The sequence below is a fragment of the Hyla sarda genome, chromosome 9 (assembly GCF_029499605.1).
Source record: "Hyla sarda isolate aHylSar1 chromosome 9, aHylSar1.hap1, whole genome shotgun sequence".
Taxonomy (NCBI): domain Eukaryota; kingdom Metazoa; phylum Chordata; class Amphibia; order Anura; family Hylidae; genus Hyla; species Hyla sarda.
The window spans coordinates 144,664,114-144,797,911 of NC_079197.1; the positions used below are offsets into that span (position 1 = coordinate 144,664,114).

Consider the following 133,798-nt stretch of genomic DNA (forward strand, 5'->3'; position numbering starts at 1 on the left):
TCAGGACAGGTGTGAAGACAGGAAATTTGGAAGCTTGAATCGCTGTTGTGGATGAAGCTCTTTTCTGGTCAGCAGCCTGAGGTTCTCCAATGTTTTGCGGTTTTGAGCGTTGTGTCTCCATTTGCACAACTGCTCTAGGTGAGTGCGCTCTTTGCTCACCGTCTGTCATTTACATGTCCTGAGATTCCTCACAGGGAGCGCTCCTATATGTGTATTTGCATTCTAGTGAATGGTGATGATTAAAACTTTTGACATGTCTCTATGACATGTCAAACATCTTTGTAAGTGACATGGATACTTTTAATGTTTCTTAATGACATACTGTACACATATAAACTATCTTTATAAGGTGAAAAGAGTAAGTTCATTGTAAATCAATCCCCTTACAAGCCGTTTGCTAGAATGGTGGGAGTGGATGAGGCAACCACTTTAAGCCCCTAATCCTCTGCTGACTCTGTCCCTGTCTGTACAGCGAAGCTGATTAGTGAAAGAAACTGTGTGACCCTATTGTGTCTGTTGCTTGTAGGAAATTAAAAATATTTTAAGATTGTGGATTGATAGTAACTAGGGATGAGCGAATCGAATCTGACAAATCTGAATCCGTTACGAATTTCAGGAAAAATTCCATTTGCAAAGAATGCGAATATCGCCATGATTCAATTGCGTGAATCGCTTCATTAAACTCTATTTAGTGGGGTCCAGGCTCCAGGGTATCTAAAATGGCGAATCCATATGTGAGGACATGATGCAAGGAATCCTGGGAAGGCGGGAACAACGATCAGGGGGATGACCCTGAATCACATGCAGCATGCAGCCTATCAGAAGCCAGCCACCCCTGTGATGTCACAGCCCTATATAATCAGCAGCCATTTTGCGGCCACTCACATCAGCGTTCTATTACAGGTGGACAGACAGCAGTGTGTGTTTCACAGAAAAGCATTTTTACAGCAGCAATTCACCTCAAGCCCAAATCCAGCCTAGAAGCACTAATAGGGAAGGGAGTGAGATTGAGAGAGAAAGTGCAATTTTGGGTGTAGTACACAGCTAATAGTAGCCAGCCAGTTTGGGTGAGCAGAGCACTAAAAGTGTATTGTCCTCTATTAAGTGTAACTTGTGCGTGCATCTAAGCGGTGTACCATGTTGTTCCTGCTAAAGTCTTAAGGGCATAGATACTGTGAAAGGCCAGGCAAAAGTATACACCTGCTGGTGTTGTAGACAAATAGTGTTTTAAGCGTACTGGAGCGCATTGTCCTCCCCTCATAAGTGCATACCACATACGTACATCTAAGTGGTGTACCACTTTGTTACTGTTAAAGTCTTTAAGGTCCTAGATACTGTGAAAGGCCAACCAAAAGTACACACCTGCTGGTGTTGTAGACAAATACTGTTTTAAGCGTACTGGAGCGCATTATCCTCCCCTCATAAGTGCATACCACATACGTACATCTAAGTGATATACCATTTTGATCCTGTTAAAGTCTTAAAGGGGTACTCCACCCCTAGAAATCTAATCCCCTATCCAAGGATAGGGGATAAGATGTCTGATCGCGGCGGTCTCGATGCTGGGGACCCTCGCATTCTCTCCTGCAGCCCTTAGTCATCTGCAGCACAGAGCCGAAGTTTGCTCCATGCCTGATGACTCACGATACAGGGGCCGACAGTTCGTGACATCAGGGACCCGCCCCCTCATGATGTCACACCCCACCCCCTTAACCTCTTAAGGACCTAGGATGTACCGGTACGTTCTGGGTCCGCTCCCATTCTATAACGCGGGGGCCACGCATCATAGCGGGTTGGGCCCGGCCTCTATCAATGGCCAGGACCCGTTGCTAATAGTGCGCGGCACTGATCGTGGTGCACTATTAACCCCCTAGGACACGGCATTCCGAACAGCTCTAGGACAGCAGGATGGTCCCTTACCTTGCCTCCTGGTGTCCGATCGCCGAATGACTGCTCAGTGCCTGAGATCCAGGCATGAGCAGTGAAGCGGCAGAATCATCGATCAATGGTTTCCTATGAGAAACCATTGATCGATGTAAAAGATCAGTGTGTCCAGTGTTATAGCCCCCTATGGGAGCTATAACACTGCAAAAAAAAGTTAAAAAAAAGTGAATATAGATCATTTAACCCCTCCCCTAATAAAAGTTTGAATCACCCCCCTTTTCCCATTAAAAAAAATAAAAAAACAGTGTAAATTAAAATAAACATATGTGCTGTCGCCGCTTGTGGAAATGTCCGAATTATAAAAATGTATCATTAATTAAACTGCACGATCAATGGCGTACGCCCAAAAAAATTCCAAAGTCCAAAATATTGTATTTTTGGTCACTTTTTATATCATGAAAAAATGAATAAAAAGCCATCAATAAGTCCGATCAATACAAAAATGGTACTGCTAAAAACTTCAGATGACTGCGCAAAAAATGAGCCCTCATACCACCCCGTACGTGGAAAAATAAAAAGTTATAGGGGTCAGAAGATGACAATTTTAAACGTATACATTTTCCTGCATGTATTTATGATTTTTTCCAGAAGTACGACAAAATGAAACCTATATAAGTAGGGTATCATTTTAATTATTTGGACCTACAGAATAATGGTAAGGTGTCATTCTTACTGAAAAATGTACTGTGTACTCCAAAAGTTACAAAATGGCGTTTTTTTTCGTTTTTGTCTCACAATGATTTTTTTCCCGTTTCGCTGTAGATTTTTGGATAAAATGACTGACCTCATTACAAAGTAGGATTGGTGGCGCAACAAAATAAGCCATCATATGGATATTTAGTTGCAAAATGGAAAGAGTTATGATTTTTTAAAGGTAAGGAGGAAAAAACGAAAATGCAAAAACAGAAAACCCCCAGGTCCTTAAGGGGTTAATGCAAGTCTATGGGAGGGGGTGTGATGGTGGCTATGCCCCCTCCCATAGAGTTGCATTCAGGGGGCGGGGTGGGGCATCACTAACCGCCGGCCCCTGTATCGTGAGTCATCAGGCACAGAGCAAACTTCGGCTCCGTGCTACAGATGACTAAAGGCTGTAGGAGAGATCGTGGGGGTCCCCAGCGGTGGGACCCCCGCAATCAGACATCTTATCCCCTATCCTGGATAGGAGATAAGATGTCTAGGGGCGGAGTACCCCTTTAAGGGCCTAGATACTGCGAAAGGCCAGCCAAAAGTACACACCTGCTGGTGTTGTAGACAAAGACTGTTTTAAGTGTAGTGGAGCGTACTGTACTCCCCTCATATATGCACTAAGTATGTCAGGCAGAGAAGTGCCAGGACGTGCACAGAGGAGTGACAGAGGCCTAAATTCATCAGGCAGAGGTTGCAGCAGACTAGAGACGAGTGGCAGCAGAAGTCGCAGCGAGAGGCCTGAGCTCCCGGTATCAGCTAGCTGTCGTGTCTCGACCAGCAACCCATCTGCCATCATTGATTGGTTGAAGGAAAATATGAAAAAGACGAGGTGCGCTCCGAATGGAGTATTATTTAGATGGGGTAGGGTGTGTGCAATTAGTTGCACCTTATCGTGATGTGTTGTGCTGAGGGCACCACACCTCTGTCCGCATGTAGACTCGCTGTTGTATGTGATGCAGAAGCCCAGGGAGGCAGCCTCAATGTCCTTCACCGTGACCTCCAGGTCCGGTGCAGTTGAAAGTGTTAGTGGAAAAATAAAAGGGGTGGACGAGTATGATGGCGCCAGATCCCAGAAAACCAATGTGCCAAAGGTTTGGTGAAAACAATTTGACTTTATTGGTAAATGGTATAGGGGTGCACCCCTATACCATGTACCAATAAAGCCAAATAGTTTTTTTTTTACCAAACCTTTGACACATTGGTTTTCTGGGATCTGGCACCATCATACTTGTCCACCCCTTTTATTTTTCCACTAACACCATCATTAATTGGTTAACATGGTCATCCCCTTCATCACAACTGACATCTGACACCCCCAGTCAACAATCGGTGGGTTCCTCAGACACAACCCTCAGTTGGCATGGCCCGGGAGCAGTCCCTGTTTTCCCATTGCCTCTGTCCTATGCTGTTGCCTCCCCCACAGAAGTATTGTATACTGTGGGTTCAGCTCCACTATTTAGTGAGGATGATCTACTAGAGGACAGGCAGCATCTACTGCTGAGCCAAGAAGTGGAGGAGACATCCGCCGCTTTCTCCGCTAGGCGGGTAAGTAGTGATGAGGAGCATGGCGTGGGAGGTGGTGTTGCGAGCGTTCAGGCTCCTGAAGCAGACACTGTTGAAGAACCTGAGGAGGACATTAGTGATGTGCAGACACAACTCGATGATGATGAAGCCGATCACACTTGGGAGCTGGGTGCAGAAGGGGCTTCATCATCATCAGGAGAAGAGGGTTGCAGGTTACCCGGGAGGCAGCTGCTGGTAGCATGGTTGGGAGTCAGCATCGTGGAAGAAGTAAAAAGTCAGGAGCCAAATGTCGGCAGAAGTTAAAGCATGGCCTGGGTCCCAATGTTGGCACCACGGCCCTGCGTCAACATATGCAACGTCACAATAAAGTGGCCTGGAGAACCCTGGCTCCAATATGGGTGTCCAGCCTGCTGCATCACCCAGTGGCACGCCGCTCCTTGTTTCAGCCAGCCAAGGCTCTACCACCTCAGCTGAAGGGAGCTGTGTGTCATACCCAACTTCTGTCGCTCCAGATGCTCCTGCTCCTCCTACTGCCTACTGAGTCAGTCATTCCACCAGCAATCCATAGGCATAGCCATGTTTAAGAGACAACAGTATGAGCCCACACATCAAATGGCGCAGAAGCTGAATGTGCTCCTGTCCAAGTTGCTGGGTGGACTCTGCACCATTCAGAGAACTGATGGCTTGTGCCTAGCCGAGGTGGAGAGTCCCAAGCCGTCATTTCTTTGCTGAGAAGGCAGTACCAGCCCTGCACAATTTTGTGGAAAAGAAGGTGGGCCAGTCCTTGAGCCTGTCGGTGTACAGTGCATGGCAGCGCCGACATGGGGAGCTGTAACTACAGTCAGAGACAATGCATGTCCTTTACGGCCCACTGGGGGAATGTGGTTCCTGCACAGCTACAACAGCAACTTGAACAGGTCACGTCGCTTCCGACTCCATGCTCTCAGGCCGTTGGTCCTGTGACAGTGTGCGCCTCCGCCTCCTCATCCTCCACCGTGTCCTCAGCCTCCACTGCACGGACATTCTCAGTGCCCCTACAGCATACCATGTGTGTAGGGCACGGCGGTGTCACGCTGTTCTACACATGGTTTGCTTTGGGAATGGAGTCACACAGGGGAGGAACTGCTAAAAGTCATTCATCAAGAAATTGAATCATGGCTTACTCCATAAAAACTGGCAATGGGAACAATGGGGACTGACAACGGGAAGAACATCTTGTCTGTGCTGTGACAAGGAAGCCTGAGGCATGTGCCCTGCATGGCACACGTGTTCAATCTGGTTGTCAAGTGGTTCCTGAAGTGTTTCCCCAATCTGCAAGACATCCTAACAATTGGGAAGGAATGCACTTCAGCCACTCGTACACCGCAAAGCACACCCTCCTTGAGCTGCAGTGTCAGAACGGTATCCAACATAGTCTAATTTGCGACGTCTCAACACATTGGAATTTCACCCTCCATATGTTGGACCGTCTAAATGAACAGAGAAAAACCATCACCAATTTCTGATGATCCAAGCAGATAGGGGTACTCTTCTGTGTATGTCAACCAGTGGCAGCTCATACGTGACATCTGCCGTTTGCTCAGGCCCTTTGAGGAAGCCACATTATTAGTCAGTCGCCAGAATTACGGGATGAACGACATCATTCCACTGCTTCATTTACTACAACGTGTTGGAAATGATGGCTGGTCAGGGCAATGGAGACGTGGCTCCTACATCTCATGGCCACATGAGCCTTGTGGGGGCTGAACTGGAGGAGGAGGGGGAGGGGCACAGTGGAGCACAGTTTAGGTTTTTCTAGTCATCTGTTTTTCCTCCACGCTGTGTCATTCAGCCACCATATGGTCTCCTCATAATGATGCCACCTCCAGGCTCTGTTATTGTGCTGCTCTGCGACAGTGATTCTTATAGCGACGCCTCTAATCTGTATGTTACACTGAATAACAGTATTATTTCACTAACCCAGCACACCCTATACGTGTTACAGCAAGGCAAAGTGTTCTACACCCCTATTGAGGCTCTCTGTAGGCCAGAAATAGCCATTTTTAATACAGATTCACCACAAATAAATTTGGACCGAACCAAATTTCTTAAACTGATAGTGGATCCTGCATATCACCCAGCCCGAGGCTGTGGGGTCATTCATTATTGTAGTTGGAAGTGAAGCATTTTTCTACATCTTCTTTTGTGTGCTGGTAATGTGTAGGAGCACCAAATTTATTAAATGGTCGCAGATCATTTGATAAATTTTGTGCAGGTCACATTTTCTGAAATTTCACTCTTCACATACACCAAACAGCTAAGCTAAGTCTGGGCTGGTGTAGTTTAGAGACTTTTTGGTGGTTTTGTACCTTTTTTTTGCCCCATTTCACAAAAATGTGCAATTCATAAGACCCACCCATATCATGTGTATTGCCAAAATCAATGGATTACAACTCAGAATCAGCAGAAATGTGTAAACCAAAATGTGCAAAAAAAAGGACACAAAATAGCACCAAATATAGATGGAAAAAAAGGGTAGACACAATGATAAATGCCGGCCTGTGTGCTCACCAGAAATGAGTAGAGTGGGCGTGTTAGGCTCCCATCCGAAGTGAGGCCACCTCCACATGATGTATGGGGTACATGTTTGGATCAAAAAGTGTACTAAGAGCCTCAATTTTTGTCCAAAAGTGCTGCTCAAACCTTCTACATTGTCCATATGCTTTGGGGGAAATGTTTTACACCTTGTGCAGAGGATCATTAACCTGTCACAACCATTTGGATTACTTTTTTTTTTTTTAAGGCATTGAAGAAATACAAATTTTAATCTGATCGGTTTCTATTGGCAATATCTTTACTGTTCCTAGGCACAAAGTTTAATCATTTCCCCCCATGATGTCTAAGATTTACAGATTTAGGCAACACTCTCTAAATTATAAACTTTATTTATAATCTTTTCGTCATCGGGGTTCCACATAAAGCTGATAAGTTCTGGCTACAGCTCCATTTTTTCCAGGTTCAGGTGTAATTTCAAGATCTTCTGGAGCTTTATTGGATTTTAGTTTATACTTCTGCAGTATAGTGGTCAACATGAGGAAGATCTCCATGCGCGCTAATCCCTCTCCGAGACAACTCCTCTTTCCTGTGGATAATAAAACAGAAAAAGTTTCTTCACTGAACCGATCACAAATTATTCACCTGCTGACAGTTTGGTGTTTTTATTATTTTAGGTCCTATGCTATGCCTATATCTAACTATATCTAACAATATGTTATATTGTGGTTTTTATATGCAGTATACTGTGGAGATGCTGCACAGTCACTTTAATGTCATTGAAAACAAGGAAGCATTGGTTGAAATTGTATAAATTCCACAGAAATAAACAAGCATTCCCATATAAAACATTAATGGTCTAACTTTCTTGCTTGTCATTATACATAACTGCCATAGCGTTCAATGGAGAGGGCTGCATGCAAGTATGGTTACCTTCCCACTCCAGTGTATGGAAAAAGTGGTGGTCTGGGATTCGCAATTGGGGTCAGTTAACTGTGGTCACGGTGACAAGGTGTAAAGTTACTGTGCCTTTAGGAATCTGTAATGTATATGAGTTGGGCAAAAGAAGGGCAAAGGTGGCCCTATTCCACAACTTTCATTTATGTTCCTGTGACATGATTGTTACATGTCACGATCATACTGTTCACTTGGTAAAGGTTGGTTGTTTTGACAGTTGAGTGAACAGAATCTGGCAAACCTATATTTCCTCTGAACCTTAGGAAAATCTAGGAGGATCATATGACCGTAGGATTGCCCAAAAATACCTTGTAAGCAGGAGAAGGATTGCATAACCTTAGGTAAGTTAAAGTTTTGCAAACAACTTACAGCTAAACAGGAGTATGGGTAGATGAGAGGGACTATAACCATTTTAGAGAGTGCAGCTGTAAGAAGCAGATCTCTGTGAGGGACAGTGTGGGAGAAAAAAAAAGGAATAACTCTGAGAAAGAGATATTAAGGAAGGCAGTCTAAGATTGTAACTGATTTTTAACAGTGGTTAAGGATGTTTAAAAATCTGGTACACTGTCTACTCTAAGTCAGCACCACCTATTAGTAGACTTAGTTAATGCAAATACATTTTTGGTGCATATAATCGCTTTTCTACCAAGGCCTTTTAAAAAAGAGTGCGGTTCATGGTGTAAATAGGGTGAAAATTAGGGACATGTCATTTGACAATGTGACATAATTGAAATTTGTTGCAATTTACACCCAAATAATAGTGAAAACAGCTATGAATATTCCTCCTCCCCTTCAGTGTGTGCATTGGATACTTAACACCTGAGATAGAAATAGGATCACTCCACTACTACAATATTCCAAAGCAGTGTGCAGAGAAAGCAGCTGCAGTACGCTGCAAGTAGGGGCGAAATCTGTATCATTAATTGTGCCAGTTTTTTTTGTTTGCAATACAGGATTTTGTATAAGCTGTGCAAACACATTATTTAATCTCTTATTCAAGCATGCCAGTTTTTACAAGATGCATAAAAATAGGTGGGGAAAAATGTTGAAAAAAGAGTGTTGAGTTGAGTGTTTGCAAACATTTTTAATTGCATATTCAAGCGTGCCAGTTTTTTGTAGTGGCATATAAATCGATCAGGAAAATTGTTGTAAAAAAATTGTTTTCCGGAAGTTTTCCAAACATATTGTTTAATCACTTTATGTTTTTCAGTAACACAGGTACAAGTGGGTAAAAGCAGAGTATGTGTCACTTTGTTGTCAGTAGAGATGAGCGTACTTTTAAAAGTGATACTCTGCAAGTCATTAGGGATTGTCAAAAGTGACAGTAAAGGACACAATGCTCATGTAAATAGACACAAACATGCAACAAATGCAGTGCTGTACTGTTTTTCCCCCTAAAATTAATTACATTATTTTGTATTTTACAATGAAATTATTACCAGTTGAAAATTGCCTGATGATGCCCCAGAGAAAGCTGAGTTATTCTTTTGTCTGACCACAGTGCTCTCTGCTGACACCTCTGTCCATGTCAGGAACTGTTCGGAGCAGGAGAGGTTTGCTATGGGGATTTGCCCTTCCTTTCTACACAGTACCTGACATGGACAGAGATTTCAGCAGAGAGCACTGTGGTCAGACTGGAAAGAACAACTCAACTTCCTCTGTAGTATACAGCAGCTGATAAGTACTGGAAGCAATTTACAAATCTGTATAACTTTCAGAAACCAGTTGATTAAAAAAAAATAATGTTTTTCACCGGAGTACCCCTTTAAGGTTAGGGGCTGTTAAAATCTGTTCGGATATCCAGTTGCTTCTCCCAGAAAGCTATATCCAAAACTACAATTGTTAGTAGTTTTGCCAGGGTGTGAAACAGTGTAGTGTGCCAGGGAGTGAAGCACTTAGCCGAGCGCTTCTTTTGGCTGCATTGAGACTGATCAAAACTTTAAACATGTTTGTGGGACATGTCAAAAGTTTTTTAGAGTGACAATGCACATTTAAGGATACAATGCTCCTTTAAAGGGACACAAACACACAACAAATGCAGCACTGTGTATTTTCTTTCTAATATTTAGGAAATTATTTTTGTAGGTTACAATGCTATTATTACCAGCAGAAAATGGCAGGAAGGCCTCATTGCTCTTAAAAGATCCGTTTTTATCCAAAAAGTGGTATGGATCAAATTGTTCAGGGTTCTTGAAATACTTAGGATCCTTCAATACAGATGTCAGTAACGGGGCAACAATTATACCCTGAAAATAGAAGTAATAACATTAAAATCATTGACATAAATAAAAAGATGCAGCAAGTTGGCAATGTGAATTTTAGATTTTTTGGTGCACTTTTTACGTATTTACTGGTTATATCTGCCAATGGAAATATTTTGGCTAAAGAGAGTTATTAAAATGTGTTGGTTAGATGCTGTCCATATGACTAAAAGGCATGTATGTATGGCATTCCAGCTGTGAATTCCAGTGGATTTTCATCAGCTTGAAAGACACTTCTAGGAGATTATTCTTTTTTTTTGGGGTATATTTCCCCATTATTTGGGGAAATATACAATACTGTAAAAGTGCAGCTACAATTGTAGATCTCCACAAGGCTAGGCTTCCAAATATTTTTGGGTGTTCTTTTTATACTTTTAAGATACAGTTTTTGTGGCAGTTTTTTTTTTTCTAAAATAGGGGTTTTTATTTGGCCTTTTTTTTTTTTTGGGGGGGGGGCTTTTTTTTCCCCCATGACAAGTCATGTGATTCTTTCATGATGTGACTTAACGATTTTTATTGTAGAATGGGGAGAGGCTGAAGTAAAAATACAATAGGCCTAACCCTTAAAAGGAGGGGCGTTTTTGACAACTCAGCCTAAATGAGTTATCCAGGAATAGAAAAACAGAGCTTATTTCTTCCAAAAATGGCACCACACATGTCTTCAGGTTGTGGGGGGTATTGCAGCTCATGTACATAGAAGAAAATGGAGCCAAGCTGTAATACCACACACAACCTAAGGACAGATGTGGTGCTTTTTTTTTGTGGACATTAGTTCTGTTTTTCTATACACAGAACTGGATATAAAAGAAAATATATTTGTTAGTTCTTCGTTTGTACATTCCCTGTGTATCCACTCCAGTCTTTGGCTAAAAAGAATCCTGTAATATCAAAATCTTCTGACCTTTGGAAGGTTGTATCCTCTGAATACTGTGTCCTTGCTAGTGGCATGTGGGACAGCCAGAGGTGTGATATCCGCAAATCTCTGGATCTCATGAATGACAGCATCTGTATATGGCATCTTGGCCCGATCCTCCACTTTAGGACAACGACTTTGTCCAACCACGTTATCAATCTCCTCCTGTATCTTCCCTGTTTAGGTACATACATTGCATTTCAATATAGTTCATTTCAGATGAGGGTTTTGGGCACAAAAATCTAATTCCTCAGCCACTTATTGGCAGGGGATTCAGACACACTGGTCTAGTCCACACCAAAATGCAGCTTTGCCTGTGTAGACAAAAAATTCCTTGCACCGTCTGCGTATGTTTCTACAATGTATTTGTATTTAAAGCATTACTGTCATTTGGCAAAACTTTTGACATGTTGTCAAAGTTTAGATTGCACTGGGTCTCACTTCTGAGACCGGCCGCAGTCACGAGTTATTACCCTGTGAAGTACACGGCAGTGCTTTTCAGTCCTAGGCCATCTGCTCCATCTAATTTATTGCAATGGAGTCTAATGGAATAACTTAAGTAGAGTGATAGCCAGCACTTTACCCAAGGGTAACTCGCAATCGCAGAGGGTCTCAGCAGTGAGACCTGGTGTGATCTGAACTTTTGACATGTCTGAACAACATGTCAAAAGTTTTGCCAAATGACAGTAACTGTTAAGTATCTTGTAACTACTGAGCAAAAGATTAAAGGGTCACTCTCATTAAAACTAATTTTTGCTATTGCACTCCTTATGGTAAATGAAAAATATTTCTAATACACTTTGTTTAAAAAAAAATGAAGTTTTCTATGTTTTATTTGTGCTTAAAAAAGCTCAAGAGCACATTTCCCCCCCATCTCATACACAAACTTAGGATCGAAGCCAAAATACAGGAAGTGCAGCCTGGAGTGCTGAGGGGGTGTGTCCAGCCTCATCCAATCATAGCTCCTCTCACCCTAACTGCCATATGCTGTTGGTTGGACCCCCCCCCTCAGCACTCCAGGCGGCACTTCCTGTGTTTGGACTTCGGTCCTAAGTCTGTGTATGAGATGGGGGAAAATGTGCTCTTGAGCTTTTTTAAGCACAAATAAAACATAGAAAACTTCATTTTTTTTAAACAAAGTATATTAGAAATATTTTTCATTTACCATAAGGAGTGCAATAGCAAAAATTTGTTTTAATGAGAGTGCCCATTTAAATGTTTTCACATTTAGATTTACAATAGAGTACTATAGAGAAAGTAAAACACATTCCCCATTCTATAAAATAGGTCCCACCGAGATCGGGGCAGGGTCCCATGCGATCATACATCTTATCCCCTATCCTTTGAATAAGGGATAAGAAGTATAAGGCCAGAATACCCCATTAATGCCTCCTCAGGACACCAGACACTCTCTTTAGGCCTCCTCAGGACACCAGACACTCTCTTTATGCCTCCTCAGGACACCAGACACTCTCTTTAGGCCTCCTCAGGACACCAGACACTCTCTTTAGGCCTCCTCAGGACACCAGACACTCTCTTTATGCCTCCTCAGGACACCAGACACTCTCTTTAGGCCTCCTCAGGACACCAGACACTCTCTTTATGCCTCCTCAGGACACCAGACACTCTCTTTAGGCCTCCTCAGGACACCAGACACTCTCTTTAGGCCTCCTCAGGACACCTGACACTCTCTTTAGGCCTCCTCAGGACACTAGACACTCTCTCCAGGTCTTGACTGTTCCTTAGCATGTACTCAAGAGACTAGAGATGAGAAGACTAAGAGACTGAACTAGCTCCACCCAGGGTTTATATGGGGGAGACTCTGGAAGGGTCCCATAGGTCACTCTGTGGGTCACATGTCACTTGTACTTTCCTTGGTTACAACACATAGCAACATTAAAGGTATATAACAATATAAGTACATTACATTGAATAACAAGGCAGCAAGGGTACAGGGGTGCAACTCCTGTACTAGGCCACCACTCAAACAAACAAAAAAAACAGAGACCCATTTTTAAAATCCTAGATAACCCCTTTACGGAATGTTTCCCCTCGAACATTTTCCATATAGATAATAATTGCTTACTTGCTACATCTATGTGCTTTAGCAGGATAAGGAAGGTATATTTTAGGGTTGTGCTGGTAGTTTCTACTCCAGCAAAAAAGAGATCAATTACTGTGCCAAATAAGTTGTCGAAGTGGAATTCACTCTTTGGATTGTTCCTCTCCTGTGGGATGAAATGAGAGATATGATCACATTGAATCTACTGTACATGAATATCTATTATGTGGAGAGTTCAATGGATGTGAACAACACTACCTCCTCCATCTTTATCAGGAAGCTGTCAATGAAGTCCCGGGAACTATTCAAATCAATCGTCTTCTTGTGGCTTTCTACAGACTCCAGAATAAATGCTTTCAATTTTACAAGATTTGTAAAGACTTTTTGATGAGGACCAGGGATGTACGATAGGGTTTTGGGGAAGACATTAAGAAGCTGTGGGAAAATATGCAATTAAAGGGGTATTCCAGGATTTTTTTTTATTTGACTATGTTACAGGGGCTGTAAAGTTAGTGTAGTTCATAATATAGTGTCTGTACCTGTGTGTGACGGTTTTCTCACAATTATTCTGTGATTATCACCCCAATATTTATTTTAAACAGCGTACAAAATTACTCATGTCTCGGGATTTCCCAGGTTGCACTGCATCCTGGGAAATCCCAAGACATGATTAATTTTGTATGCTGTTAAAAATAAATATTGGGGCAAGAATTGTGAGATCACCGTCACACACAGGAAATACCCAGTTTCCAATAGAAAAGCCAACAGAAAATACCTAGTTCTGGCAGGTAAGTACTAAAATCACCTTATGGTGGATAACCCCTTTAAGTGTTTAGAGGAGATTGTGCAAGGGCAAATCCAGAAAGTCTATACAACAGGGAGAACCCCTACCAATTTTGTGATAGGTAAAAGATTCTTATTTCCCGTCTTGCACACATAAATGAAGGAAAAAGACTTCTACTTACAATACCCCATGGAGAAGCAAGAGTTAGGAAGAGCTCCTTTAGTAAAGAAAGCAAAGTCATGAACTTCTCATCCCCATAGTCAAAACGTTCCCCAAATACAATGGAGCAGATGACATTGGAGACAGCCAGACGTAGCAGATCAGTTGGATCGAAAGGGGTATCTAGGAAGAAATTAGGATAAAGCTTAAATGGGCACTGTAAGATACAAAAACTTTTCATATGTTGTAAAGCATTTCATTAGAAACTTTTCATTATTTCATACAGAAAAAGCCAGTCAAACAACTGACCCCCTCCCCCCTCCCCCTCCGCCTGCTTGGACACATACTAGTCCTGCTGTGTCCATGCCTCATCCCCTATGTCATGGACACACTTCCTTGATTGACAGCTGTGAGCGCAGGGCTCATAGCTGGAGGAAAAATCCTCCCACTGTCAGCTTGTGTCCCGCTACTGTCAGTGAGGACAAGCTGGGAGTTGCAGTTTTGCTAATGCTAGGGGAGATGTGAGCAGACAGCGTACTGAGAGAAGGGGGTGGAGACCTGCACAGTGAGGTCACGCCCCCTCCCTTTGAGAGGAATTCAGACTAGTGAGCTAAATAAAAAGTGTAATAAAAAAATAAATTAAGATGCTAGACACATAAAAATTAGATGTACATGGTCAGGATTAGGTACTAAGTGATATATTAAAAAAAAAAATGTTGTTGGATCTGATGGGTACGTTTTATGAGTTCAAAAAGTACAGGAAAAAAGTTATTTACCTCTACTAGAACAAAATGGAAGATCGCTCCGTAGCTTAAAACTGCCTATAGGTAATCCACAAATGTAACTAGGAACTCTTACCATAGGAGGTTGTATGGACTCACACACAACAATGGTCAGCGTGAATGAGCAATAAACCCGGTCTGCAGCCTCCCCGACCAAATGAACAATAACAGGTGAAGACTTCCAAGGAAGGAGTAGGGTTCAATGGCACTGATCAGGAGCAAGCACGTCAGGTAGCATAAGGTTTATTGGATAAAAGAATGCAACGCGTTTCACCACGCTTGTGCTTTTTCATCAGGCATTGGTGAAATGCGTTGCATTCTTTTATCCAATAAACCTTCTTATCCTACCTGACGTGCTTGCTCCTGGTCAGCATCGTTGAAACCCACTCCTTCCTTGGAAGTCTTCACCTGTTATTTACCTCTAATGACAGCCATGGATGTCGCTAAAGAGGGTGCAGAGGCAGCTAAAAGCTATGACATATAAAATCAATGTCAAGTATGGGCCATCCGCTCCAATTGACCCCACTGCTGACTGTACATTTAGATGTCATTTTTAGTATTATTATGAAGTAAGATATTTTGAGGATTCACTCACCTCCATTTTTCCTAAATTCTTCTCCTAGGCATTGGGCCTCTTCTTGGATTCTTTCCTCAAGACCTTTTTTCCCCATCCCAAAATTCCTCAATGTGGTGAGTGAAAATCGACGCAACAATTTCCAGCGCTCCCCGTTGCTCAGGATTACACCTTTTGGTCAATAGCAAATGAAGTGTTAGACCGGCAGTAAGATAAGAACCTTTGTAAAGTAACAAGATTACAATTGTTGGAAAGGAGATGTGAGATCATGTTGGTGTAGGTGGTACATATACATTGGAAGAATGTTCTGGCCTGTTGTTTTAAAGTAGCAGAATCTGTGCATCAATTATTTATTTATTACATTTTGTTAAATTTATTTATCTTTTTCTAAGAGCCAAGAAACATGCTCTCTATCGCCCAAGTGCAAGAAAAAAGTGCAACCATGTTACACGAAAAAAAAAACTGCACGAGGATGCAGTCCATCTCAAAGCCCTTCTCCGAAAGAAGAGAGCTCCCTCCCCCCCTTACCTAACCACCCTTCCCCTCCAGGCCAGAAGGCATCTACAAGGGTCCAGGTTCAATGTCTCTTTTTGCCGAAGCCTGCTGCTGAGACCCCGCTCCGTGCAACACCCGCATTCTATGCTGGGCTGTTGCTCCAGTCTCAGAAACCTCTGTGTTTCCGTGACTGTAGACGTGACAGCATGCCACGCCCCCTCATGATGTCACGCCACCTCCTCCATTCATGTCTATGGGAGACATGAAGAGAGGGGGCATGGCGTCACAAGGGGATGTGGCATGCCGTCACGTCTCCAGTCCCAGAAACACAGAGGTTTCTGAGACTGGAGCAACAGCCCAGCATAGAATGCTGGTGCTTCAAAGAGATCAAGGGGGGTCCCCAGCAGTAGGCCCCCCGCGATCAGACATATTATCCCCTATCCTTTGGATTGGGGATAAGATGTCTATGGCTGGAATATTGATTTCCGGGCGCTACTCTGTGATGCACTACTTTATTGACATGGCTTCTCATTGGACTTTCTGTATGTACTGAGCAGCTATGAATACAGCACCCGGCCAGAAAGCTTAGTCAGTGAGCGGGGATGCATACAGTACTGGATGTACAAGTTGTGCTCATAAGTTTACATACCCTTGCAGAATTTATGATTTCTTAACTATTGTTCAGAAAATATGGAGGGCCAAGCTGTGCATAACTAGCTTGCCCCCTGACTGGTGAGCAGTAAGAGGTTAAGAAATATACAGGCAAGGTTTTTAGCCCCCTCCCCCGCCTGTAAAACTTGCAAATGGCTACAGTGGTATGTCCCATGGGTGGGGGGGGAAGGAGTGCACCAATCAGGGGTTTAATAGTTTCCCGGGCTTTCAGAGGCCCTCCCCTGGGTATTTATAGCTGTGGTGCCTCCCTTCCCCCCTCAATCTGCCCAGGACCCGGAGTTTTGCCCTCCCTCCCTCCCTTTTTGTATCTTTGTTTATTGTAAGTCACAGCTTGGCGGTAAGAAGACGGTGAAAGCGGGGTCAACCCGGGGTAGACCTCCACACAGGACGGTGTGGCAGCACCTCTCGGGTTGGTAAGAAGCCAATCAGTGTCTTTGTTACAGTTAAATTGTTATTTATATAAGTAATTTTATAAATAAAGCTGTGGCCGATCCCCACCCACGGAAAAGTTAAATTGTTGTTGTGTCAGTTATTATTTAAGTATTTATTGTAGTAAGGGGGAGGGGTAGTTATAGCCTGCTAGGAGCTAATTGTGTCTCAGCAGTCTGAATAACACAAAAACTTTTCTTTCACTCATGGTTAGTGGTTGGCTGAAGCCATTTATTGTCAAACAACCGTGTTTACTCTTTTTAAATCATAATCACAACACAAATAACCCAAATAACCCTGATCAAAAGTTTACATACCCCAGTTCTTAAAGGGGTACTCCAGTGGAAAACTTTTTTTTTTTTTAAATTAACTGGTGCCAGAAAGTTAAACCGATTTGTAAATTACTTCTATTAAAAAAATCTTAATCCTTCCAGTGCTTATTAGCTGCTGAATACTATAGCAGAAATTCTTTTCTTTTTGAAACACAGAGCTCTCTGCTGACATCATGAGCACAGTGCTTTCTGCTGACATTTCTGTCCATTGCAGCATATGTTTGCTAAGGGGATTTTCTCCTATTCTCCTACAGTTCCTAAAATGGACAGAGATGTCAGCAGAGAGCACTGTACTCATGATGTCAGCAGACACCTCTGTGTTTCAAATGGAAAATAATTTCCACTGTAGTATTCAGCAGCTAATAAGTACTGGAAAGATTAAGATTTTGTAATAGAAGTAATTTATAAATCTGTTTAACTTTTTGGCACCAGTTGATTTAAAAAAAAAAGTTTTTCACTGGAGTACCCCTTTAATACTGTGTATTTCCCCTTTTAACATCAATGACAGCTTGAAATCTTTTGTGGTAGTTGTGGATGAGGCTCTTTATCTTCTCAGATGGTAAAGCTGCCCATTCTTCCTGGCAAAAAGCCTCCTGTTCCTCACAATTCTTGGGCTGCCTTGCATGAGCTGTGCGTTTGAGGTCCCAGCTCATACTACCTTAGTGTGCAACCGCTGTTATATGGTGGATGTTTCCTAGAGGGTAAGCTATGTCCTTGATCTTCCAGTTTAGTCTGGCGTCAATATATACAAGTGACCCAGCATATGATTATTAAGGTGCATGGTGGTCTGTTAAATGGGTCCAACATAGACTCATAACTAGAGATGAGCGAACTTACAGTAAATTCGATTCGTCACGAACTTCTCGGCTCGGTAATTGATGACTTAACCTGTATAAATTAGTTCAGCTTTCCGGTGCTCCGGTGGGCTGGAAAAGGTGGATACAGTCCTAGGAGACTCTTTCCTAGGACTGTATCCATCTTTTCCAGCCCACCGGAGCACCTGAAAGCTGAACTAATTTATGCAGGAAAAGTCATCAACTGCCGAGCAGAGAAGTTTGTGACGAATCGAATTTACTGTAAGTTCGCTCATCTCTACTCATAACCATTCAATGAAAAACCTAAGTACATAGTTATTGGTTTGTCACCACTTGGGGATTGATTTAGCTCAAAGGGATTGTCATTTCATGGGGTAAGTTAGTTTTTTTATTTCTATTCTATTTTATTCTATATAAAACACAAACAGTATACATTTCACATAACAGATCAACCTAAAATCCTGGCTGTCTGGCCTCTAACTGATACATAGCTTCCCTAGGTGTCAGCTCTTGAGCCTAGTGCTTAACTTTGCAAATACCTTGTTTGTTTCATACCAGTCTCTGGTTCTCCTCTGGCTCCCACAGACTGGACACACTTGTCACCTTCCCAGGCTGGGAGCATTCCCAAGAGGCGCAGAAGTATCATACAGAGCTCTCTGAGGTGACCAAAGTTAATTCCAATGCTTCTTTACACAACGTTAGTGCAAAATAGCACTTCCATCTCCTTAATCATGTCTCTATATGTATATAGAGTATGGCAGCACAAACAGGTTTACAATTGACTTCTTTAAAGGGGTTATCCAGGAAAAAACTTTTTTTTTATATATCAACTGGCTCCAGAAAGTTAAACAGATTTGTAAATGACTTCTATTAAAACAATCTTAAGCCTTTCAGTACTTATGAGCTTCTGAAGTTAAGGTTGTTCTTTTCTGTCTAAGTAATCTCTGATGACCCCTGTCTCGGGAACCGCCCAGTTTAGAAGCAAATCCCCATAGCAAACCTCTTCTAAACTGGGCGGTTCCCGAGACAGGTGTCATCAGAGAGCACTTAGACAGAAAAGAACAACCTTAACTTCAGAAGCTCATAAGTACTGAAAGGATTAAGATTTTTTAATAGAAATCATTTACAAATCTGTTTAACTTTCTGGAGCCAGTTGATAAGCCAGTTTCTGGAGCCAGTTGATTAAGGACTCAGCCCATTTTGGCCTTAAGGACTCAGACAATTAAATTTTTACGTTTTCATTTTTTCCTCCTCGCCTTCTAAAAATCATAACTCTTTTATATTTTCATCCACAGACTAGTATGAGGGCTTGTTTTTTGCGCGACCAGTTGTCCTTTGTAATCACATCACTCATTATATCATAAAATGTATGGCGCAACCAAAAACACTATTTTTGTGGGGAAATTAAAACAAAAAACGCAATTTTGCTCATTTTGGAAGGTTTCGTTTTCACGCCGTACAATTTATGGTAAAAATGACATGTGTTCTTTATTCTGAGGGTCAATACTATTAAAATGATACCCATTATTATATACTTTTATATTATTGTTGCGCTTAAAAAAAATCACAAACTTTTTAACCAAATTAGTAAGTTTATAATCCCTTTATTTTGATGACCTCTAACTTTTTTTATTTTTCCGTATAATCGGCGGTATGGGGGCTCATTTTTTGCGCCATGATCTGTACTTTTTTTTGATACCACATTTGCATATAAAAAACTTTTAATACATTTTTTATAATTTTTTTTAATAAAATGTATTAAAAAAGTAGGAATTTTGGACTTTTTTTTTTTCGTTCACGCCGTTCACCGTACGGGATCATTAACATTTTATTTTAATAGTTCGGACATTTACGCACGCGGCGATACCAAATATGTCTATAAAAAATGTTTTTTACGCTTTTTGGGGGTAAAATAGGAAAAAACGGACGTTTTACTTTTTTATTGGGGGAGGGGATTTTTCACTTTTTTTTTACTTTTACTTTTACATTTTTTTACATTTTTTTTTACACTTGAATAGTCCCCGTAGGGGACTATTCATAGCAATACCATGATTGCTAATACTGATCTGTTCTATGTATAGGACATAGAACAGATCAGTATTATCGGTCATCTCCTGCTCTGGTCTGCTCGATCACAGACGAGAGCAGGAGACGCCGGGAGCCGGACGGAGGAAGGAGAGGGGACCTCCGTCCGGCGTTCTGAATGATCGGATCCCCGCAGCAGCGCTGCGGGCGATCCGATCGTTCATTTAAATCGCGAACTCCCGCAGATGCCGGGATCTGTATTGATCCCGGCACCTGAGGGGTTAATGGCGGACACCCGCGAGATCGCGGGCGTCGGCCATTGCCGGCGGGTCCCTGGCTGTGATCAGCAGCCGGGATCAGCCGCGCATGACACGGGCATCGCTCCGATGCCCGCGGTTATGCACAGGACGTAAATGTACGTCCTGGTGCGTTAAGTACCACCTCACCAGGACGTACATTTACGTCCTGCGTCCTTAAGGGGTTAAGCAAACCTGCCTGGTTCTGTAGATATCACTCCTTATCTCCCCTCTATTTGACCTCTGGTAGTCATGGCTTCTGTTCATTAGTTTTGCTTTACCATCAGTGGAGATGTCGCACTTTGTGGACAAAGCTCCTGGGCTGGGCACACATCAGGCTCCTTGCTCTCCTTGCTCAAGCTTATCTCAGCACGTCCATCATGTCTGACAGCTGCAGCAATAGTTCATTAGCTTTGGAACTGTCAGACACAGATGCAAATGATCTGTCTCTGCCCCCCCCCCCCTGTCCATCCACTAGTAATCTTGGTAATTTTGAGCAGACAGCAGCAGCAGAGTGAGGTAATCATTGGAGATGAGACAACCCCTTAAACATATTTTTCTTATTTGGCATATAAATACCTCTTCAGCAGGCACATTGTCAAACCATGTTTGTGTTGTTTTCATTATTATTAACTTCATTACTAAACTTAACAAAACTTACCAAAATCTATGAAAACAAATTGACCTAAACTTGTGACAGCTCTTGCACTGAAAGCATCACTGCGATCCACTAAGGCCTCTTTTACACATTCATAACCTGCTAAGATCACCATTGGGTCATTGGCCATATAAATGGTGAACACCGGCCCATACTTCTCGCTCATCTAAAAAGACATAAGACATAAAACTTCTGTGAGAAGATCCCAATGACTCTAGTGTAGAAAACAGAACACATTGCAAATATAGTATATGATAGTCTGATACAATTGTCAACTATCCCATGGGGCTGTAATGGGTAGTTGGGATACACCACTGAATGTTTTCTACCATACTTGCGAATAGGACACAAATGTTATTTTTTTCATATCCCTGAAGGATCATGTGACTAATAAGTTATTATTCTTGCAACTTTAGTGTCCATCTATGGTAACAAAAGTGTATAAAGAGTCCTTGCCAGTTAAAGGCCCTTTTAATCCTTCTTCTGATTTTGATATATAGTTTAATGTAGAAGCAAAAAAAGTCTATCAAGACCGGTGCTTTAAACAACCAGACACCAAGAACTGGTCAGAATATCATTGGACACCAGGGTTTTATATACAAATCAATAGACCTTTATCCTTAGGCCTAGCTGATTAGTGCCCTTAGCATCCTTAAAGGGGTACTCTGCCCCTAGACATCTTATTCCCTATCCTAAGAATAGGGGATAAGATGTCTGATCATGGGGGTTTGGCCGCTGGGGCACCAGTTTCAGGCGGCTGTGGTGGTGATGTCACACCATGCCCCCCCTCCACAGCCGTCACACCCCCTCCGATAGACATAAATGGAGGGGGCGTGGCTTGACATCACGACCACGGCAGCACGAAGCCGAGTGTTGAACATAAATGTTCACAATGCCGAGTTAGCGGGCCGGAGATCCTTAGTATAGGGGATTAGATATCTAGGGGTGGAGTACCCCCTTAAGTCTAGAGTACAGGTTTCCTGCTGCTTTCCTCTCCTCTGCAGACAGGAAGAAATTTCTGTTTTCATACCAATATATGGACCAGTCTTGTATCTCCGTACCAATCATTTTTGTATCCAATCAATTTCAAGGTCCTATTGAAACATACATTTTAATTTACACAAAATAAAATTCCACATCATTTAGCCAAACCATAATGTCGAACTTCTATGAACTTTTTAAAAACTGTAGAGACGACAGAAGATAAATGGGAAAATTAGAATTAGCCACCTAGATTCATTTCCTATGGACTTAGTCTCTGGTGTGTGTTTTTGAAAGCTTTCTTCCAGTCCCCCATCCAGTCCTATGGGGAGATCTCCATTGTCCCTCTCCCAATAACTAAGGAAACATATTTCTCAATAGGCAAGTTAATGGCTTTGTTTTCAAACAATGCTAGATGAAACTTAACTTTCTGTATTATTTTACACAAGGACTAAAGAAAGAATTTTAAAAATCTATCTCCCTGTGTTCATTGATGACTCCGCACACCACATTATCTATGCAAACAACTGGATGTGACTAGAGAAATGGGCAAAAAGATGAAAAATCCTTGTTTATTATTCACCAACAGGATAATTGTACGTTATAGTCACTCTTTCGGAAACCAATGCCACACTTAACCCCTTAAGGACCAGGCCAATTTTCTCCTCCACTTCAAATAATCACAATGCTTTCAATGTACAGACCCAAATAAGGGCTTCTTTTTTGCACCACCAATTGTACTTTGTAATGACATCAATCATTTCATAACAAAATCTATGGTAAAAAAACTAAACATTTGTGGGGCAAAATTTAAAAAAACAAAAAAACAACGCCATGTTTATTTCACTGTTTATAACTACCTGGAGCATTGGAGCACTGAGGAGGCAGGTAAGGGGACCCGGCATCCACCTATGCATTCCAAGATATCAGTCAAGGAGCCGTATACAGATTGCATCCTGCCCATGCAGAGTTGCCCGGGTTTTGCAGTGAGGTGAGGAACCCGATGGTCACACTCACCTCCCCAGAGAGCGCCTAGACCACCAGGAGACCCATCCAGAAGGGCTACTGCACTCTGACAAGACTAGTGACGAACAACTTACAGAAAACTTACAAAAAAAATAACTGGATGTGAGCAGTGTGCAATACTGCCCAGACATCTGGTAGGATCTACAACAATTTCTCAAATCTAGCCAGAAGGCCATTATAGAACAATGCCAAAAGTGAAGAGATATGGTGCAGTGCTGCCATTCAGTAAGGCGCCATCCCCAATGAGCTTAGGCATCTCAAGGTCACCACTCACCGAGGTATAAAAGTACCTCATCTCCATAACTCCCTGGGCCAATGACCTGACTTGGAGGACACAGGTCTTACCGGCAGCCGTTTAAGTGGTGTTGTGGCACCAGCCCTGGAATACCCTGGTACACCTGCCTCCTCCTTGCAGCACCATCCCTGCTGTCCCTACCAGTGAACTGTTAAATGATAAGAAGGCGTTGAAAGAGCTTAATTGATCATTCAGTCATCATTACAAGTCAAACAATAAATTACAATCATGCAAAGCATGACAGTACAATATACAGCACTGGTTCCCTAAGCTATACACTATACCACATGCTACACTAACACTCCGCTCCATCACTCATTATAAAAGAAACAATGTCGAACAACAATACATTACAGTCTGTGATCGGGGTGGGGTGTGGGATCTATGGGGGTAGGTAGGGGCGGATCACAGGGCCAAACTATTCAGCAAACACGCAAGGAGGTGGGGAAGTAGAAGGGCGTTAGTCCTCTTCTTCATCGATGTCCGGACTGTCCAAGATGGAATAGTCTCTAAGCAGGCTATGGATTAGCCTGCGGCAGTCCAGGACGGCCATGTCCTCCTGTCACGAACCGGCAGGACAGGTAGTGGATCCTCTGGACCAGAGAGGCGATGACACGGGTTGTACTCGAGGACCGGTTCTAAGCAGTTACTGGTCTTCACCAGAGCCCGCCGCATAGCAGGATGGATTTGCTGTGGCAGTAACTACCAGGTCGTATCCCCCAGTAACAACTCGACCTCTCTGGTAGCTGATATTGCGTGGTACACAGGGAGTAGGCAAGAGCGTAGTCAGACGTAGCAGAGGTCAGGGCAGGCGGCAAGGGTTCACAGGCGAGTATAAAGTAGCAACGGGTTCGGCAACTGGCAAGGCAATAACACTGTAGGGAACGCTTTCTCAGAGGCACAAGGCACAAAGATCCGGCAAGGCAGGAAGGGGGAGGTAGTTTATATAAGGAGGACACAGTAGGAAGTGAGGAACCAGCGCACCAATTACCGGTGCGCTGGGCCTTTAAATTTACTGAAGCCGGCACGCGCGCGCCCTAGAGAGCGGGGCCGTGCGTGCCGGGATGTAGGAGCGCAGGGAGCATCGCGCCAAGAACCAGGTGAGCCGGGCAGGGACGCGGCGCGTGAGCGGGGACCAGCCGCCACGCCAGCCGCGTCTCTGAAGCCGAGGAACCCGTGCTCCCGGTCAGCGCGACTGACCGAGAGACGCCGAGACCCCAGGGCTGAGGACTGAGGCAGCGGGCGCTCCGGTCCAGAGGGGATGACCGGAGCGCTCGCTGTGACACCTCCCTGTTATAGGTGAGGTGATTCCTGGCCAACCATATAGCATCCTTAAAACAGTTCATAAGGCGGCAGGTTTCCTGGATGGCCTTAACGTCGTGAACCCCAGGAATTAGTCCATAAAGCACCATATGGCAAGATAGGTTGTTCCTTGGTACCGAGTCTCTAGGTTCAGGTTCCAGGGCATTCAATAGACGCTGTGCAAAGGGGCACTAACAAAAGATGTGCATAGTCGTTTCCTCCACATAATGACACCTGGGGCAGTGCCTGGTTTTGAACAGGCCAGAGGCATGCATGAATGACCTCAGAGACAGTCCCCCCCTGAATGGCCATCCATGACAAGTCCTTGTGTCCATTGGTTAGACTTCCAGAAGCCACATTGTCCCAAACAGTATCTGCAGTGGCCTTAAGGAGCCCTGAAACGAGCTCCAGCAAGTCATTATCTCTGATGAGCTTGTCGGGCTTGACTCCCTACATTGGATGTTCCCTTATGAATCGAACAACATCCCCATAGAACCAGGGAGTGTGCAAGTTGTAAGGGATGGAACTGTCCCACTTGTCCCAGCCGAGCCCCTTCCAGAGGGGTAGGAGAAACAGGTGAGACATGGCTCTGCCCACAGAGCCTAACTTTTCCATGTCACGTCCCCATCTCGGAGGCAGCCCCCGGCACAGAATGTCGGGGGCTGCAGCGAGATCGTGGGGTCCCCAGCGGCAGGACCCTTCGATCATACATCTTATCCCCTATCCAAAGGATAGGGGATAAGATGTATGATCGCAGGGGTCCCGCCACTGGGACCGGAATATCCCTTTAAGGTGTTGGCAAAGCTTTTGGGGTTACTCTTTTGAGGTGCTTTATGAGGTCTTTTCTATTTAGGACTTGATAAGCACTGGAATTTTACTCTGGATATGAATGTTTTATAGGTTCCTATGGATTGAGACCATTAGGAATTAATCCAATTTGTGAGTGCTGGTCTACTTATCTACCTTACACAAAATCTATCGCTATAATTTTGTACATGACAGGAACTGGCATTACCAGTGACACACACATTACCTGTTTGACAACTCAGTCATAGCCAAATTTGACATGGCCAGCAGGTATTTTTCAGAAGTAACAGAAGTTAGAGGTAACTTAACACTGGAATTTAGAAACCTCATGACACCAGACTGAGCACTTACCTTTACCAAGGACTTTGGCATTTCACTGGAACTCAAATGTAACATGGTTCCCAGTCCGGGCAGGGGGGTTGGTCCAGGGGGCAAGTTTTTTCTCCTAAGTTTTCTTCTCCATTTTAAGGTATAGAACACCAGACTAACACAGAAAACTAGTAAAAGAGTCCCTGACACTCCCAGCTCCATGATCTGACAGCTTGTGCCCAGAGAGTATTCTACTCTATATGATTGCTATAGAGATATGTATATACTAAGAGAAAACTAGTTCTTATATCTCCTAAGCTGTAAATTCTTATCACGTGGAGCCAATGTACAGTAAGGTGCAGAGGACAGGATTATGTCACCATGGGCTAGGCTGTCCCATACCATAAATAAAATGACGGGTTCAGCAAAACCACAAGCTGTTAAGGATATGAAGAGTTCTCCACTATTGCAATCTAGATTGTTTTCTGCTTTGGTTGTTTTCTTTTGCTGTTCTTTTGTGATTTTTTTTTTTTTAACTTTAACCCTTTAGGACTATTCTTGGGCTTCTGAACCACACAACACTTTACATCTTGGCATCTAGAAATAACATGACGGAAATAAACTGACATCAATAGTGGGGAAATAATGAAGATCATATGAAAGGATAGGATTGTGGAACATCTAAACACACATGGATTGCAAGATAAAAAAACAACAGAGGGTTCTCTATTTAGGACTCGATAAGCACTGGGTACTCCGCTGCTCAGCGTTTGAAACAAACTGTTCTGAACGCTGGAGCCGGTGCCGGGAGCTCTTGACATCATAGCCCCGCCCCCTCATGACATCACGCCCCACCCCCTCAATGCAAGTATATGGCAGGGGGCGTGATGGCTGTCGCATTCGGAAAAGTTTGTTCCAAACGCTGACCAGCAGAGCACCCCTTTAATGGAGTATTGAGAGCAAGGTCTAGTTATCAGTGAAGTCATCAGGAATCTGTACTGGGACCCATTTTGTTTGACATCTTTATTAGGGATCAACACACTAAAGGAGGAGAGTAGATTTAAAACAAGAGAAACTACAACAAGAGGACATTGTTTTATATTAGAGGGGCAAAGGTTTCTGCAGTAATATATATAAGGCTATCCTTCACATAAGATAGAGCTAGGCATAAGGCTATCCTTCATATAAGATAGAGATAGGTATAAGGCTATCCTTCATATAAGATAGAGATAGGTGTAAGGCTATCCTTCATATAAGATAGAGCTAGGCATAAGGCTATCCTTCATATAAGATAGAGATAGGTATAAGGCTATTCTTCATATAAGATATAGATAGGTATAAGGCTATCCTTCATATGAGATAGAGATAGGTATAAGGCTATCGTTCATATAAGATAGTGATAGATATAAGGCTATCCCTCATATAAGTTAGTGATAGGTATAAGGCTATCCCTCATATAAGATAGTGAGAGGTATAAGGCTATCCTTCATATAAGATAGAGATAGGTATAAGGCTATACTTCATATAAGATAGAGATAGGCATAAGGCTATCCTTCATATAAGATAGAGATAGGTATAAGCCTATCCTTCATATAAGATAGAGATAGGTATAAGGCTATGCTTCATATAAGATAGAGATAGACATAAGGTTATCCTTCATATAAGATAGTGATAGGTATAAGACTATCCTTCATATAATATAGAGAAATGTATAAGGCTATTCTTCATATAAGATAGGGATAGGTATAAGGCTATCCTTTATAAAACATAGGAATAGGCATAAGCCTATCCTTCATATAAGATAGAGATAGGTATAAGGCTATCCTTCATATAAGATAGAGATAGGTATAAGGCTATCCTTCATATAAGATAGAGATAGACATAAGGCTATCCTTCATATAAGATAGGGATAGGTATAAAGCTATCCTTCATATAAGATAGAGATATGTATAAGGCTATCCTTCATATAAGATAAAGATAGGTATAAGGCTATCCTTCATATAAGATAGGGGATAGGTATAAGGCTATCCTTCATAAAACATAGGAATAGGCATAAGGCTATATTTCATGTAAGGTAGGGACAAGGACTATTCATAGTATTCAGAATATTGGGCAGACTAGATAGGCCACATGGTTCTGCCGACACATTCTATGTTTCTATGTTACAGGAGCACTACACTGGAAAAAAACATTTTTTTAATCAACTGGTGCCAGAAAGTTAAACAAATTTGTAAATTACTTCTATTTAAAAATCTTAATCCTTCCAGTACTTATGAGCTGCTGTATCCACAGGAAGTTGTTTTCCTTTTGAATTCCCTTTTGTCTGACCACAATGCTCTCTGCTGACACCTCTGTCCATTTTAGGAACTGTCCAGAATAGAAGCAAATCCCCATAGGAATCTTCTCCTGCTCATGACAGTTCCTGACACGGACAGAGGTGTCAGCAGAGAGCACTTCCTGTGTTCAGCTCACTCGGGTGTGTCTCTTTGTGTGTGCTCCAGAGATTTCCAGCAGACCAGAGCAGGTGTTTCATCAGCCTCCCCAGGAGTGTGGCAGCCTCCTCGGGAGAGTCTCCTTGCATGGCGTCCCTGGCCTCCACCTCCCGTTCTTCAAGGCTGGCGGGGGGTGGAGAGCAAACAGCAACAGCCTTTCCAGTCGAGGGGAGAAGATCTGGCAGAGTCTGCAGTAATGCAGGCTCTGCTCCCCCAGCAACGGGTGCCAGCCAGAGATCCAGCGGTGGAAAGAAGGCAAGGAGGAAAAGCTTGGAGTTGTGGGCTGAAAGAGGACCCAAGGAAACAAGTGCGACACTCTGCTCCTCCATGACCGCGCGGTTTGCGGAGTATGAGCAGTGTGGTAAAGAGCTCAGGCTGGCCAGAGAGGACCTGTGTGGGGCACAGAATCTCGCAAACACGTGTTCCAAAAAGAACCGGCCTGAGCTGAAGAGAAGAGTCACGGCACTGAAAAGTAAAATCGTGAAGTTGGAGTAAAGGAGGGCAGAGATCCTGGAGGGGAGCGGTCTCTTCTGAGAGAAATTGGAGAATAGAGACCGGTTTGCCGCCATGAAATCCCCAGGTAAGGTGGAGGTGGAGGATGGGGGGAGTAGTGGCGGTGAAGAAAGGGAGGATGGTGGTGATGGTCTAAAGGTGCAGGAGGAGGAGAAGTTGGAGGAAAGTGTAAAGGTTGTGGAAGATAAAGACGCATTGCCTGTCCCTGCTCCCTGTGACACCCGGACTCAGGACAGTTACATTGAGCCGGCACAGGTGGCGCTGCCACTTAGTGAAAGCGAAGAAGAAGATGTGGAGAGTGAGGCTGGGGGATTGCTGAGGGCTATAGTGATGCAGGAGTCCCCAGCCCACCTCCAGAATTTTACTTTTGGTGATGACCTGTGCGAGGATGTGGCAGTATAGCGCAGGTCAAAGAGGCAGAAGATCCTGGAATCCATACAATATGTGTTTGTTCCTTTCCAGCAGTCTGGGCCAGCTGCAAAGCTGGTTCAGACCGCTGGGCCCCCCAGACTGCCAGACCCCGTTTCTGTGGTGGAACGAAGCCAGCATGGGGGGTACAGCATGGCGTCAGTAAAGGCTGTGGACGCAATAGATGTGAAGCCTACCCATCCTGCCGGTAGGGAGGGGCAGGATGGGATCATGGTGGGCAGTGGCGAAGTAAGCTATGCTGCCATGTGCTCGGGGGGCGGTTCCCCGAGTGCTGTGGGCATTACCGGCACTGCGGGGCACTCCCCTGTGAGGAGAGTGGTAGGTCTGTGTGCTCGGGGGGCAGTCCTCCGAGTACTGTGTATTCTGTGGGCACTGCGGGGCACTCCTCTGTGAGGGGGGGAGTGTCCGGGCGCCGGCATCATCCCCAGAACCCGTGCGGTCGGGCAAAGCGGGTGCTGGCACTGTGGGAGGTGCTGGGGTGCGCCCGGAGGGGCAGCCCCAGACTCCGGAAGTGACTTCAGCTATGGAGAAGGAACCACCAGCATCAACCCCGGCAGCAAAGCCAGTAAAGAAGAGTATAATAAAACCTGTAACACTACAAGTCCCAGCCAGCCCAGAATCTGTTAGTCAGGATAAGAGTGCAGGATGTGAGAATGCTGAGTGTGGAAGTGTTGCGGATGAGAGGAATGTATGCGGGAGTGTCAGTGCAGTGAATGATGGTGGGAGTAGTAGTGATATGAATGGAAAATCTGGTATGGATAGGAAGAAAGATCATGAGAGTAGTGTTGTGAATGGTGTTATTAGTGGTTCTCGGTCAGGTTCTGGGTCTGGTCTGGCTGCCCCCCCGGTAGTGACTGCTCCTAGGAGCTATGCTAATGTCACTGCCGGGGGTTCAGGGGGGTCCCCATCTCCGTCCGGTCCTGGGGGCCATTTGCAACAGCGCCTCCTGGAGGCTCTACGCAGGGGTGACAGGTCGATCCAGGTAGAGGGAAGGGGTGAGGTCGACCTGTCTTTCTGGATAGAGAGGCATGGTTTGGGGGCTTTCCGAGAGCGGAATGGGGAGGTGGTCTGGTCCCTCCCGACACCCGGGCAGGACAATAACCGTAGGAATGTGGTCCGTCTGATTTGGAGGGGCGAGGATGCGTGTCCACCTCGCACAAAAGTGGTTGAGCTCCTCCTCCAGATGGAATTCAGGGCGAGTGACATCTTTGCCCTGATTCACCCCTACGGATCGTCTGAGTTTGACGTCAGTTTTGTTCGGCCAGAGGGTCTTGAACTCTTCTGGTCAAACTACGAAGTGGCGAAGAACGAGCCCGGCTGGCGGGATTTCGCTGTAAAGGCAATTTCCCGTCAGAACTCTGTCAAGAAAGTGACCGTTTGACCCGTAACGAGACACTTTCTTGTTATGACATCATGACCTGGCTTGGACGTTATGGGGATGTGACGGACATGCTCAAGAAAAACTTTGATGAGCACGGGATCTGGTCCGGGGCCTGGACGTTTTCCGTCAAACTCAAGCGTTCAGGGAGTACGGTTGCCCACATTCCGTCAGCCACCTTCCTTGGACGTGATAGGATCCAGGTCTTCTACCAGGGGCAGCCTAAGGTCTGTCACAGGTGTGGCAGCCCCACCCACTTTAGCGCAGCCTGTACTGTGCAGGTCTGCGCTTTGTGTGGTGGGGTGGGTCATCTGGCCGCATCCTGTAGACAGATCAGGTGCCACCTGTGTGGTGTCCTTGGACACCCTTTCAGCCGTTGTCCTAGCGCCTCCGCTCGTGCAGCGGCCGCTCCGGCTGAGGAGAGCTGTGAAGTTGCCTCGGCTGGAGAGGGTACGAGCAGGGATGGGGGTGCAACAGGGCTAGTGAGGAGGAAAAAGGGCCCTGCCAAACTAAGGCGGGAGGAAAATTGGAGGAGGAGTAGGGAGCTGGAGAGTGCCCAGGTGATGGGGGTAGCTCCGGACCCTGCTCCTGAAGCTGGCCCTGTAACCACTGAAGCCCTGAGGGAGAACATGCTGGATGAGGAGATCAGGAGACTTCACAGAGAGGATGGCAATATGGCCGATCCTTCCGATTCCTCCCACTATGAAAGTGTGGATGAGCAGAGTGGGGTGAGGCTCAAAAAGAAAGTTAAGGGCAAAAGGAAAGGGAGAAAGAAGAGGTCAGAGCCCTCTGTTCCTTGTACTGCGGGCCAGGTCCAAAACGGAAGCCTGACTGCCCCCCCTCTGATTGACCTGTCAAACCGGTACCTCATCCTCGATACCATCTCCTCTCCCTCCTTGGCTAAGGAGGGTGAGGGCGGGGTGCCTAGGGAGAAAGAGCCTCTGGGAGGAACTGGGCCCTGTCCTGTTGAGGCACCTTCCTCGGAGGGCAGGGCTCGACCAGGGCCGGATGGAGACGGGGACCTGCCCTTTCATCTTCTTCCGGGGATGAGGGGACCAAAAAGAAAAGGAAGCAAAGGTAAAGGGTGTGGCCGTCTAATTCAATCACCCTGTATGGCGGCACTCACCCCATTGACGCTGGCATCTATTAATTGTGCCAGCATAAAGTCTGATACGGCTAGATTCGCAGCCTTTCATTTTCTCGGCCGTGTTGAAGCCGAAATTTTCTTTTTACAGGAGACCAGGTTGTCAGATCTAGCCTCTCTGGTAAAAGCCAGAAGAGAGTGGAGGCGCGGTCCCTCCCACTGGTCTCTTGCGGCTGAGCCGTATAGTGGGGTGGCGGTCCTTTTTACCGCTCCTGTTGAATGCCGACGGGTTATTGAATTAGAAATGGGGAGGTGCCTGATCTTAGATGTCTTCATGAAGGGACAGGAGCTCCGGCTCATTAACATCTACGCCCCGCAAACTAAACGGGGTCGTAAAGATCTCTTTATGAAGATTAAGCCCTTTCTTTTTACGAGTCGGCAGGTGATCTTTGGAGGGGACTTCAATAATGTCACGAGGTCCCAAGATAGGAGAGGCTCCAATGGTCCGCTGACTTGCGATAGTGTGGCACTGATTAGCATAGCTAGAGAAGCTCGCCTAGAGGACGCCCACATCCGGAGCCCCTCAGGCCACGCGGGTTTCACCTATCATCAAGGTAGTCGCAGGTCTAGGATAGATAGGTTTTATTTAAAGGAGGAAGCCGTCTCTTCCGCAATGTCCGTGGTTGAGGTGGAGTTCTCCGATCACTGTATGATTTTGTTTTCTCTGAATGTTTCAGAGACCCCCCGGATGGAAAAAGGTTATTGGAAGCTTAATTCGTCCCTCCTGGAGGAAGCGGAGATAAGACAGTCCTTTGAGGATTTTCTTCAGAGTCAGGTATCTTTACTGGGCCTATGTAGTAGTAAGTCAGAGTGGTGGGATATGTTCAAGAAGCGGGTTGCGGGGTTCTTCCGCCAGCTCTCGAGCCTCAGGTCCCTGAACAGGTCTCGCTTGTATCAGGGTCTGAGGAGGAAACTCGAGCTTCTCGTTTCGACTGGAGGTAGCCGAGAGGATATCTCCAGAGTGAAATCCTTGCTGATTAGGTGTCAGTACGATAGGCACGCATCTTTGGTTTTTGAGAGGGATTTCGGGAAGTACCGCTCGCCCGACCCTTACAGAAACTGTAAGATGTCAGCGAGTAGTAAAATAATTTCAGGACTGATTGATAGTACAGGATCTTTGAATCGGTCCAGATCAGGGATCTTGGAGGTCGTCAGATCCTTCTACTCGCACCTCTTGGGGAGGAAGGATCTAGATCGAGACAAAATGTCGGTTTTACTGACTGAAACCATTCCTGAGCCAGGGGTAGACCCCTCTCTTGATGTTTTGGCAGAGGAAGAGGAAGTGAGACTGGCGATCGAGGGGCTTGCCCCTAAGAAGTCGCCAGGTCCGGATGGCTTAACATCCGAGTGGTACAGGACCTTTAAGGAGTCTTTAGCTCCCCTCTTGACTGAGGTATTCAATGAGTGTCTCTCCTCGGGCACTCTGCCGAAGTCAATGAGGAGGTCAGCCCTGATTCTTCTCTCAAAGGGTAAAGATCCCAGCCGTATTGAGAATTGGAGGCCCATAGCTCTTCTCAATACGGACAGGAAGCTTCTGGCCAAGATACTGTTTAATCGGTTGGTGAAGTTTGCACCCCGGCTCCTTTCGGAGGCCCAGCACTGCTCTGTTCCAGGCCGAAGCACCTTAAGTGCTGTCCTTAGTGTCAGGGAGGCAGTGGAGCGGAGTAGTGCAGGTCTCTGGAAGGGGTACTTGCTGTCCTTGGATCAGGCCAAAGCATTTGATCGGGTGAACCACGAGTACCTCTGGTCCGTCCTCCTGAGATATGGCTTACTTTTGTTAATTGGCTTAAGATCTTGTATGCAGGGGCAGAGAGTTTCCCGCTGGTGAATGGGTGGTCTGGCCGCTCTTTTGAGGTGGGGTCCGGAGTCCGTCAGGGTTGTCCTTTGAGCCCGCTCTTATATGTGTTCGCGATCGATCCCTTCCTTAGGAGGGTGAGTCGTGGACCATTGACGGGAGTCGGGATGAGTCTGGCGGAGCTGGATGTCACCCAGAGAGTGTTGGCGTACGCTGACGATGTCACTATTTTCGTCTCCAGTGGAAGGGTTGGTCTATGACCCTCAGGGAAAGGGTACACCTGATCAAATTGTACCTGCTCCCCTTGTTTATCTATCTGGGCAGCGTATGTATCTTGCCAGAGGCTTACTACACTAGGATCTACAGCCTGTTTTTCCAACTGTTATGGGGGAACAGGATGAACCTAGTCAAGAGGGAGGTTACGTACCGCACAAGGAGACTAGGGGGTTTATCTATGGTAAACCCTGTGGTGTTCTTTACGAACACCTTCCTCAAAGCTAATATCTCAAACCTCTGGTCAGAGAGGGCTCCTCCGTGGGTACTCTCCTGCAGGGAATGGTTTCGGCCTTTCTTCCAGGAATGGGAGACAGGAGGGCAAGTGAAGGACCTCCGTACGCCCCATGGATATCTTCCGGCTTACGCTACCCCGACTCTGAAGGCGATACATCGGTGGGGTCTGGGAGTGTGGGAGATCAGGACCCAGTCAAGGCAGTTCCTTGACAAACGGGTTCTGTTGACCCACTTCCAGAAGCCTCTGGCGCTCAGGGACTACCCAGGTCGGGATCTGAGGGTGGGGTTGTATCTTTTAAACATGAAAAGGATCCCCCAGAAGTTTTGGGACTTGGCCTGGCGCTGCTTTCAGGGGAAGCTATATGTGAAGGACAACCTGAAGTGTAGGAACTCTGATGACCGGGGATGTCCCCGAGAAGAGTGCGGGGACACGCTGGAAAGCATGGACCACTTCCTGCTTCATTGTCCCTTTAATATAGGGGTTTACAACAGGGTGGGTGCTTCCATTGGTTGGAGTCAACTTGCCGGCCTTAGCTATCCGGAGTGGGCTTATGGGGCATTCAGGACCCTGGGTGGCCGAGATCGGGGCACTTTATTCTTAGTTAGCTTAGTGGTTAGGTACTACACGTGGAGTGCACAGTGTTTAGTATCGACCCAACAGAAAGTCCTCTCCGAGGTGGAGGTGTGTATGAATATCACCGGTGAACTCGGGGAGATCAGGTCTTTGGAGTATGACAGTCTTGGTACCAGTAGGGCTTCTCTCCTATGGAGAGGTTTTTCTTTTGATGTGCCCTAGGTACTAGGCCCTTAAGGTGAAGTACCTTAATTTTGGCCAGGGAAAGTGTATATATCTTAGGGTGAGTATAGGGTCAGTTTCATGAAGGGATAGCGATAGGGTTAGAGGTTGATAGGGAGAGGAATTTAAATATAATTTTATCAGGATTGCCATCCTTCTTCCTGGTCGGGGGCTATGCATGTCACCTTAGCCTTTTGTTTTGTTTTCTATGGATGGATTGTAAAGGGATTGCAGGCAACCAAACTTGGGCCTTGTGGTTTTGGTGTATTGTATTGTTAATATTGCTTTGTTGTAGAGCATGTATATATTGTTTTGTATATATTTATCTGTTTACATTAGGTGGGTAGGGGTGTATTTTAGGTTGGGTGGGGGGTTTTGGGGGGTGGTGGTGGTGTGTACCCAGGACTGGACTGTTGCAGTGGGTTCTTTTTGGGGTCTGGTATGGGTCAGTTGTGGACAAAAACTGTGACCTATGGACTCTGACCCATGTCCAGAGGGGGTGGTGGGTGATGGGATAGTTTAGTATAGGTTGTATTTCTGTGTTATTGAGTTGTTTGTTATGTATATTCTGTATGAGAAAGGCAGTCGGACCAGTTTTCAGTTATTATAGTATTGTGTTATGAGTATTCATTCCCTTAGTTACGTGAGCGTGATGTTGTGATTTTCTTTGGTATTTTTATGTTTTTGTCCTAGTGTGGATTAGTTTTTGTTTGTGGGTATGTGTGTGTGTGTGTGTGTGTGTGTGGGGGAGGGGGGGGGGCGGAGAAGGAGAGGTTAAAAAGGAAAAAAAAAATAATAATAATTTTTTTCCAAGTTGGATTATTTTAGTTACGGCAGCTAGCCATATTTTTGTTTTGTTACGGGGAGGGAAAAAAAAATATGTTGTGAGGTTATGTTTCCTAGTTTGGATATTTTTTTTATTTTTTTATTTATGTCCATTAGGTGTGTGTGTGTGTGTGAGTTGGACTGTAGTAGATAATGATTTTTTATTATCTGGGCTGGCCGGTTAGGAAGGTTTAAGTTGTTCTTTTGAGACGGATAGTTTGTTTTTATGTTCTGTTTTTGTTACAGTGAAATGAACTTGTTTTGCGTTTTGTAAAGTTTTGTACTTTTATAATAAAAAGAGTGTCAGCAGAGAGCACTGTGGTCAGACAAAATGGAAATTCAAAAAGAAAAGAACCGTATGAGGTATCGGCGTATAACAAGCACTTTTAAAACTTACATTTAAGGCAAAAAGTCTTCCTGCGTTTTATACGCCGATAAATCTTCTGGTCACTGATTTAAAGCGGCCGCAGCGTCTGGTTGTTAAGTATTAACAGCACGGCCGCGGCAACTTTAAATCAGTGACCAGCGGCGTCTCCTCCCCGCACTGTCACTTGTTTTCTCCCACACTATCCACAGGTACTGGTGTGGTGGATAGTGCGGGAGACGTTGAGCCCTACCTTGTCCGGATCTGCGCTACCTTTTAATCAGCGTCTCCCGCACTATCCACCGGTTCCTGTGGATAGTGCGGGAGAAAACAAGTGAGTTTCACTTTTCATTCCCCCTTTTCCTTACATCCCCCCTCCCTCATCATTCCCCCTTTTCCTTACCTCCCCCCTCCCTCATCATTCCCCCTTTTCCCTATCTCTCCCTCCCTCATCATTCCCCCTCCCTCATCATTCCCCCTTTTCCCTACCTCCCCCCTCCCTCATCATTCCCCCTTTTCCCTACCTTCCCCCTCCCTCATCATTCCCCCTCCCTCATCATTCCCCCTTTTCCCTACCTCCCCTCCCTCATCATTCCCCCTTTTCCCTACCTCCCCCCTCCCTCATCATTCCCCCTCCCTCATCATTCCCCCTTTTCCCTACCTCCCCCTCCCTCATCATTCCCCCTCCCTCATCATTCCCCCTTTTCCCTACCTCCCCCTCCCTCATCATTCCCCCTCCCTCATCATTCCCCCTTTTCCCTACCTCCCCCCTCCCTCATCATTCCCCCTCCCTCATCATTCCCCCTTTTCCCTACCTCCCCCTCCCTCATCATTCCCCCTCCCTCATCATTCACCCTTTTCCCTACCTCCCCCCCCTCATCATTCCCCCTCCCTCATCATTCACCCTTTTCCCTACCTCTCCCCTCCCTCATCATTCCCCCTCCCTCATCATTCCCCCTACCTCATCATTCACCCTTTTCCCTACCTCTCCCCTTCCTCATCATTCCCCCTTCCTCATCATTCCCCCTTTTCCCTACCTCCCCCCTCCCTCATCATTCCCCCTCCCTCATCATTCCCCCTTTTCCCTACCTCCCCCCCTCATCATTCCCCCTCCCTCATCATTCACCCTTTTCCCTACCTCTCCCCTCCCTCATCATTCCCCCTCCCTCATCATTCCCCCTTTTCCCTACCTCCCCCTCCCTCATCATTCCCCCTTTTCCCTACCTACCTCCCCCCCTCCCTCATCATTCCCCCTCCCTCATCATTCCCCCTTTTCCCTACCTCCCCCTCCCTCATCATTCCCCCTCCCTCATCATTCCCCCTTTTCCCTACCTCCCCCCTCCCTCATCATTCCCCCTCCCTCATCATTCCCCCTTTTCCCTACCTCCCCCTCCCTCATCATTCCCCCTCCCTCATCATTCACCCTTTTCCCTACCTCTCCCCTCCCTCATCATTCCCCCTCCCTCATCATTCCCCCTTTTCCCTACCTCCCCCCTCCCTCATCATTCCCCCTTTTCCCTACCTCCCCCCTCCCTCATCATTCCCCCTCCCTCATCATTCCCCCTTTTCACTACCTCCCCCCTCCCTCATCATTCCCCCTCCCTCATCATTCCCCCTTTTCCCTCCCTCACCCCTCCCTCATCATTCCCCCTCCCTCGTCATTCCCCCTTTTCCCTACCTCCCCCTCCCTCATCATTCACCCTCCCTCATCATTCCCCCTTGTCCCTCCCTCCCCCCTCCCTCATCATTCCCCCTCCCTCATCATTCCCCCTTTTCCCTCCCTCCCCCTCCCTCATCATTCCCCCTCCCTCATCATTCCCCCTTTTCTCTACCTCCCCCCTCCCTCATCATTCCCCCTCCCTCATCATTCCCCCTTTTCCCTACCTCCCCTTCCCTCATCATTCCCCCTCCCTCATCATTCCCCCTTTTCCCTACCTCCCCCTCCCTCATCATTCCCCCTCCCTCATCATTCTCCCTTTTCCCTACCTCCCCCGTCCCTCATCATTCCCCCTCCCTCATCATTCCCCCTTTTCCCTACCTCCCCCCTCCCTCATCATTCCCCCTCCCTCATCATTCCCCCTTTTCCCTACCTCCCCCTCCCTCATCATTCCCCCTTTTCCCTACCTCTTCCTCCCTCATCATTCCCCCTCCCTCATCATTCCCCCTTTTCCCTACCTCCCCCCTCCCTCATCATTCCCCCTCCCTCATCATTCCCCCTTTTCCCTACCTCCCCCCTCCCTCATCATTCCCCCTCCCTCATCATTCCCCCTTTTCTCTACCTCCCCCTCCCTCATCATTCCCCCTCCCTCATCATTCCCCCTTTTCCCTACCTCCCCCTCCCTCATCATTCCCCCTCCCTCATCATTCCCCCTTTTCCCTCCCTCCCCCTCCCTCATCATTCCCCCTCCCTCATCATTCTCCCTTTTCCCTACCTCCCCCGTCCCTCATCATTCCCCCTCCCTCATCATTCCCCCTTTTCCCTACCTCCCCCCTCCCTCATCATTCCCCCTCCCTCATCATTCCCCCTTTTCCCTACCTCCCCCTCCCTCATCATTCCCCCTTTTCCCTACCTCTCCCTCCCTCATCATTCCCCCTTTTCCCTCCCTCCCCCTCCCTCATCATTCCCCCTCCCTCATCATTCTCCCTTTTCCCTACCTCCCCCGTCCCTCATCATTCCCCCTCCCTCATCATTCCCCCTTTTCCCTACCTCCCCCCTCCCTCATCATTCCCCCTCCCTCATCATTCCCCCTTTTCCCTACCTCCCCCCTCCCTCATCATTCCCCCTCCCTCATCATTCCCCCTTTTCCCTACCTCCCCACTCCCTCATCATTCCCCCTTTTCCCTACCTCCCCCCCTCCCTCATCATTCCCACTCCCTCATCATTCACCCTTTTGCCTGCTTTTTATAGATTTGTTTCTTTTCCTTATCTGTCTGCGCTTCTTGCAGGCTTGCAGGCTGCAGGGTCAGTGAAGCTAATGAGTGACATCCTCTGCCGGCTTCTCTGCGCGCCATCACGGATCTCACTTTTCATTTCCTGTAGTCGCCGCCGAAAAGTGAGATCCGTAATGGCGCGCAGAGAAGCCGGCAAGTCACTCATCAGCTTCACTGACCGCAGCCCACAAGACCTGACCTGCCGAAGTGCAGACAGGTAAGGAAAGGGGAAGAGTGGTCTTCAACCTGCGGACCTCCAGATGTTGCAAAACTACGACTCCCAGCATGCCTGGACAGCAGTTGGCTGTCCGGGCATGCTGGGAGTTGTAGTTTTGCAACATCTGGAGGTCCACAGGTTGAAGACCACTGGGGGGATGATGCGACGGTAAATGATGAGGGGGGGGGGTGAGGGGGGGAAATGAGGGGGGGGGTGATGAGACAGGGTGGGGGATGATGAGGGGGAAAGGATGAGAGGGGGAATGATGGGGGGGCATGATGAAACAGGGGGAAATGATGAGGGGGGATAATGATGGGGGGCATGATGAGACAGGGTGGGGGATGATGAGGGGGGAATGATGGGGGGACATGATGAGACAGGGTGGGGGATGATGAGACAGGGGGAATGATAAGGGGGGGAATGATGGGGGACATGATGAGACAGGGTGGGGAGATGATGAGACAGGGGGAAATAAGGAGGGGGGAATGATGGGGGACATGATGAGACAGGGGGAAATGATAAGGGGGGGAATGATGGGGGACATGATGAGACAGGGTGGGGGATGATGAGACAGGGGGAAATGATGAGGGGGGAATGATGGGGGTCATTAATTTTACACTTTATTTTTTTTACTTACATTTCCCTGTTAAAATGGGGGTGCGTGTTATACGCCAGTGCATGTTATACGCCGATAAAAACGGTACTTCCTCTGTAGCATACATTAGTTAATAAGTACTGAATGGGTTAAGATTTTTTAATAGAAGTAATTTACAAATCTGTTTAACTTTCTGGCACCAGTTGATTAAAAAAAAAAAATGTTTTCCAGTGGAGTACCCTTTTAAGGCTAAAAAGGGCTGTGTCATTAAGGGGTTAAAGGATCAAACAGTTCGTTTGCAAAATTAAAAAGACAGAGACCCCTAGTGGCCATTTTTGAAACCCTTTTTTCACATCTTTAGCAATCACATTTTTTAATGAAGTATAAAATGGGAAAAAGTTGTTTCTAATGACAGTAATGCTTTAAGAATCAAAATTCCAGACAGTTTTTGTAGAGGTAAAAGTATGACGATTACAATTATTTCTTTAAATGCTTTATTTTTAAAGATAGTTGCACTTTAGTTGCTATAAACGTTCTTAAAGGGGTTATCCACCATAAGGTGAATTTAGTACTTATCTGGCAGACAGTAATGAACAGGCTTAGCAAGGTCCGTGCTTGTCTTGGGGCTAAATGGCTGTGTTGTGAGATTACCATGATGCTGAGTCTATCTTTTTGTGGACTGACTATTTCCTGTTGGAGTTTGTTCCCTCAATCTACAAGTCCCATGTTTGTAAGTGTGAGGTCACTTTTTTTCCCCTCCCAAACATCAGCCACTCAACCCATTAAAACACACATGTGATCCTTTCCATGCACTAGACCAGTGTTTTCTGATCAGGATGCCTCCATCTGTTGAAAAAATACAATTCCTTGTGGTTGCTCTACCCATTGAAGTAAATACAGGCTCTTTCTGAATACCTGATTAGTGATGTAATGTCTTGTGCCACACTGCAACCTGGGAAAACCTGAGACAACACTAATTTTGTATGCTGTTAAAAATAAACATTGGGGCAAAAATCACAGAAGAATTGTGAGACCACAATGAAACACAGGTACAGACACTATATTATGAACTACACTGACTTTACAGCCCCTGTAGCATAGTCAAATAAAAATAAAGTCACAAGGGCAGTTCTCATCCAGGGTGGCTTGGTGGGTGGTCACCATCTCCCTAATAAATTACTTCAGGTTGTTCATAATTGTGATGATGACTTGGTGAGGACCAGGGGCGCAGGACATCATGCTTGGGAATATGTTTAAAAGCTAAATGAAAAACATAATAACAATAAAACAAACAAACAAACATATCCTTGATATTCTTCTGCAGGTTGAGAGTCATATTTCTATATTTATTATACACATTATAAACTAGACATTTCTGTTAATTTAATTGATATTTCTGCCTTTACAAAAACTCATTTGGAGATCTACCTGTGCACCCTATATAGATTTACCTGCATAGTAGCTGTAGACTCACAAACGTAGGATATTTTTTATTCAAGACTCAGTTGCCTCATCTAATGGCTTACACACTAGTTCTTCTTTTTCATTTCTGGGGCAAGGCTGCCTACATCTCTGATAGCCAAGGTGACAATATTATCTATATAGGCAGGTGGGTACCTAAGCCTGAAAAAAAGGAATGGACTCTGCTGCTTCGCTGCTTCCCTTGCACATCACACCCCTTAAAAACCCACAGGCACTAATATGTAGCATCTCACTGGATTTTAGGAGTGGTCTTTTAATACACCCCCCCTAAAGTCATATTTTTTCAAAAAATGATGGGGTTCATTTACTAATGGGGTCCCGACTGTTTTTTCTCAGGTTTTGTGCCCAAATTGTGTCGCACACTTCATGCTCCAGAACATGCGACAAAAAAATCCAACAGACTCGACCAACTCTCCATTTTACTCAGAAAACCTGCAACTGCTAGGACCTGACTCTCTCAGCTGACTGGAGCAGTGAGATGGGCAGGGGCACTTCTGCTCAGTTAATGCTCTATGTATCCCCCAAAGATAGCTGAGCACTGTACTATGGCACTTCCATAGTCAATTAACTGAGCACTGGTGATGCCACTACATTCTGCAACTTTCTGCAACTGTTTGTATTTTTGCAATAGCTGGGGCACCCAGGTTAGAAAACGCTGGTCTTTTTAATGGAATTCAGCTCATTTGTGTTTCAATGGGTGGGGTTGCTGATGTGTGGGAGGGAGGAAAGTGACCTCACCCTTACAAACAAGGAACTATGGGATTTGTAGTTTGAGAGAACAAACTCTAACAGGAAATATCCAGAAGCTAGCCACAGCGTTATGGTAATCTCACAACATAGCCATTTTGCCCCAAGACAAGCGTGGATCCTTCCTAAGCATGTTCATTACTGTTTGGCAGATACATACTGAAATCACCTTATGGTGGATAACCTCGTTTAAGCATGGCATCTAACTAAACTAGGTCCCAAAAAATAGGATTATTTTAAAGGCTAAAGCACAATGCAGTCAGGTAATTGTCCTTGTATTCATATTTAAGTAATTATTTTCTACTATCCACCATTATAGCAGTAAGATCTAGAACAGTGGTCTGAAACTGTGGATTTCCAACGGCTGTCTGGGCATGCTGGGAGTTGATGTTTTGCAACCTCTGGAGGGCCACAGTTTCAGACCACTTATTTAAAAGCTATTGAATGCATTCAGAAAGTTCCCTTCACGTTTTTCACATTTTGTTATGTTGCATCATTCTGCACTTAATAACCCATAATGAGAATGTGAAAACAAAATATTGTAAAACTTTTTAAATTTATTGAAAAGGATCAAATAAAATACAGTAGAATCTCCCAATATAGGACAATTATGGGTAATAAGAAAGTGTCCACTATTGAGAGATGTCTCGTAATGGGAAAAAAATGCTCAAAAATCTTTCTGAATAACTGAATACTGCACTGTACTCACTATGGAGTATAATTACCTATAAAACAGGATAAAAAGCAATACTACAGTAGAATTTCCCTTTGCTGTTTAATCACCTCTTATCCCTCCCCCGTATCATTTCTTTCCCCTTTATAATGTGGTGTCCCTCCATTCATATAGGGCTCTCCTGCAGGGCTTGCCCTTGGTCACCTCATGTAAAGTGTGTTTATATTTATTTAATGTATAGGGAATATATGTACAGGACCTTAGTGGTAACATGATGTAAGGTTGTGATGTATAAAATGTTCAAGGACCTTAGAGGTCATGTGATGTACCCAGAGTTCACTGGGTTCAGGACTTACAGGTTTGCTGACCAATGAGCTTAGTCCAGCCCCTTATTATATAAAGGGCTGTAGTCTGTAAATTCGCTCTCTTAGTTCCTGCTCTTAGTTCCGGATTATCAAGCAAGCACAATGTCTCAGCATCTATTCAATTCATCTAGGCCAAAGCCTAAGAACCTGCAGCCACTAAACGTGAGTTACTCAAAGCTCCATCTATCAAATCCTGTGTGACTACTACCAGCTCAAATCTTCTAAAATAGTAGCACAGTGGCCTGCCTAAAAGCTCATTGCTTCCAAGTCCCAGCAAACCTGTGAGGAACCTGTATCCAGGTTCACTATAGAAAAGACTGTTATGTTAAAGACTGTTTCATAAATTCCACAAGTAAAGTTTCTTCAGTATATTACTGATATCTGCTGTGGACATTCCATAATTTTTCCCTGCCGTTTCTGGCATGGTTGGCGGTAGGAACATTACTATTGAGGAAACCTCACCCTGGCGTCACGATATTCAAGGGTTAATACCACCGGACCCTACACTACCACTGCAACACCCTAGACACTGTTACTCTCCTGGTACACCACAATAACCTGTGCCACCTTATTCCCCCCTGTGCCACCTTATTCCCCCATGCCTTGTGTCACATTATTCCCCCTTACCCCATGTGCCACATCATTTCCCTTGAACCCCCTGTGCCATTTCATTCCTCCTTTATTACCCTCACTGTAAATTCATCACCCCCTCTTTATGAAGTGGCACAGGGGGATAAAGGGAAACAAAATGGCACGGAGGGGGCGGGGGATGGCACAGGGGGTGGTAAAGAGGGGGAGATTAATTTGCACAGAGGGTAATAAAGGGGGAATGAAATCGCACAGGAGGGGGATCAAGAGGAAATGATTTGGCACAGGGGGATCAGAGAAGGAGGGGGTGAATGATGTGGGGGCAGCCAGGTATGTGGGTCGGGTATGTGGTGGCAACCAGGCATGTGAGCCAGGTTATGGGCCAGATATGTGGGGGTCCCCTCCCCTCCCTGCCAAGTTGAAATAAAAAAGTAAAAAACAAAAAGAACAAAAATGAGATACTCACCTGTCCCACGCAGCGATCTCCTCAGCTTTACCGCCTGACACGTTCTTCAGCCTCCACAGTGCAGTGCAGGCACCGATGAGTGACGTCATCTATTTTTTACCCATAAACTGACATACTTGGAAACTTTTGGGTGGGGAACCCACTCACCTGATCTCGGATGCTTGAAATGACCCAGATCAAAGTAAGGGATTCCCGCACTATGATGGGATCTGAATTCTCCTAAAACTTTATAATAGACCTGATCCTCTGTATGTTTATGGGTAGCTTTCCCTGGCTTCAACCCTTCCGCCATATGTGAGGTTGAATCCCCAGCAGACCAGAACAGGTCTGAGGGTGGGGATGGACCCATCTGAGGAGAATTATGAGGGTTAGATCGATTAATCGATAATGCCACAGATTTTACAATGACATCATGAATGGAGGACATGGCTGAGCGGACCGCAGTCTAAGCAGACTTATTAACTGATTGGTCCACCATGGACTGCAATAATCCTTCCACCATGGACTGCAATAATCCTTCCACCATGGACTGCAATAATCCTTCCACCATGGACTGCAATAATCCTTCCACCATGGACTGCAATAATCCTTCCACCATGGACTGCAATAATCCTTCCACCATGGACTGCAATAATCCTTCCACCATGGACTGCAATAATCCTTCCACCATGGACTGCAATGATCCTTCCACCATGGACTGCAATAATCCTTCCACCATGGACTGCAATAATCCTTCCACCATGGACTGCAATAATCCTTCCACCATGGACAGCAATAATCCTTCCACCATGGACTGCAATAATCCTTCCACCATGGACTGCAATAATCCTTCCTCCACAAATTCATAGGGGTTCTGGGGTTCTACCATTTAAGTGGTTTCTCTATTCACCTTTAGATAAGTTATATAAGGCAATATACTGTAGGAAATATATATAAAACCTGTGAATTAATATTCCTGTATATATTATATTATCAATTTATTTACCGTATATACTCGAGTATAAGCTGAGTTTTTCAGCACGATTTTTCGTGCTGAAAACGCCCCCCTTGGCTTATACTCGAGTGAACTCTCCGCCTGTCAATCCCTTCTCAGTGGTCTTCAACCTGCAGACCTCCAGATGTTGCAAAACTACAACAACGGGAGGCCCTCTTCTCCGCTCACTCCGGGACGGCCCCGGACTAGGGACGTTGCCATGACGACGGCGCACAGGGATTTTCATGCGCATGTGCGTCGTCGTCAAGGCAACGTCACTAGTCCGGGGCCGGCCCGGAGCCAGCGGAGAAGAGGGCCTCCCGGGGAATATGTACAGCCCGGAACGACTAACCCTCCCCACCGGCCGGTCCCTGCAGCATAGATGGCCCGGACCAGCTCACCCTTTCTTCCCACCAAGGGGAGGTAAGTAGAAAACTAAAGGGGGGGGGGGGGGGGTCTGGATGATGACGAAGGCCCGCGCAGTGGTCTTCAACCTGCGGACCTCCAGATGTTTCAAAACCACAACTCCCAGCATGCCCGGACAGCCAATGGCTGTCCGGGCATGCTGGGAGTTATAGTTTTGCAACATCTGGAGGTCCGCAGGTTGAAGACCACTGAGGAGATTGACAGGCGGTGATGATGAAGGGGGGGGGATGATGACAGGGTGATGATGAAGTGGGGAAGATGACGACGGGGGTGAAAATGACAGGGTGATGATGACGGGGGTGTTAGTGAAGGGGGTCTGGATGATGATGGGGGTCTAGATGATGACATGGGGGGATGATGTATTTCCCACCTTAGGCTTGTAGTCGAGTCAATAACTTTTCCTGGGTTTTTGGGGTGAAATTAGGGGCCTCGGCTTATATTCGGGTCGGCTTATACTCGAGTATATACGGTATATGTATATGAAATAAATGAATCTAATTATGTATTAATTAATAGTTTATTTATTATTCATTTATTTATTTTTAAATTATCCCCTTCCCTCTCTGGCCATTTTTTCATTTTTTGTTTTTCCCTTCTCACCTTCTAAAAGTCGTAACGCTTTAAATTTTCCACCTACAGACCCATATTGTTACGCCTAGCGCTCCGGGCCCCCGCTCCTCCCCGGAGCGCTCACGGCGTCTTTCTCCCTGCAGCTCCCCGGTCAGTCCCGCTGACCGGGAGCGCTGCTCTGTCATGGCCGTTGGGGATGCGATTCGCACAGCGGGACGCGCCCGCTCGCGAATCGCATCCCAGGTCACTTACCCGTTCCCGTCCCCTGCTGTCATGTGCTGGCGCGCGCGGCTCCGCTCTCTAGGGCGCGCGCGCGCCAGCTCCCTGAGACTTAAAGGGCCAGTGCACCAATGATTGGTGCCTGGCCCAATTAGCTTAATTGGCTTCCACCTGGTCCCTGACTATATCTAACCTCCTCCCATGCACTTCCTTGCCGGATCTTGTTGCCCTTGTGCCTAGTGAAAGCGTTTTGTGTGTTTAAAGCCTGTGTACCAGAACTTCTGCTATCTCCCCTGACTACGAACCTTGCCGCCTGCCCCCGACCTTCTGCTACGTCCGACTTTGCTTCTGCCTACTCCCTTGTACCTCGCCTATCTTCAGCAGTCAGAGAGGTGAGCCGTTGCTAGTGGATACGACCTGGTCACTACCGCCGCAGCAAGACCATCCCGCTTTGCGGCGGGCTCTGGTGAAAACCTGTAGTGGCTTAGAACCGGTCCACTAGCGCGGTCCTCGCCATCCCTCTCTGGCACAGAGGATCCACTACCTGCCAGCCGGCATCGTGACAGTAGATCCGGCCATGGATCCCGCTGAAGTTCCTCTGCCAGTTGTCGCTGACCTCCCTACGCTGGTTGCCCAGCAAGCTCGTCAGATCGCCCAACAAGATCACCAGCTGTCGTACTTGACCACCATGACACAGCAACTCCAGTCACAACTACAGCAAGTACAGTCACAGCTACAGCAGCAACAACCATCTCCTCCGCCAGCTCCTGCACCCCTTCCGCAGCGAGTGGCCACTCCTAGCCTCCGCCTGTCCTTGCCGGACAAATTTAATGGGGACTCTAAGTTTTGCCGTGGCTTTCTTTCGCAATGTTCCCTGCACTTGGAGATGATGTCGGACCAGTTTCCTACTGAAAGGTCTAAGGTGGCTTTCGTAGTCAGCCTTCTGTCTGGAAAAGCCCTGTCATGGGCCACACCGCTCTGGGACCGCAATGACCCCGTCACTGCCTCTGTACATTCCTTCTTCTCGGAAATTCGAAGTGTCTTTGAGGAACCTGCCCGAGCCTCTTCTGCTGAGACTGCCCTGCTGAACCTGGTCCAGGGTAATTCTTCCGTTGGCGAGTACGCCATACAATTCCGTACTCTTGCTTCTGAACTATCCTGGAATAATGAGGCTCTCTGCGCGACCTTTAAAAAAGGCCTATCCAGCAACATTAAAGATGTTCTGGCCGCACGAGAGACTCCTGCTAACCTGCATGAACTCATTCATCTAGCCACTCGCATTGACATGCGTTTTTCTGAGAGGCATCAAGAGCTCCGCCAGGAAAAAGACTTAGATCTCTGGACACCTCTCCCACAGTCTCCACTGCAATCTGCGCCTAGGCCTCCCGCCGAGGAGGCCATGCAAGTGGATCGGTCTCGCCTGACCCTGGAAGAGAGGAATCGCCGTAAGGAAGAGAATCTTTGTCTGTACTGTGCCAGTACTGAACATTTTTTGGTGGATTGCCCAATCCGTCCTCCACGTCTGGGAAACGCACGCTCGCACCCAGCTCTCGTGGGTGTGGCGTCTCTTGATGCTAAGTCGGCTTCTCCACGTCTCACGGTGCCTGTTCGGATTTCTACTTCAGCCAGCTCTCCCCTCTCAGCCGTGGCCTGCCTGGACTCTGGAGCTTCTGGGAATTTTATTCGGGAGTCCTTAGTGAATAAATTCCGCATTCCGGTGACCCGTCTTGTCAAGCCACTCCACATTTCCGCGGTCAACGGAGCCAGGTTGGATTGCACCGTGCGTTACCGCACGGAGCCCCTCCTAATGTGCATCGGACCTCATCACGAGGAAATTGTATTTTTTGTCCTTCCTAATTGCACTTCTGAAGTTCTCCTTGGACTACCCTGGCTTCAACACCATTCCCCAACCCTGGATTGGTCCACTGGGGAGATCAAGAGTTGGGGTCCCTCTTGTTCCAAGGACTGCCTTCAACCGGTTCCCAGTACTCCCTGCCGTGACCCTGTGGTTCCTCCTGTATCCGGTCCCCCTAAGGTCATTAAGGACTCTGCCTGCCACAGGAAATGCCTCTCCCCCCCTCCCAGTCCCATCAGGCAAGCCTCTGTGTCCCCTCATGGCCCTCGTCCTGGTGTCACACTGCCCCGTGCCAGGTCTCGCCCTCTGCCCTCTCTCCCCATTCCTACTCCTGCTGTTCTGCCTGCCGTTGAGGAATCCCTCCATCCTTTCCCGGTGTCCTCATCCCAGGGGAGGCAGTTACCGGACAAAGAGAAGGGGAGACCTAAGGGGGGGGGTACTGTTACGACTAGCGCTCCGGGCCCCCGCTCCTCCCCGGAGCGCTCACGGCGTCTTTCTCCCTGCAGCTCCCCGGTCAGTCCCGCTGACCGGGAGCGCTGCTCTGTCATGGCCGTTGGGGATGCGATTCGCACAGCGGGACGCGCCCGCTCGCGAATCGCATCCCAGGTCACTTACCCGTTCCCGTCCCCTGCTGTCATGTGCTGGCGCGCGCGGCTCCGCTCTCTAGGGCGCGCGCGCGCCAGCTCCCTGAGACTTAAAGGGCCAGTGCACCAATGATTGGTGCCTGGCCCAATTAGCTTAATTGGCTTCCACCTGGTCCCTGACTATATCTAACCTCCTCCCATGCACTTCCTTGCCGGATCTTGTTGCCCTTGTGCCTAGTGAAAGCGTTTTGTGTGTTTAAAGCCTGTGTACCAGAACTTCTGCTATCTCCCCTGACTACGAACCTTGCCGCCTGCCCCCGACCTTCTGCTACGTCCGACTTTGCTTCTGCCTACTCCCTTGTACCTCGCCTATCTTCAGCAGTCAGAGAGGTGAGCCGTTGCTAGTGGATACGACCTGGTCACTACCGCCGCAGCAAGACCATCCCGCTTTGCGGCGGGCTCTGGTGAAAACCTGTAGTGGCTTAGAACCGGTCCACTAGCGCGGTCCTCGCCATCCCTCTCTGGCACAGAGGATCCACTACCTGCCAGCCGGCATCGTGACACATATGAGGGCTTTTTTTTTTTGCACCACCAATTTTACTTTGCAATAACATTAATTATTTTACCACAGGGGTTATAATTACCATAAATATTGTATATATATATATATATATATATATATATATATATATATATTGAATTAATGTACTGAAAGAAATGATTGAAAAAGTATTAAGAAAAGATACTGGTAGAATGGATGGTATAACTGAAATTCAACTGTAGGTGGCACCAAAAGACAACCCAGGTAAGTATTGTATGTACAGATGATGCTGTTTATTGCATTATCATCATTATTATCACATTACCATTGCCTAGTGGTTTTATATTTATGCTGCTTTTTAATTATGCCTATATATTGCCTTTACAATTATACCTATATGTATGAATGTCTATTCTGACGGATGTGATTACAATCTTGACCACGCACCCCAATGTTTTCGGCACCAATACACATGTATTTAAATCTGTTGTTTGACCGCTCATACAGCTATTCCACTACCTGCAATTGACAAAGGGAGAGTTTACTCCCAAAACGTATTTGGCTTCTTTTTATTTATTTTAATATGTATTGTTTTATGGAATACTATTAAAAACGCATATATCTTACTCCTTAGAATCTGGTTCCTCCAGGATAGTGACTCTGTGGTGTTTTTCTCCGGTTCTTTGCCATATCTACACTGCCTAGACAGACTGTGGAGTGCAGCCAGAGGAGCACGCCACAGATTTTCTCCCACCCGCCTGCAGCGCATATCCAGGGCTGGTGCAATCATTTTTGCCACCCTAGGCAAAAGATAATTTTTCCACCTTCTTAAAGGAGTAGTCCAGTGGTGACTCAGTGGTGAACAACTTATCCCCTATCTTAAGGATAGGGGATAAGTTGCAGATCGCGGGGGGTCCGACCGCTGGGGCCCCCTGCGATCTCCTGTACGGGGCCCCGACAGCCCGCGGGAAGGGGGCGTGTCGACCTCCGCACGAAGCGGCGGCCGACACGCCCCCTCAATACAACTCTATGGCAGAGCCGGAGCGCTGCCTTCAACAATCTCCGGCTCTGCCATAGAGATGTATTGAGGGGGCGTGTCGGCCGCCGCTTCATGCGGGGGTCGACACCCGCTATCTGGGCCGAGAGCTGGGGCTCTGTACAGAGAGATCGCAGGGGGCCCCAGCGGTCGGACCCTGCGCGATCTCAAACTTATCCCCTATCCTTAGGATAGGGGATAAGTTTTTCACCACTGGACTACCCCTTTAAGTCCACCCATTGGCAAAAATTGACATGCCCCATGCTGACTGAGTGAGTGGTTCAGATGCTGGTTGTCTAACTTTATTGCAGCAGGCAGAGCGGTGTCCCCCATCAAGAGGATGCTCTAGGCAGCTGCCTATTTTGCCTATAGGCAGAGCCGGCCCTGCGCATATCTTCCATTGCCTGCTACCTGTTGCAAGACTACAACTACAAAAGCATGCCCATACAGTGAGGACATGTGGGTGGTTGGGGGATTTGTGTGGCGCAGGAGGGTGGCGAAAAGCTGGGAGATGTTTGGAGAAACTTTGTCCCCGTCTCCCTGAGAGAGGGTAGTGGGGATGGAGTGAAAGGGAGCGGCCTGTGTGGAGGGTCACATTCCCATTTTGGCCTTAAATGGTAACTCTCATTAAAACAAATTTTTGCTATTGCACTCCTTATGGTAAATAAAACATATTTCTAATATACTTTGTTTAAAAAAAAAAAAGACGTTTTCTATGTTTTATTTGTGCTTAAAAAAGCTCAAGAGCACATTTTCCCCCCATCTCATACACAAACTTAGGACCGAAGCCAAAATACAGGAAGTGCAGCCTGGAGTGCTGAGGGGGGGGGGGGGGGGTGGTCCAACCAACAGCATATGGCAGTTAAGTGTGAGAGGAGCTGTGATTGGTTGAGGCTGGACACCCCCCCTCAGCACTCCAGGCTGCACTTCCTGTGTTTGGGCTTCAGTCCAAAGTTTGTGTATGAGGTGCAGTATCATTCCCCCACATTAGGTGCAGTACAGTTCCTCACATTGGGTGCAGTATAGTTCCCCCACATGAGGTGCAGTATAGTTCCCCCACATTAGGTGCAGTATAGTTCCCCCAAATTAGGTGTAGTATAGATCCCCACATTAGGTGCAGTATAGTTCCCCCATATTAAGTTGGCAGTATAGTTCCCCACATTAGGTTGGCAGTACAGTTCCCCCACATTCGGTGCAGTATAGTTCCCCCACATTAGGTGCAGTATAGATCCCCCACATTAGGAGCAGTGTATTTCCCCCACATTAGGTTGGCAGTACAGTTCTCCCACATTAGGTTGGCAGTACAGTTTCCCCACATTAGGTGCAGTATAGTTCCCCCACATTAGGTGCAGTATAGTTCCCCCACATTAGGTGCAGTATAGTCCCCCACATTAGGTGCAGTATAGTCCCCTACATTAGGTGCAGTATAGCTCCCCCACATTAGGTGCAGTATAGTTCCCCCACATTAGGTGCAGTACAGTTCCCCACACTAGGTGCAGTACAGTTCCCCCACATTAGGTGCAGTATAGTTCCCCCACATTAGGTGCAGTACAGTTCCCCCACATTAGTTGCAGTATAGTTCTCCACATTAGGTGCAGTACAATTCCCCCCACATTAGTTGCAGTATAGTTCTCCACATTAGGTGCAGTATAGTTCCCCCACATTAGGTGCAGTATAGTCCCCCACATTAGGTGCAGTATAGTCCCCCACATTAGGTGCAGTATAGCTCCCCCACATTAGGTGCAGTACAGTTCCCCCACATTAGGTGCAGTATAGTTCACCCACATTAGGTGCAGTATAGTTCCCCCACATTAGGTGTAGTATAGTCCCCCACATTAGGTGCAGTATAGCTCCCCCACATTAGGTGCAGTATAGTTCTCCCACATTAGGTGCAGTACAGTTCCCCCACATTAGGTGCAGTATAGTTCACCCACATTAGGTGCAGTATAGTTCCCCCACATTAGGTGTAGTATAGTCCCCCACATTAGGTGCAGTATAGCTCCCCCACATTAGGTGCAGTATAGTTCTCCCACATTAGGTGCAGTACAGTTCCCCCACATTAGGTGCAGTATAGTTCCCCCACATTAGGTGCAGTACAGTTCCCCCACATTAGGTATAGTATAGTTCCCCCACATTAGGTACAGTATAGTTCCCCCACATTAGGTGCAGTATAGTTCCCCACATTAGGTGCAGTATCATTCCCCCACATCAGGTGCAGTACAGTTCCCACACATTAGGTGCAGTATAGTTCCCCCACATTAGGTGCAGTATAGTTCCCCCAAATTAGGTTTAGTATAGATCCCCACATTAGGTGCAGTATAGTTCCCCCATATTAAGTTGGCAGTATAGTTCCCCACATTAGGTTGGCAGTACAGTTCCCCCACATTCGGTGCAGTATAGTTCCCCCACATTAGGTGCAGTATAGATCCCCCACATTAGGAGCAGTGTATTTCCCCCACATTATGTTGGCAGTACAGTTCTCCCACATTAGGTTGGCAGTACAGTTTCCCCACATTAGGTGCAGTATAGTTCCCCCACATTAGGTGCAGTATAGTTCCCCCACATTAGGTGCAGTATAGTCCCCCACATTAGGTGCAATATAGTCCCCTACATTAGGTGCAGTATAGCTCCCCCACATTAGGTGCAGTATAGTTCCCCCACATTAGGTGCAGTACAGTTCCCCACACTAGGTGCAGTACAGTTCCCCCACATTAGGTGCAGTATTGTTCCCCCACATTAGGTGCAGTATAGTTCCCCCACATTAGTTGCAGTATAGTTCTCCACATTAGGTGCAGTACAGTTCCCCCCACATTAGTTGCAGTATAGTTCTCCACATTAGGTGCAGTATAGTTCCCCCACATTAGGTGCAGTATAGTCCCCCACATTAGGTGCAGTATAGTCCCCCACATTATGTGCAGTACAGTTCCCCCACATTAGGTGCAGTATAGTTCCCCCACATTAGGTGCAGTACAGTTCCCCCACATTAGGTATAGTATAGTTCCCCCACATTAGGTACAGTATAGTTCCCCCACATTAGGTGCAGTATTGTTCCCCACATTAGGTGCAGTATAGTTCCCCCACATCAGGTGCAGTACAGTTCCCACACATTAGGTGCAGTATAGTTCCCCCACATTAGGTGCAGTATAGTTCCCCCACATTAGGTGCAGTATAGTTCTCCCACATTAGATCCAGTATAGATCCCCAAATTAGGTGCAGTATAGTTCCCCCATATTAAGTTGGCAGTATAGTTCCCCACATTAGGTTGGCAGTACAGTTCCCCCACATTTGGTACAGTACAGTTCCCCCACATTAGGTGCAGTATAGTTCCCCCACATTAGGTGCAGTATAGATCCCCCACATAAGGAGCAGTGTAATTCCCCCACCTTAGGTTGGCAGTACAGTTCTCCCACATTAGGTTGGCAGTACAGTTTCCCCACATTAGGTGCAGTATAGTTCCCCCACATTAGGTGCAGTATAGTCCCCCACGTTAGGTGCAGTATAGTTCCCCCACATTAGGTGCAGCATAGTTCCCCCATATTAGGTGCAGTATAGTTCCCCCACATTAGGTGCAGTATAGATCCCCCACTTTAGGTGCAGTATAGATCCCCCACATTAGGTGCAGCATAGTTCCCCCACATTAAGTTGGCAGTATAGTTCCCCACATTAGGTTGGCAGTACAGTTCCCCCACATTTGGTGCAGTACAGTTCCCCCACATTTGGTGCAGTATAGTTCCCCCACATTAGGTGCATTAAAGTTCCCCCACATTAGGTGCAGTATAGATCCCCCACATTAGGAGCAGTGTAGTTCCCCCACATTAGGTTGGCAGTACAGTTCTCCCACATTAGGTTGGCAGTACAGTTTCCTCACATTGGGTGCAGTATAGTTCCCCCACATTAGGTGCAGTATAGTTCCCCCAATTAGATGCTGCATAGTCCCCCACATTAGGTGCAGTATAGTTCCCCCACATTAGGTGCAGTATAGTTCCCCCACATTAGGTGCAGTACAGTTCCCCCACATTAGGTGCAGTATAGATCCCCCACATTAGGTGCAGTATAGTTCCCCCACATTAAGTTGGCAGTATAGTTCCCCACATTAGGTTGATAGTACAGTTCCCCCTCATTAGGTGCAGTACAGTTCCCCCACATTCGGTGCAGTATAGTTCCCCCACATTAGGTGCAGTATAGTTCCCCCATATTAGGTGCAGTACAGTTCCCCCACATTAGGTGCAGTATAGATCCCCCACATTAGGTGCAGTATAGTTCCCCCACATTAGGTTGGCAGTACAGTTCCCCCACATTAGGTGCAGTATAGATCCCCCACATTAGGTTGGCAGTACATTTCTCCCATATTAGGTTGGCAGTACAGTTTCCCCACATTAGGTGCTTTATAGTTCCCCCACATTAGGTGCAGTATAGCTCCCCCACATTAGGTGCAGTATAGTTCCCCCACATTAGGTACAGCATAGTTCCCCCACATTAAGTTGGCAGTATAGTTCCCCACATTAGGTTGGCAGTACAGTTCCCCCACATTTGGTGCAGTACAGTTCCCCCTCATTAGGTGCAGTATAGTTCCCCCACATTAAGTGCAGTATAGTTCCCCCACATTAGGTGCAGTATAGTTCCCCCACACTAGGTCCGGTATAGATCCCCCACATTAGGTGCAGTATAGTTCCCCCATATTAAGTTGGCAGCACAGTTTCCCCACACTAGGTGCAGTATAGTTCCCCCACATTAGGTGCAGTATAGTTCCCCCACATTAGGTGCAGTGTAGTTCCCCCACATTAGGTTGGCAGTACAGTTTCCCCACACTAGGTGCAGCATAGTTTCCCCACATTTGGTGCAGTATAGTTCCCCCACATTAGGTTCAGTATAGTCCCCCACATTAGGTGCAGTATAGTTCCCCCACATTAGGTGCAGTATAGTTCCCCCACATTAGGTGCAGTATAGTTCCCCCACATTAGGTGCAGTATAGATCCCCCACATTAGGTGCAGTATAGTTGCCCCACATTAGGTGCAGTATAGATCCCCCACATTAGGTGCAGTATAGTTCCCCCACATTAAGTTGGCAGTATAGTTTCCCACATTAGGTTGGCAGTACAGTTCCCCCACATTAGGTGCAGTACAGTTCCCCCACATTAGGTACAGTACAGTTCCCCCCACATTAGGTACAGTATAGTTCCCCACATTAGGTGCAGTACAGTACCCCCACAGACATACACATACAGCCTCCAGCCATATACAGTGTATGGCTGGAGGCTGTATACTGCCCCATTTCAGTGTTCCGACCACCGCCCCTCTGGTCCGGGGATCCCGGGGACTGGGGTCATGATCTACTGCTATGGCCTATGGGCCATAGCAGTAGGTCCCGGGAGCGGAGGTCGGAACTCTGAAGATGACGTGCAGCTGGTCACTTACCATGTGCGCGCGTCCATCTCCTCGCTGTTCCGCTCTGCATTTCTTCTACGGGCGCACGCAGGGACGTCAGTGACATCCCTGCGTGCGCAAACACCCCTGGTTTTTTAAATTTAATGCGGGGGCTGCCGCAGAGAGGTAACCGCCGAGACATCCTTGTGTCCTGAAAAGTGTCCTGAAAACGGGCATGGGGGCCGGAGCAGGCGCTCCATGATGCGCCAATAATGATCCGGCCCTGGCCGCGGCCGACGTCCAGACCCTTCGCAATCAAACATCTTATCCCCCTATCCTTTGGATAGGGGGATAAGATGTCTAAGTTACTAAGTTTCTCAACATTTCAGTATATTTCCCTTTGTAAAACTATTGTGCAAGAATTTAAATGAGAGTCTCCTATTGAAGTCATGGAAAAAATATTATATGATAAAATAGTATTTTTCACTTGTGTTTTTGTGGAGTCGGACTGTAGACAGGAAGGGGGTTGTTCATATTTTAGGAGGCAGAGCAGATCATGTGACTGACAGAGAATTTGGGGAGATTTATCAAAACCTGTGCAGAGGAAAAGAGGAGCCCATAGCAACCAATCAGATCGCTTCTTTTATTTTTCAGTGGCCATTTTTTTTTTATTTATTAAAGAAGCGATCTTTTCCTCTGCACATGTTTTTATAAATCTCCCACCATTGTAACTTTACGCAGTCATGAATGCCATACCGGTCAGAAATGATCATTTCACTCCAGAATAGCGAAGAGTTTAGAACACAAAATGTACTTAAAGAAACTAAACAAACAGAACCAAATTGTTCTATTGGGGCCAAGTCGTGGCAAAATGCTTCACCATAGAGCATCTCTCCTACGATACTTATTTTTAGCACCGTGTGGAGTTTATCATTTCTTAACATGGTGTCATAACTATAACTGTAACTGTAATATAACATTTTACCAACAGGTGGCAGTGAAACTGAAGAAATGGAGAGTTTCATTGTAGTTCTGCATAAAGTACACTATTGTTTTTTTAGGGGTTATTTAGGAAGAGACAAACAGCTGATTTCTTAAATTAAGTGAATGGAGCAAAGTTGTAATACCCCATATAACCTGAGGACATTTTTGGAATAAATCATCTCTGGTTTTTAAACAGTGTATGGTGATTCCTGTATTGTATTAAAAAATAAAGAAAATAAATTTTAAAGTCATGTCTTCTACTTCTATGAGTGCTTCTGACAGGTTCCAATACAATCCTGCAGTGACCGCACAAAACCAATGAAAAAAAATGATTTTAAAATGAATTAAAAGCCCCTTCCCTAACCAAAATTAAAATCACTCCTTTTTCATTTTTGTTTTGTTTATTTTTTTTTTTTTACAAAAGCTAAAACAAGGGCATATTTGGTATCGCTGGGTACAGAATTGTCAGAACTATTAAAATATTATGTTTATGAGCCCACAAAATGTATAAAAAATGTATCCAAAAGTCCCATTAAAACAAGAAATGAGCCCTCAAGCAGCCACATGTACAGAAAAATAAAAAAATTATAGGAGTCAGAGGAGGACAATTTTGACTTTTTTTTAAAATGTAGTACCTGTCACGATTCGGCTTACGGGTTGTGGATCCGCTGTGTCAGCGAGGGATTGGCGTGGACCGTGCTAGTGGACCGGTTCTAAGCGGCTACTGGTTTTCACCAGAGCCCGCCGCAAAGCGGGATGGTCTTGCTGCGGCAGTAGCAACCAGGTCGTATCCACTAGCAACGGCTCAACCTCGCTGACTGCTGAGAAGGCGTGGGACAGAAGGACTAGGCAGAGGCAAGGTCAGACGTAGCAGAAGGTCGGGGGCAGGCGGCAAGGTTCGTAGTCAGGATGGATAGCAGAAGTTCAGGTACACAGGCTTTGGACACACTAAACGCTTTCACTGGCACAAGGCAACAAGATCCGGCAAGGGAGTGCATGGGAGGAGATCAGATATAGCCAGGGAGCAGGTGGAAGCCAATTAAGCTAATTGGGCCAGGCACCAATCATTGGTGCACTGGCCCTTTAAGTCCCAGAGAGCTGGCGCGCGCGCGCCCTAGAGAGCGGAGCCGCGCGCGCCAGCACATGACAGCAGGGGACCGGGACGGGTAAGTGACCTGGGATGCGATTCGCGAGCGGGCGCGTCCCGCTGTGCGAATCGCATCCCCGACGGCCATGACAGTGCAGCGCTCCCGGTCAGCGGGACTGACCGGGGAGCTGCAGGGAGAAAGACGCCGTGAGCGCTCCGGGGAGGAGCGGGGACCCGGAGCGCTAGGCGTAACAGTACCCCCCCCCCTTAGGTCTCCCCTTTTTTTTGTCCGGTGACTGCCTCCCCTGGGATGAGGACACCGGGAAAGAATGGATGGTTTCCTCAACGGCAGGCAGTACAGCAGGAGTTGGAATGGGGAGGGAGGGCAGAGGGTGAAGCTTGGCACGGGGCAGGGAGACACAAGGACGGGAGCCATGAGGAGGCACAGGGGCTTGCCTGACGGGACTGGGAGGGGGGGAGAGGCACTTCCTGTGGCAGGCAGAGTCCCAGTACTTGATCTCCCCGGTGGTCCAATCAAGGGTGGGCGAATGAAGCCGGAGCCATGGCAGACCGAGGAGGACCTCAGAGGTACAGCCGGGGAGAACGAAGAGCTCAATCCTCTCGAGGTGGGGTCCAATAGACATGAGGAGGGGTTCTGTGCGGTAACGCACGGTGCAGTCCAATCTGGCTCCGTTGACCGCGGAAATGTAGAGCGGCTTGACGAGACGGGTCACCGGGATGCTGAATTTATTCACAAAGGACTCCAATATAAAATTTCCAGAGGCACCAGAGTCCAAGCAGGCCACGGCTGAGAGGGAGGAGTTGGCTGAAGGAGAAATCCGCACGGGCACCGTGAGACGTGGAGAAGCAGACTTAGAACCAAGAGACGCCACACCCACGTGAGCTGGGTGCGTGCGTGCGTTTCCCAGGCGTGGAGGACGGATAGGGCAATCCACCAAGAAATGCTCGGTACTGGCACAGTACAGACAGAGATTTTCTTCTCTACGGCGATTCCTCTCTTCCTGGGTCAGGCGAGACCGATCCACTTGCATGGCCTCCTCGGCGGGAGGCCCAGGCGTAGACTGCAAAGGATGCTGTGGGAGAGGTGCCCAGAGATCTAAGTCTTTTTCCTGGCGGAGCTCTTGGTGTCGCTCAGAAAAACGCATGTCAATGCGGGTAGCCAAATGGATGAGTTCTTGGAGGTTGGCAGGAATCTCTCGTGCGGCCAGCACATCCTTGATGCGACTGGATAGGCCTTTTTTAAAGGTCGCGCAGAGAGCCTCGTTATTCCAGGATAGTTCAGAAGCAAGAGTACGGAATTGTATGGCGTACTCGCCAACGGAAGAATTACCCTGGACCAGGTTCAGCAAGGCAGTCTCAGCAGAAGAGGCTCGGGCAGGTTCCTCAAAGACACTTCGAACTTCAGCGAAGAAGGACTGGACTGTGGCTGTGGCAGGATCATTGCGGTCCCAGAGCGGTGTGGCCCAAGACAAGGCCTTTCCTGAAAGAAGGCTTACTACGAACGCCACCTTAGACGGTTCTGTAGGAAACAAGTCCGACAACATCTCCATATGCAGGGAACACTGAGACAAAAATCCACGGCAGAGTCTGGAGTCCCCATCAAATTTGTCCGGCAGGGACAAGCGGAGGCTAGGAGCGGCCACTCGCTGCGGAGGAGGTGCAGGAGCTGGCGAAGGAGATGGTTGTTGCTGTAGCAGAGGCAGAAGTTGCTGTAACGTGGCTGTCAACTGCGACAGCTGCTGTCCTTGTTGGGCAATTTGCTGCGATTGCTGAGCGACCACCGTGGTAAGGTCAGCGAGACTTGGCAGCGGCACCTCAGTGGGATCCATGGCCGGATCTACTGTCACAATTCGGCTTACGGGTTGTGGATCCGCTGTGTCAGCGAGGGATTGGCGTGGACCGTGCTAGTGGACCGGTTCTAAGCGGCTACTGGTTTTCACCAGAGCCCGCCGCAAAGCGGGATGGTCTTGCTGCGGCAGTAGCAACCAGGTCGTATCCACTAGCAACGGCTCAACCTCGCTGACTGCTGAGAAGGCGTGGGACAGAAGGACTAGGCAGAGGCAAGGTCAGACGTAGCAGAAGGTCGGGGGCAGGCGGCAAGGTTCGTAGTCAGGATGGATAGCAGAAGTTCAGGTACACAGGCTTTGGACACACTAAACGCTTTCACTGGCACAAGGCAACAAGATCCGGCAAGGGAGTGCATGGGAGGAGATCAGATATAGCCAGGGAGCAGGTGGAAGCCAATTAAGCTAATTGGGCCAGGCACCAATCATTGGTGCACTGGCCCTTTAAGTCTCAGAGAGCTGGCGCGCGCGCGCCCTAGAGAGCGGAGCCGCGCGCGCCAGCACATGACAGCAGGGGACCGGGACGGGTAAGTGACCTGGGATGCGATTCGCGAGCGGGCGCTTCCCGCTGTGCGAATCGCATCCCCGACGGCCATGACAGTGCAGCGCTCCCGGTCAGCGGGACTGACCGGGGAGCTGCAGGGAGAAAGACGCCGTGAGCGCTCCGGGGAGGAGCGGGGACCCGGAGCGCTAGGCGTAACAGTACCGTAAACTTGGGTATTGGTTTTATCATATTATTGACCCACAGAATAAAGATTCTGTTTCAGTTTTCAATTCCTCCCACAAATAATATTTTTTTGGTTGCACCATAAGTTGAAAGGTGCACAGTTTTTGTGTTATTGTACAACTTAAAAACAACCGTCAAACTTTTTTTTTTTTTTACAGACTAAGCATGCTTAAAATTGGCCTATTCTTACTCCTATAACTTTTCTACTATTTTCTGCCTATGGAGCTGTTTGATGGCTGATTGTTTGTGCCATGATCTGTTGTTTTTACAGGTAGCATTTTAGTATCAATTGGATTTTTGATCTATTTTAATGAATTATTTGTGATATATGATATCACCCAAAAAAATGTACGGGATCAGTAATGTTATATTTTAATAGTTCACACTAGGGGAAGAGGCGATTAAGTTGAGTTTTTCGGGGAGGAGCCTTTAATATTTAGAATAAAATATGTTTTAATTTTTTTTATTGCTTGTTTGTCCTTCTAAGGGTCTCTTAAACGTAAAGCTTGGATTGCTTATATGGATCAATGCTAGGCTACTGCATAGCATTGATCACTAAGGTCTGTGCTCTGCTGCTGTCTGATGCATATCCCTGCATATATGTTGGGAAGGTGCCGATCGGGCACCAGAGCGGCTATTGTGCATATTGTACACATTTCTTTGAGTAAGAAAGCCACAATACTTATTATGGTTGTAGTTTATTCTCTTATAGGGATCCCCATTTTGCTGGGAATTGTTATACTGATGGAAATAAGACGATCTCACCACTGAAATAAGCTTTAGACAAATGGCATTGTGATTGCTATTGCTAATAAAAAAATAAAAAAATACAGTTTAGCAAAATATTGATACTTTACTTGTTTTAGAATCTTTTTTTTAGTGTTCATTGGTTTTCACCATTTCACTGCTCATTGGAGAAAACATTGGATATTTTTTTTTTTTTTTTACCGATTGTGTCCACAAAGAGGCCAAAATGGATCCACCAGTACTGCTATCACTGCAAATGGTACTAGTGATAGTAATTGCTATTATATTTCTGATGTGATACAAAGAGGTGAGCTTTCATGGTTTGCTCTGTTTTCTTTCCTCCTTTTTCTATAACAATATATGAAACATATGAAATCATTTATAAATAATATTTTTTTCTACAGTGTTTTGGTTCCCCCACTGGAAGGAGAATGGACAGAGAAGGACAAGTTTCCCTTTCGGCAGAGAATATCCAGAAACACCAGGACAAATCATGTTTCCAGTGACCTACATGAGAGGGTGAAGAATTTAGGTCATAACTGACAATATGGTAGTCGAAACAATTACAGCCGGGTCATACGAAGACCAGTTATAAAAATAGACCATCATCTATTATTGCTATTTCTAAAAGTGAAATATATATATATATATATATATCTACTGAATAACGTGTGTGTGTATATTATAGAACGCTGGGCAGACCAGGAGAATGCAGGAAGTTAATATTAGGTTTATTCCCAGCACAACCACAGTTCCAGCAATACCAAGTATCTGGGGGGTGGAGGGCAGCGGCTGATTTGTGATGGGCAGATGGAAATGTCGTGTTCTTAGCGGAACATCAAAAGTTGAGCAAAACCGATGGTACTTTCGTTTTTGTTTTGCTTTTTACCATGAACAGTTTTATACCTTGAAGCACTGTTTCCCTTTCTTCTGAGCTGCTTTTAGATATTCCATATTATATCTGACTGGTTCTATTACTTTATCTAGTACTAGCTGAGTACCCAGCTCTGCCCGATTTTTCCTACCTAATCCTTGTGGGGGAGGAAAAGCAACAAAGGAGGAAGCTTTTATCCTTATATGCTGTCCTCAAATCCTGACCCCATATCCCCTCCTCACATCCCGACCCCAAATCCCCTCTTCATATTCCGACCTCATATCCTATCCTAATATCTCAACCTCATGTCCTGTCCTCATATCCTGTCCTCATATTCCGACCTCATATCCCGTTCTCATATCCCGTCCTTATATTCCGTCCTCATATCCCGTCCTCATATTTTGTCCTCATATCCCTTCCCCACATCGTAACCTCATATCCCGTCCCCATATCCTGTCCTCATATCTGATCTCATATCCCGACCTCATATCCTGTCCCCATATCTGACCTTATAACCTGTCCTCATATCCTGTCCCCAGATCACAACCTCCTATCCCATCCCCATATCCTGACCTCATATCCCATCCCAAAATCCTGTTCTTATATGTTATACCCATTTCAAATCCTCATATCCTGTCCTCAGGTGGGGCTGAGTTGTAATGAATAAATTGTAAACTGAAAATAAAAGGGTTGTGGCTTAAAGAGTGGGCGTGTCTTTGCAAGATGGGGCATGGAATGCGGGGAGGGTGTGGCTTGCCAGCCAGACTGACACATTTACCAGGAGATGCAGAGCGGAGCTTGTGGAGTAAGGTAACAGAAGTCCTATATACTTGCATGGGACTTGAAACTAAAAACCCATCCTTCACATAAGGGGGTAGGTTAGGGGTTAATTTAACTATTATATATTTTTATTTGACATATAAGTAACATGTTACCAAGTATTATCGAAATATCTCCAGCCGTACGGAAGTTATGCTGGAACATTCTTTTCCCAAAAATTTGTATTGGACATTAAACAAAAACTCCGACCCTCGCAAATGGAGGGTAGATTAGGGTTAAAATTTTGCTCCAGAAATATTTTTTGCCCTGGTTTCGCCTTAGATTTTGTGGTGAAATGATTGATTATTACAAAGTCATTACAAAGTAAAATTGGTGGTGCAAAAAACAAGCCCTCATATGGGTCTGTAGGTGGAAAATTGAAAAAAAAAAAGCACACGTGCAGGGGTGGGCCTCCAGCTGCTCCAAAAAGTCCAATTAGAAAATTAAAACTTCACCTTTAATGTAGCATGTTAAAAACAAAGGATATCCATAGTGGAAAATAAAAAGAAGGAAGGGAAACCGACGCGTTTCGAGCCTGTACTGGCTCTTAGTCGTGGCACATAGTATATCGGGCAAGTGCCCCCTTATATAGTGTAACTCCAAATGATCCCAAACGGAAATCCCGGAGGCCCGGGTTCCGGAAGGGTGATGACGTAGGTCAGTGATAAGAACAAGTATAAGACCTGGGCTGGATGGATGATCATATGCTGGGTAAGTGCATAATATTTAACACTATGTGTGCGGAGGCCATATCAAATTCATGAGTACCAACTCCGGCAGCATAGCGTAGCCCGTATATGGGCATAATTACTCAAACCTAGTTTAGGTTGCCAACCGGTTGTACATATGTGGAAAGGTCTTACACGGGACATCAGGATAAACCGCATCCATAAGGCGCGTAGTGTGAATACTCTGTAATATGTGTACACATCATTTGGTCCAGAATTAAAGTCTACGGGTCATACTGTGCCTTTGAGTCTTAAAAAAAGAACATGAGAAACATATATTGTAAAGAAACCGCAACGATAAACGGTTCCCGAAAAAAGGGATAATTATTTCTACTTGGACAGAATATGAAAAACCTGTCATGAGGCTACAAAGGCACAGTACCAATCCCAGTCTGGTAGAAATAGTAATGATGGTATACGTTTCCAGTCCCATATAGCATACATAGTATTGTAGTATGAAAAAGTTAGATCTATACCCAATTATAATAATAACATGTGAACTATGTCCATCATATAACCTACATCAGAATATGGTGTGCCCATATCATAGCTAGAATATGAGAAAAATAGCACCCTCTCTTATGACATGTCACTAATATATATACATCAAGTCATGTTTTGTATTCATGCCGGTGGGGAAGCGAGAATCCAATACAAGGATCCAATATGCCTCACGGGACCTGAGTTTCGCCGTTCTATCTCCTCCCCTCCGGCATGAGAAAACTTTTTCTATTGCTGCAACTTTGAAACCTCTGGAATCGTTCTGGTGTTGCTCTCGGAGATGTCTGGTTAACCCGGATACAGAGCGATTACTAATGAGGGTATTAGTGGTGCACCGAAAATGTTCTGCGATACGTGTTTTTAATTTCCTTGCTGTACTACCTACATATTGTTTCTGGCAGCTGGTACATGTGACCAGGTACACTACATATGTCGAGTTGCAGTTGACTAGTGTTTTAATGGGGTATGTTCGATTTGTAACAGTAGATGAAAAGGTGGATACGTTTGACATGAGGTTGCAACATGTACACCTGGTAGCGTTACATTTGTAGCACCCAGTTGTTGATAACCAAGTCTTAGCGGTCTCTTTAGATGTAAATTCGCTAGGAGAAAGAAGGTCCCTGAGGGATGCTCCTTTCTTTGCTACAAAACGGGTGCCATGTTCCAGAAGGTGGGCAGTGATTTCGTCTTGAGAAAGGACAGGTAAATGTTTTTTCAAAATGTTACATATCCCCTGAAAGTCACTGCTGTATGGTGTGGAAAAAGTGACCATATGTGTTGATTCAGTCTCTGGGGATTGTCTAGTATGTTCTTCTAGATACGTTTCCCTGTCCTTGGAATCTACTATACACTGTGCTCTCTTTAAGATGGATTTCGTATAACCTCTCTTCCTGAGGCGGTTACCAATGTCTCTGCAGCTGGATTCATATGCCAATGTTGTTGAGGAGGCCCTTTTTGCTCTTATTAGTTCTCCAATCGGGAGATTGCGAATGGTGTGTTTAGGATGGTTGCTTGCAGCATGTAAGATGCTGTTTCCAGCAGTAGGTTTTCTGTACATTCTAGTATGCACCAAATTTTTCTCCGCATCTCCTGTTAGAGTAACATCAAGGAAATTAGTTTCTGTGTGGTTTAGTGTATATGTAAATTTCAAATTGTGTGAATTGAGATTAAGATACTCCACAAATGAAACTGCTTCTTCATCCGACCCTCGCCACACTATGAGGAGGTCATCTATATATCTGCCGTACCACCCCACAAGGGGGTGGTAGATGTTATTGGCTGTATACAGATAGACCTCCTCCCAGTGAGCCATGTATAAGTTGGCTAGGGACGGGGAAAATTTGGCTCCCATAGGGCATCCAGTGGTTTGAAAAAAGAATTGTCCATCAAAAGAGAAAAAATTGTGCTTCAGTACAAAAAGTAATACATCAAGTATAAATTGTTTGAGGTCATTGCTATAGTTGGAGTATTTGTTGAGGTGGAATTCTACTGCTGACAAGGCGGACTCGTGGGGTATGCTTGTGTATAGGGCAGTGACATCACATGAAAGCCACTTGTCTTGTTTGTTCCATGTGAGGGATTTAGAGGCTAACAGAAGGGTTTTTGTGTCTCGAATAAATCCCATCGTTCTGGGGACAAGCGGCTGTAAGAGATGATCCAACCATTCGCCCAAATGTTCCTGTAGAGATCCGATACCCGCAACTATTGGGCGGAGCGGGGGAGGAAATATATTCTTATGAGTTTTAGGGAAGCCGTGAAAAATGGGACATATAGGAAAATCCGGTATCATATATTGTTTTTGTTTATTGTCTATAATGCCCATCTGTACCCCTTCCTCCAATAGTTTTTCCAACTTGTTTTTGACCAGTGCAGTGGGATTGGTGGAGATTTTTCTATACGTGGTAGTGTCTTCTAGTTGTTGTAGAATTAGTTTTTTGTATAACATTTTATCCAGGATCACCACTGAACCCCCTTTATCCGCCTGTCGTATAATGATGTTATCATTTTTAACTAATTTATGTAAGTCCAGGTTCTGCATTTTACTAATGTTGGGGGTAGTAGTATCCGGTGATTGGAACAGTGACTTTAAATCCTTTTCCACTCTGGATTGAAAAACGTCCATGGAGTCCGCCCTGGAACCAAATGGATAAAAAAATGGGTTACTGGTATTGAAGCTGTCTTTTGTTTCAGTAATTTCCGGTTCTCCCTGGTTGGTGAGAGGGGGGTCTTGCAGTTCCATGAGTGTGAGTAAGTTAAATTGATCCTGAAAAGAGGATGACAGTTGGAGTGTAACATTGCCTATAGGGTTTAAAGATTTAGTTACAGGCTGTGTGAACTCTTGTGGAATCGAAGGGTCCATTGTCTGATCATTTGAGAAATGTCTCTTCACCGTAAGTGTTCTAATAAATCTGTTTACATCTTTTATAGTTTGATATAGGTCCCCTCTTCTGGTTGGAACAAACGTCAGTCCTTTATTCAGTATAGAAATTTGTTTATTACTTAGTATGGTAGCTGACAAATTGACAACTGAAAATTCTCCACTGCTGGTTGTATTGTTTACGTTTTTCTGCTCCTTGTTCTTGTGCCTGTGTTTCCGCCCTGCTCTTCTAGTGGGTCTATGTGTTTTTCTTTTCCTTTCTTTTTTTGTGTGCCCACTCCTAAAAAAGACGAGGAAGGAAGAGCAGCAGAATTGTGAGAATGACTATGCGTTTTGTTTCTGTGTGTGGCAGCGTTCACATAGTTTTCATTGTCAGAGTAATCTGTACAGTTATCCGTGCTTTCATTGTCAGATGAGCTAAATGTCACATTTTTCACTGTATTGTGGGATTGATGCGTATTTGAATTTTTAAGAATAGACCGGGGATTGGTTCTCTTATTTCTATGCCATGTATAAACCGCATCTTCCGCATAGTCTTTTAAATCTCTTTTAAATTTAGATTTTTTTATATTGGTGATAGTTTCTTCCAATTGTGAAAGATTATTATTCATTTTTTCATGTAATTTATCAAACTCTGACAAATTTTCATATTGTTTTAATGATTCCGTGATTTTACTAATCTCTTCCTCAATAGTGGCAATTTTTGCTTGTTCACGATCGATGATAAGTTTCATTAATTTGAAAGAACATTCATTGAGGATGTCATTCCATTGCATAGTAAATTCATCATCGTATGTGGTGGTAGATTTCTTTCTGATTCGTAATCCACGCGGAATCATTGCGTTTTCTACATATTGTGTTAGTGTGGTGGCGTCCCACCACACTCTTAGTTGTTGTATTTTATGTTTTTCTAATGTCCATATAAGTTGTTTTAGATCCACCGGAAGATCATTAGAAATATTTTTGGAGAAAATATTTGCTACCACATTTTTACGTTGTATATTATTTGAGAGGGACACCTCCTGATATGATTTGGGTTCATCTGGAGTTACTGCAGGATTATCCATGATTGATAGAGAGAAAGTTCAATGAATAATATTTATGATGAAAGACCAATGTTGAATATATTGTAATGCAAGATCCAAGTTAGTGATAAATGGAAACTCCGATAACACAATACCTCATAAAAATATATAAGTCCAATAATAGCAGAAGCAGTGGGAGCACGAAAACATAGCACGGTAAATATGCAAAAAAGAAGAAAAAGCAGGGATTCAGCTCACCACTGTGCGGTATTGGATGCAGGAGCTCCGTAGTTGCAGGAGAGCAAGGCAGGCAGGATGCGGGCCGTGTCCCGGAGAACAATGGAAGAAAAAAAAGCACACGTGCAGGGGTGGGCCTCCAGCTGCTCCAAAAAGTCCAATTAGAAAATTAAAACTTCACCTTTAATGTAGCATGTTAAAAACAAAGGATATCCATAGTGGAAAATAAAAAGAAGGAAGGGAAACCGACGCGTTTCGAGCCTGTACTGGCTCTTAGTCGTGGCACATAGTATATCGGGCAAGTGCCCCCTTATATAGTGTAACTCCAAATGATCCCAAACGGAAATCCCGGAGGCCCGGGTTCCGGAAGGGTGATGACGTAGGTCAGTGATAAGAACAAGTATAAGACCTGGGCTGGATGGATGATCATATGCTGGGTAAGTGCATAATATTTAACACTATGTGTGCGGAGGCCATATCAAATTCATGAGTACCAACTCCGGCAGCATAGCGTAGCCCGTATATGGGCATAATTACTCAAACCTAGTTTAGGTTGCCAACCGGTTGTACATATGTGGAAAGGTCTTACACGGGACATCAGGATAAACCGCATCCATAAGGCGCGTAGTGTGAATACTCTGTAATATGTGTACACATCATTTGGTCCAGAATTAAAGTCTACGGGTCATACTGTGCCTTTGAGTCTTAAAAAAAGAACATGAGAATATATATTGTAAAGAAACCGCAACGATAAACGGTTCCCGAAAAAAGGGATAATTATTTCTACTTGGACAGAATATGAAAAACCTGTCATGAGGCTACAAAGGCACAGTACCAATCCCAGTCTGGTAGAAATAGTAATGATGGTATACGTTTCCAGTCCCATATAGCATACATAGTATTGTAGTATGAAAAAGTTAGATCTATACCCAATTATAATAATAACATGTGAACTATGTCCATCATATAACCTACATCAGAATATGGTGTGCCCATATCATAGCTAGAGTAATTTACATATACACTAAACCACACAGAAACTAATTTCCTTGATGTTACTCTAACAGGAGATGCGGAGAAAAATTTGGTGCATACTAGAATGTACAGAAAACCTACTGCTGGAAACAGCATCTTACATGCTGCAAGCAACCATCCTAAACACACCATTCGCAATCTCCCGATTGGAGAACTAATAAGAGCAAAAAGGGCCTCCTCAACAACATTGGCATATGAATCCAGCTGCAGAGACATTGGTAACCGCCTCAGGAAGAGAGGTTATATGAAATCCATCTTAAAGAGAGCACAGTGTATAGTAGATTCCAAGGACAGGGAAACGTATCTAGAAGAACATACTAGACAATCCCCAGAGACTGAATCAACACATATGGTCACTTTTTCCACACCATACAGCAGTGACTTTCAGGGGATATGTAACATTTTGAAAAAACATTTACCTGTCCTTTCTCAAGACGAAATCACTGCCCACCTTCTGGAACATGGCACCCGTTTTGTAGCAAAGAAAGGAGCATCCCTCAGGGACCTTCTTTCTCCTAGCGAATTTACATCTAAAGAGACCGCTAAGACTTGGTTATCAACAACTGGGTGCTACAAATGTAACGCTACCAGGTGTACATGTTGCAACCTCATGTCAAACGTATCCACCTTTTCATCTACTGTTACAAATCGAACATACCCCATTAAAACACTAGTCAACTGCAACTCGACATATGTAGTGTACCTGGTCACATGTACCAGCTGCCAGAAACAATATGTAGGTAGTACAGCAAGGAAATTAAAAACACGTATCGCAGAACATTTTCGGTGCACCACTAATACCCTCATTAGTAATCGCTCTGTATCCGGGTTAACCAGACATCTCCGAGAGCAACACCAGAACGATTCCAGAGGTTTCAAAGTTGCAGCAATAGAAAAAGTTTTCTCATGCCGGAGGGGAGGAGATAGAACGGCGAAACTCAGGTCCCGTGAGGCATATTGGATCCTTGTATTGGATTCTCGCTTCCCCACCGGCATGAATACAAAACATGACTTGATGTATATATATTAGTGACATGTCATAAGAGAGGGTGCTATTTTTCTCATATTCTAGCTATGATATGGGCACACCATATTCTGATGTAGGTTATATGATGGACATAGTTCACATGTTATTATTATAATTGGGTATAGATCTAACTTTTTCATACTACAATACTATGTATGCTATATGGGACTGGAAACGTATACCATCATTACTATTTCTACCAGACTGGGATTGGTACTGTGCCTTTGTAGCCTCATGACAGGTTTTTCATATTCTGTCCAAGTAGAAATAATTATCCCTTTTTTCGGGAACCGTTTATCGTTGCGGTTTCTTTACAATATATATTCTCATGTTCTTTTTTTAAGACTCAAAGGCACAGTATGACCCGTAGACTTTAATTCTGGACCAAATGATGTGTACACATATTACAGAGTATTCACACTACGCGCCTTATGGATGCGGTTTATCCTGATGTCCCGTGTAAGACCTTTCCACATATGTACAACCGGTTGGCAACCTAAACTAGGTTTGAGTAATTATGCCCATATACGGGCTACGCTATGCTGCCGGAGTTGGTACTCATGAATTTGATATGGCCTCCGCACACATAGTGTTAAATATTATGCACTTACCCAGCATATGATCATCCATCCAGCCCAGGTCTTATACTTGTTCTTATCACTGACCTACGTCATCACCCTTCCGGAACCCGGGCCTCCGGGATTTCCGTTTGGGATCATTTGGAGTTACACTATATAAGGGGGCACTTGCCCGATATACTATGTGCCACGACTAAGAGCCAGTACAGGCTCGAAACGCGTCGGTTTCCCTTCCTTCTTTTTATTTTCCACTATGGATATCCTTTGTTTTTAACATGCTACATTAAAGGTGAAGTTTTAATTTTCTAATTGGACTTTTTGGAGCAGCTGGAGGCCCACCCCTGCACGTGTGCTTTTTTTTCTTCCATTGTTCTCCGGGACACGGCCCGCATCCTGCCTGCCTTGCTCTCCTGCAACTACGGAGCTCCTGCATCCAATACCGCACAGTGGTGAGCTGAATCCCTGCTTTTTCTTCTTTTTTGGTGGAAAATTGAAAGCGTTATGATTTTTAGAAGGTGAGGTAGAAAAAAAATTTAAGTGCCAAAATAAAAAATGGCCCCATCTCTAAGGGGTTAAGTTCAATAAGGTTGTTCAGCTGGTTGTGCAAACCATAGTGACACAGCAGATTTTTATTCCAATATTTGTGCCAGATCCTGCAGACCGGTAGGCCGTGTTGTGGGCAGGAGTGTTCTACATTACTTAGCGGAGGATCCAGTTACCAATGTAATCCGCAGCTTTCACAATATTTACTCTACAGATCATTTTTATCCACAGAGAATAAAGAATATTGTGAGAACTGTGAAATGTCCGTGTCTGAATAATGGAACACAACTTAATGGATATTTATTCCTTACTACACTAATCTGGTACAGGGCGGCCACTAAATAAAAGGTTTATATCAGAATTCTTCTTGTTCTGTGATGAAACCTGAACTAGGAGAGAAGGCGGCAGTCACAGTACAAGATGTATGTATTGTATTTATGGGCTGATGTAACATCGAACATTCTCTTGTCTCTCTTCTGGAATGTTTTAATACCAATACAAAACACATATGAGAACGTAAAGCCAAACATTACAGGGGTTGTCTCACCACAAACACTAAAGAATACAGTCATCCCTCAACTTACAATGGCCTCAACATACAATAGTTTCAACATACAATGGTCTTTTCTGGACCATTGTAACTTGAAACCAGACTCAACATACAATGTGCTGGACAGTTGATTTTGTGGATTTTTTTTTAGGCCAGAGTGGATGTACATCGTGTCTGTTTGATTATTTTTTGTAATGGGGTTTTTCATGAAAAATTTCTTAAGGCTTAGATTCCTAATCAATTTTTCCACGCCTATGTATACTTCAAATTTATTCAATTTGCGTGTTGACGCAAATTTTAGACCTTTGTTGAGTAATGTTTCTTGGGTTGTAATTTAATACTGTTCAGATTTATGATACAGGAATATTCTTTTATGTTGTCTTCCGCTTCTGTAGAGGGCTTGCTCCTAGATTTATTAGTTCCAGTTCTGTTTCTGGTCCTCTTTTTCGGGTTTCTCTTGAATAATATGGGTGATTTTTGGCTGTTGGTTTTAGTGATGGTGGGTAATTGGTATGTCCTTGTTGTTGATGAATTTGTGCTGTTACTTTTATCTCCTTCTTCTTTTGTTATTCCACTGGGTTCTTACTTCAAGACCGGAATACCTATGAGCCACTATCATTGGATCCTACTGAGGAATATACAAAGAAGTTGGAAAAAATGTGTGATATTGCCTTTTTGGACCATATTTTTTATTTTTTTTATAACTGTTTATTTAAAGAATTTTTCGTTTTAACATAAAAGAAAAAAGACAATATAACAAAAGGAAAAGGAGAAAATAAAATAACAGTCATGCTTAATGAGCCTTAAGCATCACAATTCTGCAATATTACGAACAATAACAATGGTCGCATAAATGTTAAGGATGATCCTTGCATTAGGAAAAAATGTGTTTGGACCATATTTTAAACAAAACAGAAAGGGACTTCTTATTAGGCACAGAGAAGAGACTTCCACTATTTTTTATCCTCCCAAAAGTACACAAGAATGCCAAACAACCCCCAGGAAGACCTAAAGTTTCAGGAATTTAATCCCTGACAACAAATCTCTCAGAATATGTAGATAAATTCCTTCAACCTCTGGTCAGACAAATTTCGTCATATTTTAAAGACACAACGGAGATAATCAAAATCGTGGAAAACTTACAATGGGAAAATGATTGGCTTTTATGCACTTTAGAAATAAGCTCATTATATACTTGCATTAATCATCAGCAGGGAATCCAAGCCGCTTTTTACTTTTTAACAAATATAGTGACATTCCACCACTTCAAATAGTTTTTTTTTTAACAGACAGTATGTCTTTTATCCTACAACACAATTATTTCTTTTTTAACCATCAATTTTATCGCCAAAAAAAATGGCACCGCCATGGGGATCAGGTTTGCGCCAAGTTATGCTAATCTGTTTATGAGCTTCTGGGAAAACATCACCATTAGCCCACAACTTGGCGCGGGCCTGGTCCTCTGGCGTAGATGACATTTTTTTGATTTGGAAAGGCACTGAATAAACACTCAATTCTTTTTTAACCACTCTAAATAAATCAGCAATAAAAACAATAAAAAAAGACTGGAGAGGGGGGGAGGGGTGATGGGGGGGGGACACCACATTTCTAAAATGTCAAGAGAAGAAAGTAAGATGATTTATGAACTCAAGACTTTGGCACCTTTTGGTCTAAATGCGAATTTGGAAGTATTCGGCTTTTTAACATAATCAACCTGTAATATTTTTGTAGTAACACAAACTAGTTATATTCACAATTTTTGTATATTTAGACATATTTTATATACATAATTTATTCTCTACTTTTATCATATTTTTATCATTATCAGTTAATATCGATTCCCATTACCCACATATATATTTTTACCCATAAATTATCTTCTTGCTCATTTATGCCTATTTTTATAATGATCTTTTTATCAACATATGTTATTTTTATATATCTCTTCTATTTTATCATTTTATTATTCTATATTACACCTCATCAAACAATTTCTTGCACTTTCACATTTTCAATATATATATACTATAGCAATTCATTTATATTAATTATTTGTAGCTTTTTTATGGAGATGTAACACTCACCTTGTACTGATACATCAATCATGTCTTTCCCGTTCAAAGAATATATCAATTACTCCACAAGAAAAACATTCCTTATTATTTGCAATATTATGCAATGTATGCATACTAATTATCTCAAGTTTATTCCATATACCCCAATAGGGAATTTTCACACAGAAGACACATTGAATATTACTCCCTTACACACCTATCATCCGTTCCGGGTTTTACCTGTGAGCTGCTGCAAGTATTGGCAGATTGTGATCCATTGCGGTTCTTATGTAACGTTCATTAACTAACCTATAAAAAGACCCTATAGCACACCATAAACCACATCACTGAAGAAGAGCCCAGGAGGCTCGAAATGCGTCTGATGACCTGCTAACCTCAGATACACTCCTATCCAGACATAACACTAAGCCCGCCATAGCTTGTGAGACGGACCGTCCATTCATCCAAAGCGCACAAACGCATCATAAAAGAGCGCATCCCACCATGAGCACGCCACTACAGTGGAGCTTGTCTGTCGGCATGAAGACTCCTCCTGACAACACCTGCCCGCTGCTACTACCAGGACATCAGGACATATGCAGTGAGGGATTCCCGGACACCTGAGTGGGTGAGTGAACTTATTTCTTTCATCTAATTGCTGACCGCCGAGTCACGCTACCACCCTCACCCACCTGTGCCAGCTTCACAGCTGTCACGATTCGGCAGGCTGGAGGTGGATCCTCTGTGCCAGAGAGGGATTGGCGTGGACCGTGTCGGTGGACCGGTTCTAAGTTGCTACTGGTTTTCACCAGAGCCCGCCGCAAAGCGGGATAATCTTGCAGCGGCGGTAGCAACCAGGTCGTATCCACCTGCAACGGCTCAACCTCTCTGACTGTTGAGATAGGCGCGGTACAAGGGAGTAGACAAGAGCAAGGTCGGACGTAGCAGAAGGTCAGGGCAGGCAGCAAGGATCGTAGTCAGGGGCAACGGCAGGAGGTCTGGAACACAGGCTAGGAACACACAAGGAAACGCTTTCACTGGCACAATGGCAACAAGATCCGGCAAGGAAGTGCAGGGGAAGTGAGGTATTAATAGGGAAGTGCACAGGTGAAGATACTGATTAAAACCCATGCGCCAATCAGTGGCTCACCGGCCCTTTAAATCGCAAAGACCCGGGGCCGCGCGCACCGGGACAGCACAGACTGGGAACGAGTCTGGTAAGTGGGTCGGGATTCGCATCCCGGCTGGGGACATTATCGCATCGCACCCGGTCAGCAGGTCTGTGAGCGCTCTGGGGAGGAGCGGGGACCCGGAGCGCTCGGCGTAACAGTACCCCCCCCCCTTCGGTCTCCCCCTCTTTTTAGAACCTTAGAATTTGTGGATAAGGTTCTTGTCAAGGATGTTGTCCTCGGGTTCCCATGACCTCTCCTCTGGGCCGCAATTCTCCCAATCTACAAGAATTTTTTTTTTTACCTCTGACCGTCTTGGATGCCAGAATTTCTTTAACCGAGAAGATGTCAGAGGACCCGGAAACAGGAGTAGGGGCAACAACCTTGGGAGAGAAGCGGTTAAGAATGAGTGGTTTAAGGAGAGAGACATGAAAAGCATTAGGAATACGGAGAGAAGGAGGAAGAAGGAGTTTGTAGGAGACAGGGTTGATTTGGCATTTGATTTTAAAAGGACCAAGATAACTTGGTCCCAGTTTATAACTGGGGACACGAAAGCGGACATACTTGGCGGAGAGCCATACTTTGTCTCGGGAGAAAAAACAGGGGGAGTTCTTCTTTTTTTGTCATCATGTTTTTTCATCCGGGATGAGGCCTGTAGGAGACATTTTTGAGTCTCTTTCCAGATGGTGGAAAAGTCCCGAGTCACCTCATCAACAGCGGGCAAACCAGAAGGCATGGGAGTGGGAAGGGGGGGGAAGAGGGTGACGGCCGTACACCACAAAAAAATGGGGATTTAGCGGAAGACTCAGAGACTCTGAAATTGTACGAGAATTCGGCCCATGGTAGAAGATCGGCCCAGTCGTCCTGGCAGGAGGAAACAAAATGTTGCAAATAGTCACCAAGAACCTGATTAATTCTTTCCACTTGCCCATTGGATTGGGGATGATAAGAAGACGAGAAGTTTAATTCGATTTTAAGTTGATTACAGAGGGCCCTCCAGAATTTCGACACAAATTGAACGCCTCTATCCGAGACGATATGCGTAGGAAGCCTGTGAAGGCGAAAAATGTGCACAAAAAATTGTTTCACCAACTGAGGCGCAGAAGGAAGACCTGGAAGAGGGATAAAATGTGCCATCTTGGAGAACCGATCAACGACCACCCAAATAACTGTGTTGCCATGAGATAAAGGTAAATCAGTAATAAAGTCCATACCAATCTGAGACCATGGTCGCTCAGGAACAGGCAGAGGATGGAGGAGACCGGCAGGCTTCTGGCGAGGGGTCTTGTCTCGGGCACAGACTGTACAAGCCCGAACAAAATCAGCAACATCAGCTTCCAGGGTAGGCCACCAATAAAAACGAGAGATGAGCTGGACGGATTTTTTGATGCCAGCATGGCCTGCGAGGTGTGAGGAGTGTCCCCACCTGAGAATCCTGAGGCACTGGCGTGGAGAGACGAAAGTCTTCCCTGAAGGAGTTTGTCTGATGGAAGCTGGAGAAGTGGAGATCAGACCGTCCGGAGGAATAATGTGTTGCGGGGAAGCTTCCATTTCAGAGGCATCCGATGAACGAGAGAGAGCGTCAGCCCTAATGTTCTTGTCAGCGGGGCGAAAATGAATTTCAAAGTTAAAACGGGCAAAGAACAACGACCACCTAGCCTGGCGAGGGTTCAGCCGTTTAGCAGACTGAAGATAAGAGAGATTCTTGTGATCAGTGTATATAATAACTGGGTATTTGGATCCCTCCAGCAGGTGCCTCCATTCCTCAAGCGCCAATTTTATGGCTAGTAGTTCTCGATCACCAATGGAGTAGTTTTTCTCCGCCGGAGAGAAGGTCCTAGAAAAGAAACCACAAGTAACAGCATGTCCGGAAGAATTTTTCTGTAGGAGTACCGCTCCAGCTCCCACCGAGGAGGCGTCTACCTCCAGTGAGAAGGGTTTAGATGGATCAGGTCTGGAGAGTACGGGAGCAGAAGAAAAAGCAGTTTTGAGATGGTTGAACGCCTCTTCCGCTTGAGGAGGCCAGGACTTAGGGTTGACGTTTTTCTTGGTTAGGGCCACAATTGGGGCCACAATAGTGGAAAAATGTGGAATAAATTGTCTGTAATAATTGGCAAACCCCAAGAAACGTTGGATAGCACGGAGTCCGGAGGGGCGTGGCCAATCAAATACGGCTGATAGTTTGTCAGGTTCCATTTGTAGTCCCTGGCCAGAGACTAAGTATCCTAGGAAGGGAAGAGATTGACATTCAAAGAGACATTTTTCCATTTTGGCATATAATTGATTGTCCCGAAGTCTCTGAAGAACCATGCAGACATGCCGGCGGTGTTCTTCTAGGTTAGAAGAAAAAATCTAAATATCGTCCAGGTAGACCACAACACAGGTATATAGAAGATCACGAAAAATTTCATTTACAAAGTCCTGGAAGATGGCAGGGGCGTTGCAAAGCCCAAAAGGCATAACCAGATATTCAAAGTGTCCATCTCTGGTGTTAAACGCGGTCTTCCACTCGTCCCCCTTCCCTGATGCGGATGAGATTATATGCACCTCTTAAGTCCAATTTGGTAAAGATGTTGGCGCCACGTAGGCGGTCAAAGAGTTCCGAGATAAGAGGTAGGGGATAGCGGTTTTTTATAGTGATTTTATTAAGACCGCAGTAATCAATGCAAGGTCGTAAGGAGCCGTCTTTTTTGGAGACGAAGAAAAATCCAGCTCCGGCAGGGGAGGAAGACTTGCGGATAAATCCCCTTTTTAAATTCTCTTTGATGTACTCCGACATGGCTTGTGTTTCCGGAGCGGACAGAAGATAGATTCTGCCCCGGGGTGGAGTAGTACCAGGGAGGAGGTCAATAGGGCAGTCATAAGGCCTGTGAGGAGGCAAAGTCTCTGCTTGTTTTTTGCAAAAAACATCAACATAGTCCAGATAGGCCTTGGGGAGACCTGGTATCAGAGGAGCCATAGGGTTTTGACTGACAGTACTGGGAGCAGACATAAGACAGTTCTTGTGGAAGTAGTACCCCAGTTCTTGATCTCCCCGGTGGTCCAATCGAGGTTGGGGAATGGCGTTGAAGCCAAGGTAGTCCAAGAAGAATTTCCGAAGTGCAGTTAGGGAGGACCAGAAATTCAATCTTTTCGTGATGGGGTCCAATGCACATTAAGAGGGGTTCCGTGCGGTAACGCACAGTACAGTCCAATCTTTCATTATTAACAGAGGCGATGTAGAGGGGTCTGGCGAGACTTTTCACCGGGATGTTGAACCTGTTGACGAAAGAGGCCAAAATAAAATTTCCTGCAGATCCGGAATCCAAGAAGGCCACAGCAGAGAAGGAGAAGGTAGAAGAAGAAATCCGCACAGGCACAGTAAGACGTGGAGAAGCAGAGTTCACACCTAGAGCTTTCTCACCTTTGTGCGGAGTCGGAGTGCGTCTTTCCTGACGTGGAGGTGGGATAGGACAATCCCTCAAGAAGTGTTCGGTACTGGCACAGTACAGGCAAAGGTTCTCAATGTGGCGGCGTGTCCTCTCTTGAGGTGTCAAGCGAAACCGGTCAACTTGCATAGCCTCCACGGCGGAAGGCACAGGAACAGATTGCAGCCGACCAGAGGAGAGAGGAACCGGAGAGAGAAACCGCCTTGTGCGAACAAAGTCCATATTCTGGCGGATCTCCTGACGCCTTTCGGAAAAAACGCATGTCAATGCGGGTGGCCAGATGAATAAGTTCATGCAGGTTAGCAGGGATTTCTCGTGCGGCCAGCACATCTTTGATGTTACTGGATAGGCTTTTTTTGAAGGCCTCGCAGAGGGCCTCGTTATTCCAGGACAATTCGGAGGCAAGAGTACGGAATTGGATGGCGTACTCGCCAACAGAAGAATTACCCTGGACCAGGTTCAGCAGGGCAGTCTCGGCAGAAGAGGCTCGGGCTGGTTCCTCGAAGACACTTCTAATCTCTGTGAAGAAAGAGTGTACAGAGGCAGTGACAGGATCATTGCGGTCCCAGAGCGGTGTGGCCCATGACAGGGCTTTCCCAGACAGAAGGCTGACCATGAAAGCCACCTTTGACCTTTCAGTTGGAAATTGGTCCGACATCATCTCCAAATGCAGGGAACATTGTGAGAGAAAACCACGGCAAAATTTAGAGTCCCCATCAAATTTGTCCGGCAATGATAAACGGAAGTTGGATGCGGCCACTCGCTGCGGAGGAGGTGCAGGAGCTGGCGGAGGAGATGGTTGCTGAAGCTGTGGTAGAAGCTGCTGTAGCATCACGGTCAGTTGAGACAGCTGGTGGCCTTGTTGCCCTATCGGTTGCGACTGCTGGGCGACCACCGTGGTGAGGTCAGCGACAACTGGCAGCGGGACCTCAGCGGGATCCATGGCCGGATCTACTGTCTCGATTTGACAGGCTGGAGGTGGATCGTCTGTGCCAGAGAGGGATTGGCGTGAACTGTGTCGGTGGACCGGTTCTAAGTTGCTACTGGTTTTCACCAGAGCTCGCCGCAAAGCGGGATGGTCTTGCAGCGGCGGTAGCAACCAGGTCGGATCCACCGGCAACGGCTCAACCTCTCTGACTGCTGAGATAGGCGCGGTACAAGGGAGTAGACAAGAGCAAGGTCGGACGTAGCAGAAGGTCAGGGCAGGCAGCAAGGATCGTAGTCAGGGGCAACGGCAGGAGGTCTGGAACACAGGCTAGGAACACACAAGGAAACGCTTTCACTGGCACAATGGCAACAAGATCCGGCAAGGAAGTGCAGGGGATGTGAGGTATTAATAGGGAAGTGCACAGGTGAAGATACTGATTAAAACCCATGCGCCAATCAGTGGCGCACCGGCCCTTTAAATCGCAAAGACCCGGCGCGCGCGCGCCCTAGGGATCGGGGCCGTGCGCGCCGGGACAGCACAGTCGGGGAACGAGTCTGGTAAGCGGGTCGGGATGCGCATCGCGAGCGGGCGCGTCCCGCGTCGCGAATCGCATCCCGGCTGGGGACATTATCGCATCGCACCCGGTCAGCAGGTCTGACCGGGGCGCTGCAAACAGGAGAACGCTGTGAGCGCTCCGGGGAGGAGCGGGGACCCGGAGCGCTCGGCGTAACAACAGCGAGCCGCCGAGCTCCTCTGCATTTTGCGATTGTCCCTTTCATTTGACATCTTCTGGGCAGAATTGCATTGTTTCCAGCGCTCCCGTCCTCGCTGACTGGAACTTTGTATCTCTTGTCCTGCAGCACTACCACTTTGTATCCTCTGCCCTCGTTATCGGTATATACAGGACCAGCATACTAACAGTGGGCTCATCTGTGTGTCGCTCCAGCGCTTCGCTGATACATCGATACAGTGATTTCTAGTGACTGTGCTTGGACCTTTTCTGTATTTGATTATTTCCATCTGCAGGAATATTGGTCCTGCTGGTGGAGTGCAGCAACTTTTGTGCCATTTTCTGTATATTTGATTGTGTGATATTTTATCATTTGCTATCTTTTTGTTTGTATCCCGGAGAGGATTGCCGGCATCCACTCTAGGAGCACTGTTCATCTAATGTTATTATAATAAATTATTTTAGTTAACCCTTATAGCCATCTGCATACTTTCAGCTACTTGCATCACTTGGAACTATACATCTGTTTATATCTACATCACACTCATACTCTTCAACACCTTCACGACACCTTATGTCTTAGAGAACAGCAAATTCTGTTTGAGATATATATATATTTATCTGTGTGTAATTGACCAAAACCTAATAGGAAACTTATTTTATTACTTCGATATAGATATAGATATTTAATAGTATAAATTAACCATCTTGTCCCTAACAAAACCGGAACCAAAAATTTTTTAGAACCATTAAACCACTACATGTGCAAAATTGCAAAAATGGTCCAGTCACTTTGGTCCAAAACACTCTGGTCATTATGAGGTTAATGTAAAACTGGAGAGGCACCGGCAAGTTGTAATGTGTAGCGTGTGCATAGTAGTCCGGTGGGTGGTCCTACGTAGTGATTGATAACCAACTCTTTATGGATACTCACATAGGGTCAGCTGTCAGTCATTTAGTAAGGTCTCCTACTGGGCTCCCATTGGCCTTCTAAGTCCCCTTCCCCCAAGGGGAATACATTCCAAGTAACACTGAGTCCTCTCAATGATAATTAAATGAGAATCTGCTCAATACCTGCTGCTCTATAAAACACCACCCTGTATATAAAACAACATGTTCAGTATGAGAGTCACACCCTCTAGAACGTAGGTAAGGCTAGTGCAATGTCACCTCAGGGCTCTATTTTAAACCATGTCAAATTGAAAATAATGATAATTTAGGGATAATTCTTTTTAATTTATGGTAAGAACCTATTCCAGGAGATTCATTTAATCTTAAAAAAAAAATGTTGTTGCTTGAGAAAATATATGATCAAAGCTGAAACAAATGTAAATGAATATTATTGTTATATTTCATGAGAGATCAGCTCCATGAGACATAAACACACTGGGGGGAATTTATTAAAGGATTTAGACAGTTTTTTCCCATCTAAAATTGTCGCACAGAAAGTCACAGTCTAAATACGTGCAACTTTTTTTGCAACTTTTGCTGTACAGGAATTTTAGTACATGATGCATTCAAGGCTACTTTAGATGGAAAAATGCATTGGTGCTGAATTTATCAATAGCGACTTTACGGCGAAAAGTCGCATCGTGTGAAAGTACACTGAAATGTCAGACCATGCTGGAGAAGGTTTAAATACAGTCTTAACCATAGATCCCGAAGTCTGTGCGCAGAATTTATCAAGAGCCTCTGTAGGTTGGTCTATATTGATATGGGAAATAGACAGCTTTGATAAATCTCCCCCACTATGTCCTAATGTATGGTGACTCTACCAGACTCCAAAATGAAAAGATATTTATAAACACTATTTATAAACACAGCTTTTGAATGCCCCAACGTCAAACATTTACCAGCTCCACGGGAAACTTAGGGTGTGTTCACCAAGCCAATAAAAAAGAAGAAAGTTCAACTCCCACCACTGACTACTGGATCCCAAATGCATCCCAAATATAGGCTGTCTCCCATATATGCTTACTGTGTAACCACGTGTCCCAATATGACCCCAGACATACAATGTGATGGTCTATCTGCGAGACATACTGTGAAAATAAGAGCCAAAAATAGATAAATAAATAGATAAATAAATAATGATTTCTGACTAGGCTCCAAAATAATTTCAGACCCAAAAAGATACCTCAAAATTCACACCCCATTCCAGGCCCTTGAGTAGATGTAGACTCTTGACAGAACCCAACAGTAAGTAAGAGCAACAGAACTGACCCTAAAATTTATGGAGACCCCCAAACCAGACCCCAGACATAATTTAGATCCCCAAACTAGACCAAAAACGTTATTTCAGACCCCAGACCAGAATCCTTCAGTTTCCTCTTCTAGTTTCAGCATAGGATCCTATATACTTTTGCCCCAGAGGTCAAGAGAGCCTCAGCGCATAAAGCTGCACAGGGGCAGTTTAGTTATGAGGATCCACTTCCACCTTAAAAGTAACTTCCTGCTGTCTATATACATGGCTGCCATCAGAAATTTTGGGGCCCGTTATGGAGCTTATCCCCTTAAGGACCAAGCCCATTTTAACCTTAAGGACCAGGCCAATTTTATTTTTGCGTTTTCGTTTTTTCCTCCTCGCCTTCTAAAATTCATAACTCTTTTAAATTTCCATCTACAGACCCATATAAGGGCTTGTTTTTTTGCGTGACCAATTGTACTTTGTAATGAAACCTCTGATTTTACCATAAAATGTATGGCAAATCCTCCCCCAAAAAAATTTAGGGAGGAAATTTTTATGAAAACCACAATTTTGCACATTTTGGAGGGTTTTGTTTTCACACTATACACTTTACGGTAAAATTGACATGTGTTCTTTATTCTGTGGGTCAATATGATTAAAATGATACCCATGGCTAGATACTTTTATACTTTTGTACAGCTTTAAAAAAATCTAAAACTTTTTGTACAAAATCAGTAATCTAAAATCGCCCTTTTTTGACCACCTATAACTTTTTCATTTTCCCGTATATGGGGTGGTATGGGGCTCATTTTTTGCGCCATCATCTGTACTTTTTATCGATACCACAGTTGCATATATAAAACTTTTAGATCATTTGTTATAAAAAAAATTTAAATAAAATGTGACTAAAAAGAAGCATTTACAAAAAAAAATTTTTTTTTTACGTTTATGCCATTCACCGTACAGGATCATTAACATTATATTTTGATAGTTCGGACATTTATGCATGCGGCGATACGAAATATGTTTATAAAAAAACATTTTTACGCTTTTTGGGGTAAAATGGGAAAAACTATTTTTATTGGGGAGGGGATTTTTCACTTTTTTTTTACTTTTTATTTTTACATTTTTCAACTTTTTTATTTTACACTTTTTATGTCCCTATAGGGGACTATCTATAGCAATCCTTTGATTGCTAATACTGTTCAGTGCTATGCATAGGACACAGCACTGATCAGTATTATCGGCGATCTCCTGCTCTGGTCTGCTCGATCTCAGACCAGAGCAGAAAACCGGAGCCAGGTGAGGGGACCTCCGGCCGCCATGCTGGATGATCGGATCGCCACGGCAGGGCTGCGGGTGATCCGATCATCCATTTAAACTACTGCACTGCCACAGATGCCGTGATCTGTGCGATCGCAGATGCCGGCCATTCCCGGCGGGTCCCGGCTGCTGCTAGCAGCCGGAACCTGCCGAGTATGACGCGAGCACCGTTCTGATGCTCGCAGTCATACATAGGACGTAAATGTACGTACTGGTGCGGGAAGTACCGCCAAACCAGGACATACATTTACATCTGTGGTCATTAAGGGGTTAAGGCCACCCCCCCGTGTCTTGCCCCATAGTCAGCCCCCAGGGCCACCCCCAACCCACCTTTTTTTCCTAATGATATATTTCTAATTACTTTATAATGGATTGTAGTGCAGTAATACACTGTGCTGTAAAGTAATTTTACTGCGCCACATTCTGCTATAACGTAACATACCCTATTCTGAATGCTGTGAAACTGCCCTAAAAATTTGTGAGTATTTACACATACCGGGGGGGGGGGGGGGGGGGGGGGATTTATAAAAACCTGTGCAGAGAAAAAATATAGCAGTTGCCCATAGCAACAAATCAGATCACTTCTTTAATTTTTAAGAAAGTCTCTGAAACATGAAAGAAGCGATCTGATTGGCTGCTATGGGCAACTGCACCACTTTTCCTCTGAACAAGTTTTGATAAATCTCCCCCACTGACAATACGGAGGTAGATACCAGAAATCACTCTGCAGACAGTGGCCCTGATTTACTAAGAGTGTTGTGTAGGTTTCTTTGTGGGTTTTAATCCCTACAATTTATTTTCCACGGTATTTACTAAGGTTTCCCACAATTTTCCACTTTCCCTACTCTTTGCTTTTTTTACTCATGCTCTGATCTGAAATCCACCACATTTTCTGTGGAAACCTTAGTAAATATGTTGGGATTTTGTGAAAATGTAGGGAACACGCCCCTTTTCTGTGACCACACCCCCTTTCCACGATGGACACGCCCCTTTTCCGGGTTTTCTTAGCAAAATGGAGAGTTAGTTGGGCTTTTTCATTTCAGGCGCAATTTCAGGCGCAAATTCTGGCGCAGACAGAATTTCAGGCGCAATGCGCCCGAAAATTCTGCACGACCCGACATAACATGTTGGGTTTGCAATAGTAAAGGAGGGCCAGTATATTGGTTACAAGCACATTTAGATACTCACAGGGGACTTCTTCTCTGATCGGAGTCGTTCACGTTTCCTTTTTTTCTTTTTTCACTATCCAGTCCGGGGCATCATGAAGACTTCTCCTACCCAAGGCCCGTCTCCACAGAACCTGCCAGAGCAACCAGACAAACATTTTAGGATCCTTTCTCCTGCACAATTTCCTCTTCTATATAGTTGTAGACCCCCTCTGTGCCCCCATATATAGCTGTACACACCCTCTGTGCCCCATATTTAGTTGTTCACCCATCTTTGCACCATGTTTAGTTATAGGCCCATTATGTGCCCCCACAAATAGTTGTAGGCCCCCTGTGCTCCATAGATAATTGTAGGTCCCACGTGCGTCCAATATATATAGTTGTAGACCCCCTTTGTGCCCCTATGTGTAATGATAGGCCCCCTCTATGACCCCACAGGCAATGATAGGCCCCCTTTTTGTCCCAGAGGTAATGATAGGCCCCTTTTGAGCCCCCTTTTGAGCTCCTCCGGTCCGGGGCCTATGGATCAGAGCAGTGGGCCCCAGACTGGAGGAGCAGTGGTCAGAGCGTTCTACGCACGGCACGTTCAGCCGGGCCCCTTATGACAGTACCGGCAGTGCCCACCTGATGGTGGCCCTGTCTATATATTATCTTGTATATAAGGGTCTAAGCTAGTGAGTTTCATGGCTTACAATAATTGGTGAATTGTTATCCATATGTAAAGTGAATAGACTCAGCTGATCGAAGGCAAGGGACTCATTTACCGATTTTGCATTAGAACCCTCCTGAGTCTATCACTGTGAGCTAGTACACAGAAATTGTGATGCTATGTTGTAGGCTGTAGTATAACTTCATGGTTTCTTGTGCTGCCAAGTCTATACTCTATATAATATTCTTCTATGGCACGGGGTCACGAGCTAATGCTAATACCGGACATCACCAATTGTGGTGACGCCTGGCATTAACCTATTAGACCCCACGATCAAAGTTGATCGCAGTGTCTAAAATAAAGAAAATACAGTCCTGACAGCTCAGCGGAGCTGTTTGGGACCACCGCGGTAAAACTGCAGTGTCCCGAACAGCTGAGAGAATGGCAGGAGGGCCCTTACCTGCATGTTTTAGTCCCCTATGAGGACTAAAATAATGTAAAAATAAAAGTTAATAAATGTGAATGAACCCCTTCCCTAACAAACGTTTGAATCACCTCCCTTTTCCCATTTAACCTCTTAATGACCATGGACGTGTATACACATACATGTGCCGCTAAGCAGGTATGGCGCGGGATCCCGACTTGAGCCAGTGCCATACCTGCCAGCCCTCAGCTGATTCTTGTAGCTGAGGGCTGGCGTTATTAGCTGACATGCGGCAATCACCACGGCCAACTATTAACCCTTTAGTTAATTGCCACGGCCAGCTATTAACCCTTTAGATCCACTTCTGAGGTAGGCGGACTGCTTAGCTCTCCTTCCATGGCGGCTGCTGTGCTGTGAATGATAAAGCCTGGCAGGATCAGGATCGAGCGCAGAACACACAAATCGATGGGGTTCTATGGAACCCCATTGATCTGTATGAGGAATCAAATGATTCCTCATAAGAGTCTCCTAATGGGACAAAAAGTGTAAAAAAAAAAACCAGTTTAAAAACACACACAATAACCCCTTCCTTATTAGAAGTTTAAATCACCCACTTTTCCCAAATTCGATATAAAAAATATATAAACATAATAAACATTTGTGGTATCGCCGCATTCGTAAATGTCTAAACTATAAAAAATATAAGGTTAATGAAACCGCATGGTCAATGGCGTACACATAAAAAAATTCCAAAGTCCACAATTGCGTATTTTTGGTCCCTTTACATACCCTGAACAATTTTATTAAAAATGATCAAAAAGTCCCATCAAAACATAAATGATACCAATGAAAACTTCAGATCATGGTGCAAAAAATGAGTCCTCACACATTCCCGTATACGGAAAAATTAAAAGTTATAGGAGTCAGAAGAGGAAATTTTTAACCTACTAATTTTCATACAACAAAATCAAACCTATATAAGTTGGGTATCATTTTAATCGTATGGACCTACAGAATAAACAAAAGGTGTCATTTTTAAGAAAAGTGCACTGCATAGAAACGGAAGCCCCCAAAAGTTACAAAAGTGCAGTTTTTAGTTTTTTTTTTCATTTTAGCCCCACAAATATTTTTTTTTTGGTTTCGCCATAGATTTTGTGGTGGAATTATTAATGTAATTACAAAGTAAAATTGGTGGCGCAAAAAAACAAGCCCTCACATGGCTCTCTACATGGAAAATTTAAAGCGTTATTATTTTTAACAGGTGACGAAAAAAAGAGCAAAAACTAAAAAACTTGTGGTCCTTAAGGAGTTAAAAAAATATGTAAACGAAAATAAACATAAACATATGTGGTATCGGCGCGTGCATAAATGTCCGAACTATAAAAATGCAACATTACTTTAATTGCACAGTCAATGGCTTATACATAAAAAAAATCCAAAGTCCAAAATTGCATATTTCTGGTCACTTTGTATAGCAATCAAAAAGTCCCATAAAAAAAAATAGTACCGATTAAAACTTCAGATCACGGTGCAAACAATGAGCCCTCATACAGCTCCGTATATGGAAAAATAAAAAAGTTAAAGGTGTCAGAAGAGGAAATTTTTAAACATTCAAATTTTCGTACAAAAAGGTATAATTTTTTAAAACAAGTGTAATGTCCCAGCTGTAAAGACTATAACACCTGTCTGACCTCAGTAAAGCCTCCGTTAAACCATAACCTGGTTGTGGACTCTCATTTTACTGCCTAGCCAATGGCATAGCGGAAATACCATTTGGGTGGTTCCCGATACCCAAAAACCACTCTGGCATCACGAACATTAGGGGTTAATAACACCTTGCCCCTGGGGTTAATACCATCTTGACCCATCCACCTACACCGCTACACCCCGCGGTCCCACCATCACCGTCGGTCACCACACAAGTAAAACAAAATCAAACCTATATAAGTTGGGTATCATTTTAATCATGTGAACCTACAGAATAAATATACAGAAAAAGGGCACTGCGTAGAATTGGAAGCCCCCAAAAGTTACAAAATGGCGTTTGTTTCTTTTTTTCAATTTTGCCTCGCAAATATTTTTCTTCTGGTTTTGCCGTAGATTTGGTGGTGAAATGATTGACGGTATTACAAAGTAAAAATGGTGGCGCAAAAAACAAGCCATCATATGAGTCTATGGGTGGAAAATTTAAAGCGTTATGATTTTTAGAAGAGGGGAAAGAAAAATTGAAAGTGCAAAAATGAAAAAAAAAAAAAAAATAAACGGACCTATGGGTGGAGGGTTATTATCCTCAATTTATTTACAATTGATCACTAAGTGATCACTAAGACCATAAATTTACCACCCACTAAATAATATCTAAAATATAACTTTTATTTCTCGCCATAAACATTAAAATTTAAAGTGGATTCGTCTACACTAGGAATTATGATCAATGCATGACACTACATGCTATTATATATATGCATTGCTGTGGCTGCAGTCCACATACAATGTTGCTGGGACAACCACTTTATATTAAAAACTGTCACACACTACCCCCCCCCCCCACGTTTCACCACAACCAGTGGCTTTATCAAGGGCTATGGGGTCAAGCCACTGATAAAGCCACTGGTTGTGGTGAAACGTCGGGGGGGGGGGGGGGGGGTCTAGGGGGGGGGCTTAGTGTGTGACACTTTTTAATATAATGTGGTTGTCCCAGCAACATTGTATGTGGACTGCAGCCACAGCAATGCATATATATAATAGCATGTAGTATCATGCATTGATCATAATTCCTACTGGAGACGAATCCACTTTAAATTTTAACGTTTATGGCGAGAAATAAAAGTAATGTTTTAGATATTATTTAGTGGGTGGTAAATTTAGGGTCTTAGTGATCACTTAATGATCAATTGTAAATAAATCAAAAATTAAAAATTGCCCAATCCTCAAGGGGTTAAGGGTTCCTCTGAACATAAACATAGTTTATGTGTATTGTTGCTGTTTGTTTTGGTTTGTTTCTTGTTGTAGCTGTGCCTTAGACCTTATGGGGAATGCTAAAAGCATCTACTTTTGTCAGTGGTCTCCATGTTCAACAACTGGAGGGCCATTGCTTCAACCCCTTAAGGACCAAGCCCAAATATACCTTAAGGACCCGGCCATTTTTTGAACATCTGACCACTGTCACTTCAAGCATTAATAACTCTGGGATACTTTTACCTTTCATTCTGATTCCGAGATAGTTTTTTCATGACATATTCTACTTTATGTTAGTGGTAAAATATTGTCGATACTTGCATCATTTCTTGGTGAAAAATTCCAAAATTTTATGAAAAAAATTGAAAATTTAGTATTTTTTTTAAACTTTGAAGCTCTCTGCTTATAAGGAAAATAGATATTCCAAATAAATTATACATTGATTCACATATACAATATGTCTACTTTATGTTTGCATCATAAAGTTGACATGTTTTTACTTTTGGAAGGCATCAGAGGGCTTCAAAGTTCAGCAGCAATTTTCAAATTTTTCACAAAATTTTCAAAATCGGAATTTTTCAGGGACCAGTTCAGTTTTGAAGTGGATTTGAAGGGCCTTCACATTAGAAATACCCCACAAATGACCCCATTATAACTGCACCCCTCAAAGTATTCAAAATGACATTCAGTAAGTGTGTTAACCCTTTAGGTGTTTCACAGGAATAGCAGCAAAGTGAAGGAGAAAATTCAAAATCTTCATTTTTTACACTCGCATGTTCTTGTAGACCCAGTTTTAGAATTTTTACAAGTGGTAATAGGAGAAAAAGCCCCCAAAATTTGTAACCCAATTTCTCTCAAGTAAGGAAATACCTCATATGTGTATGTCAAGTGTTCGGCGGGCGCAGTAGAGGGCACAGAAGGGAAGGAGCGACAATGGGATTTTGGAGAGTAAATTTTTCTGAAATGGTTTTTGGGGGGCATGTCACATTTAGAAAGCCCCTATGGTGCCAGAACAGCAGAAAACACCACATGGCATACCATTTTGGGAACTACACCCCTCAAGGCATGTAACGAGGGGTCCAGTTAGCCTTAACACCCCACAGGTGTTTGACAACTTTTCGTTAAAATCGGATGTGTAAATGGAAAAAAAAAATTCACACTAAAGTGCAGTTTTCCCCCCAAATTTACCATTTTTACAAAGGGTAATGGGAGAAAATGCCCCCCCAAATTTGTAACCCCATCTCTTCTGAGTATGGAAATACCCCATGTTAGGACGTAAAATGCTTTGCGGGCGAACTACAATGCTCAGAAGAGAAGGAGTCACATTTGGCTTTTTGAAAGCAACTTTTGCAGAAATGGTTTGTGGGGGCATGTCGCATTTAGGAAGCCCCTGTGGTGCCAGAACAGCAAAAAATACCCACATGGCATACTAGTTTGGAAACTGCACCCCTCAAGGAACGTAACAAGGGGTCCGCTGAGCCTTAACACCCCACAGGTGTTTGACGACTTTTCGTTAAAGTTGGATGTGTAAATGAAAAACATTTTTTTTTTACTAAAATGCAGTTTTTCTCCTAAATTTTACATTTTTACAAGGGGTAATAGGAGAAAATGACCCCCAAAATTTGTAACCCCATTTCTTCTGAGTATAGAAATACCCCATGTTAGGACATAAAATGCTCTGCTGGCGAACTACAATACTCAGAAGTGGAGGAGCGCCATTGAGCTTTTGGAAAGAGAATTCGTTTGGAATGGTAGTCAGGGGCCATGTGCGTTTACAAAGCCCCCCGTGGTGCCAGAACAGTGGACCCCCCCACATGTGACCCCATTTTGGAAACTACACCCCTCACAGAATTTAATAAGGGGTGCAGTGAGTATTTACACCCCACAGATCTTTGGAACAGTGGGCTGTGCAAATGAAAAATTTTATTTTTCATTTTTACAGACCACTGTTCCAAAAATCTGTCAGACACCTGTGGGGCGTACATTCTCAATGTACCCCTTATTACATTAAGTGAGGGGTGTAGTTTCCAAAATGGGTCACATGTGTCGGGGGTCCATTGTTCTGGCAATATGGGGGATTTGTAAACACATGTGGCCTTCAATTCCGGACAAATTTTCTCTACAAAATCCCAATAGCGCTCCTTCTCTTCTGAGCATTGTAGTTTGCCCGCAGAGCACTTTAAATTCACATATGGGGTATGTTCTTACTCGGAAGAGATGGGGTTACAAATTTGGGGGGGCTTTTTTCCTACTTTCCCTTGTGAAAATGAAAAATTTAGGGTAACACCAGCATTTTAGTGAAAAAATATAATTTTTTTCATTTTCCCATCCAACTTTAATGAAAATTCATCAAACACCTGTGGGGTGTTCAGGCTTACTATACCCCTTGTCACGTTCGGTGAGGGGTGTAGTTTCCAAAATGGGGTCACATGTGGGTATTTTTTTTTTTTGCGTTTGTCAGAACCGCTGTAAAATCAGCCACCCCTGTGCAAATCACCAATTTAGGCCTCAAATGTACATGGTGCGCTCTCATTCCTGAGCCTTGTTGTTCATCCGCAGAGCATTTTACGCCCACATCTGGGGTATTTCCGTACTCAGGAGAAAATTGCGTTACAAATTTTGGGGGTCTTTTTTTTCCCTTTTACCGCTTGTGGAAATAAAAAGTATGGGGCAACACCAGCATGTTTGTGTAAAATTTTTTATTTTTTTACACTAACAGGCTGGTGTAGCCCCCAACTTTTCCTTTTCACAAGCGGTAAAAGGAAAAAAAGCCCCCCAAAATTTGTATTGCAATTTCTCCCGAGTACGGCGATACACCCATATGTGGCCCTAAACTGTTTCCTTGAAATACGACAGGGCTCCAAATTGAGAGAGCGCCATGCGCATTTGAGGACTAAATTAGGGATTGCATAGGGGTGGACTCAGGGGTATTCTACACCAGTGATTCCCAAACAGGGTGCCTGCAGCTGTTGCTAAACTCCCAGCATGCCTGGACAGTCAGTGGCTGTCCAGAAATGCTGGGAGTTATTGTTTTGCAACAGCTGGAGGCTCCGTTTTGGAAACCCTGCCGTACAAGACGTTTTACATTTTTATTGGGGGGGACAGTGTAAGGGGTGTATATGTAGTGTTTTACCCTTTATTATGTGGTAGTGTAGTGTAATGTTTTTAGGATACATTCACACTGGCGGGTTACGGTGAATTTCCCGCTAGGAGTTTGCGCTGCGGAAAAAAATTTGCCGCAGCCCAAACTTGAAGCAGGAAATTTACTGTAAACCTGTTCGTGTGAATGTACCCTTTACATTCACATGGGGGGCAAACCTCCAGCTGTTTCAAAACTACAACTCCCAGCATGTACTGACAGACCGTGCATGCTGGGAGTTGTACTTTTGCAACAGCTGGAGGCACACTGGTTGGAAAACCTTCAGTTAGGTTCTGTTACCTAACTCAGTATTTTCCAACCAGTGTGCCTCCAGCTGTTGCAAAACTACAACTCCCAGCATGTACTAATCACCGAAGAGCATGCTGGGAGATGTAGTTATGCAACAGCTGGAGGTACCCAACTACAACTCCCAGCATGCTGAGACAGCTGTTTGCTTTCCGGGCATGCTGGGAATTGCACTTTTGCAATATCTGGAGAGCTACAGTCTTTAGACCAGTGCACAGTGGTCTCCAAACTGTGCACCTCCAGATGTTGCAAAACTACAACTCCGAGCATGCCCAGACAACAAACAGCTATGTGGGCATGCTAGGAGTTGTAGTTTTGCAAGATCTGGAGGGATATAGTTTGAGACCACTGTATAGTGGTCTCAAACTGCAGCCCTCCAGCTGTTGCAAAACAACATATTCCAGCATGCCCAAACAGCTGTCTGGGCATCCTGGGAGTTGTAGTTTTGCAACATCTGGAGGGCTACAGTTAGAGACCACAGTCTCAGACTGTAGCCCTCCAGATCAACTTTCCGACTTCCGTAGGATCCCGGGAGCCGTCCTCTTCAGAGGCAGGTCACGCCGCCCACCGATCAACGTCGCCGCAGCCTCCGGACGGGTAAGTGGACGTCGGCGCCCGGTCCCCTTCGGTTCCCCGTTCTGCCCCGCCTATTGTGGAAAACGAAAGTTAACCCCCCCCGCCCCCCGGTCTGCTATTGGTCTGCTATTGGTCGTCTGATGACCCCCCTGGTCTGATATCAGCAGTCACTCGGCCCGGTCCCCGCCCGGCGCGCGGCGGGGACCGAAATTCCCACGGGCGTATGGATACGCCCTGGGTCCTTAAGTACCAGGACGTCAAGGCGTATCCATACGCCCTAGGTCCTTAAGTGGTTAAAGGGTTTTTCCTCTCATAGACATTTATAATCGGATCTATAGGGTATGCCATAAACACCTGATAAATGTGGGTCCCAATCTCCAGAACAAAGGTTGCCTTCCTTTCTAACCCGGTGATGCAGCCACAATATACAGGTGGGTACAAATGTAGAGGTCAGAAATAATATACGTATGCATCTCCTTGTATTTACTTCTGTGAAAGTACTGGAAACAATAAGACATGCAATGTGAATATGGCCTTATTGAAGTTCTTATCTCTAATTTTACCTCTTCACCCAAATTAAAAATCATTTTTAGGATTAAATCATTTCACACCTGTGACTCTCCCAGAGGCCAAAACAGCACAGAACCTTTGTCATATGTTCTTCCCATACATTAGCATTTATAATAAAAATAATCCCTAAATGATCATTAATTTCAATTTGACACGGTTCAAGATAAAACCCTGGGATTGGAGAATGGAGAGGTATATTCAGAAAGTGTGTACTGAACTGAATATGTATGCATTTGCTTTTTATTACATCCTTAAAGGGGTACTCCACCCTTAGACATCTTATCCCCTATCCAAAGGACCCCCGCAATATAGCATGCGGCACCCACCTGTTTCTGCTCCGAAAGCACTGGAGGGTCTGGGTCCCGACCACCGGAACGGAAGTCCGTGACGTCACGACTCCACCCCCGTGTGACGTCACGCCCCGTCCCTTCAATGAAAGTCTATGGGACTTGACTTGCATTGAGGGGACGGGGTGTGACATCACACAGGGGCGGAGTCGTGACGTCACGGACTTCCGTTCCGGTGGTCGGGACCCAGACCCTCCAGCGTTTCTGGAGCAGAAACAGGTGGGTGCCGCATGCTGTATTGCGGGGATAAGATTTCTAGGGGTGGAGTAGCCCTTTAAAGGGGTACTCCGCTGCTCAGCGTTTGGAACAAATTGTTTCCAGCGCTGGAGCCAGGAGCTTGTGATGTCATAGCCTGCCCCCTCATGGCATCACACCCTGCCCCCTCAATGCAAGTCTATAGACTTGCATTGAGGGGGAGGGACATGATGTCATAAGGGGGCGGGGCTATGACATCACGAGTTCCTGGCTCCAGCATTCGGAACAGTTTGTTCCAAATGCTGAGCAGCGGAGTACCCCTTTAATAATTTTGTTATCATTGTCCACATAAGTCATATCATTAACAAACTCTTTTTTGTGAATTTACTCATAAGAATTGTCCATAGCAGTATGTAAGGTGGTCCAACTCAGCTTCAGATGGTGTTGTCTTCTGCTGGACTTTTGGGGGCCATTATTGTGTCAGAATCTGGGCCCACTGGATAATTCTCTGGTACTCTGTTAGGTCGGTCAGACTTTGCCTTCAATACTGATATTGTGTCAGTGTTCCATGCAACTATAAAACTAGAAATTGAATTTCTAGGATAATGTCCACCCCCTGTTCTGTCTGGTTAAGGTCATCTAATTCCACCCGTTTCTCATCTCTTATGTTGTTTGCCAGCTGTCCTCATGGTATTATTACCTATGAGGATGTTCACCCCAACTAAAATTGACATTGGCACCTAAAAGCTGGTTAATATTTTGCAAACTATGACGGATACATGTGCTTAGGTGTTCGACTCTGTACAAAGTTTATAAGCACTAATTCAGAAAAATCTGTCCTACTAAGGAACTTAATAACATATGAAACATTAGCTTCTCATTTCTTTTCTCTTACAATTTCTTTTTATTGAAAAATCAGTCATGATACAAATAGCTACAGAATTGGCAACCATTTTCAGTTTTAGCTTCTCATTTCTAAAAGTTTTTTTATTACTGTACAAAATTATAATTTTTTTTTAAATCATGCATAGACAAGAACGAGAAATAAATCTATACATCAAAAAACTGAGAAATTAGAAAAAGAAAAAGAAACAACAATGATTCTTGAACTGATAAACTTGAGGTCCAAAATTCTTTGCGGACTAATGTGTCAAAAGCCAATACTAGGGGGAGCTTAGGAGCTTACTGCATACTGTAAATACATTGAACTACCTACTACAACGGTATGTGCGGCCCACATACTGCAGACCACAGAGACAGGTCAGTAAATAGATGGCATAAGAGCTGTCACAACAGTTTTTTTTCTCTGATGACATATTGTTTGTTCATATGATTAGAGGTGAACACATTCGTGACACCCCCAATCATAGAACAACATAGACACCTAGTATGATTACACTGGTGAGTGCCCACTGGGGTATTTGTTTGACTGGATGGTACTAACTTTCCTGCAGGAGGGGTCGATTTCAACCTATGGGTGCAACCATATTGCGTAGGTTACTTGATCTACGGAAAGTTAATTTCGGGTGATGCGGTGGTAATTTATTTAAAATCGGGTCATCTCTAAGGATACTCCAATGTCTGGCTAAAACTTTTTTTGATGTTTCTTGGCGCAATTAAAATCTGTAATAAAATTATATTTATATGCCTTTTTAGTGTTACAATCATGTAGAGCCCTGCTATCAATGATGGAATCTAGCGGTTTAGGTTGAACTAAGTCAATCTGCTGTTTGTTCTTTACTCTGTTAAAGGCATCACACAAGATGGATTTGTGATACCCTTTGTTCTTAAAACGATGCTCTTACACCGCTGATTGTTTTAAAAAATCACTGTCTAGAGTACAATTTTTCCTTACCCGTAGGTATTGTTCGTAAGGTACATTGCGATTCCACTTAGGATAATGGGAACTGTTGTACGTCAGAAGACTATTTACGTCAACTCACTTAAAGAAGGTTTCAGTGACAATGTGACTAGTGTTATCTTTTTTTTAATGCAGAGGTCTAAAAACTCAATATTGTCAAAAGAATGGTGTAGGGTAAATTTCAACCCCCAAGTATTAGAATTGATACATTCCACAAAATCCACGGCCGGCTGTGCCGTACCCGACCAAATAAAGAATAGGTCATCAGTAAAACATCTAAAGAAAATAACTAAATGATAAAGAGGGGACTGTGTGATAAATACGGACTCGAAATGCCCCATAACCAAATTGGCATAACTGGGCGCGAAACGAGCCCCTATCGCACAGCCCCTCCGTTGTCTGTAAATAATATTATCAAATTCAAACACAGTATATTAAAATATAAAGGACATAGCCTCGATGAGAAAATTAGACTGAGTAAGGGCTGGATTTACATCAGAGTACAAGATCTACCGAACCGCTTGTAAACCGATAGATGTGGTGATTACAGATAAGCGAATTCAAGAAAAATTCTATTTAGCTGATTCGCCAAATTGTCAGAAAAATTTGGTTCGATGTGAATTTATTTGTGGCAAATTACTATTAAAAACTGCTACTTCTGGCCTACAGAGAGCCTCAATAGGGGTGTAGAACACTTTGCCTTGCTGTAACACACATAGAATGTGTGCTGGGTTAGTGAAATAATACTGTTATGCAGTATGACATGCAGATCAGAGGCTTCGCTATTAGAATCACTGCCGCAGAGCATCACAATGACAGAGCCTGCAGGTGGCATCAGTATGAGGAGACCATATAGTGGCTGAATGACACAGTGTGGAGGTGGCAGCAGCATGAGGAGACCATAAAGTGGCTGAATGACACAGCGTGCATATGGCGGCAGCATGAGGAGACCATATAGTGGCTGAATGACACAGCGTGGAGGTGTTGGCAGCATGAGGAGACCATATAGTGGCTGAATGACACAGCCTGGAGTTGGTGGCAGCATGAGGAGAACATATAGTGGCTTAATGACACAGCCTGGAGTTGGCGGCAGCATGAGGAGACCACAGGGTGGCTGAATGACACAGGCTGGGGTTGGCGGCAGTATATAGTGGCTGAATGACACAGCCTGGAGTTTGTGGCAGCATGAGGAGAACATATAGTGGCTGAATGACACAGCCTGAAGGTAGCGGAAACATGAGAAGACCATATAGTGCCTGAATGACACAGTGTGGGGGTGGAGGCAGCATGAGGAGACCATATAGTGGCTGAATGACACAGCCTGGAGTTGGCGGCAGCATGAGGAGACCACGTAGGGGCTGAATGACACAGCCTGAAGGTGGCAGCAGCATAAGGAGAACATATGGTGGCAGTATAAGATAGCTTTGAGCTAGCATCAGCATAAGGAGAAAATATGGTGGTTTTTTTTGCATACCTTTCCGGTACATATATTTTATCCTAAGAAAAGTTAAAGAGGTACTCATCCGGTGGAAAACATTTTTTTTTTTTTTAAATCAACTGGTGGCAGAAACTTAAACAGATTTGTAAATTACTTCTATTAAAAGATCTTTACCCTTTCAGTACTTTTTAGCAGCTGTATGGTACAGATCTTTTCTTTCTGAATTTCTTTTTTGTTGGTGTCCACATTGCTCTCTGCTGACACCTGATGCCCATATCAGGAATTGTCCAAAGCAGGAGAAAATCCCCATTGCAAACCTATGCTGCTCTGGACAGTTCCTGACTCGGACAGAGGTGTCAACAGAGAGCACTGTTAAAAAGTACTGGAAGGGTAAAGATTTTTTAATAGAAGTCATTTACAAATCTGTTTAACTTTCTGGCACCAGTTGATTTAAAAAAAAAATTTTTACCCCTTTAAGTTTTAGCAAATGCATATCCTCAATACGTATTTGTGGTCTGATGCGGAGGAATGTTTGTAACTGGGGAGCAGCACCTTAAATATGTTTTGCACTATCCATATTTGTGAAGTGTTGGTGTGGCACCATGGTCAATCTACTCTGATGCATCTGGCATTGGTGGGTGGAAATCCTGGCTGATCCATGCCTGATTCATCTTCACAAAGGTCAGTCTCTCCACATTTTTCGTGGACAGACGAGTTCTCCTTGGGGTGACTATGGCCCCCACCGCACATAACACCCGCTCTGATGGTGCACTACTGGCGGGGCAGGACAGCTTTTCCAGAGAAAACTTTGCGAGTTGAGGCCACAAATCAAGTTTGGCTGCTCAGAAGTCCAGCGGATCTTCAAGGTGTGTTGGCATGGTCATGTCAAGGTATGTCACCACCTGCTGGTTCAGGTTCTGCTCCCGGTCTACCTGTTGCTGATGAGTTGCTTCACTATGCGTGTAAAGAAAGCTACTCATCAGCGACTGTAGACTCAGGCTGCTGCTGATGGAGCTGGTACTGCTCCTGCCACCCCACCCCTCCCCAGCAGCCATAGCAGTGGAAGGTGAGTGCAGAGGGCCCCCCGAGTCAGACGTGCGAGAGGCTGGACAATGGTGCAGATAGGCATCGGCCAACTGACTACGTAGGATGTCTCTGTAGTAGGTCAGTTTGTCCTCCCTCTCAGTGGGTGTAAAAAATAGGCCACCTTTTTGTGCCGGTAGCGAGGGAGTCCAATAAGGTGGAGAGCCAGAAGTCACCCTGCTGCCAAATGGTGACAATTCGGCGGTCACTAAGCAAGCAAGTGAGCATGCATTGTGCCATTTGTGCAAGTGACTCGGAGGGACTCCCTGCCTCCATCTCCACTGGATATTGCCATCCTCTGTCTCGCCTTCCTCATAATCCTCTAGCTCCTCCAGCTCCTCCTGCTCCTCCTCTCATGTCAGATGACTAGAAAAATCGCCCATCTCACAAAACCTAAACTAAGCTCCACTGTGCCCCACCCCCTCCTCCTCAAGTTCAGCCCCCACAGGGCTCATGTGCCCTGACCTGCCATCATTTACAACACGTGTTGTAGTAGATAAAGCAGTGGAATGACATTGTTCATCCTGTAATCCTGGTGGCTGACTTAAAGGTGGCTTCCTCAAAGGGCCGGAGCAAACGGCAGGTTTCACGTATAAGCTGCCCTTGGTTGACATTGAAGTTACACAGGGGAGTCCCCCTATCCGCTTGGATCATCAAGGAATTGGTGATGGCTTTTCTCTGTTTGCATAGTCGGTCCAACATATGGAGGGTGGAATTCCAACATGTGGAAACTAAGCAAATCAGACTATATTGAGGGATGCCGTTCTGACACTGCAGCTCAAGGAGGGTGTGCTTTGCGGTGTACGAGTGGCTAAAGTGCATGCAAAGTTTCCTTCCAATTGTTAGGATGTCTTGCCGATGGGGGAAACCCTTCAGGAACTGCTTGAGAACCAGATTTAACACGTGTGCCATGCAGGGCGAATGGCTCAGGCTTCCTTGTCGCAGCGCAGAAAAGATGTTCTTCCCGTTGTCGGTCACCATGGTTCCCATTTCCAGTTTTTGTGGAGTAAACCATCATTCGATTTCTTGATGAATGACTTTTAGCAGTTCCTCCCCTGTGTGACTCCGTTTGCCAAGGCAAACTATGTGAAGAACAGCGTGACACCGCCGTGCCCTGCACACATGGTATGCTGAAGGGGCACTGAGACTTGTCCGTGCAGTGGAGGCTGAGGACATGGTGAAGGATGAGGAGGCAGAGTCGCACACTGTCACAGGACCAACGGCCTGAGAGCGTCGAGGCGGAAGCAGCGTGACCTGTCCAAGTCGCTGTTGTGGCTGTGCAGGAACCACATTCACCCAGTGGGCTGTAAAGGACATGTATTGTACATGACCGTAGTTACAGCTCCACACGTCGGCGCTGCCGTGCACTTTGGTACACACCAACAGGCTCAAGGACTAGCCCACCTTATGTTACACAAAATTGTGCAGGGCTGGTACTGCCTTTTTCACAAAGAAATGACGGCTTGGGAGTCTCCATCTCGGCTCAAGCCATCAGTTCTCTGAAAGGTGCAGAGTCCACCACTTGAAAAGGGAGGGATTGCAGCACCAGCAACTTGGACAGGAGAACATTCAGCTTCTGCGCCATTGGATGAGTGGAAATTGTGTACTGTTGTCTCTTTGACAGGGCTTTGCAGGCTGAAACGGGGAGCGGCGTGCCACTGGGTGATGCAGCAGACTGGACCACCACATCGGAGCCACTGTTCTCCTAGGCCGCTTTATGGTGACACTGCATATGTTGACGCAAGGCCATAGTGCCAACATTGAGACCCTGGCCACGCTTCAACTTCTGCCGACACATCTTGCATGTGGCCAGGTTAACATCTTCCGGATGCTTGATTAAAAACTGCCACACGGCCGAGTAGCTGATTTTCCCACCAGTCCGCACTGATTGACTGCTACTGCTACCGTCTCCAGGAACCCCTGTTCCACTACCACTGGGAAGGTAGGTTCCCGCGAAGCAGGTTGTCTACCCTGTGCACGTTTGGCTCCAGACTTTCCACTTCTGCCACCATGCTCACTGTCAACCATGCTATCACATTTCTGGCTCAGCTGCTGCCTCATGAGCAACCTGCAACCCTCTTCTCCTGATGATGAAGCTCCTTCTGCACCCGGCTCCCAAGTGCGATTGGCTTCATCATCATTGAGTTGTGTCTGCACATCACTGATGTCCTCCTCAGGCTTCTCAACAGTGTCTGCTTCAGGAGCCTGAATGCTCGCAATAAAACCTCCCACGCCACTATCATCATCACTACTTGCCCGCCTAGTGGACGAAGCAGCGGATGTCTCCTCCAATTCTTGGCTGAGCAGTAGCTGCTGACTGTCCTCTAGATCATCCTCAATAAATAGTGGAGCTAAACCCACAGCATAAGATACTCCTGTAAGGGAGGGAACAGCATAGGACAAAGGCAATGGGAGGACAGGGACTGCTCCCGGGTCATGCCAACCGAGGGTTGTGTCTGAGGAACCCACCGACTGTTGACTGGGGATGTCAGATGTCACTTGTGATGAAGTGGATGACCGTGTTAACCAATCGAGTATGGCAGATGGGTTTCTGGTCGAGACACGACCGCTGGCTGATATCGGGAGATCAGTCCTCTCGCTGCGACTCCTGCTGCATACTGTATGTTTACTGTATGTTTGCTATGAGGATTTGCTCCTACTCTGGACAGTTCCTGACATAGACAGAGGTGTCAGCAGAGAGCACTGTGGACAGACAGAAAATAAATCCAAAAAGAAAAGAATTTTCTGGCACCAGTTGATTTAAAAAATAAAGTTTTCCACTGGAGTACCCCTTTAAGTATCATAACTGAAAATAGGAAGGAGTTATAAGGGTATGTAGGGCTGCAGATTTAAAGTCTGCTACTTTAAGCATCCAATTATATGGTACACAGTATAACTATCTTATATCCTCAGCGGGGGATAAGGCATATCTTGTATGGTCGTGGAAGATTTCCCAAACCACTGCTCTCTGGAGTAATGTCAATGTCCTTGGGATCCACAACAGGCTTTATGTTGAAGTTCTGGAGGATGGTGGTGAAGAAAATGAACAGCTCCATCAGGGCTAAACCCTCCCCAAGGCATACACGCTTTCCTAAAAAATATCCATGATAATTAAAATCCATAAAATAAAACATAAGTAAAATTAACTTTTTTTTTTTTTTATTAACATTTATTAGTATACAGGTCTAGCCTAATATGCAGTGTAAAACATTTATATATTGTATCTATCTATCTATCTCATACTTGCACAAAGTCTCAATTTTGCTGGACAATCCAAAGGAGTGGACCCCAAACCCTACCCAAAGTAGGCATTATGATGGAGATTTATCAAAACCTGTGCAGAGGAAAAGTTGCCCAGTTGCCCATAGCAACCAATCAGATCACTGCTTTCATTTTGCAGAGGCCTTGTTCAACATGAAAGACAAAATCTGATTGGTTGCCACGGGCAACTGAGCAACTTTTCCTTTGCACTGATTTTGATAAATCTCCCCTTATGGGTATATTGCTATTCTGAAGGAATCTGTCAGCTCTATATCATACTCAGAGCTCAAGACATGGGCATGCAGTTATGAAATCATGTTTTCCCCCAGTGTCATACATGCCTTGCTGGACTACAGGATGCACACACCCTCACTTTCTTACCCCTCCCTGGTCTACATGATTGATGTACAGACCGACCTCTGGAAGCCAAACCCTGTACATCAATCATGTAGGACAGAGAGGAGTGGGGGATAGAGGAGGCATGCATGTGACTGCTCAGCACTTCCTCTATGACTCATGACCTTAAAAGAAAAACTTCATTTTCTAACTTTCCAAACAGAAAATATCAGCTAAGAGACAGGTATCCCACACCATTTCACCCCCCCCCCCCCCCATGGTCTCTAGTATGGGGCAGGCTCTCTATACTTCCTGGAGCTGCAGACGCCCCCTTATCCATTAATTTCTATGGTAATGCTGCAGATACGCAAGTGCTGTACTCGCATATCTCTGGCACTCCCATACAAATTATTGGATTAAGCGACATCTGCAGCTCCAAGATGTGTGAAGGGCCGGGGCCCCATTATTTAGATCAGAGACTTATCCCCCATCCTGTGGATAGGGGATGTTATTTTTCTCATTGGACAACCACTGTAATATATGCAAAGTAGATGAATACTAGTGTTGCTCGCGAATATTTGCAATTCGAATTTTATTCGCGAATATCGCATATTCGCGAATTCGCGAATATTCGCGAATTCGCGAATATTCGCGAATATAACGCTATATATTCGTAATTACGAATATTCTTTTTTTTTTTTTTTTTTGTAATTTATTTTTTCACAGTACACATCACAGTGATCATCCCTCTCTGCTTCCAGCTTATGTGGTGTAAGAAGGCTCTAATACTACTGTGTGAGACTGGTGTGCGGTGTGCGAATTTTCGCATATGCGAAAATATACGTATGCTAATTTTCGCATATACGAATTTCCGTGTATGCGAATATTCGCATATGCGAAAATAAAACGAGAACATTACGAATATGCGAATATTCGCGAATATGACGAATATTCGCCCATATATTCGCGAATATTCGCGAATTCGAATATGGCCTATGCCGCTCAACACTAATGAATACCTGCTGAAAAAGCCATAAATCCTTCATTCTTCTTGAAAAGTCCATTCTCATCCAAGAAATGTGTTGGGTCAAATGAGCTGGGATTTTTAAACTTTGTGGGATCATACTGAGATGTACATATCAAAGGCATGATGTTAAGTCCCTAAAACACAAAACATAATAAATTTTTGTCAGCTACAATTCAAAATACCTAATAAAAAACATAAATGGTTATAAAGATATTGGTTATGATACCCTTACACTCCACCACTAATAACCAGGTCACTGCCTCCCGCTAAAACAGCATAGACTTCTGCTGCTGTGAATAAGCTCTAGTAACTGATTGGTTATAATTAGAGATGAGTGAACTTACAGTAAATTCGATTCGTCACAAACTTCTTGGCTCGGCAGTCGATGACTTATCCTGCATAAATTAGTTCAGCTTTCAGGTGCTCCGGTGGGCTGGAAAAGGTGAATACAGTCCTAAGAGACTCTTTCCTAGGACTGTATCCACCTTTTTCAGCCCACCGGAGCACCTGAACTAATTCATGCAGGATAAGTCATCAACTGCCGAGCCGAGAAGTTCGTGACGAATCAAATTTACTGTAAGTTCGCTCATCTCTAGTTATAATATGTAGACTCATGGAAGAAAGAGAAGCCAGCAGTGCTTGTCCACAATCCTTCAAATAGTAGCCAATAAAGTAAAGCCAACCAGAAAGTGTTCAAAAGGTGGTGCTCCAAAGTCCAACCAAGCAGCAAAGAATTGGAGAGGCATTCACCGGTGAGTGCCCCTTTACTTCTTCATTGCTTGGTTATAGATTTAAATGATTTTTATTAATTTTCAAAAATTACGGTATCCGTGAAGACACACAACAGCAATTATGATTATATCATTACTACAGCAATATATCTTGGTCCCCCCAGAGAGGAAAGAGAGACTACTATTCATTATTCTGCTAATGAGCCCTCCACGGGTTGGGATGACCACTATACATTTTAAACCTAACACCCGGTCATCCTGCCAAATCAAGTCCAACATACATGTAACAACCGCAGCTTCATGGTAGACCCTCATGTCTGGCAATGCCACCCCCTCTTAATCCTCGATTTAAAACTCTCCCATATATTCCGAGCTAGGTCTCTTGAGTACAGGATGGGTGCCTGTACTGGGATTGTCTGGAAAATGTATAAGCACTTGGGTAACAAGTCCAGTTTTTTATGTTCATTTGGCCAGGAGACAGATTTGTTCCGATATGCTCTTAAATCCTTGAGCAACCTGTTCTGTAACAGAATATAATTCAATGCGGACAGGCTGTCCAATTAAGATGGGATCTGCACACCCAAGTGAGTTATACTGTTCTCTCTCCATGTAAACGGGAAGTTAATTTTTATAATCCCCAATTCTGCAACTGGCAGGGAAATATTCAGACCCTCCGTCTTATTTAGGTCAGCTTTAAAATTGCTTAACCTCCCAAAGAGTTCCATCTCTTTTATAATAGATGGGAGTGTAACTCTTGGGGAGGTTATATATATAAGCAGATTATCTGCGTATAAAGCTAGTTTATGATGAGCTTGTCCCATCACCACTCCTTTTATATCTGGGTTCTTACTGATTGCAATGGCTAAGTGCTCCATTGTCAGGATATATAGCAGGGGTGACAGGGGGCACCCCTATCTAGTACCATTTTTGACATTGAAAGCCTTCGATAGGGTGCCGTTGACTCTCACCCGTCCAGTCGGGGAAGAATATAGAGCCATGACCCGTTTCACAAATACAGGGCCCAGCCTGATCTGCGCTAAGGAAGCGTGCATAAACTGCCAACGCACCCTATCAAAGGCCTTTTCTGCATCTCCAGCAAGCAAACCCTGCTTGGTTATAATATGTTTTGTCTTCACTGTTTCCATGAGACACCCCTGTAACACGCATCTGGCATCTATCAAAAGGGAACTGGCTGTCACAAAGTCAGTGTATTATTCTTCTGCCACTGCCATCATGTCTATGATCTGATACAGAGGTTTTAGCCTCTATCCTTTCCATTACACTTCCCCATCACATGCAGCCCTGTTTTCCCATGATAACATACTAACATCTGTCAACAGGTCACTGACTTCTACAAGATCAAAACCTTCTTCTGCTACTGTTGTCATTACTTTTGTGATCTCAATAACTACAGAGTTTTCTGTCTTTACCAATTACACAACATTTTCCCACCACACGTAGCTCTATTTTCATTAACATACTGACGTCTCACAATAAAGTCTCTGTATCCCACAAGTGTATCACACTCCTCTCCTGCTGCTCCCATCAGTACAATGTACTCTTTGGCCATTAAAGTGTGAAAATAAATATAATAGAAAATATAATCCACCATTCTAGTCATTTTTACACAGTCGAACAATGTTTACAATTATGATTATTAAGATTAAAGTTCTATCCATTGAATTATATACCCTAAGTACAGTAAGAAGAGAAGCTGAGATGAAATAGAACAGAGTTTTGCACCTGCAATGGGATTTAACGTGATAAATAAGGCGGTGCACTCCATGGCTTCTCTATTCAGTTTCTATGAAGGAAGGAATCTCCTATTTCAGAGCTTGTTATGTGAAATACATATTTACTGAAATATAGGGTGGGCCATTTATATGGATACACCTTAATAAACTGGGAATGGTTGGTGATATTAACTTCCTGTTTGTGGCACATTAGTATATGTGAGGGGGGAAACTTTTCAAGATGGGTGGTGACCATGGCGGCCATTTTGAAGTTGGCCATTTTGAATCCAACTTTAGTTTTTTCAATAGAAAGAGGGTCATGTGACACATCAAACTTATTGGGAATTTCACAAGAAAAACAATGATGTGCATGGTTTTAATGTAACGTTCCCATAAAGAGGGAAACACAACATCATGTAGTTTCCTGCAGTTTCCTGGAAAGTGGATTGGTCGTCATGGGCCAGTTGAATGGCCCCCAAGGTCTCCTGATCTGACCCCCTTAGACTTTTATCTTTGGGGTCATCTGAAGGCAATTGTCTATGCTGTGAAGATACGAGATGTGCAGCACCTGAAACTACGGATACTGGAAGCCTGTGCTAGCATTTCTCCTGCGGTGTATATAGTAGTATATAGCAGTGTATACAGATACTGGAAGCCTGTGCTAGCATTTCTCCTACGGTGTATATAGTAGTATATAGTAGTGTATGCGGATACTGGAAGCCTGTGCTAGCATTTCTCCTGCGGTGTATATAGTAGTATATAGCAGTGTATACAGATACTGGAAGCCTGTGCTAGCATTTCTCCTGCGGTGTATATAGTAGTATATAGCAGTGTATACGGATACTGGAAGCCTGTGCTAGCATTTCTCCTGCGGTGTATATAGTAGTATATAGCAGTGTATACAGATACTGGAAGCCTGTGCTAGCATTTCTCCTGCGGTGTATATAGTAGTATATAGCAGTGTATACGGATACTGGAAGCCTGTGCTAGCATTTCTCCTGCGGTGTATATAGTAGTATATAGCAGTGTATACGGATACTGGAAGCCTGTGCTAGCATTTCTCCTACGGTGTATATAGTAGTATATAGCAGTATATAGAGAAGAGGGTTGCATTGACAATCCAACACAATGGGCAGCACATTGAACACATTTTATAAGTGGTCAGAAACTTGTAAATAACTCATGAAAGAATAAAGTTACGTTAAAAGCAATCACATCATTGTTTTTCTTGTGAAGTTCCCAATAAGTTTGATGTGTCACATGACCCTCTTCCTATTGAAAAAACAAAAGTTGGATTCAAAATGGCCGACTTCAAAATGGCCGCCATGGTCACCACCCATCTTGAAAAGTTTCCCCCCTCACATATACTAATGTGCCACAAACAGGAAGTTAATATCACCAACCATTCCCATTTTATTAAGGTGTATCCATAGAAATGGCCCACCCTGTACAATATCCCTAGAATATCTGGACTGAGACCTTTTTCAAGGTCAAAATTGACTTGAAAATTCAAATTAATAATCTTCTACACTGAAATGAACATTTAGAAGGAATTTATATGTCATAGTTACCCATGTGTGGAATGATTAAATATGAAACATAAATGGACATTTGTTATGGACATTAGACATCTGCTACCTACTTGTGATGTGAATTGTGTTGTAGCACTTTATATGTAAAGTGGGATGTATTACATCTGCATTTTTTATAAGAAAGCATCCAATAACAGCAGGCCCATTTTTGTAATTCTGGACTACCCATTTTAAACAGTGATATATTTCACAACATGAAGATAGTCCAGGTTTAGTCCAAGCAAACCACACTTGGAAAAAAGTAAATCGTGGCACTTACCGATTGGCTAAAAACCTTTTTGCATCCTACAAACTAACACCAAGAGCCAACCCGCGCAAGAGTTTTATCAAGAGCACCTAAATAAATCCTACATTGGTAGATATGTGGTGTTATTTGTTCTAACTTACTATTTACACAAACTATAAAAAGCAAACACTATAACTCAAGAACCCAACAATGATTATAGAATATTCACTTTAAGAATATATATATATATATCAGTATATGGGAAAGTTAACATAGGCAAAAACATACAAACTTTATGCGTTCGTATACGTGCACTTAATGGGGTACTCCATTGCTCAGCGTGTAGAACAAACTGTTCTGAAAGCTGGAGTCGGGAGCCCGTGACGTCACAGCCCCACCTCCTCATGACGTCACGCCTCACCCCCTAAATGCAAGTCTATGGGTGGGGCAGTCGCAAACCCTCGCATAGACTTGCATTGAGGGCTTGGGGTGTGATGTCATGAGGGGGCGTGGCTATGACAACACAAGCTCTCGGGTACGGCTCCAGCGTACGGAACAGTTTGTTCCAAACACTGAGCAGCAACCTTTAAAGGACATCTGCAGCGTGATTAACACTTATCCCCTATCCACAGGATAGGGAATAAATGTTTGATCGCGGGGGGTCCGACCGCTAGGACCCCCTGTGATCTCCTGTACGGGGCCGCGGCTATCCCGTGCAGGGGGCGTGCCGGCCGCAGCATGACGTTGCAGCTGGCACGCCTCCTCCTTACATCTCTATGGGAGAGGCGGGGAGGCAGCGTTCATGCCTCCCCGTCTCCCCCATAGAACTGTATGGGGACGGGGAGGAGACGGGGCATCATTGTCGACCTCTAGGTTGATGCTTCGCGCCTTAGCGCTCACCATGAGCGCTAATGGCGGCACTCCGTTAGGGAGATCGCGGGGGGACCCAGCGGTCGGACCCCCCCGCAATCAAACACTTATCCTCTTTCCTGTGGATAGGGGATAAGTGTCATACCGCTGCAGTTGGCCTTTAAACTTTTATATGTATACACCGACATGATTGAGTCACGTATATGTAAACCTATGTTTTTCTCTGTTTTTGTGTAAAGCATGCCTCTTGTGTCATCCCCTATTTCATACATTGTAAGCTCTTGAGCCCAGAGCCCTCGTGCTTCTTGTATCAATTGTTAATTTGTTTACTGCATATATATATATTAGGGATCGACCGATTATCGGTTTGGCCGATATTATCGGCCGATATTCACGATTTTCTAAGTTATCAGTATCGGCAATTACCTTGCCGATAATGCCGATAATGCGGGCGCTTTAAATCAATGAACTGCAGCGGCTTTTGCGGGGCCAGAGACCGCCGCCGCTGCCCGCTTCTCTCCCCCTGCCGGTCCTGGGGTCCTGAGTCCAACCACCGTCGCTGCCAGAGACCGCCGCCAGTGCTCTATTGCCTTCATTATCCCCGGTTTTATAATTACCTGCTCCCGGGGTCTGCGCTACTTCTAGCTCCTGCGGTGTCCTGTGCTGTTGCTGTGCACTGCGCAATGATGAGTGACATCCTCAACGCGATCTGAAGATTGTGCACTTTTTATGGTGCACAGGTAAAAGGGATATTTCAGCGCTGTCCACAACCAAGGTAAATGGTAAAAGTATTTATTTTTTACATGTAACGCGTTTCAAGGACGCTCCGTCCTCTTCCTCAGACCTGGTCTGAGGAAGAGGACGGAGCATCCTTGAAACGCGTTACATGTAAAAAAAAAAATACTTTTACCATTTACCTTGGTTGTGGACAGCGCTGAAATATCCCTATTAACTGTGCACCATAAAAAGTGCACAATCTTTAGTTCACGTTCCCTATGCCTAGCCGAGGGCGGGATAAGCTGCAGTCCTAGGTGGATGTCCAGGTGGAGTTTCCATCCCAACCTTCCGAAAGGATTACATGCCTTTTAGAGTGTTGTGCCTCCTTAGCACAACACCATCTGGTGAGTCTCTCTATTGTTAGGGGCTTACCTTCTTTTGTTTATTGTCCTTCACAGTGGAGCGCTTTTCCATCCTTTTTATTTCAGATTCTCAACGCGATGTCACTGTCAGAGGCCCGGCACACAGTGACAGCTCAGGATGCCACTGGAGCCAGAAGTAGCGCGGACCCCGGGAGCAGGTAATTATAAATCCGGGGATGGGGGAGGCAATGGAGTGGCGGTGGTCTCTGGCAGCGGTGGTGGTTGGACTCAGGAGCCCAGGACAGGCAGGGGGAGAGAAGCGGGTGGCGGCGGCGGTCTCTGGCAGCGGCGGTGGTTGGACTCAGGACCCAGGACAGGAAGGGGGAGAGAAGCGGGCGACGGTCTCTGGCCCCGCAATAGATGCTGCAGTTCATTGATTTAAAGCGCCCGGGGGGGGGGGGGGGAAATTAAAATGCACGGAATATCGGTATAAGTTATCGGCTATTGGCCTGAAAGTTCACAGGTTATCCGTATGAGCTCTAAAAAATCAATATCGGTCGATCCCTAATATATATATATATATATATATATATATATATAAAGATTATTTTTGTTACATAACATGGCATAAGATATTTGTTGGCAAATTCTGTTATATAATAATTTAATGTCCGTGGCCCAGGCATTAGGTTGTCAGCGGGTCCCATCATGATTCGTCAGCTTTGCCAACAAATATCTCGTGCCCACATTAAGACAATGGCAAACGGTGCTACTGTTCTGCCAGGTGATCTTGGCACCTGAAGCAATTGTTATACAGTACTTCTCTTGTTGACATCAGAATCCAGACCATAAACATGAGAGCCTGTCCCTTAGAATTATAATAGTTTTTAGACATGTCATAGTTCTGTTTACAAATGAAATAACCGATTATAATGCTTAATGCCTGCACAGGGTGTGTCACCAATACACTACATGTTGTACAGACAGTTCTGTCTGGTCTATCGGGTCTGTGAGCCAAGAATATGCCGGCTATTGACACAGCACGGATGTTGCAATGCTGCCTTGATGAAAATGTACCATAAACATATCTTACACATTGGAGATGATTCATTATTCATTAATTTAATAAGCTGTAAATACCTTTCAATACATGTACTTTACTTCCTAGTCAGAAAAACCAAGACATTTTTTGTACAGATTTCATTCAACATTTTCCATTATTTGGTCATTGTGTGTAATGGATGTGCAGTAGACGTTGGCCTGCTGTACCACCCAACTGGTTGACTTTGGGCCACTTCTGAGAGCATTATTTCTTTCCCCTGCTTTAAACTTTATACTACATTCTTAGGTTATTAAATGTACCTCGGGTAAATGGTAGCCACGGAATGTAATATCTCTTGTTACAGTATGTGGAACACTCATGGGGACTATGTCTGCATATCTCTGAATTTCATAGAGGACGGCCTCCGTGTAGGGCATCTTGCTTCTATCATCCATGCATGGACATCTGTCCCGGCCAATGACCCGGTCAATCTCTTCTTGCACTTTTTCTGTTTGGAAACATTACCATTGTTTTTTTAAGTTCCTCAGTCATTGGGTATAATGTGATTATATAGCAGGTTAACATTAGAGTTCCTTTCTATGGCCATTGTCATGTACACAGACTTTCAGCCTTTTTCACTTTGAGATACATCTTATGGCCTACATTTCCTCTATATAAACCTATGAGAAGCTTACAGTGTATGTTAAAATGCCTTTTCCCTTACATCTTATCAGCAGCACAAATAGTGGGGATTTCTCCATCCTGCAGATTGACAGGACAGATGATTAAGACCTACTATAAAAGGGTAAAGGACCCCTGAACCCCACTCCCTTTTCTTTCTATTCTTCTTACATAGGACATGTGGATGCTACAGACTGTCTCTTCTTATATAAGTATAGCTTGATTTCTTTATCTAGAAAATCTGTTATCAGTTTCACCTTCACTTACCTGTCGGTACAGACTGGTGGTGCAGGTGACACTGATGACAACCATACTTACCTGATCCTTGCTATCTTCTCTAGTATCTCCTGCCGCTCCCCTCATTACAATGCACTCTTTGGCCATTAAAGTGTGAAAATAAATATAATAGAAAATATATCCACCATTTTAGTCTTTTTCTCACAGTCCAACAATGTTTACAAAAGAACCGAAAGAAAATGTCCAGCGCAGCCAAAAGCTCAAATGCTTGTTACTTTATTCCAATACACAACGACATACAGGGAGATAGCAGTGACGTGTTTCGATCGACTATGCGATCTTAATCATACTGAATCATATTCAGTATGATTAAGATCGTGTAGTCGATCGAAACGCGTCACCGCTATGTCCCTGTATGTCGTTGTGTATTGGAATAAAGTAACAAGCATTTGAGCTTTTGGCTGCGCTGGACATTTTCTTTCGGTTCTTTTGGATTCATATCAGCAGTGTCCGGGCTGAGTCCGTGCCGCGGCCGGCGGATATTGGAGGGGTGAGCTGGATCTACTTCTTTGTAACAATGTTTACAATTATGAGTATTATAATTCACGTTCTATCCATTGAATTATATATCATGAATACAGTAAGAAGAGAAGCTGAGATAAAGTAGAACAGAATTTTGCACCTGCAATGGGATTTAACGTGAGAAATAAGGCGGTGCACTCCATGGCTTCTCTATTCAGGTTCTATGAAGGAAGAAATCTCCTATTTCAGAGCTTGTTATGTGAAATACATTTTTACAGGAATACAATCTTACATATTTTCAGCAGCACAAATAGTGGGGATTTCTCCGCCCTGCTGACTGACAGGACAGATGATTAAGACCTACTATAAAAAGATATAAAGGGCCCCTGAATACCACTCCCTTTTTTTTTCTTTCTGTTTTTCTTACGTAGGACAGGTGGACGCTACAAACTGTCTCTTCTAAGAAAAGTATAGCTTGATTTCAATATCTCTGCTATTCTTTCTGGTATCTTCCGTTCTGGGGCCAACTTGGAGCATGGGCGGAGCTTCATGATATCTGTTTGTTAGCAGCGGGACCCAGCAGAGAAGCAGGAGCAGTGACGTCACGAAGCTTCACCCATGCTACAAGTTGGCCCCGGAACGGAAGATAAGGTAAGTATTGCTGATCTCAGTGTCACCTGCACTACCGACTTTGAGATCAACGATAGGTTAGTTCAACTGAGATCAACGATAGGTGAGATTACCGACAGGTTAGTACAGATGAAACTGATGACAGATTTCCTTTAACCACATAAGGACCCAGTTGGTTTTGGCCTTGAGGACACAGGCAATTTTCATTTTTGCTTTTTTGTTTTTTCCTCCTCACCTTTTAAAAACAATAACATTTTTATTTTTCCATCCACAGACCCATATAAAGGCTTGTACTTTATATTGACATCACACTTTTTTTTTTTTGGTAATTTTTTTGGTTATTACCGAGTGCACATTATGGAAAAAATGACAAGTTATCTTTATTCTGTGGGTCAAAATAATTGAAACCATACCCAATTTATATTGTTTTTCGATTATTGCACTACTTTAAAAAAAAGTCAACCTTTTTTTTTATAACAAAATCACTATGCTAAAATTTTCCTTATTCTGACCCCCATAACTTTTTTTTATTTTTCCGTATACAGAGAGGGGCTCTATTTTTGCGCCATGAACTGAACTTTTTATTGGTACCATTTTTGTTTTAATGAGGCTTTGTTTGATCACTTTTTATTCTTTTTTTCTGATATCTGAATGGCCAAAAATCTCCCTTTTTTATGTTTACGCTGTTCACTTTGCGAGATCATAAACATTTTAATTGTTCGGACAATTAGACACACAGTGGTACCAAATATATTTTGTTATGCAAAAAAAAAGGGAGGGGTGACTTTAATTTTTATTAGGAAAATGTAGTTTATACAATTTCAAAAAAACATTTTTTATATTTTATTTTACACTTTTTAAGTCCCCATAGGGGATTATCATATGCAATCATTGGATTGCATTCATTGTACAATGCTATGCTGTGGCTAACATTGAACAGTGATATTGATGCTCTGCCAAGCTGTATCATAGTGACCATCTGGCGACTGGAGGCTGGGTAATGGGACTTCTGCCACCATTTTAACTTTTTGACTTAAATGGGCAATTTCAGATCCAAAAACTTTTTATATGTTTTTACTGATGAAAATGAAAGAAATGTTGTAATATGGTTCTTTACATTTTTTTTTTTTTACTATTTAATAAAGAAAACGCCTCCTGAATTTCCCACCACTAGGGGTCCCTATACCTACCGGGACACTAACCAGTCCTGAATCAGCATCATGCTTGTCCATGAGTCATGGACAAGTAATGAGTCATGGAAAAGGCTGCATGAGCAGACACACCAATCATCTCTCACCACCACAAGGGAGGGACACGCCCCCTTCCCCTGAGAGGATTTCTAACACTGTGAGCTAATGAAAAGATGTATTTTTATAATAAATATAGGTGACAGAGGCATAAAAACTAGATGCACATCAGTACTGAGTAACATATTGATTTTTCTTTTTTTGTGGCATCTGACAGGTACGTTTTAATGGATCCCTGCAATGGTGCTATTGGGGTCTAATGAGCAACGCCAACATACCGCCACCTGCATTTTCTTCCTTTAGAAGCCGTGATCAGCATTATCAAGGTGTCCAAAGGGTTAATGATGAGCAGGGAATCGAGTGCAGATTCATAGACACTTAATGCTCCATGACATACAGGTCCACTCTGGTGTGTTAAGTCCCAGACGGCAAGCCTGTACAGGTTCGCTCTATGTTGTCTAGGGGTTAAACAGTTCAAATAAGTGCTGTTAGCTGTTTAGCTGTTGTCTATGTTATCACCCTATGATGATACTAGAAGTTTATAATACATGAAAGAGTGTAGATAGGACAGCGCTGTTCTTTGGGTATACACCAAATGTAATTGTGTCGGTTAAACAGAGAGGAGCCCTGGACGAGGCAAGAAAGAAATCAAGACAACAATGGGAGCTCAATCTCATAGATAGATAGATTGTTCCGAGGAAATCATATTACCTGTTACTTCTGGATGCTTCAACATTATTAGGAATCCATACCTCAGGGTCGACCCAACTGTTTCAGTACCAGCGAAAAAAACATTGACTGTTGTTTTCAACATTGTCTCATAGTTAAAGTGAGAGTTTGGATTTTTCTTTTCCTTTAAAGGAAGTCAATTAAGATAAATTAGTAGCCATCATCTACACTTGGGGTACGGTCACACGTACAGAATCTTCTGCATATTTTCTGCAAATGATTTTGCTACCCATTGAAGTTTATGGGTAGCAAAATCAGCTGCACAAAATATGCAGCAAAAATATGCAGCAGATTCTGTATGTGTGAACATACCCTGACTCAAGAAAGTATGTATCTGTGGACACACAAAGCCTCTAGGTACAAATACTGCATTAGAAGCAATGAAGAAAAGCGGAATTCTATTCCATGGCACAATGCTAAACCATGTTCTAGTCTAGGAATATCATTAACAGTCAGGACTCCTGGCTATAAGATTTAGTTCTAGAATAAATGTTTTTGATAGGCAAAGTGGAATAAGGCCTACATAGGGTCAGTATTTAAAGGGGTACTCCACTGGCAAGCATTTAGAACATTTAGTTCTGAATGCTGTGCGCGCTGCGGGGGTCGGCCATGCCCCCTCGTGATGACATGCACGGTCCCCTCAATGCAAGTCTATGGGAGGGGTGTGACGGCCACCACACCCCCTATCATAGACTTGCATTGAGGGGGCAGGGTGTGACATCATAAGGGGGCGTGGTAGACCCCCGCAGCAAGCGCACTGCGTACGGAACTAAACCAGGAGTTGATCCAAAAGACTAAGGAAAGTTCACATTTTTCCATTATAGTTTTTTTCACTGTTGATTCAACTCCTCCTTCGGCCCAAAATATGATGTTTGAAAGAAGCCTTAATTCAGATGGTGGAATATCCGCACAGAAGATTTCCCTGCGAGCATTCCACCGACAACGGATCGCTGGCAGAACATGCCGGCAGTAGGACCACTCGGAAGTGCGCCATTTTATAGATGACAATGCATTTCCATGCAGACTCCGCAGAAAGACTGGGCATGACTGCCTTGTGTACATCTCTGCAGCGGAAAGTCTGTACGGAATTCCATCAAGTTCAAAGTATCACTTCTTAGTTCCCAATGTTGGATTCAAAGTAGAATACTGTAGAGTTTTAGAGCTTGGAAACTCTGCACAAAATGACATATAAAAAACAATGTGAATAGGACACTTACTTGATCTATCTTTATGAGAAAACAGTCAATGAAGTCACGAGGATTGTTTGGGTCAAGTGTTTCTTTGTTCATTCGAAGTCTCTTGGCCACAAAAGCCCCAAGTTTCAGATAGTTTTGGTAAATTTTTCTATGTGGGCCTGGAATACGCTTCATAATATTTGGAAATACAAAGAGAAGCTGTAAAAGAAATAAGAAACCTAGAGAATAAATTGTGAACCCTTGAAGAAACAAAGAAATTCTGGAGGAAACTATAAACTCCATCTAACCTGCCCCCATGTGGAGCTCATAAGGTGCCAGCTGTTGTTGATGAGATAAAGTAAAGTCAGAAATTCTTCATCTCTATATTCAAACCTCTCCCCAAAAACCAACTGGCAAATTATATTGGAGCCGGCCGAGCTGAAGCCAAAAGTTGGGTCCAAAGGCTTCCCTGTTAAAAGAATAGAAATTGTGAATACATTAAATAATATTTAGACCATTAGATCTTTCCACACCTTCTAAGGCTGGGTTCACATATGTCCGCCGTGAACCCAGCCTATAACTAAACTCAACTGATGCTACAACTGATGATAACGCACATCAGTTGTCATCAGTAGTGATGAGCAGCAGGGGCCATATTTGAATTTCCGATATTTTGCGAATATATGGATGAATATTCGTCCAATGCTTGCGAAATCCGCATATTCACTAAGTTTTTTTCCCCATGCGCAATTATATCTCACCTAAAAGGAGGGAGGGATCAGTGTCCAGTCTGGAAGTGCCAATATTCACATAAAAATGTGCATAAAAAAAACAAATATTCATCATTACGAATATATATCACTATATTCTAAATATTCGCAAAATCACGAGGTGCCGATATTCGTGGTAAAAATTTGCATTTTGAATATTCCCACTCCACACTAGTCATCTGTTGTTTAGGATCCGGTATCCATTTTTTCTGAATGCTAGACGGAGGAACGCACACAAGATGCATTCCACTGTACGGTGCCAGTCTGACGAGTCCAACCATCCAGGGTCCAAACAAAGACGTCGGATGATTGGGAACTGTCTCGTTCAAATAAATGGGATCAGTTCTAGCATTAGTTTCCCTCCCATGCTTTTAAGCAAGCAACAGAGGGAAAAGATGACTGATGCCGGCCATGTGTAAACGAGCCTTTAGAGAAATCATTCTTTTACGTTTCCGCTAAAAGAGCTATATAAGGCTGAGTTTACACTTGTTCATTGTTGTTTCAAAAATGGCAAAAACATTATGAGACAATGGTGTTTTTTTTACCGTGAATCTTGGCATCCTTTCTCCCATTATCTTCAATGGGAGAAAAAAATGGCAAGTTAAATAGAATGAGGAAAGAATCACAAAGGAAGGAGTTCAAACATGAATGGGATAAGCATACGGCTATCCTCCATATAAGATAGGGCCAGGGACTATTGATAGTATTCAGATTATTGGGCAGACTAGATGGGCCAAATGGTTCTTATCTGCCGACACATTCTATGTTTCTATGACTTGTAGGGATAAATATGTAGGGCACAAAACACCAAAAGAAACAAACAATAAAAAAAACACTAAAACCCACTATATTTGAAAAATAAAAATATAACAACCCCCCCCCCCCCCCCCCAAAAAAAAAAAAAAAAGCCATCTTGGGAGTGGAAAATAAGGGGCATTTTTGTGGTGTTTTTTTTTGGTGTGTAAATGTAGCCTAAGGGTTTGTTTTCTGCGGGACCAATTGTACATTTTAGTAGCACTAAAATATAAAGTAGTGCCATTTTACTGTATAAATACTGGATATATTACTGTATAATATACTCTATTTTTTTTTATTGTATAATATACAGTAAAATAAACAATCAAACTAAAAAGCTATACTACAAATTCTGGTAAAAATGGTGGTAAAACCAAGATGTTAACTTTATTTAGTGTATAGTGTTTATTTCGTGTTCCAGTATGATTACTGTAATCCCCAATTTACATTGTTTATTTTACTACTTATAGTAACTATATATTTTAGTACTTTTAAAAATTATTTTACTTTTATTCAACAAAACAGCCTATTCTAGAAAATCACTTGAATCTCACAATCTCTGCCTAAATAGTTGTCTCAAGAAAGTCTACAGTATGACATGAGGAATGTCTGCTCGGAAATGAGTTGATCCCAGTGAAGACTGTCAAAGTGGGAAATAAATGTTGGTCATGAAACCCTTCAAGTACTATCACCCATGGCCACTTTATTCCCCTTTGTAGACAACTTATTTTAATATTTTAGTTCAACATTCATATTATAAATGTTGCAATAAAAGTCCCCAAAGGTATTCAAAAGAATGGCAACTAACTTTGCCATAATTTTTTGCACTTTGTGTTGATTTAGATGCAATTCTTTCATCTCTTGTTACCAATTTATGATAAACATAAGTGGGAACGTACAAGTGTCTGAGTAAATCAAGATCTTTTAACCCCTGTTTTCCTGGGCACATGACATGTGCACTTTCCCCACATCAAAAAAGTACACGCTCTTCATAAATAGCCATGTAGCTTACATGTAGACAAATTTGTAAGTGTGGTTCGGGCTGGCATGAGATTGTGCAAAAATGTAAGTGTTTTCAACAAAATTGTGTGTCAATTTTTGCAAAACAACATAGTTGATAAATCAACGACCACTGCAAAAACCTAACCGTGCCACGTTTTGTTCAAGTTTTTTTCTTGAATGAGTCTAAGCCTATGCTTACATTACACAGTGTTTTTTTAGGACAGTTTTTTTTTTCAATTTGCAAAAATATGTCCACAAGATTGTGTCCGCATTTTTTTAATATTATTGTGCTTTATGCAAGTCTATAGAAAAATAGTTCTCTCTGCTCACAATATGCAAAAAATGGCAACTCATTTTAGCAGTGACATGTTATTATTTATGTGGCTGCAAGAATTTGTCCGCATTTTTTCAATATGTTGTGTGCACAGACACTTTCCCATAGACTTGCATAGAGCATATCATTGTTAAAATGCGGACTTGTGTGAACATAGCCTAAGTAACTATTAACAGTATGCAGTAGTACCTTCACTGTTTTTGAACTCAGCAATCAGGTACTGGGCCTCTTCTTTTATTCTTTCCTCCAGACTTCTCTTTCCCATGCCAAAGTTCTTCAAAGTAGAGATGGCAAAACGGCGAAGTTGCCTCCATCTTTCTCCAGTGCCGTACACAATACCTAACAGAGGAAGATAGAGGAAGATAGAAATGGATTGGGATTAATTTATTTCCATTAGGTTAAATAGTGCCAACACATCCTGCAGCGCTGTATAGAGATTGTCATCATTCACAATGGAAACACAAGCACAGTGGCCAGTTGCACAGGAAGCCAACTTACTAGAACAAGTGGGACGTGAAGCAACTTGTCTTACCATTTCCCTTGCTATACATCTGGACGGCTGGAAATTCGCCTCTGCCACTAAACTCCTCAGCATTATCGATCAGAGCCTCCTTTAGCACTTGGTACCCACACATTACGACGGTCGGACGTGACCCCAGATAGAAGGTATACATAGGACCGTATTTTTTGCTGAGCTGTTTAAATGAATGAGCAAAATTATTCCATATGTGAAGGACAAATAAACCAGGAGACACCTCTACTATTATTTAATTTATTTAATGTTGGCCAATTTATGCTTTATACAGTCCAGGAATTATGCTCTTACACTGCAGGCGCTATGTGCTGTCCTGTGATCAAGATGATATTTTATCAATGCTTATCTATCTATCTATCTATCATCTATTAAGTCTAGTCTTAGATGAAAGCAGCACTTCTAAAAATATAATGCAACATGTCAACTGCATCCTGCTGCAATCCTGTGCCATCTCCCATCCATGTCGGTAGGTGTCGGATCTTCCCTTTGTGGTCACTCACCTTTTATGCAGTCTCTTGGCTCCTTCTCAGTGGTTCCCCAGGTTTTACTGAAGATCCTGTCACCATTTTGTGTAGTGCACTTACTGACCATGGCCCTTTTGCTGCTCTGGAGGACACAGTCAGGGATTGTGTTTGACCAGCGTTCTCTCCCAGTTGTCAGCAACCCCTGCTAGGTGTGTCTGCTTTGAGTAAGCATGCCAGTGGTGCCGATACACATTAGGCCACAGTCTCCAGCTAGGCTTGTGTATGCTGAGAGTCCTATATTTCCGACCATGTGGCCTGTTGCTGTAAGTCCGATCCATTTCTATTTCTATTCAATTTCTCTGCTATTGACATATTGCCCACTGCTTCCTATCTACTTAGACTTCTTTTGCCTGCAAGTAGACATCATATATTGAGTTTTGGCTCTGCTATACTGTGAGTAGAGACGGGTGAACTTTTGAAAAACTTTTTGGGAGCAGTAACTAGTTTTGAGTCTGGAAAGGGAAGAAGATAACATGGATTTTTCCAGGTGTTCCAAAAATTGGAGGATGATGGGTTGTGTATGTGTAGGCCTGGCTGGAAGAAGAGTGATGGTGGATTGCTGTTGCTAGTATTATCCAGCGTACAGCAGGAGGTTGAGGGATGGCATTAGCCAGTGTACAGCAGGAGGTGGAGGACTGGCATTAGCCACTGTACAGCAGGAGGTGGAGGACTGGTGTTACTAGTCGTATCCAGTGTACAGAAAGAGGGGGTGGACTCACATTAACCAGCGTACAGCTAAATCCAATTTAGCCTCCTTCTCAGAAGGTGAGTGTGGCTATCCAGTACTAATTTTTTCCCTTTACATGCACAATATGCCTGTCAAGCAAGAAAACATACAGCAAGCCATATTTGCCAGCTTTTCTGAGGGCCCAGGTGTTCCGCCTACTGCCAAGGTTGGTCATGGTCCTCGTCCTCCATTCCAATTCCAAATCCTCCTCCTCCAACTCCTCAGGTCCCATTTCCTCATCTTCCTCATCCAAGTCCTCCTCCTCAGGGAGAGCATCCATACTGCTGCCAGCCAGATGTGAACTCTCCTCTATCCCTCCTTCTTCAGTCATCACCGTAAGTGCTTGCTCCAAAATAAAATCAGCAGCATAACATCACTAATCCCACTGTTGTCCTAGCTGACAAATCTTGTTGCCTCTTCGAAAGACCTGAGCATCGACAGGTGTCTCTGATTACTTTCTAATCCCTCAGCTGAAAGTGACTCTGGCTCCAAAAATCATCTGCTGCCATAGGAAGTTTTTCACTGCTGTGTACTGCTGGTACAGGTGGTCCAACACTTGTAATGTTAAGTTCCACCATGTTGGAACATCACAAAAGAGGCGCTGTTGTGGTAGACCATTTTTGAGCTGTAGGTGAAGGAAGCCTTGTTTAAAAGCATAAGAATGGCTAAACCGGACACACATTTTCCATACAGAGAGTGTGTGTCATGCCACCTAGACACAGTGCATTAATGATGTTTGTGTCGTTATTGGTGACCACATTTGCCAATGTCAGATCATGATCAAAGAGCCAGTGTGAAACTTCCTGTGGCATACAGGGCAGCAGCTATGCTTTTCCCCTTGGGGGGGGATGCAAGATGTCAGTGGAGGAGTACCCGTGTGAGGAGGAGGATAGGTGAGTGGTGTCAGCAGTTGAAGACACCACCCAGTAACTTAATTGGCACAACCATGGAGGTGTCACTATAATTTTCTGTTCTTGTTGTGGTGGAGCTTCATTCTGCAGGATATTGACCCAGTAGGCTGTAAAGACGTTGGCCGTGGCCTTAGCTACTACTCCACCATAGCATTCAGTGTTCTGCACACTGACAACTGCAAGGAATGACCCAGCTTTCTTGGTAAAATAATGGTGACAAGTTATGCGCCATGGTACGGGAGCACCTGGGCCAACAAAAGCTTGGCTATGTGCGATTTGAGGTGCACTACAACAGGGTGACTGGGAGAATACTGTTGTCTGTAGGGCAAAGATTCCCAATAGATAACAGACGGGATTGAGGAGGAGGATACAACTCTGATGAGGACAAGACAGATAATGTGCTTCTTGTGGACAAGGCCTGGCTGCTAGACAGTTGAGAGGGATCTGTAGGAGCATCAGCAGCAGGAGCAAGGTGTTCCTCACATTGTGGGGTGTCTTGAGTGTCCCACGCGGCCTTGTCTCCATATATCTACGTAGAGACATATTTCCTACACTCGGTCCCTGGCCATGGCTTACTTTCTGTTTGCAGAGGTGACACATTGTCTGCATCTGGTAAGGTAGAAAAGAAATTCCCTGCAGCAGAATGCTGAACAGAGACTGCACAACCTGACTGTGCCCCTCCTCTGAAAGGTTTTTATATAGAATCTAAACATGCAGCAGCCTCGCCGTCACCTGAGCTGATCAGACCAGCAGTCATACATCTGTAACATTTGACAGGTGGTCTTCCGCTACGTCAGCTGCGCTTTTTTTTCACTGCCACCCCTGCTCTGAACATGTCAGCTTCTCTGCAACTGGTATCCACGTCCTGTTCAACATGAGATCATCGATATTATCAAACTCCTCCTTCCTGCCAACTCTTTTTGCATGAACCTCTTGGGCTCCTTGCTCCCCCTCAGCAAAGCCACCATGACGCCTTACAATATGCCCAGCACACCTACTACTACCAGTCCTGCTAGTGCTGCGCATGGCCACTACTTCCCCCTCCACCACCTCACTAATACACTCCAAAGCTTAACTATCTTCACACAACTACATCTTGTGGCTAGTGCTATACTGACATTTCCACCACGACTTTAGATGGGGAGGAATCCACAGATGGCTCACCGTCATATGGTCATACTCTTCAGAACTCCTCCCGAAAAGACTTACGACTCACCCAGTCCAGAAAAGCCGTACTCTCCTGTCAAATCACACAACCTCTGGCAGACAGTGGTAACTTAGGATGGCTGATGCGGCTGCTACTACTACCACCACCAGGCACCTGGCTGCTGTTACTGCTACCTGTACTGGTGCTGATATTCTACCAACATTCTTTCTGGCAGAGGACATGGCAGGGGTCTTCTGTTCTCTACCACATAGAACAATTATTTTACTAGATATATTTTTGGAGGTTAGTTTGATCTTTTTGGGGTGATTTTTCACTCACCTACTAGTCAAGTTTAACTTTCTAAACTTTGAACTGTGTTGTTATCAGACAACCATGTAGGTATAAGGCATTAAACCGAGAATATGAATGTACAGTTGCTTTAAAATGCTAATATGTGTTGAATGCACACGTTTTAATTGACCTTCTGTCACAAAATGGTAGCTATAATGCATGTTTGATAAAACCAATAAGATAAATGTTAAGTGGCTTTACATGGCTAATACGTGTTGGATGCTCACGCCATTTATTGTGTGCAATGTCACAACCAGGTAGCTATAATCCACATTTAATAAAACCAATAAGATACATGTGAAGTGACGTTACAAGACTAATACGTATTGAATGCATGCACTGTTATTGTGCTATTTCAGAACCAGGTAGCTATAATGCGTGTTTGCTTCAATGAAGAAAATTCACGTTTAGTGGCTTTACAAAGCTAACACGTGTTAGATGCACGCGCTATTAATTGCCCTGCTATGTCACAACCAGGTAGATATAATGCATGTTTGATACAAGAAGATTCACAATAAATGAATGTTAGTAAAGGCACTATACTGTGTTTATGGTGCTTTCAATATGTTTTTCTATCATGCTGGCCAGTCACAAGTTTGCTTAGTTCAGTAGTTGTTGAGTTGTTTTTTTTATTTTTATAAGCTTTCAAAAAGGCTTGCTGGGATTTGTAGTACAAGATGAGGGTTCTGTAGCAATGGACAGGACCTCACCTTAAAATCAGCACACCTATCAAGGCTGTAAATTATCACTTTTCTGTGTGTGTTTGTATAGCCCCTATAAGATTTGTGCAAAGTCTGCTGTGGAGACATACACACACACACACACACACACACACACACACACATACATACATACACACACACACACACACATACATACACACACACACACACACACACACACATACATACACACACACTTTCTGTACTGTCTGTATCTTTTTATCTCTCTCTATCTGTCTCTATGTATCTCTCTCTCTGTATCTTTCTCTGTCCTTCTCTTGGTCTTTGTCCCTCTGTGGCTGATGAAATCTACATCCTGGTCACCCTGACGTCATATCACCACCCCCCTCTCCTCCTGCTTATTCTTGGTGTCAAAACGCCATGCTTTCCATGTAATTTTGCACTTCTTCCCAGTTTGTGCAAGCCAAACCAGAAAAGGTTCAGAAGTTTGATGAACAGAGAAAAAAATGAAATTTGGGTTGATCCCTTTTCTCCGGGCTTGGCTCAGTTATCTGTAACTGTGAGTAATCTTCATATTTCTGGTAGCCTCTATTTCTGTTTTAAGCTTCAAAATCTGCTGGAAAGCCACATTCGATCCCCTTTGATGAGGACCCAGATGTGGACTAGGAACTCACTTTGTAAAAGGTCTTTCACCAGTTGCTCAGAGTCATTGAGTCATTGTCAGACTTCCTTTACTGGATAGACAAAGGAGATTAAAATTATTGTGTGACTTCTCTGTCAACATATGCAATCGCTTAATGGTCACATTATTGGGGGTGTAATTTTATATCTCTCAGGTGGACGCCAGAGTGACTCCATCTTAAACCCACAAGGTGGACTTATGTCGGGAAAAGTCGGATGGCCTGAAGAATGGGCTTTGTCTACCAACATCTGTATAATTGATCTACCTGAACATTCTGAGGGGCCATAACACTGAAAGCTTTCTTGAGACCTGGCTAAAATCTACATTGGGTGATTACTTTTCCCTATGTTATTATAGAATGGTCTCACATGGTGTTCCAGAGAGCTCCTCTGCTTGTGGCGCCAACAAAACTTTCATTTGCTGAATTGTAAAGACCATGACGCTGCCCGACATCAGAAGGGGCCCTTGCCCCATAACAACGCCACTGTTTCCATTTTTCCGGATTTCACCATTGAGCTTCAAAAGCAGTAGGCTCAGTTCACTGAAGCTAAGAAGCAGTTTGTAATATACCATAGACTGGAAGACTGGACTATGCCATACTCCATTGTCTTCTTTACTACACAAGCTATGAAGCTATTTGCTGGCTTCATCTTCACCCTGCTCCTAGGAGACCCTGGAGGCCTTAATGTGACATTTTGCTTACCAGTCTTGCTTTGCTTTTCAGGTTGGACTTTTGGTCCCAGATGCACTGTCTATATAGTTTTATTGTTCCCATTTTCTAGTTGGGAGAGACAGCTATGCTCCAATATGAGCTGACCATTTGCTAAATTAAGTTACCCCTACTATTTCTACTCCTCAGTAGAGTGACCTGGGTTTTATATTTCTATGTATTTATCCATCTACTTATCTATTTTTCTCTGTCATCCTATCAATCAATCAATGATCAAATACATCCTAGTTCCAGAGCTGACATCTTGGTGACTGCAGTGACTGCAGGGACCCAGACATACAATGTAGTGTACATTATGACCGAGATGTATCAATCAGCCGGACACCAAACTGTCCCGTTTTGCCCATAACAACCAATCACAGCTCAGATGAATACATCTCGGCCATTATTTTGCCTATTGACTGCTCTCTCCAGATTAAAAACAGATATAACACTTCATGGTGCAAAATCAGACTGGTACAACCAGAACAAAGACGTGTTCTACATATATTTTGCTAGGTTTCCACACATTTCATCTGTGTTATAAGACCACATGGTGGAAACATGTTATGCAGCCTTCATGAATGGGACCACCATGCTGTATATAAAATCTATGCAAACAGCCTTTGGCCAACTTACCTCAACCAAAGACTTAATGAGGTCATTCATCTTAACCTGGTGCATGTTCCCGATAAACGGAAGTGGAGTGGGACCAGGGGGTAATTTTCCCCTCAGTTTCCTTTGAGATAGAAACAACAAGGTGACCAGAAAGAGGAACAGAAGAAAAAGGATTCCACTGAGGTCCATGGTGAAGCAGGCTGGAGAAGAACTGGTGGAGTCTATGGCACAGAACTATATACTCAGATTCCAGGAAATGTAATGACTTATAAACTGAGAATTTCACCACTTGTTCAGCAAACATCTATCACTGGAACAGATGTCACTGGGTCATTGTGCTGGTACTATGCCATGTTTTTTTTACCCAGTTTAACCTACCAGGTGGATTTTTTTCTCTACCTCATAAGACACTTTGTTAAAAATCAAATATTTGCACCATAAAATGTAAAGATCATATACACTTTCACAACCAAATGTGTATTGTTCCAATGTATCTAAAAGCCAAGGAGCTTACCTATGATGCCCACCATTAACCTTTAGATGCCATAATCACTGCTGATCACTGCATCTAAATCAGTGGCAGTCTTTTAAGACACTTATCAGACCACCTGTAGTGGGATCGCAGGGGTCCGATGAGTGAGCATAGTGGCTGGAGGTCTCTTAAGAAAGCATGTCAGTTTTACTATAAAAACAAAATTTCGCAAAATTTCGCAATTTCGCAATTTTGCAAAATTGTGTTTTGTTTTTATTTATTTTTTGAATATTGCCATATATTTTATGGAAACGTGAAGAAATGGAAACATGAAGTCCCGAAAATGAAAATTGGCCATTTCCCGAAGGCCAAAACTTTTGACATGTCCTAGGCACATGTCACAAATTTTCAATGCTTGGGGTCTTAACACAGGGAGAGAAGCACACTGCCATTTTTGTGTCTATGCAGTCCCATAGACCTCTATTGTAGGGCCACCTTGGTCACATGCCAATTCTTTTGGCTCATTCTACTGATCACTCTTGGTCTAAACACTTAAACCCCAACTGATCAAAACTTTTGATATATCTCTACGACATATAGCAAAATGACAGCGCCCATTTAAACAATGACTTTGTTTATCTCTTATTGTTAGAAAGACATCAACTTTCCACCAATCCCTGAACTGTTGTGATAATACTATAAAAATATAACCGTTTTATATGACATAATTCACTACTTTTATAATAGTGTTGAGCGGCATAGGCCATATTCGAATTCGCGAATATTCGCGAATATATGGACGAATATTCGTCATATATTCGCGAATATTCGCATATTCGTTATATTCTCGTTTTATTTTCGCATATGCGCATTTTCGCGTATGCGAAAATTAACATATGTGAAAATTAGCATATAGGAAATTCGCATACCCGAAAATTCGCATATTCGAAAAGTAGCATACACTAATTTTCGCAGATGCGAATTTTCGCACGCCAGTCTCACACAGTAGTATTAGAGCCTTCTTTACACCACACAAGCTGGAAGCAGAGAGGGGTGATCACTGTGATGTGTACTGTGAAGAAAAAAAAAAAATAAATAAAAAAAATAATGAAAATTCGTAATTACGAATATATAGCGCTATATTCGCGAAATTCGCGAATTCGCGAATATGCGATATTCGCGAATAATATTCGAATTGCGAATATTCACGAGCAACACTATTTTATAATACATAATAAACTGATTTTATGGAGTCATTTCTAAAGATTGTCTGTTAAAGATTAACTTGATGTCGAAGATGGATGAATTTTCTCTTGCTAAATTATTATCTTGAAGCAGCAAAAAAAAAAAAAAATCTGTACAATTGAAAAAAGTTTTGAAATAAAATTTGGCCTTTAGATTTTAGATTGTTAATGGATAACTTCATAGATTATGGGGGATTTTAGCATTCCAAAATTGTCCAAAAAACAGCAAAAATATTGCACATTTCCTGCGCAAGCTCCAGCATTGTGCAAAAAATATCTGATTTATTTTTTTTTTGCCAGTTTGGACCATGCTTGGTAAAAGGGTGGAACTTGCGATGGAAGGGTGATTTGAAATATTAACCCTGTGCGCCAAGTTTACTCCAAAAATGACATGTTATATCTATTCCATAGGTCCATACGATTAGAATATATATATATATATTATATATATATATATATATATATATATATATATATATAACCCAACTTTTATAGGTTTTGTTTTATTTTACTACGTTTAAAGAAATTTTCCTCTTCTGCCCCCTATAACTTTTTTATTTTTGTCTATACAGGAACATATGTTTGCACCATGGTCTTAAGTTTTTAGTGATACCATTTTTGTTTTGATGGGGCTTTTTAATTGCTTTTTATTAATTTCTTTTCTGGTTTCAGAAACGACCAAAAATACACAGTTCTTGACTTTGGTATCATTTTACATTTACGCCATTGACCGCATGGCTAATTTAACATAACATTTTTATAGCTTGGACATTTACGTACGTGACGATACTACATAAATTTATATTTATTTTTGTTTACATAATTTTATTTAAAAAATGGGAAAGGGGGGGGGGTTCAAACTTTTGTTAGGGAATATATATATATATATATATATATATAGGGAATATATACATTTTCATATTTATTAACTTTTTTTAACACTTTATTCAACATTTTTAAGTCCCCATAGGAGACTATTATGTGCAATCTTCAGACTGCATACACTGATCAATGCTGTTCCATAGGAGAGCATTGATCAATGGTATCGGTGCTCGATAGCTACAGCCTGCAATGGCTGCCTGCAGCAAAGGAGCACCGATCAGACAGCAGGGAAGCAGGTAAGAGACTTCCCTCTGTTCTGATCGGGACATCGCGATTTCCCTGCAATTGTCCCGATCAGGTCCGCTGAGCAGCCGGGCCAGATTTTGGTACTTATAGACGCCATGATCAACTTTGATTGCAGGTCTATAGGGTCAATGCTGGAGATCGGCCTGATCGGCGATGTTTGGCATTAGCCATGGTTCTTGGGACCAAGTGGGCATGAAGCATGTTCAGCTCCTGAGCTCGCTCATACCCCTGCCACTCTGCTGCACCCTTTAAAAACAGCGCTTTGGGGCAAGGGGTTAATAAGTTATACTGAACTTTTTATATGAATGGTATGAATATTAAATATTATCCTTCTCTATAACATGTTGTTTATAGATTATACAGCATTTTCTTGGTAACAGATTCCCTTAGCTTTGATTACATATCTCAGCATAGATACTACAAGATATTAATAAAAAAAAATTCACAGTACCCAAAAGTAGCTTCTCGTATGTCTTTTTATCAATGTAGTATATGAAGTGAAGTTCAGGGTATTCTACTCACTTGTTAGGATCCAGATCTGGCGCCTGGGAGGATTTGTCCTATTACAGATACACAGAGGGCAGCAGATCTACATCCAAATTTGGGACACCAAACCAGGAACGGATCAACCTCGCCTTAATTTTATAACAACATATAATTTCACTCACAACCAAATAAAATCCATTAAAAAAAAACACTGGCACATTTTATTAAGACCAAACCTAAAGTCCACAAAAGTCCAGGAATATATAAATGCGGAGGAAGCCGGTGCCTTTGCTGCAATATCAATAAAGCAGGAGCAAAAATTGTGAAAAGCAACAACACCGGAAAATCCTTCACCATTAAACACTCTCTGAATTGCCCTTCTAATTATGTTATTTATGTATTAGGGTGAGTTCACACTATGGAATCTCCGCTTGCTGAATTCCGGGAATGGAGATTCCGCCTGGCAGTGCCACTGAAGGTACTTCAGCGCTAGGGCCGCGGGGCACTGAGTCATCACCATAGACGGCTATGCAGTGCTCGCGGAATCCGCGCAAAGACTGAACATGTTCTTTCTTTGTGCGGAACAATTTCAGCAGCGGAATTGTCCGCCGCGGAAATTCCGCAGTGTGAATGGGTCTCATTCACACTAATGTTAAGTTCACACAGCGGAATTCCGCTCGCGGAGTTTCGCTCGTGGAATTGCGCTGGAATTCCGTAGTGTGAACGCACCCTTAGAGTGCATATTTCTTATTGTTGGCCGCACAACCCAGGAATGTATAAATGGACACAGAAGAAACATCGAAAAAGGTTTCCTCCTGCACAGTGTATCCCGACAAACATATGGTCATTTCACTTAAAACATCCACTTCCTGAAGTCGGTCTGTTATTTTAATCACAAAATGTAAATGTATTTGTTTGAATGACAGCTCTGTATGTTTCCGGCCTGAATGTGACGTCACTCTCCTGTGAACACTCCCGCACTTTTTCAAATACTTAAAGGAGCACTCTCATTAAAACAAATTTTTGCTATTGCACTCCTTATGGTAAATGAAAAATATTTCTAATAGTCATTGTTTAAAAAAAAATGACGTTTTCTATGTTTTATTTGTGCTTAAAAAAGCTCAAGAGCACATTTTCCCCCAACTCACACACAGACTTTGGACCGAAGTCCAAACACAGGAAGTGCCACCTGGAGTGCTGAGGGGGGTGGGGGGTGTCCAGCCTCATCCAATCATAGCTCCTCTCGCACATAACTGCCATATGCTGTTGGCTGGACCCCCCCCCCTCAGCACTCCAGGCGGCACTTCCTGTGTTTGGACTTTGGTCCAAAGTCTGTGTATGAGATGGGGGAAAATGTGCTCTTGAGCTTTTTTAAGCACAAATAAAACATAGAAAACGTCATTTTTTTTAAACAAAGTATATTAGAAATATTTTTCATTTACCATAAAGAGTGCAATAGCAAAAATATGTTTTAATGAGAGTTACCATTTAAGGCTCCACAATTGTACTGCACCCCAGACCTGTGTAGTGGTCTCCAAACTGTGCCCTTCCAGATGTTGCAAACCTACAACTCTCAGCATGCCCAGACAGTCCAGGCATGCAGGGAGTTGTAGTTCTGTAACATCTGGCCCTTCAGATGTTGCAGAACTACAACTCCCAGCATACCTGGACAGTCTCGGCATGCTGGGAGTTGTAGTTTTGCAACATCTGGAAGGGAACAGTTTGGAGACCACTATACAGTGGTGTCCAAACTGTAGCGCTCCAGATGTTGCAAAACTACAATTCAAAGCATGCCGAGACTGTCCAGGTATGCTGGGAGTTGTAGTTCAGCAACATCTGGCCCTTCAGATGTTGCCGAACTCCAACTCCCAGCATGCCTGGGCAGTCTGAGCATGTTTGGAGTTGAAGTTTTGCAACATCTGGAGGGCTACAGTTTGGACACCACTACACAGTGGTCTCCAAACTGTTCTCCTTCAGATTTTGCATAACTTAAACTCCCAACATGCCCTTTGGCTGTCCGTGCATGCTGGGAGTTGTAGTTTTGCAACAGCTGGAGGCACACAGGTTGGGAAACACTCAGTTAAGTAACAAACTCTCAGTGTTTTGCAACTAGTGTGCCTCCAGCTGTATCATAACTACAATCCCCAGCATGCACGGACAGCCAAAGGGCATCTCAAATTCCCAGCGGAAAACTCACTATGAACCCCCGTCCGTGTGTACCCTAAAAACACCACACTGCACTACCTAAATTAAAAAGTAAAACACTACGTATGAACATACCCCTACACAGTTACCCCCCCCAATAAAAATGAAAAACGTCTGGTACGGCACTATTTCCAAAACGGAGCCTCCAGCTGTTGCAAAACAACAACTCCCAGTATTGCCGGACAGCCATTGACTGTCCAGGCATCCTTGGAGTTTTGCAACATCTGGAGGCTCCCTGTTTGGGAAACACTGCCTTAGGGTAATTTTGGTATCGGAGGCAAGTGTAATAATTGCCTAACAAATTTTGGCGGCTTTTTCTCCTTTTACCCCTTATGAAAAGGTAAAGTTGGGGTCTACCCCAGCATGTTATTGTAATTTTTTTTTTTTTTTTTTACACTAACATGCTGGTGTTGGCCCATACTTTTCATTTTCATAAGAAGTTAAAGGATAAAAATGACCCCCAAAATTTGTAAGACAATTGAGTACAGAACTACCCCATATGTGGACATAAAATGCTCTGCGGGTGCACAACAGGGCTCAGGAGTGAGAGCGGCATGTACAATTGGGGTGCGTTCCCACTTGGCATATACGCAGCGTATTTCATGGGGGGGCATAAATATATATATATGGGGAGGGTGGTCGTCACATGTGCATGGAGGCGGGGGGGGGGGGCGTTGTATTTTAGCGCTTAGAGTACTTTTCAGGCCTGAAGTAAATTGGTGTGGGTTATTGTGTAAATGACGGGAGCTGCGACTTTTGCGCGACTTTCAGAGAAAAGTCACACATCATGAATCGATCACCACTGCATAAAACTAGCCAAAAGCACTGCACAATTCAGATATAGCAAAAGTCGCACAAAAGTGGCAGGAGAAGTGATTGAGACTTTTGCTGCAACTTTTTTAGATCGAAAAAAAACCGGTCCAAATAGCTTGATGAATTCCCCTCTTTATCTCTACACATGCTCCTTTTTTTCAATGGAGAAATAATAGCAGCCAAAGTTATGTAACACATCAGACCTCTTCATAGAAAATTTATTTATTTAAAATAATAACTATAATTAAACAGGTTTGCGCTGTGGAGATCAGTATTTAGATTAGAAGATTAGAACAGTTTAAATTATAAGAATAGATATTATAATACTGAGGAGCAATAACTCCTATTTGTCTCCACCCTTAAAGGAGTAGTCCAGTGGTGAACCCAGTGGTGAACAACTTATCCCCTATCCTAAGGATAGGGGATAAGTTGCAGATCGTGGGGGGTCCGACAGCTGGGGCCTCCTGCGATCTCCTGTACGGAGCCCCGACAGCCCGCGGGAAGGGGGCGTGTCGACCTCCGCACGAAGCGGCGGCCGACACGCCCCCTCAATACAACTCTATGGCAGAGCCGAAGCGCTGCCTTCGGCAATCTCCGGCTTTGCCATAGAGATGTATTGAGGGGGAGTGTCGGCCGCCGCTTCGTGCGGTGGTCGACACCCGCTATCTGGCCGGAGAGCCTGGTCCCCGTACAGAGAGATCGCAGGGGGCCCCAGCGGTCGGACCCCCCGCGATCTCAAACTTATCCCCTATCCTTAGGATAGGGGATACGTTTTTCACCACTGGACTACCCCTTTAATATTTGCTTGTTGGCAAAAAGGACTGATAAAGTTATGGCATTTAATGTTTGTCGAATGAGAGCTCCTGCATGTTCTACACTTATTCTCCGTAGATTTATTTTGTGCAACATTAATAACAACAGAACATATATGAGGCCATTTTCGCACACGTTTATGGCTCTCGCTATAGTATCAATGCCTGCACCTCTTGTGGTCTTATAGGGTACTGCAGCCATAACACAGTTGCTGAAATATATCTCTGTTAGAGTTGGGTGTAGATTTTTTTTAAAATACCTCCAAAATAGTTAAGTAAAAAAGTATAGACAGACTCTTTCAGAAACTAATATTCCACTGCTCAGGAAATGGTAATTATTAATATTCTGATTACACCACATTTACATAATACAGTGGTCCCTCAACATACGATGGTAATCCGTTCCAAATGGACCATCGTTTGTTGAAACCATCGCATGTTGAGGGATCCGTGCAATGTAAAGTATAGGACAGTGGTCTCCAACCTGCAGACCTCAAGATGTTGAAAACTACAACACCCAGCATGCTAGGACAGCCAACGGCTGTCCGGGCATGCTGGGAGTTGTAGTTTTGCAACATCTGGAGGTCCGCAGGTTGAAGACCACTGGTATTGGAGGTTATACTCACATGTCCCCGCCACTCTGGACCGTCACTGCTCGTCACCGCTGCCCTGGATGTCGCCGTCCATCGCTGTTGCCGCGTCCCCGGGGTGTTCCCGACGCTCCGGCAAGGCCTCTGCATCCCCGGGATCCTCGCTCTCCAACGCCGCCATCACGTCACTACGCACGCCGCTCCTATTGGATGACGGGACGGCGTGCGCAGCGATGTGATGATGACGATGGAGAGCGCCGACGATGCAGGGGATCCCGAAGAGGATGCGCCGGAGCCCCGAGGACAGGTAAGTGATCGTCAGCGGACCACACGGGGCACCGTAAACGGCTATCCGGTGGAAGCTGAAGCAGTCTGCGCTGCCGGATAGCCGTTTATGCGATGGCCCCGACATACAAAAGCATCGTATGTTGATGCGGCCTTCAACATGTGATGGCCTCTGAGAGGTGATCGTATGCTGAAATGATCGTATGTCGGGGCCATCGTAGGTCGGGGGGTCACTGTATGTTAAAGATAGATGCACAGTCATATAGAAAGCATCATTTATAAAATCTTTTATTTACTATCTGCACATATACAGAAAACTAATATTTTATATAATATTGAGACACTGTCAAATTTTATCTAATTACCGTAATAAAAACTATTCTGTACATACAGTTTAAAGCAGATCTAAATGCTAGAACTTTTTGTAGTTAAAAAGGGTTGCCGCATCTTCTTACTTCTGCTTTTTCTGGCTCCTCTAGCCTTTTAGCTAAAGCCGGTCCGGACCAAAAACAGCCGAAGCGGGGAAGTTGTCTTTATGGGAGTTACGCAAACAGTATTGTCCCGCGAGTTACATTAACAGAGTAGCCCCAGGGCTATGCCGCTTGTGCAACTCTCATTAAATTCAATGGGATTTACGCAAATTGCGTAACTTCACCTGCTTCGACTGTTTTCGTTTATTTATTTTTTACCACCATCGGCCACGGCAAGCAGGCCAGAGGAGCCATAAGAAGAAAAGTAAAGAGATGGGACAACCTTTCTTGGTTATTTGCACGGTACATGCTTTTTAAGCCTATTTATTCAAGTAGACACTTACGTTTTGATACATTAATGTTTATACATATTGATACATTAATGTTGGTACACAACATATTATAATTATTAAAATATTTCATTGTCATTATCATTATTATTCTATTTGGTTTTTGCTTTTATAAAATTAACATTTTGACCTTATTTATAGAAGCATTCTGAGATTTTCTTTTCTTATTTTGCTTATTCAGCGCAGCATAGGCTATTATAAAAGAATAATGTGAAGGTTTTTTGTATGCCTTTTGCTTACCTGTTTTTGCTGATGTGGTGTGCATTGGATAAGCTCCCTTTTGATTTACAAATGCACAATGA

The 133,798-nt window shown here is 44.2% G+C and overlaps 2 protein-coding genes across 4 annotated transcripts; both read right to left on the reverse strand.

The window, feature by feature from the left end:
* Positions 1 to 7,094: 7,094 nt before the first annotated feature.
* LOC130290409 (cytochrome P450 2C8-like) lies at positions 7,095 to 84,229 on the reverse strand. Of its 3 annotated transcripts, none has more exons than XM_056538022.1 (9): positions 84,212 to 84,229; positions 20,905 to 21,067; positions 15,201 to 15,350; positions 13,846 to 14,006; positions 13,139 to 13,315; positions 12,905 to 13,046; positions 10,807 to 10,994; positions 9,749 to 9,890; positions 7,095 to 7,276 (listed from the first exon to the last, which is right to left on the reverse strand). In XM_056538022.1, the coding sequence occupies exons 2-9, from the start codon at positions 21,065 to 21,067 to the stop codon at positions 7,095 to 7,097; spliced, it is 1,305 nt and encodes a 434-aa protein (XP_056393997.1). In that variant the 5' UTR covers positions 84,212 to 84,229. The 3 variants fall into 3 exon arrangements, with proteins under 3 accessions (XP_056393997.1, XP_056393998.1, XP_056393996.1); XM_056538023.1 differs by lacking the exon at positions 84,212 to 84,229 and adding an exon at positions 49,305 to 49,363; XM_056538021.1 differs by lacking the exon at positions 84,212 to 84,229 and adding an exon at positions 25,664 to 25,843.
* Positions 84,230 to 100,625: 16,396 nt separating this feature from the next.
* LOC130290418 (cytochrome P450 2F2-like) lies at positions 100,626 to 124,830 on the reverse strand. The gene is made up of 9 exons (XM_056538046.1): positions 124,663 to 124,830; positions 118,287 to 118,449; positions 117,944 to 118,093; positions 115,162 to 115,322; positions 114,896 to 115,072; positions 113,661 to 113,802; positions 109,953 to 110,140; positions 102,352 to 102,493; positions 100,626 to 100,826 (listed from the first exon to the last, which is right to left on the reverse strand). Exons 1-9 carry the CDS (start codon positions 124,828 to 124,830, stop codon positions 100,645 to 100,647), a joined length of 1,473 nt encoding a protein of 490 aa, XP_056394021.1. The 3' UTR covers positions 100,626 to 100,644.
* Between the last annotated feature and the right edge of the window lie 8,968 nt (positions 124,831 to 133,798).

Excerpts from the sequence above, each read along its gene's own strand:
- LOC130290418 (XM_056538046.1), bottom strand. The coding sequence starts at position 124,830 with ATGGACCTCAGTGGAATCCTTTTTCTTCTGTTCCTCTTTCTGGTCACC. Across the intron at positions 118,450-124,662 it reads TCATTAAGTCTTTGGTTGAG|CTCAGCAAAAAATACGGTCC; the intron begins GTAAGTTGGCCA and ends TCATTTAAACAG. Across the intron at positions 100,827-102,351 it reads ATTTATGGCTTTTTCAGCAG|GAAAGCGTGTATGCCTTGGG; the intron begins GTATTCATTAGT and ends GATATTTTTTAG.
- LOC130290409 (XM_056538021.1), bottom strand. The coding sequence starts at position 25,843 with ATGGAGCTGGGAGTGTCAGGGACTCTTTTACTAGTTTTCTGTGTTAGT. Across the intron at positions 13,316-13,845 it reads TTGCTTCTCCATGGGGTATT|CTTCTTAATGTCTTCCCCAA; the intron begins GTAAGTAGAAGT and ends ATTTTCCCACAG. Across the intron at positions 9,891-10,806 it reads GAGGATACAACCTTCCAAAG|GGTATAATTGTTGCCCCGTT; the intron begins GTCAGAAGATTT and ends TTCTATTTTCAG.